This window comes from Oratosquilla oratoria, chromosome 36, assembly GCF_046742065.1.
Source record: "Oratosquilla oratoria isolate Oo_2021 chromosome 36, ASM4674206v1, whole genome shotgun sequence".
NCBI lineage: Eukaryota > Metazoa > Arthropoda > Malacostraca > Stomatopoda > Squillidae > Oratosquilla > Oratosquilla oratoria.
In genome coordinates, this window is record NC_134812.1 from 4,757,837 (window position 1) to 4,893,954 (window position 136,118).

Sequence of the window (136,118 nt, forward strand, 5' to 3'; positions counted from 1 at the left end):
AGGCCTTGACATATGCCCTAAATACACATGACCCTTCACATATGCACAAACACCTTTCCACAGCAACATCTGCCACTCTTGACTCCACTTAGAAATGTGTGCCAGGGTTGTGTAATGTCACCTTGGTTGTTCAACATGCATAGGTATGGGATGATGTGAAAGATAAACATCCATCCATGTCATTCTTGGCCTTTCCCTGAGGTTTACAACTCTGCCTTCTCTCTTTTTTTATATTTTTTTACTCATTCTCTCCAGTATCCCTTCATGGGCCCTATCTGACAGCTCCCTCTCCACCCCAACTCTCCTCTTCACCCCATTTCTCATGCTATCCATCTTTGTAACCCTACTATACTTTCAAACACTTCATTTCAAACCTATTTAAATTTCTCATTTCTGGCTCCCTTAAATTCTACCCTTTATATAGTCTTCTCTTTGAATCCATCCCTAGATACCTAGTTTTCATTACGCTTTTCCCAAAAACATTTACTTGCTTCCCTCACTCAACAGTTTACCTCCCACTATTCCCAGCTATGTGTGACCCTTAATACTTAAGCTAACCTCTCTCCATATAGATTTGCCTCACACTGCCACCCTCACCTCTTGTATATCTCATAACCTTGCTTTTACCCACATTTACTTTCGGTTTCTTCCTATCACATACCTTCCCAAACTCTCTAACTGCCTTAGACCCTCTGACCCAGCCACAAGTGAGGCAGCATCAATAAACAATTGACTCACCTACTTCTCTGAACCCTCACAAACCATTTCCAATCCCCTGCCCATCACCCTTGCATTGACCAACCCTGGTGCAGCCCCTTCTCAGACCGCTCCCACCAATCCCAACCCTAATACAAGCTCTGATATTGATGCAAAAGCTTTTGACAGCACTTAAGAGCTTTTCCTTTGTCCCATGTATCTGTATTTCCTCCCAAAAAGCCTTGCTGTCAAACCTATCATGAGCCTTCTTTAAATCCATAACAGGCCAGAAAGCATCACGTTTCTTAAATCTGCCTTTCTACCAAAATTTTATGCACCCTCCATCTTTCACCCACACTGTTTCTCACCAGTTCTCTCTGATCCTCTCCTAATCATCTCAGTTAACATCCTCCCATGTGCCTTTCCAACTACACTCAATAAAGTGGTCCCTCTAAATGTACCACATTCACATTTTCCCCTTTTCCCTATATGATGCAGAAGCCCTTTAGTGGAAACCACATTGTTGTGGTGAGGGAATGTATCCATATACCACTAATACATATTACAATATATCACATGCCTGACACTTGATCCATATGTATGCAAGGTACCTAACAGACACTGGCCCTTTTGCAATGCCTCTAATCTTGCTGACATCCACATTTATAAATTGTAAACATCAGACTCAGACATATAACATAATCACACCACCGCCCAACAAAATGTGTCACCAGATTAATCATTTCCTTATACATACCAAACTACATAATTAAACTCCAATCCCTACATCATGTCAAGGCACATCTACTAATAATAACCAGACACTTAAACTACAACTAACACAAATAGTATTGTATAAATTCCAAACCTATGATCTAACTGTAAACTTGACACCAGACATGCAAAGATAGGCATATTCACATATATATGCGGCGACTGCGTCACATACACACACACAACTCTCCCCTAGAGAGCAAAGAACTCTCTCCCTTATGGGGAGTACACGGAGACTCTTCCCAAAGGGGATTACATCCCCATGCTGTAAATATCTCTTCACTTCACTAAACCAAGAAAGTCCGAAGAGGCTTTATGTTCCCTGCCATTGGTGTAACCTTTCACAGGTTACAGGAGCTTCAGTGTCTATGACCTGACGAGCAAGGCTAGAGAGGGCGTCAGCCCTTGCTCTGCTATGCTAGCAAAATTACGAGTGACCAGATGAAATAGTTCCTGGAATTGGCCTGCCATTACAGGGCAACAGGCGCGAGCGGTGTCCACGTGGAATCTACATGAGCCCTGGTAGCCGAAAATTCGAAGGTGACCGATTTGGTCCAAACTTGCCCCACAGGGAGAGAGTCGGTCAAAGTGCACAGCAAGGTAAACATCAGCAGCCTGAGTCCAAGGGCGTGGCAGTGGCACCCCTCCAAATTTGGGCCTTTTCACCCAGTAATCACCTTTTGGCCTCTGGCACCCATACCGTTGGCCTGAGTGGTGTCAAATTGGACTCTACGGCAGCCCTAGCCGCCCTCGACCTGTGGGTGAGATGGCGGGTAAATCGGAGCAAGTGACCAAAATGACCCAAAATCAAATTAATCTCAAAGGATTCCCATGAATTTAGCCGAAAATTCGAAGGTGGCCGATTTGGTCCAAACTTGCCCCACAGGGAGAGAGGCGGTCAAAGTGCACAGCATGGTAAACATGAGCAGCCTGAGTCTAAGGGCGTGGCAGTGGCACCCCTCCAAATTTGGGCCTTTTCACCCAGTAATCACCTTTTGGCCTCTGGCACCCATACCGTTGGCCTAAGTAGTGTCAAATTGGACTCCACGGCAGCCCTAGCCGCCCTCGACCTATGGGTGAGATGGCGGATAAATCGGAGCAAGGGACCAATATGACCCAAAATCCAAAAAATCACCCCGTGAATTTAGCCGAAAATTCGAAGGTGACCGATTTGGTCCAAACTTGGTACACAGGGAGAGAGTCGGTCAAAGTGTACAGTAAGGTAAACATCAGCAGCCTGAGTCCAAGGGCGTGGCAGTGGCACCCTTCCAAATTTGGGCCTTTTCACCCAGTAATCACCTTTTGGCCTCTGGCACCCATACCGTTGGCCTGAGTGGTGTCAAATTGGACTCCACGGCAGCCCTAGCCGCCCTCAACCTGTGGGTCAGATGGCGGGAAAATCGGAGCAAGTGACCAAAATGACCCCATCAATTTAGCCGAAAATTCGTAGGTGACTGATTTGGTCCAAACTTGCCCCACAGGGAGAGAATCGCTCAAAGTGCACAGCAAGGTAAACATCAGCAGCCTGAGTCCAAGGGCGTGGCAGTGGCACCCTCCCAGGAGTCAAATTTAATAGCTATAAAACGCTAAGGTTTCAACCAAAAGCGCATCCAAGTCACTGTCAAATGACATATAAGGATTTTATTACCTAGTCTTTTTTAAGCTTTAACTTTTCAATCACACTATTTTCATCTTCACTTTTTCTAGAAGATCGTTTTTCCGGCCTATCTTATTTGTCAGACATTACGTACACAACCACACACAGAAAGAAGTATACACAGAGGCACATTGCTCCTTATTATAGTATATATTAAATACCTCGGCTTACAACTAAGTGTCCACAAGGGCCTACATTATCTAGCTACATGCAATGCATCGTACCAACCTCCCAGCACGTGACTATATCTTTGCAGATACACGCACTTCTATTTGCAAATTCATGCACAGCGCTATCTTATGGCATCATTATCATATTTTCAATTATATACCATACTAGAACTAGAATAAACGTTACCTATAGAGTCTAATTGTTAATTATTAATTTAACACAAAGTGAAATGATTATCCAACAAACACATCCTTTTTTGAAAACAGGACCATTCTATAAATGGCTAGCGACATCTGGCGACTCTTCACTGGCAGTAACACCTACACAGCGAGAAACGCACACGGATTTGCCTCATTTTGGACGTCAGTGCGGGCAGCTCCGCTGCTTACGTCTTCTGTATACTTTGAGTCTTTATCAACCGAGCATTTTGTGTAACATGCGAATGAGTCAGGCTCGTCTTTTTGCATAAACAAAGTATAAGATCCTTCAGGATTTGGCTGTCTTCTTTTTATTCTATCAAGAGTACTTTCAAAATCGCTATATATTACAAAAGGATCTTCTATCTTTTTATAGAATGATCTAAAAACAATAGGTCCCTCTACAAGCTCCATTCGTACAGGTTTATGGACTGAACATTCAGGTTCATGTTTATCAAGTACCTCCTTCTTTCAGAAGGGATGCAGACAGTATGAACAAGGAAAAACTCGTCCATTATGACATTTATTAATAAATGGGCTCAAATCTTCCATCAATACATAGTGGTTATTTTCTTCCTGGGATATATAGAGAAGGTTTACATCTTGATCTTTTTTCACTTTTGTAATTCTTAAAGGATACAGGCTTTTATTTTCATCATTATCAAAGGCAAAGACACTGACGCTGATGGCATTCTTCTTTTCAAATATGGTCATCTTATCTAATTGGACTGGGAATTCTGTTCCACTCCAATCGTAATTTTGAGCAGCAGCCTTATCTGTCTTACTAATTCTCTCTTTGTCCTTTTCATCCAAGCAATCTGACCTGGCAATGCACCATTTGAAACATTCTTGATCCTCATTTTTAATATCCATTAGTTGATATTTTGCCTTTTGATATTTATTAGGAAGTTTCATATAACTAGACCCTTTCAATGCTTCGTATTTTCCTATTTTCATTTCAAAATTGAGAAGCTTCTCAATTATCCAACCTGAGCCCTCTCTTGTAAATTGATCAATCTTTTTTTCTAATTTACCAATCATATCTAGCACTACACTTTTTATTTCTGAAAGATCTGTCATCGGCTTCATCTCGCCAATGTTGTTCCAGGGCTCTTGAATTGATCTGCTCCCATCTCCTAACTTCTTGTAGAACCGAACTTTGAGACAAAGAGAAATTTTCAAACCTTTTTGACTCTGTTCTCTATAACATCCACCATACTCATGATCAAAAGTTTTGGATCAATTGTACTAATGTCGGAATAACAATAAACTCGTAATTGACCCCCACAACCTTCCCGACTATCATCGTATTTACATGTCATTTTAGATATGAGCTTCTGAAAATGTTTTTTTCTTTCACTGTGCCTTTTGAGCTTTGAGACTTCAATCTTACATATCTGACATTTTGGTTTTGATTTCTTGGGAATATCTTGGGGGTTAACCTTGAAGTAATGTTTCTTACATTTTTCATGTCTTAAACGGTCAAAAATGGTCTTGTTACAAATTTCCCAATGAAATTTTCCACCCTTATTTAACCTATTGTAATTAGGATTCAACCGTTTCTTGTGATACACTGATTTGTCATGTCTTAAAGGGTTAAAAATAATTTGCTCACAAATTTCGCAATGAAATTTTCTCTCTTGATTGTAATTAGGATCTAACCGTTTCTTGTGATAGACTGATTTCTCATGTCTTCAAGGGTTAAAAAAGGTCTTGTTACAGATTTGACAATGGAATTTTAGACATACTCGTTTTGATGATTTCATCATGGTATTTCGGTTGATATTTGTATCCATTTTTATATATATCATTTTCTTGAAATTATTTTTTGTTTCTAAATGTCAACTTTTTTCGGTGACCTGCCTAAGATTGTTACCCATTGACTAATGAAAGAAAATGAGGGAGATAATACGTGATGTTCAAGCAAGCATCCTGGGCCAGATAACAAAATCATAGTGGCAGTCATATAGAGCTCGACTCGTAATTGACAGACTTGGGTTCGATTCCCATGCTGGGTACAAATGTTTTGGATTAATCTATGAGTGGAGGGGGAAAAAATAGGAGGAGGAGAAGGAGGAGATGAATAAATTGAAGGAGAAGGTTGCAAAAATTGATATGGAGTGAAATTACAGACAACTTATTGTTAATTTTGTACCATGGTATTGAGTTCCAGATTTAAATTATGTTGGGCACTCATGGCCAAGCGGACAGAAACTCGACCTACTGAGCCCAAAGGTCCGGGTTCGAATCTGCATTGAGGTGCTCCCTCGAGGGGTTATCCAAGTTTGAAAATGGTTTGGAATTGCCGAGTGCGCATTAAGTAATTCTATATAACCAGGTTCAGGCGTGGATGACTAATAATACCAACCACATGCTATCCTTCTCCCCCAATTCAGTACTAGTCCGACAGGCCATGCATATGACTATGGATTACTGTCGGGTGGCTGGGTATAACGAATTGAGGTGCACTGTGACCCCTTCTGAAGATGGAAGCGGCTTGAAGATGTGCAGTTGGAGAGGGTAGTATGGAGGCATGGGGCGCTTTTACTTGAATTGGGGGGCCCCATGGAATTTGGGGGGAAATGCGAAGGTGGGCGATTTGGCCCAAACTTGCGCCACAAGTAGAGGGTGGGATAGGGTGCAGGGCAGCGTAGGCATGAGAATCGTCAGACCAAGGGTGTGGCGCTGAGAGCCCTCGAAAGTTGTGCCTTTTGACGTTTATGCCTGTGGCCGGGATCCCGTGTGCCCGACTGGTGTGGGATTGCAGTGGAGGGCATCCCAGGCCTTGGGGGACCTGTGGGTGTGATAGCGGGTAAATCGGTGGAGGTGACCAAAATGCCCCAAAACCGAAAAAAACTCCAAGGGGGGGCCCCATGGAATTTGGGGGGAAATGCGAAGGTGGGCGATTTGGCCCAAACTTGCGCCACAAGTAGAGGGTGGGATAGGGTGCAGGGCAGCGTAGGCATGAGAATCGTCAGACCAAGGGTGTGGCGCTGAGAGCCCTCGAAAGTTGTGCCTTTTGACGTTTATGGCTGTGGCCGGGATCCCGTGTGCCCGACTGGTGTGGGATTGCAGTGGAGGGCATCCCAGGCCTTGGGGGACCTGTGGGTGTGATAGCGGGTAAATCGGTGGAGGTGACCAAAATGCCCCAAAACCCAAAAAAACTCCAAGGGGGGGCCCCATGGAATTTGGGGGGAAATGCGAAGGTGGGCGATTTGGCCCAAACTTGCGCCACAAGTAGAGGGTGGGATAGGGTGCAGGGCAGCGTAGGCATGAGAATCGTCAGACCAAGGGTGTGGCGCTGAGAGCCCTCGAAAGTTGTGCCTTTTGACGTTTATGGCTGTGGCCGGGATCCCGTGTGCCCGACTGGTGTGGGATTGCAGTGGAGGGCATCCCAGGCCTTGGGGGACCTGTGGGTGTGATAGCGGGTAAATCGGTGGAGGTGACGAAAATGCCCCAAAACCGAAAAAAAACTCCAAGGGGGGGCCCCATGGAATTTGGGGGGAAATGCGAAGGTGGGCGATTTGGCCCAAACTTGCGCCACAAGTAGAGGGTGGGATAGGGTGCAGGGCAGCGTAGGCATGAGAATCGTCAGACCAAGGGTGTGGCGCTGAGAGCCCTCGAAAGTTGTGCCTTTTGACGTTTATGGCTGTGGCCGGGATCCCGTGTGCCCGACTGGTGTGGGATTGCAGTGGAGGGCATCCCAGGCCTTGGGGGACCTGTGGGTGTGATAGCGGGTAAATCGGTGGAGGTGACCAAAAAGCCCCAAAACCCCAAAAAAACTCCAAGGGGGGGCCCCATGGAATTTGGGGGGAAATGCGAAGGTGGGCGATTTGGCCCAAACTTGCGCCACAAGTAGAGGGTGGGATAGGGTGCAGGGCAGCGTAGGCATGAGAATCGTCAGACCAAGGGTGTGGCGCTGAGAGCCCTCGAAAGTTGTGCCTTTTGACGTTTATGGCTGTGGCCGGGATCCCGTGTGCCCGACTGGTGTGGGATTGCAGTGGAGGGCATCCCAGGCCTTGGGGGACCTGTGGGTGTGATAGCGGGTAAATCGGTGGAGGTGACGAAAATGCCCCAAAACCCCAAAAAAACTCCAAGGGGGGGCCCCATGGAATTTGGGGGGAAAGGCGAAGGTGGGCGATTTGGCCCAAACTTGCGCCACAAGTAGAGGGTGGGATAGGGTGCAGGGCAGCGTAGGCATGAGAATCGTCAGACCAAGGGTGTGTGGCGCTGAGAGCCCTCGAAAGTTGTGCCTTTTGACGTTTATGGCTGTGGCCGGGATCCCGTGTGCCCGACTGGTGTGGGATTGCAGTGGAGGGCATCCCAGGCCTTGGGGGACCTGTGGGTGTGATAGCGGGTAAATCGGTGGAGGTGACGAAAATGCCCCAAAACCCCAAAAAAACTCCAAGGGGGGGCCCCATGGAATTTGGGGGGAAATGCGAAGGTGGGCGATTTGGCCCAAACTTGCGCCACAAGTAGAGGGTGGGATAGGGTGCAGGGCAGCGTAGGCATGAGAATCGTCAGACCAAGGGTGTGGCGCTGAGAGCCCTCGAAAGTTGTGCCTTTTGACGTTTATGGCTGTGGCCGGGATCCCGTGTGCCCGACTGGTGTGGGATTGCAGTGGAGGGCATCCCAGGCCTTGGGGGACCTGTGGGTGTGATAGCGGGTAAATCGGTGGAGGTGACCAAAATGACCCAAAACCCAAAAAAACTCCAAGGGGGGGCCCCATGGAATTTGGGGGGAAATGCGAAGGTGGGCGATTTGGCCCAAACTTGCGCCACAAGTAGAGGGTGGGATAGGGTGCAGGGCAGCGTAGGCATGAGAATCGTCAGACCAAGGGTGTGGCGCTGAGAGCCCTCGAAAGTTGTGCCTTTTGACGTTTATGGCTGTGGCCGGGATCCCGTGTGCCCGACTGGTGTGGGATTGCAGTGGAGGGCATCCCAGGCCTTGGGGGACCTGTGGGTGTGATAGCGGGTAAATCGGTGGAGGTGACCAAAATGCCCCAAAACCCAAAAAAACTCCAAGGGGGGGCCCCATGGAATTTGGGGGGAAATGCGAAGGTGGGCGATTTGGCCCAAACTTGCGCCACAAGTAGAGGGTGGGATAGGGTGCAGGGCAGCGTAGGCATGAGAATCGTCAGACCAAGGGTGTGGCGCTGAGAGCCCTCGAAAGTTGTGCCTTTTGACGTTTATGGCTGTGGCCGGGATCCCGTGTGCCCGACTGGTGTGGGATTGCAGTGGAGGGCATCCCAGGCCTTGGGGGACCTGTGGGTGTGATAGCGGGTAAATCGGTGGAGGTGACCAAATTGCCCAATAACCGTTATTCTCTGGTGGGCCCCATGGAATTTGGGGGGAAATGCGAAGGTGGGCGATTTGGCCCAAACTTGCGCCACAAGTAGAGGGTGGGATAGGGTGCAGGGCAGCGTAGGCATGAGAATCGTCAGACCAAGGGTGTGGCGCTGAGAGCCCTCGAAAGTTGTGCCTTTTGACGTTTATGGCTGTGGCCGGGATCCCGTGTGCCCGACTGGTGTGGGATTGCAGTGGAGGGCATCCCAGGCCTTGGGGGACCTGTGGGTGTGATAGCGGCTATATCGGTGGTCGTGACGAAAATTAGCCACCACTCCACATAAACTCAAAGGGGGGGCCCCATGGAATTTGGGGGGAAATGCGAAGGTGGGCGATTTGGCCCAAACTTGCGCCACAAGTAGAGGGTGGGATAGGGTGCAGGGCAGCGTAGGCATGAGAATCGTCAGACCAAGGGTGTGGCGCTGAGAGCCCTCGAAAGTTGTGCCTTTTGACGTTTTTGGCTGTGTCGGGGTTTCTGTGTGCCCGACTGGTGTGGGATTGCAGTGGAGGGCATCCCAGGCCTTGGGGGACCTGTGGGTGTGATAGCGGGTAAATCGGTGGAGGTGACGAAAATGCCCCAAAACCCAACAAAACTCCAAGGGGGGGCCCCATGGAATTTGGGGGTTAAGGCGCAGGTGGGCGATTTGGCGCAACCTTGCGCCACAAGTAGAGGGTGGGATAGGGTGCAGGGCAGCGTAGGCATGAGAATCGTCAGACCAAGGGTGTGGCGCTGAGAGCCCTCGAAAGTTGTGCCTGTTGACGTTTATGGCTGTGGCCGGGATCCCGTGTGCCCGACTGGTGTGGGATTGCAGTGGAGGGCATCCCAGGCCTTGGGGGACCTGTGGGTGTGATAGCGGGTAAATCGGTGGAGGTGACGAAAATGCCCCAAAACCCAAAAAAACTCCAAGGGGGGGCCCCATGGAATTTGGGGGGAAATGCGAAGGTGGGCGATTTGGCCCAAACTTGCGCCACAAGTAGAGGGTGGGATAGGGTGCAGGGCAGCGTAGGCATGAGAATCGTCAGACCAAGGGTGTGGCGCTGAGAGCCCTCGAAAGTTGTGCCTTTTGACGTGTAATCCTGTGGCCTGGATCCCGTGTGCCCGACTGGTGTGGGATTGCAGTGGAGGGCATCCCAGGCCTTGGGGGACCTGTGGGTGTGATAGCGGGTAAATCGGTGGAGGTGACGAAAATGCCCCAAAACCCAAAAAAAACTCCAAGGGGGGGCCCCATGGAATTTGGGGGGAAAGGCGAAGGTGGGCGATTCGGCCCAAACTTGCGCCACAAGTAGAGGGTGGGATAGGGTGCAGGGCAGCGTAGGCATGAGAATCGTCAGACCAAGGGTGTGGCGCTGAGAGCCCTCGAAAGTTGTGCCTTTTGACGTTTATAACTGTGGCCGGGATCCCGTGTGCCCGACTGGTGTGGGATTGCAGTGGAGGGCATCCCAGGCCTTGGGGGACCTGTGGGTGTGATAGCGGGTAAATCGGTGGAGGTGACCAAAATGCCCCAAAACCCAAAAAAACTCCAAGGGGGGGCCCCATGGAATTTGGGGGGAAATGCGAAGGTGGGCGATTTGGCCCAAACTTGCGCCACAAGTAGAGGGTGGGATAGGGTGCAGGGCAGCGTAGGCATGAGAATCGTCAGACCAAGGGTGTGGCGCTGAGAGCCCTCGAAAGTTGTGCCTTTTGACGTTTATGGCTGTGGCCGGGATCCCGTGTGCCCGACTGGTGTGGGATTGCAGTGGAGGGCATCCCAGGCCTTGGGGGACCTGTGGGTGTGATAGCGGGTAAATCGGTGGAGGTGACCAAAATGCCCCAAAACCCCCAAAAAAACTCCAAGGGGGGGCACCATGGAATTGGGGGGGAAAGGCGAAGGTGGGCGATTTGGCCCAAACTTGCGCCACAAGTAGAGGGTGGGATAGGGTGCAGGGCAGCGTAGGCATGAGAATCGTCAGACCAAGGGTGTGGCGCTGAGAGCCCTCGAAAGTTGTGCCTGTTGCCTCTTATGGAGGGGTCCGGGATCCCGTGTGCCCGACTGGTGTGGGATTGCAGTGGAGGGCATCCCAGGCCTTGGGGGACCTGTGGGTGTGATAGCGGGTAAATCGGTGGAGGTGACAAAAATGCCCCAAAACCCCAAAAAAACTCCCCGGGGGGGCCCCATGGAATTGGGGGGGAATGGCGACGGTGGGCGATTTGGCCCAAACTTGCGCCACAAGTAGAGGGTGGGATAGGGTGCAGGGCAGCGTAGGCATGAGAATCGTCAGACCAAGGGTGTGGCGCTGAGAGCCCTCGAAAGTTGTGCCTTTTGACGTTTATGCCTGTGGCCGGGATCCCGTGTGCCCGACTGGTGTGGGATTGCAGTGGAGGGCATCCCAGGCCTTGGGGGACCTGTGGGTGTGATAGCGGGTAAATCGGTGGAGGTGACGAAAATGCCCCAAAACCCCCAAAAAAACTCCCCGGGGGGGCCCCATGGAACTTGGGGGGAAAGGCGACGGTGGGCGATTTGGCCCAAACTTGCGCCACAAGTAGAGGGTGGGATAGGGTGCAGGGCAGCGTAGGCATGAGAATCGTCAGACCAAGGGTGTGGCGCTGAGAGCCCTCGAAAGTTGTGCCTTTTGACGTTTATGACTGTGGCCGGGATCCCGTGTGCCCGACTGGTGTGGGATTGCAGTGGAGGGCATCCCAGGCCTTGGGGGACCTGTGGGTGTGATAGCGGGTAAATCGGTGCATGTGACGATAATGTACCTAACCCCTCACATAAATCCAAGGGGGGGCCCCATGGAATTTGGGGGGAAATGCGAAGGTGGGCGATTTGGCCCAAACTTGCGCCACAAGTAGAGGGTGGGATAGGGTGCAGGGCAGCGTAGGCATGAGAATCGTCAGACCAAGGGTGTGGCGCTGAGAGCCCTCGAAAGTTGTGCCTTTTGACGTTTATGGCTGTGGCCGGGATCCCGTGTGCCCGACTGGTGTGGGATTGCAGTGGAGGGCATCCCAGGCCTTGGGGGACCTGTGGGTGTGATAGCGGGTAAATCGGTGGGGGTGACGAAAAGGCCCCACCACCTCCCAAAACTCCAAGGGGGGGCCCCATGGAATTTGGGGGGAAATGCGAAGGTGGGCGATTTGGCCCAAACTTGCGCCACAAGTAGAGGGTGGGATAGGGTGCAGGGCAGCGTAGGCATGAGAATCGTCAGACCAAGGGTGTGGCGCTGAGAGCCCTCGAAAGTTGTGCCTTTTGACGTTTATGCCTGTGGCCGGGATCCCGTGTGCCCGACTGGTGTGGGATTGCAGTGGAGGGCATCCCAGGCCTTGGGGGACCTGTGGGTGTGATAGCGGGTAAATCGGTGGAGGTGACGAAAATGCCCCAAAACCCAAAAAAAACTCCCAGGGGGGGCCCCAAGGAATTTGGTGCGACAGGCGTTTGTGGGCGATTTGGCCCAAACTTGCGCCACAAGTAGAGGGTGGGATAGGGTGCAGGGCAGCGTAGGCATGAGAATCGTCAGACCAAGGGTGTGGCGCTGAGAGCCCTCGAAAGTTGTGCCTTTTGACGTTAATTACAGTGGCCGGGATCCCGTGTGCCCGACTGGTGTGGGATTGCAGTGGAGGGCATCCCAGGCCTTGGGGGACCTGTGGGTGTGATAGCGGGTAAATCGGTGGATGTTACGAAAATGCCCCAAAACCCCACAAAAACTCCAAGGGGGGGCCCCATGGAATTTGGGGGGAAATGCGAAGGTGGGCGATTTGGCCCAAACTTGCGCCACAAGTAGAGGGTGGGATAGGGTGCAGGGCAGCGTAGGCATGAGAATCGTCAGACCAAGGGTGTGGCGCTGAGAGCCCTCGAAAGTTGTGCCTTTTGACGTTTATGGCTGTGGCCGGGATCCCGTGTGCCCGACTGGTGTGGGATTGCAGTGGAGGGCATCCCAGGCCTTGGGGGACCTGTGGGTGTGATAGCGGGTAAATCGGGGGAGGGGACGACAATGCCCCAACCCCCAAAAAAACTCCAAGGGGGGGCCCCATGGAATTTGGGGGGAAATGCGAAGGTGGGCGATTTGGCCCAAACTTGCGCCACAAGTAGAGGGTGGGATAGGGTGCAGGGCAGCGTAGGCATGAGAATCGTCAGACCAAGGGTGTGGCGCTGAGAGCCCTCGAAAGTTGTGCCTTTTGACGTTTATGGCTGTGGCCGGGATCCCGTGTGCCCGACTGGTGTGGGATTGCAGTGGAGGGCATCCCAGGCCTTGGGGGACCTGTGGGTGTGATAGCGGGTAAATCGGTGGAGGTGACCAAAATGCCCCAAAACCCAAAAAAACTCCAAGGGGGGGCCCCATGGAATTTGGGGGGAAATGCGAAGGTGGGCGATTTGGCCCAAACTTGCGCCACAAGTAGAGGGTGGGATAGGGTGCAGGGCAGCGTAGGCATGAGAATCGTCAGACCAAGGGTGTGGCGCTGAGAGCCCTCGAAAGTTGTGCCTTTTGACGTTTATGGCTGTGGCCGGGATCCCGTGTGCCCGACTGGTGTGGGATTGCAGTGGAGGGCATCCCAGGCCTTGGGGGACCTGTGGGTGTGATAGCGGGTAAATCGGTGGAGGTGACTAAAATGACCCAAAACCCAAAAAAAACTCCAAGGGGGGGCCCCATGGAATTTGGGGGGAAATGCGAAGGTGGGCGATTTGGCCCAAACTTGCGCCACAAGTAGAGGGTGGGATAGGGTGCAGGGCAGCGTAGGCATGAGAATCGTCAGACCAAGGGTGTGGCGCTGAGAGCCCTCGAAAGTTGTGCCTTTTGACGTTTATGGCTGTGGCCGGGATCCCGTGTGCCCGACTGGTGTGGGATTGCAGTGGAGGGCATCCCAGGCCTTGGGGGACCTGTGGGTGTGATAGCGGGTAAATCGGTGGAGGTGACCAAAATGCCCCAAAACCCAAAAAAAAACTCCAAGGGGGGGCCCCATGGAATTTGGGGGGAAATGCGAAGGTGGGCGATTTGGCCCAAACTTGCGCCACAAGTAGAGGGTGGGATAGGGTGCAGGGCAGCGTAGGCATGAGAATCGTCAGACCAAGGGTGTGGCGCTGAGAGCCCTCGAAAGTTGTGCCTTTTGACGTTTATGGCTGTGGCCGGGATCCCGTGTGCCCGACTGGTGTGGGATTGCAGTGGAGGGCATCCCAGGCCTTGGGGGACCTGTGGGTGTGATAGCGGGTAAATCGGTGGAGGTGACGAAAATTCCCCAAAACCCAAAAAAAACTCCACGGGGGGGGCCCCATGGACTTGGGGGGGTATGGCGAAGGTGGGCGATTTGGCCCAAACTTGCGCCACAAGTAGAGGGTGGGATAGGGTGCAGGGCAGCGTAGGCATGAGAATCGTCAGACCAAGGGTGTGGCGCTGAGAGCCCTCGAAAGTTGTGCCTTTTGACGTTTATGACTGTGGCCGGGATCCCGTGTGCCCGACTGGTGTGGGATTGCAGTGGAGGGCATCCCAGGCCTTGGGGGACCTGTGGGTGTGATAGCGGGTAAATCGGTGGAGGTGACGAAAATGCCCCAAACCCCAACAAAACTCCAAGGGGGGGCCCCATGGAATTTGGGGGGAAATGCGAAGGTGGGCGATTTGGCCCAAACTTGCGCCACAAGTAGAGGGTGGGATAGGGTGCAGGGCAGCGTAGGCATGAGAATCGTCAGACCAAGGGTGTGGCGCTGAGAGCCCTCGAAAGTTGTGCCTTTTGACGTTTATGCCTGTGGCCGGGATCCCGTGTGCCCGACTGGTGTGGGATTGCAGTGGAGGGCATCCCAGGCCTTGGGGGACCTGTGGGTGTGATAGCGGGTAAATTGGTGGAGGTGACGAAAATGCCCCAAAACCCAAAAAAAACTCCAAGGGGGGGCCCCATGGAATTTGGGGGGAAATGCGAAGGTGGGCGATTTGGCCCAAACTTGCGCCACAAGTAGAGGGTGGGATAGGGTGCAGGGCAGCGTAGGCATGAGAATCGTCAGACCAAGGGTGTGGCGCTGAGAGCCCTCGAAAGTTGTGCCTTTTGACGTTTATGACTGTGGCCGGGATCCCGTGTGCCCGACTGGTGTGGGATTGCAGTGGAGGGCATCCCAGGCCTTGGGGGACCTGTGGGTGTGATAGCGGGTAAATCGGTGGAGGTGACCAAAATGCCCCAAAACCGAAAAAAACTCCAAGGGGGGGCCCCATGGAATTTGGGGGGAAATGCGAAGGTGGGCGATTTGGCCCAAACTTGCGCCACAAGTAGAGGGTGGGATAGGGTGCAGGGCAGCGTAGGCATGAGAATCGTCAGACCAAGGGTGTGGCGCTGAGAGCCCTCGAAAGTTGTGCCTTTTGTCGATTTTTGCTGTGGCCGGGATCCCGTGTGCCCGACTGGTGTGGGATTGCAGTGGAGGGCATCCCAGGCCTTGGGGGACCTGTGGGTGTGATAGCGGGTAAATCGGGGGTTGTGCACAAAAAGCCCCAAAACCCCAAAAAAACTCCAAGGGGGGGCCCCATGGAATTTGGGGGGAAATGCGAAGGTGGGCGATTTGGCCCAAACTTGCGCCACAAGTAGAGGGTGGGATAGGGTGCAGGGCAGCGTAGGCATGAGAATCGTCAGACCAAGGGTGTGGCGCTGAGAGCCCTCGAAAGTTGTGCCTTTTGACGTTTATGGCTGTGGCCGGGATCCCGTGTGCCCGACTGGTGTGGGATTGCAGTGGAGGGCATCCCAGGCCTTGGGGGACCTGTGGGTGTGATAGCGGGTAAATCGGTGGAGGTGACGAAAATGCCCCAAAACCCAAAAAAAACTCCAAGGGGGGGCCCCATGGAATTTGGGGGGAAATGCGAAGGTGGGCGATTTGGCCCAAACTTGCGCCACAAGTAGAGGGTGGGATAGGGTGCAGGGCAGCGTAGGCATGAGAATCGTCAGACCAAGGGTGTGGCGCTGAGAGCCCTCGAAAGTTGTGCCTTTTGACGTTTATGGCTGTGGCCGGGATCCCGTGTGCCCGACTGGTGTGGGATTGCAGTGGAGGGCATCCCAGGCCTTGGGGGACCTGTGGGTGTGATAGCGGGTAAATCGGTGGAGGTGACCAAAATGCCCCAAAACCCAAAAAAACTCCAAGGGGGGGCCCCATGGAATTTGGGGGGAAATGCGAAGGTGGGCGATTTGGCCCAAACTTGCGCCACAAGTAGAGGGTGGGATAGGGTGCAGGGCAGCGTAGGCATGAGAATCGTCAGACCAAGGGTGTGGCGCTGAGAGCCCTCGAAAGTTGTGCCTTTTGACGTTTATGGCTGTGGCCGGGATCCCGTGTGCCCGACTGGTGTGGGATTGCAGTGGAGGGCATCCCAGGCCTTGGGGGACCTGTGGGTGTGATAGCGGGTAAATCGGTGGAGGTGACGACATAGCCCCCAAACCCAAAAAAAACTCCAAGGGGGGGCCCCATGGAATTTGGGGGGAAATGCGAAGGTGGGCGATTTGGCCCAAACTTGCGCCACAAGTAGAGGGTGGGATAGGGTGCAGGGCAGCGTAGGCATGAGAATCGTCAGACCAAGGGTGTGGCGCTGAGAGCCCTCGAAAGTTGTGCCTTTTGACGTTTATGGCTGTGGCCGGGATCCCGTGTGCCCGACTGGTGTGGGATTGCAGTGGAGGGCATCCCAGGCCTTGGGGGACCTGTGGGTGTGATAGCGGGTAAATCGGTGGAGGTGACCAAAATGCCCCAAAACCCAAAAAAACTCCAAGGGGGGGCCCCATGGAATTTGGGGGGAAATGCGAAGGTGGGCGATTTGGCCCAAACTTGCGCCACAAGTAGAGGGTGGGATAGGGTGCAGGGCAGCGTAGGCATGAGAATCGTCAGACCAAGGGTGTGGCGCTGAGAGCCCTCGAAAGTTGTGCCTTTTGACGTTTATGGCTGTGGCCGGGATCCCGTGTGCCCGACTGGTGTGGGATTGCAGTGGAGGGCATCCCAGGCCTTGGGGGACCTGTGGGTGTGATAGCGGGTAAATCGGTGGAGGTGACCAAAATGTCGCAAAACCCTTATAAAACTCCAAGGGGGGGCCCCATGGAATTTGGGGGGAAATGCGAAGGTGGGCGATTTGGCCCAAACTTGCGCCACAAGTAGAGGGTGGGATAGGGTGCAGGGCAGCGTAGGCATGAGAATCGTCAGACCAAGGGTGTGGCGCTGAGAGCCCTCGAAAGTTGTGCCTTTTGACGTTTATGCCAGTGGCCGGGATCCCATGTGCCCGACTGGTGCGGGATTGCAGTGGAGGGCATGCCAGGCCTTGGGGGACCTGTGGGTGTGATAGCGGGTAAATCGGTGGAGGTGACCAAAAAAAAACCTAAAACCCAAAAAAAACTCCAAGGGGGTACCCCATGGAATTGGGTGGGAAATCCGAAGATGAGCGATTTGCGCCACAAGTAGAGGGTGGGATAGGGTGCAGGGCAGCGTAGGCATGAGAATCGTCAGACCAAGGGTGTGGCGCTGAGAGCCCTCGAAAGTTGTGCCTTTTGACGTTTATGGCTGTGGCCGGGATCCCGTGTGCCCGACTGGTGTGGGATTGCAGTGGAGGGCATCCCAGGCCTTGGGGGACCTGTGGGTGTGATAGCGGGTAAATCGGTGGAGGTGACCAAAATGCCCCAAAACCCAAAAAAACTCCAAGGGGGGGCCCCATGGAATTTGGGGGGAAATGCGAAGGTGGGCGATTTGGCCCAAACTTGCGCCACAAGTAGAGGGTGGGATAGGGTGCAGGGCAGCGTAGGCATGAGAATCGTCAGACCAAGGGTGTGGCGCTGAGAGCCCTCGAAAGTTGTGCCTTTTGACGTTTATGGCTGTGGCCGGGATCCCGTGTGCCCGACTGGTGTGGGATTGCAGTGGAGGGCATCCCAGGCCTTGGGGGACCTGTGGGTGTGATAGCGGGTAAATCGGTGGAGGTGACCAAAATGCCCCAAAACCCAAAAAAACTCCAAGGGGGGGCCCCATGGAATTTGGGGGGAAATGCGAAGGTGGGCGATTTGGCCCAAACTTGCGCCACAAGTAGAGGGTGGGATAGGGTGCAGGGCAGCGTAGGCATGAGAATCGTCAGACCAAGGGTGTGGCGCTGAGAGCCCTCGAAAGTTGTGCCTTTTGACGTTTATGGCTGTGGCCGGGATCCCGTGTGCCCGACTGGTGTGGGATTGCAGTGGAGGGCATCCCAGGCCTTGGGGGACCTGTGGGTGTGATAGCGGGTAAATCGGTGGAGGTGACCAAAATGCCCCAAAACCCAAAAAAACTCCAAGGGGGGGCCCCATGGAATTTGGGGGGAAATGCGAAGGTGGGCGATTTGGCCCAAACTTGCGCCACAAGTAGAGGGTGGGATAGGGTGCAGGGCAGCGTAGGCATGAGAATCGTCAGACCAAGGGTGTGGCGCTGAGAGCCCTCGAAAGTTGTGCCTTTTGACGTTTATGGCTGTGGCCGGGATCCCGTGTGCCCGACTGGTGTGGGATTGCAGTGGAGGGCATCCCAGGCCTTGGGGGACCTGTGGGTGTGATAGCGGGTAAATCGGTGGAGGTGACCAAAATGCCCCAAACCCCCAAAAAACCTCCAAGGGGGGGCCCCATGGAATTTGGGGGGAAATGCGAAGGTGGGCGATTTGGCCCAAACTTGCGCCACAAGTAGAGGGTGGGATAGGGTGCAGGGCAGCGTAGGCATGAGAATCGTCAGACCAAGGGTGTGGCGCTGAGAGCCCTCGAAAGTTGTGCCTTTTGACGTTTATGGCTGTGGCCGGGATCCCGTGTGCCCGACTGGTGTGGGATTGCAGTGGAGGGCATCCCAGGCCTTGGGGGACCTGTGGGTGTGATAGCGGGTAAATCGGTGGAGGTGACCAAAATGCCCCAAAACCGAAAAAAACTCCAAGGGGGGGCCCCATGGAATTTGGGGGGAAATGCGAAGGTGGGCGATTTGGCCCAAACTTGCGCCACAAGTAGAGGGTGGGATAGGGTGCAGGGCAGCGTAGGCATGAGAATCGTCAGACCAAGGGTGTGGCGCTGAGAGCCCTCGAAAGTTGTGCCTTTTGACGTTTATGGCTGTGGCCGGGATCCCGTGTGCCCGACTGGTGTGGGATTGCAGTGGAGGGCATCCCAGGCCTTGGGGGACCTGTGGGTGTGATAGCGGGTAAATCGGTGGAGGTGACCAAAATGCCCCAAAACCCAAAAAAAACTCCAAGGGGGGGCCCCATGGAATTTGGGGGGAAATGCGAAGGTGGGCGATTTGGCCCAAACTTGCGCCACAAGTAGAGGGTGGGATAGGGTGCAGGGCAGCGTAGGCATGAGAATCGTCAGACCAAGGGTGTGGCGCTGAGAGCCCTCGAAAGTTGTGCCTTTTGACGTTTATGGCTGTGGCCGGGATCCCGTGTGCCCGACTGGTGTGGGATTGCAGTGGAGGGCATCCCAGGCCTTGGGGGACCTGTGGGTGTGATAGCGGGTAAATCGGTGGAGGTGACAAAAAGCCCCAAAACCCCAAAAAAACTCCAAGGGGGGGCCCCATGGAATTTGGGGGGAAATGCGAAGGTGGGCGATTTGGCCCAAACTTGCGCCACAAGTAGAGGGTGGGATAGGGTGCAGGGCAGCGTAGGCATGAGAATCGTCAGACCAAGGGTGTGGCGCTGAGAGCCCTCGAAAGTTGTGCCTTTTGACGTTTATGGCTGTGGCCGGGATCCCGGGTGCCCGACTGGTGTGGGATTGCAGTGGAGGGCATCCCAGGCCTTGGGGGACCTGTGGGTGTGATAGCGGGTAATAGCGGGGATGGGCCCAAAATGACACAAAACACGAAAAAAACTCCAAGGGGGGGCCCCATGGAATTTGGGGGGAAATGCGAAGGTGGGCGATTTGGCCCAAACTTGCGCCACAAGTAGAGGGTGGGATAGGGTGCAGGGCAGCGTAGGCATGAGAATCGTCAGACCAAGGGTGTGGCGCTGAGAGCCCTCGAAAGTTGTGCCTTTTGACGTTTATGGCTGTGGCCGGGATCCCGTGTGCCCGACTGGTGTGGGATTGCAGTGGAGGGCATCCCAGGCCTTGGGGGACCTGTGGGTGTGATAGCGGGTAAATCGGTGGAGGTGACCAAAATGCCCCAAAACCGAAAAAAACTCCAAGGGGGGGCCCCATGGAATTTGGGGGGAAATGCGAAGGTGGGCGATTTGGCCCAAACTTGCGCCACAAGTAGAGGGTGGGATAGGGTGCAGGGCAGCGTAGGCATGAGAATCGTCAGACCAAGGGTGTGGCGCTGAGAGCCCTCGAAAGTTGTGCCTTTTGACGTTTATGGCTGTGGCCGGGATCCCGTGTGCCCGACTGGTGTGGGATTGCAGTGGAGGGCATCCCAGGCCTTGGGGGACCTGTGGGTGTGATAGCGGGTAAATCGGTGGAGGTGACAAAATTGCCCCAAAACCCCAAAAAAACTCCAAGGGGGGGCCCCATGGAATTTGGGGGGAAATGCGAAGGTGGGCGATTTGGCCCAAACTTGCGCCACAAGTAGAGGGTGGGATAGGGTGCAGGGCAGCGTAGGCATGAGAATCGTCAGACCAAGGGTGTGGCGCTGAGAGCCCTCGAAAGTTGTGCCTTTTGACGTTTATGGCTGTGGCCGGGATCCCGTGTGCCCGACTGGTGTGGGATTGCAGTGGAGGGCATCCCAGGCCTTGGGGGACCTGTGGGTGTGATAGCGGGTAAATCGGTGGAGGTGACCAAAATGCCCCAAAACCCAAAAAAACTCCAAGGGGGGGCCCCATGGAATTTGGGGGGAAATGCGAAGGTGGGCGATTTGGCCCAAACTTGCGCCACAAGTAGAGGGTGGGATAGGGTGCAGGGCAGCGTAGGCATGAGAATCGTCAGACCAAGGGTGTGGCGCTGAGAGCCCTCGAAAGTTGTGCCTTTTGACGTTTATGGCTGTGGCCGGGATCCCGTGTGCCCGACTGGTGTGGGATTGCAGTGGAGGGCATCCCAGGCCTTGGGGGACCTGTGGGTGTGATAGCGGGTAAATCGGTGGAGGTGACCAAAATGCCCCAAAACCCAAAAAAACTCCAAGGGGGGGCCCCATGGAATTTGGGGGGAAATGCGAAGGTGGGCGATTTGGCCCAAACTTGCGCCACAAGTAGAGGGTGGGATAGGGTGCAGGGCAGCGTAGGCATGAGAATCGTCAGACCAAGGGTGTGGCGCTGAGAGCCCTCGAAAGTTGTGCCTTTTGACGTTTATGGCTGTGGCCGGGATCCCGTGTGCCCGACTGGTGTGGGATTGCAGTGGAGGGCATCCCAGGCCTTGGGGGACCTGTGGGTGTGATAGCGGGTAAATCGGTGGAGGTGACCAAAATGCCCCAAAACCCAAAAAAACTCCAAGGGGGGGCCCCATGGAATTTGGGGGGAAATGCGAAGGTGGGCGATTTGGCCCAAACTTGCGCCACAAGTAGAGGGTGGGATAGGGTGCAGGGCAGCGTAGGCATGAGAATCGTCAGACCAAGGGTGTGGCGCTGAGAGCCCTCGAAAGTTGTGCCTTTTGACGTTTATGGCTGTGGCCGGGATCCCGTGTGCCCGACTGGTGTGGGATTGCAGTGGAGGGCATCCCAGGCCTTGGGGGACCTGTGGGTGTGATAGCGGGTAAATCGGTGGAGGTGACCAAAATGCCCCAAAACCCAAAAAAACTCCAAGGGGGGGCCCCATGGAATTTGGGGGGAAATGCGAAGGTGGGCGATTTGGCCCAAACTTGCGCCACAAGTAGAGGGTGGGATAGGGTGCAGGGCAGCGTAGGCATGAGAATCGTCAGACCAAGGGTGTGGCGCTGAGAGCCCTCGAAAGTTGTGCCTTTTGACGTTTATGGCTGTGGCCGGGATCCCGTGTGCCCGACTGGTGTGGGATTGCAGTGGAGGGCATCCCAGGCCTTGGGGGACCTGTGGGTGTGATAGCGGGTAAATCGGTGGAGGTGACCAAAATGCCCCAAAACCGAAAAAAACTCCAAGGGGGGGCCCCATGGAATTTGGGGGGAAATGCGAAGGTGGGCGATTTGGCCCAAACTTGCGCCACAAGTAGAGGGTGGGATAGGGTGCAGGGCAGCGTAGGCATGAGAATCGTCAGACCAAGGGTGTGGCGCTGAGAGCCCTCGAAAGTTGTGCCTTTTGACGTTTATGCCTGTGGCCGGGATCCCGTGTGCCCGACTGGTGTGGGATTGCAGTGGAGGGCATCCCAGGCCTTGGGGGACCTGTGGGTGTGATAGCGGGTAAATCGGTGGAGGTGACCAAAATGCCCCAAAACCGAAAAAAAACTCCAAGGGGGGGCCCCATGGAATTTGGGGGGAAATGCGAAGGTGGGCGATTTGGCCCAAACTTGCGCCACAAGTAGAGGGTGGGATAGGGTGCAGGGCAGCGTAGGCATGAGAATCGTCAGACCAAGGGTGTGGCGCTGAGAGCCCTCGAAAGTTGTGCCTTTTGACGTTTATGCCTGTGGCCGGGATCCCGTGTGCCCGACTGGTGTGGGATTGCAGTGGAGGGCATCCCAGGCCTTGGGGGACCTGTGGGTGTGATAGCGGGTAAATCGGTGGAGGTGACCAAAATGCCCCAAACCCGAAAAAAACTCCAAGGGGGGGCCCCATGGAATTTGGGGGGAAATGCGAAGGTGGGCGATTTGGCCCAAACTTGCGCCACAAGTAGAGGGTGGGATAGGGTGCAGGGCAGCGTAGGCATGAGAATCGTCAGACCAAGGGTGTGGCGCTGAGAGCCCTCGAAAGTTGTGCCTTTTGACGTTTATGCCTGTGGCCGGGATCCCGTGTGCCCGACTGGTGTGGGATTGCAGTGGAGGGCATCCCAGGCCTTGGGGGACCTGTGGGTGTGATAGCGGGTAAATCGGTGGAGGTGACCAAAATGCCCCAAAACCGAAAAAAACTCCAAGGGGGGCCCCATGGAATTTGGGGGGAAATGCGAAGGTGGGCGATTTGGCCCAAACTTGCGCCACAAGTAGAGGGTGGGATAGGGTGCAGGGCAGCGTAGGCATGAGAATCGTCAGACCAAGGGTGTGGCGCTGAGAGCCCTCGAAAGTTGTGCCTTTTGACGTTTATGCCTGTGGCCGGGATCCCGTGTGCCCGACTGGTGTGGGATTGCAGTGGAGGGCATCCCAGGCCTTGGGGGACCTGTGGGTGTGATAGCGGGTAAATCGGTGGAGGTGACCAAAATGCCCCAAAACCCAAAAAAACTCCAAGGGGGGGCCCCATGGAATTTGGGGGGAAATGCGAAGGTGGGCGATTTGGCCCAAACTTGCGCCACAAGTAGAGGGTGGGATAGGGTGCAGGGCAGCGTAGGCATGAGAATCGTCAGACCAAGGGTGTGGCGCTGAGAGCCCTCGAAAGTTGTGCCTTTTGACGTTTATGTCTGTGGCCGGGATCCCGTGTGCCCGACTGGTGTGGGATTGCAGTGGAGGGCATCCCAGGCCTTGGGGGACCTGTGGGTGTGATAGCGGGTAAATCGGTGGAGGTGACCAAAATGCCCCAAAACCGAAAAAAACTCCAAGGGGGGGCCCCATGGAATTTGGGGGGAAATGCGAAGGTGGGCGATTTGGCCCAAACTTGCGCCACAAGTAGAGGGTGGGATAGGGTGCAGGGCAGCGTAGGCATGAGAATCGTCAGACCAAGGGTGTGGCGCTGAGAGCCCTCGAAAGTTGTGCCTTTTGACGTTTATGGCTGTGGCCGGGATCCCGTGTGCCCGACTGGTGTGGGATTGCAGTGGAGGGCATCCCAGGCCTTGGGGGACCTGTGGGTGTGATAGCGGGTAAATCGGTGGAGGTGACCAAAATGCCCCAAAACCGAAAAAAACTCCAAGGGGGGGCCCCATGGAATTTGGGGGGAAATGCGAAGGTGGGCGATTTGGCCCAAACTTGCGCCACAAGTAGAGGGTGGGATAGGGTGCAGGGCAGCGTAGGCATGAGAATCGTCAGACCAAGGGTGTGGCGCTGAGAGCCCTCGAAAGTTGTGCCTTTTGACGTTTATGCCTGTGGCCGGGATCCCGTGTGCCCGACTGGTGTGGGATTGCAGTGGAGGGCATCCCAGGCCTTGGGGGACCTGTGGGTGTGATAGCGGGTAAATCGGTGGAGGTGACCAAAATGCCCCCAAACCCAAAAAAAACTCCAAGGGGGGGCCCCATGGAATTTGGGGGGAAATGCGAAGGTGGGCGATTTGGCCCAAACTTGCGCCACAAGTAGAGGGTGGGATAGGGTGCAGGGCAGCGTAGGCATGAGAATCGTCAGACCAAGGGTGTGGCGCTGAGAGCCCTCGAAAGTTGTGCCTTTTGACGTTTATGGCTGTGGCCGGGATCCCGTGTGCCCGACTGGTGTGGGATTGCAGTGGAGGGCATCCCAGGCCTTGGGGGACCTGTGGGTGTGATAGCGGGTAAATCGGTGGAGGTGACCAAAATGCCCCAAAACCGAAAAAAACTCCAAGGGGGGGCCCCATGGAATTTGGGGGGAAATGCGAAGGTGGGCGATTTGGCCCAAACTTGCGCCACAAGTAGAGGGTGGGATAGGGTGCAGGGCAGCGTAGGCATGAGAATCGTCAGACCAAGGGTGTGGCGCTGAGAGCCCTCGAAAGTTGTGCCTTTTGACGTTTATGGCTGTGGCCGGGATCCCGTGTGCCCGACTGGTGTGGGATTGCAGTGGAGGGCATCCCAGGCCTTGGGGGACCTGTGGGTGTGATAGCGGGTAAATCGGTGGAGGTGACCAAAATGCCCCAAAACCGAAAAAAACTCCAAGGGGGGGCCCCATGGAATTTGGGGGGAAATGCGAAGGTGGGCGATTTGGCCCAAACTTGCGCCACAAGTAGAGGGTGGGATAGGGTGCAGGGCAGCGTAGGCATGAGAATCGTCAGACCAAGGGTGTGGCGCTGAGAGCCCTCGAAAGTTGTGCCTTTTGACGATTATGGATGTTTCTGGGATCCCGTGTGCCCGACTGGTGTGGGATTGCAGTGGAGGGCATCCCAGGCCTTGGGGGACCTGTGGGTGTGATAGCGGGTAATCCGGTGGAGGTGACCAAATGCCCCCAAAACGGAAAAAAACTCCAAGGGGGGGCCCCATGGAATTTGGGGGGAAATGCGAAGGTGGGCGATTTGGCCCAAACTTGCGCCACAAGTAGAGGGTGGGTTTTGGTGATTGGCAGCGTAGGCATGAGAATCGTCAGACCAAGGGTGTGGCGCTGAGAGCCCTCGAAAGTTGTGCCTTTTGACGTTTATGCCTGTGGCCGGGATCCCGTGTGCCCGACTGGTGTGGGATTGCAGTGGAGGGCATCCCAGGCCTTGGGGGACCTGTGGGTGTGATAGCGGGTAAATCGGTGGAGGTGAACAAAATGCCCAAAAAACTTAAAAAAACTCCAAGGGGGGGCCCCATGGAATTTGGGGGGAAATGCGAAGGTGGGCGATTTGGCCCAAACTTGCGCCACAAGTAGAGGGTGGGATAGGGTGCAGGGCAGCGTAGGCATGAGAATCGTCAGACCAAGGGTGTGGCGCTGAGAGCCCTCGAAAGTTGTGCCTTTTGACGTTTATGCCTGTGGCCGGGATCCCGTGTGCCCGACTGGTGTGGGATTGCAGTGGAGGGCATCCCAGGCCTTGGGGGACCTGTGGGTGTGATAGCGGGTAAATCGGTGGAGGTGACCAAAATGCCCCAAAACCGAAAAAAACTCCAAGGGGGGGCCCCATGGAATTTGGGGGGAAATGCGAAGGTGGGCGATTTGGCCCAAACTTGCGCCACAAGTAGAGGGTGGGATAGGGTGCAGGGCAGCGTAGGCATGAGAATCGTCAGACCAAGGGTGTGGCGCTGAGAGCCCTCGAAAGTTGTGCCTTTTGACGTTTATGCCTGTGGCCGGGATCCCGTGTGCCCGACTGGTGTGGGATTGCAGTGGAGGGCATCCCAGGCCTTGGGGGACCTGTGGGTGTGATAGCGGGTAAATCGGTGGAGGTGACCAAAATGCCCCAAAACCGAAAAAAACTCCAAGGGGGGGCCCCATGGAATTTGGGGGGAAATGCGAAGGTGGGCGATTTGGCCCAAACTTGCGCCACAAGTAGAGGGTGGGATAGGGTGCAGGGCAGCGTAGGCATGAGAATCGTCAGACCAAGGGTGTGGCGCTGAGAGCCCTCGAAAGTTGTGCCTTTTGACGTTTATGCCTGTGGCCGGGATCCCGTGTGCCCGACTGGTGTGGGATTGCAGTGGAGGGCATCCCAGGCCTTGGGGGACCTGTGGGTGTGATAGCGGGTAAATCGGTGGAGGTGACCAAAATGCCCCAAAACCGAAAAAAACTCCAAGGGGGGGCCCCATGGAATTTGGGGGGAAATGCGAAGGTGGGCGATTTGGCCCAAACTTGCGCCACAAGTAGAGGGTGGGATAGGGTGCAGGGCAGCGTAGGCATGAGAATCGTCAGACCAAGGGTGTGGCGCTGAGAGCCCTCGAAAGTTGTGCCTTTTGACGTTTATGCCTGTGGCCGGGATCCCGTGTGCCCGACTGGTGTGGGATTGCAGTGGAGGGCATCCCAGGCCTTGGGGGACCTGTGGGTGTGATAGCGGGTAAATCGGTGGAGGTGACCAAAATGCCCCAAAACCGAAAAAAACTCCAAGGGGGGGCCCCATGGAATTTGGGGGGAAATGCGAAGGTGGGCGATTTGGCCCAAACTTGCGCCACAAGTAGCGGGCGGGTTTGGGGGAAGGGCAGCGTAGGCATGAGAATCGTCAGACCAAGGGTGTGGCGCTGAGAGCCCTCGAAAGTTGTGCCTTTTGACGTTTATGCCTGTGGCCGGGATCCCGTGTGCCCGACTGGTGTGGGATTGCAGTGGAGGGCATCCCAGGCCTTGGGGGACCTGTGGGTGTGATAGCGGGTAAATCGGTGGAGGTGACCAAAATGCCCCAAAACCGAAAAAAACTCCAAGGGGGGGCCCCATGGAATTTGGGGGGAAATGCGAAGGTGGGCGATTTGGCCCAAACTTGCGCCACAAGTAGAGGGTGGGATTGGTTTGTGGGCAGCGTAGGCATGAGAATCGTCAGACCAAGGGTGTGGCGCTGAGAGCCCTCGAAAGTTGTGCCTTTTGACGTTTATGCCTGTGGCCGGGATCCCGTGTGCCCGACTGGTGTGGGATTGCAGTGGAGGGCATCCCAGGCCTTGGGGGACCTGTGGGTGTGATAGCGGGTAAATCGGTGGAGGTGACCAAAATGCCCCAAAACCGAAAAAAACTCCAAGGGGGGGCCCCATGGAATTTGGGGGGAAATGCGAAGGTGGGCGATTTGGCCCAAACTTGCGCCACAAGTAGAGGGTGGGATAGGGTGCAGGGCAGCGTAGGCATGAGAATCGTCAGACCAAGGGTGTGGCGCTGAGAGCCCTCGAAAGTTGTGCCTTTTGACGTTTATGCCTGTGGCCGGGATCCCGTGTGCCCGACTGGTGTGGGATTGCAGTGGAGGGCATCCCAGGCCTTGGGGGACCTGTGGGTGTGATAGCGGGTAAATCGGTGGAGGTGACCAAAATGCCCCAAAACCGAAAAAAACTCCAAGGGGGGGCCCCATGGAATTTGGGGGGAAATGCGAAGGTGGGCGATTTGGCCCAAACTTGCGCCACAAGTAGAGGGTGGGATAGGGTTCAGGGCAGCGTAGGCATGAGAATCGTCAGACCAAGGGTGTGGCGCTGAGAGCCCTCGAAAGTTGTGCCTTTTGACGTTTATGCCTGTGGCCGGGATCCCGTGTGCCCGACTGGTGTGGGATTGCAGTGGAGGGCATCCCAGGCCTTGGGGGACCTGTGGGTGTGATAGCGGGTAAATCGGTGGAGGTGACCAAAATGCCCCAAAACCGAAAAAAACTCCAAGGGGGGGCCCCATGGAATTTGGGGGGAAATGCGAAGGTGGGCGATTTGGCCCAAACTTGCGCCACAAGTAGAGGGTGGGATAGGGTGCAGGGCAGCGTAGGCATGAGAATCGTCAGACCAAGGGTGTGGCGCTGAGAGCCCTCGAAAGTTGTGCCTTTTGACGTTTATGCCTGTGGCCGGGATCCCGTGTGCCCGACTGGTGTGGGATTGCAGTGGAGGGCATCCCAGGCCTTGGGGGACCTGTGGGTGTGATAGCGGGTAAATCGGTGGAGGTGACCAAAATGCCCCAAAACCGAAAAAAACTCCAAGGGGGGGCCCCATGGAATTTGGGGGGAAATGCGAAGGTGGGCGATTTGGCCCAAACTTGCGCCACAAGTAGAGGGTGGGATATGGGTAAGGGCAGCGTAGGCATGAGAATCGTCAGACCAAGGGTGTGGCGCTGAGAGCCCTCGAAAGTTGTGCCTTTTGACGTTTATGCCTGTGGCCGGGATCCCGTGTGCCCGACTGGTGTGGGATTGCAGTGGAGGGCATCCCAGGCCTTGGGGGACCTGTGGGTGTGATAGCGGGTAAATCGGTGGAGGTGACCAAAATGCCCCAAAACCGAAAAAAACTCCAAGGGGGGGCCCCATGGAATTTGGGGGGAAATGCGAAGGTGGGCGATTTGGCCCAAACTTGCGCCACAAGTAGAGGGCGGGATAGAGTCAAGTGCAGCGTAGGCATGAGAATCGTCAGACCAAGGGTGTGGCGCTGAGAGCCCTCGAAAGTTGTGCCTTTTGACGTTTATGCCTGTGGCCGGGATCCCGTGTGCCCGACTGGTGTGGGATTGCAGTGGAGGGCATCCCAGGCCTTGGGGGACCTGTGGGTGTGATAGCGGGTAAATCGGTGGAGGTGACCAAAATGCCCCAAAACCGAAAAAAACTCCAAGGGGGGGCCCCATGGAATTTGGGGGGAAATGCGAAGGTGGGCGATTTGGCCCAAACTTGCGCCACAAGTAGAGGGTGGGATAGGGCGTTTGGGAGCGTAGGCATGAGAATCGTCAGACCAAGGGTGTGGCGCTGAGAGCCCTCGAAAGTTGTGCCTTTTGACGTTTATGCCTGTGGCCGGGATCCCGTGTGCCCGACTGGTGTGGGATTGCAGTGGAGGGCATCCCAGGCCTTGGGGGACCTGTGGGTGTGATAGCGGGTAAATCGGTGGAGGTGACCAAAATGCCCCAAAACCGAAAAAAACTCCAAGGGGGGGCCCCATGGAATTTGGGGGGAAATGCGAAGGTGGGCGATTTGGCCCAAACTTGCGCCACAAGTAGAGGGTGGGATAGGTCTGAGGGCAGCGTAGGCATGAGAATCGTCAGACCAAGGGTGTGGCGCTGAGAGCCCTCGAAAGTTGTGCCTTTTGACGTTTATGCCTGTGGCCGGGATCCCGTGTGCCCGACTGGTGTGGGATTGCAGTGGAGGGCATCCCAGGCCTTGGGGGACCTGTGGGTGTGATAGCGGGTAAATCGGTGGAGGTGACCAAAATGCCCCAAAACCGAAAAAAACTCCAAGGGGGGGCCCCATGGAATTTGGGGGGAAATGCGAAGGTGGGCGATTTGGCCCAAACTTGCGCCACAAGTAGAGGGTGGGATAGGTAGGTTGTAATGTTTAGGCATGAGAATCGTCAGACCAAGGGTGTGGCGCTGAGAGCCCTCGAAAGTTGTGCCTTTTGACGTTTATGCCTGTGGCCGGGATCCCGTGTGCCCGACTGGTGTGGGATTGCAGTGGAGGGCATCCCAGGCCTTGGGGGACCTGTGGGTGTGATAGCGGGTAAATCGGTGGAGGTGACCAAAATGCCCCAAAACCGAAAAAAACTCCAAGGGGGGGCCCCATGGAATTTGGGGGGAAATGCGAAGGTGGGCGATTTGGCCCAAACTTGCGCCACAAGTAGAGGGTGGGATAGGGTTACGGGCAGCGTAGGCATGAGAATCGTCAGACCAAGGGTGTGGCGCTGAGAGCCCTCGAAAGTTGTGCCTTTTGACGTTTATGCCTGTGGCCGGGATCCCGTGTGCCCGACTGGTGTGGGATTGCAGTGGAGGGCATCCCAGGCCTTGGGGGACCTGTGGGTGTGATAGCGGGTAAATCGGTGGAGGTGACCAAAATGCCCCAAAACCGAAAAAAACTCCAAGGGGGGGCCCCATGGAATTTGGGGGGAAATGCGAAGGTGGGCGATTTGGCCCAAACTTGCGCCACAAGTAGAGGGTGGGATAGGGTGAAGGGCAGCGTAGGCATGAGAATCGTCAGACCAAGGGTGTGGCGCTGAGAGCCCTCGAAAGTTGTGCCTTTTGACGTTTATGCCTGTGGCCGGGATCCCGTGTGCCCGACTGGTGTGGGATTGCAGTGGAGGGCATCCCAGGCCTTGGGGGACCTGTGGGTGTGATAGCGGGTAAATCGGTGGAGGTGACCAAAATGCCCCAAAACCGAAAAAAACTCCAAGGGGGGGCCCCATGGAATTTGGGGGGAAATGCGAAGGTGGGCGATTTGGCCCAAACTTGCGCCACAAGTAGAGGGTGGGATAGGGTTGAGGGGAGCGTAGGCATGAGAATCGTCAGACCAAGGGTGTGGCGCTGAGAGCCCTCGAAAGTTGTGCCTTTTGACGTTTATGCCTGTGGCCGGGATCCCGTGTGCCCGACTGGTGTGGGATTGCAGTGGAGGGCATCCCAGGCCTTGGGGGACCTGTGGGTGTGATAGCGGGTAAATCGGTGGAGGTGACCAAAATGCCCCAAAACCGAAAAAAACTCCAAGGGGGGGCCCCATGGAATTTGGGGGGAAATGCGAAGGTGGGCGATTTGGCCCAAACTTGCGCCACAAGTAGAGGGTGGGATAGGGTGAAGGGCAGCGTAGGCATGAGAATCGTCAGACCAAGGGTGTGGCGCTGAGAGCCCTCGAAAGTTGTGCCTTTTGACGTTTATGCCTGTGGCCGGGATCCCGTGTGCCCGACTGGTGTGGGATTGCAGTGGAGGGCATCCCAGGCCTTGGGGGACCTGTGGGTGTGATAGCGGGTAAATCGGTGGAGGTGACCAAAATGCCCCAAAACCGAAAAAAACTCCAAGGGGGGGCCCCATGGAATTTGGGGGGAAATGCGAAGGTGGGCGATTTGGCCCAAACTTGCGCCACAAGTAGAGGGTGGGATAGGGTGCAGGGCAGCGTAGGCATGAGAATCGTCAGACCAAGGGTGTGGCGCTGAGAGCCCTCGAAAGTTGTGCCTTTTGACGTTTATGCCTGTGGCCGGGATCCCGTGTGCCCGACTGGTGTGGGATTGCAGTGGAGGGCATCCCAGGCCTTGGGGGACCTGTGGGTGTGATAGCGGGTAAATCGGTGGAGGTGACCAAAATGCCCCAAAACCGAAAAAAACTCCAAGGGGGGGCCCCATGGAATTTGGGGGGAAATGCGAAGGTGGGCGATTTGGCCCAAACTTGCGCCACAAGTAGAGGGTGGGATCGGTTTGATGGCAGCGTAGGCATGAGAATCGTCAGACCAAGGGTGTGGCGCTGAGAGCCCTCGAAAGTTGTGCCTTTTGACGTTTATGCCTGTGGCCGGGATCCCGTGTGCCCGACTGGTGTGGGATTGCAGTGGAGGGCATCCCAGGCCTTGGGGGACCTGTGGGTGTGATAGCGGGTAAATCGGTGGAGGTGACCAAAATGCCCCAAAACCGAAAAAAACTCCAAGGGGGGGCCCCATGGAATTTGGGGGGAAATGCGAAGGTGGGCGATTTGGCCCAAACTTGCGCCACAAGTAGAGGGTGGGATAGGGTGCAGGGCAGCGTAGGCATGAGAATCGTCAGACCAAGGGTGTGGCGCTGAGAGCCCTCGAAAGTTGTGCCTTTTGACGTTTATGCCTGTGGCCGGGATCCCGTGTGCCCGACTGGTGTGGGATTGCAGTGGAGGGCATCCCAGGCCTTGGGGGACCTGTGGGTGTGATAGCGGGTAAATCGGTGGAGGTGACCAAAATGCCCCAAAACCGAAAAAAAACTCCAAGGGGGGGCCCCATGGAATTTGGGGGGAAATGCGAAGGTGGGCGATTTGGCCCAAACTTGCGCCACAAGTAGAGGGTGGGATAGGGTGAAGGGCAGCGTAGGCATGAGAATCGTCAGACCAAGGGTGTGGCGCTGAGAGCCCTCGAAAGTTGTGCCTTTTGACGTTTATGCCTGTGGCCGGGATCCCGTGTGCCCGACTGGTGTGGGATTGCAGTGGAGGGCATCCCAGGCCTTGGGGGACCTGTGGGTGTGATAGCGGGTAAATCGGTGGAGGTGACCAAAATGCCCCAAAACCCAAAAAAACTCCAAGGGGGGGCCCCATGGAATTTGGGGGGAAATGCGAAGGTGGGCGATTTGGCCCAAACTTGCGCCACAAGTAGAGGGTGGGATAGGGTGCAGGGCAGCGTAGGCATGAGAATCGTCAGACCAAGGGTGTGGCGCTGAGAGCCCTCGAAAGTTGTGCCTTTTGACGTTTATGCCTGTGGCCGGGATCCCGTGTGCCCGACTGGTGTGGGATTGCAGTGGAGGGCATCCCAGGCCTTGGGGGACCTGTGGGTGTGATAGCGGGTAAATCGGTGGAGGTGACGAAAATGCCCCAAAACCCAAAAAAACTCCAAGGGGGGGCCCCATGGAATTTGGGGGGAAATGCGAAGGTGGGCGATTTGGCCCAAACTTGCGCCACAAGTAGAGGGTGGGATAGGGTGCAGGGCAGCGTAGGCATGAGAATCGTCAGACCAAGGGTGTGGCGCTGAGAGCCCTCGAAAGTTGTGCCTTTTGACGTTTATGCCTGTGGCCGGGATCCCGTGTGCCCGACTGGTGTGGGATTGCAGTGGAGGGCATCCCAGGCCTTGGGGGACCTGTGGGTGTGATAGCGGGTAAATCGGTGGAGGTGACGAAAATGCCCCAAAACCCAAAAAAACTCCAAGGGGGGGCCCCATGGAATTTGGGGGGAAATGCGAAGGTGGGCGATTTGGCCCAAACTTGCGCCACAAGTAGAGGGTGGGATAGGGTGCAGGGCAGCGTAGGCATGAGAATCGTCAGACCAAGGGTGTGGCGCTGAGAGCCCTCGAAAGTTGTGCCTTTTGACGTTTATGCCTGTGGCCGGGATCCCGTGTGCCCGACTGGTGTGGGATTGCAGTGGAGGGCATCCCAGGCCTTGGGGGACCTGTGGGTGTGATAGCGGGTAAATCGGTGGAGGTGACGAAAATGCCCCAAAACCCAAAAAAACTCCAAGGGGGGGCCCCATGGAATTTGGGGGGAAATGCGAAGGTGGGCGATTTGGCCCAAACTTGCGCCACAAGTAGAGGGTGGGATAGGGTGCAGGGCAGCGTAGGCATGAGAATCGTCAGACCAAGGGTGTGGCGCTGAGAGCCCTCGAAAGTTGTGCCTTTTGACGTTTATGCCTGTGGCCGGGATCCCGTGTGCCCGACTGGTGTGGGATTGCAGTGGAGGGCATCCCAGGCCTTGGGGGACCTGTGGGTGTGATAGCGGGTAAATCGGTGGAGGTGACCAAAATGCCCCAAAACCGAAAAAAAACTCCAAGGGGGGGCCCCATGGAATTTGGGGGGAAATGCGAAGGTGGGCGATTTGGCCCAAACTTGCGCCACAAGTAGAGGGTGGGATAGGGTGCAGGGCAGCGTAGGCATGAGAATCGTCAGACCAAGGGTGTGGCGCTGAGAGCCCTCGAAAGTTGTGCCTTTTGACGTTTATGCCTGTGGCCGGGATCCCGTGTGCCCGACTGGTGTGGGATTGCAGTGGAGGGCATCCCAGGCCTTGGGGGACCTGTGGGTGTGATAGCGGGTAAATCGGTGGAGGTGACCAAAATGCCCCAAAACCGAAAAAAAACTCCAAGGGGGGGCCCCATGGAATTTGGGGGGAAATGCGAAGGTGGGCGATTTGGCCCAAACTTGCGCCACAAGTAGAGGGTGGGATAGGGTGCAGGGCAGCGTAGGCATGAGAATCGTCAGACCAAGGGTGTGGCGCTGAGAGCCCTCGAAAGTTGTGCCTTTTGACGTTTATGCCTGTGGCCGGGATCCCGTGTGCCCGACTGGTGTGGGATTGCAGTGGAGGGCATCCCAGGCCTTGGGGGACCTGTGGGTGTGATAGCGGGTAAATCGGTGGAGGTGACCAAAATGCCCCAAAACCGAAAAAAACTCCAAGGGGGGGGCCCCATGGAATTTGGGGGGAAATGCGAAGGTGGGCGATTTGGCCCAAACTTGCGCCACAAGTAGAGGGTGGGATAGGGTGCAGGGCAGCGTAGGCATGAGAATCGTCAGACCAAGGGTGTGGCGCTGAGAGCCCTCGAAAGTTGTGCCTTTTGACGTTTATGCCTGTGGCCGGGATCCCGTGTGCCCGACTGGTGTGGGATTGCAGTGGAGGGCATCCCAGGCCTTGGGGGACCTGTGGGTGTGATAGCGGGTAAATCGGTGGAGGTGACCAAAATGCCCCAAAACCGAAAAAAAACTCCAAGGGGGGGCCCCATGGAATTTGGGGGGAAATGCGAAGGTGGGCGATTTGGCCCAAACTTGCGCCACAAGTAGAGGGTGGGATAGGGTGCAGGGCAGCGTAGGCATGAGAATCGTCAGACCAAGGGTGTGGCGCTGAGAGCCCTCGAAAGTTGTGCCTTTTGACGTTTATGCCTGTGGCCGGGATCCCGTGTGCCCGACTGGTGTGGGATTGCAGTGGAGGGCATCCCAGGCCTTGCCGGACCTGTGGGTGTCATAGCGGTGGGTGTGATAGCGGGTAAATCGGTGGAGGTGACCAAAATGGCCCAAAATCCGGAAAATCTTCAAGGGAATTTGGGGGGAAATGCGAAGGTGGGCGATTTGGTCCAAACTTGCGCCACAAGTAGAGGGTGGGATAGGGTGCAGGGCAGCGTAGGCATGAGAATCGTCAGAGCTAGTGTTTGGCGCTTATTGAGCTCTTAAGTTGGGTCTTTTGACGTTTATGCCTGTGGCCGGGATCCCGTGTGCCCGACTGGTGTGGGATTGCAGTGGAGGGCATCCCAGGCCTTGGGGGACCTGTGGGTGTGATAGCGGGTAAATCGGTGGAGGTGACCAAAATGCCCCAAAACCGAAAAAAAAACTCCAAGGGAATTTGGGGGGAAATGCGAAGGTGGGCGATTTGGTCCAAACTTGCGCCACAAGTAGAGGGTGGGATAGGGTGCAGGGCAGCGTAGGCATGAGAATCGTCAGACCAAGGGTGTGGCGCTGAGAGCCCTCGAAAGTTGTGCCTTTTGACGTTTATGCCTGTGGCCGGGATCCCGTGTGCCCGACTGGTGTGGGATTGCAGTGGAGGGCATCCCAGGCCTTGCCGGACCTGTGGGTGTCATAGCGGTGGGTGTGATAGCGGGTAAATCGGTGGAGGTGACCAAAATGGCCCAAAATCCAAAAAATCTGCAAGGGGGTGCCCCATGGATTTTGGGGGGAAATGCGAAGGTGGGCGATTTGGTCCAAACTTGCGCCACGCGTAGAGTGTGGGATAGGGTGCACATGAGCGTAGACAGCAGAATCGTGAGAGCAAGGGTGTGGCGGTGAGAGCCCTCCAAAGTTGGGGCTTTTGACGTTTATGCCTCTGGCAGGGATAGGGTGTGGGTGACTGGTGTGGGATTGCAGTGGAGGGCATCCCAGGCCTTGCCGGACCTGTGGGTGTGATAGCGCGTAAATCGGTGGAGGTGACCAAAATGGCCCAAAATCCAAAAAATCTGCAAGGGGGTGCCCCATGGATTTTGGGGGGAAATCTGAAGGTCAGGGATTTGGTCCAAACTTGCGTCACGCGTAGAGTGTGGGATAGGGTGCACATGAGCGTAGACAGCAGAATCGTGAGAGCAAGGGTGTGGGGGTGAGAGCCCTCCAAAGTTGGGGCTTTTGACGTTTATGCCTCTGGCAGGGATAGGGTGTGGGTGACTGGTGTGGGATGCAGTGGAGGGCATCCCAGGCCTTGCCGGACCTGTGGGTGTGATAGCGGGTAAATCGGTGGAGGTGACCAAAATGGCCCAAAATCCAAAAAATCTGCAAGGGGCACTGCCCCATGGATTTTGGTGGGAAATCCGAAGGTCAGGGATTTGGTCCAAACTTGCGCCACGCGTAGAGTGTGGGATAGGGTGCACATGAGCGTAGACAGCAGAATCGTGAGAGCAAGGGTGTGGGGGTGAGAGCCCTCCAAAGATGGGGCTTTTGACGTTTATGCCTCTGGCAGGGATAGGGTGTGGGTGACTGGTGTGGGATTGCAGTGGAGGGCATCCCAGGCCTTGCCGGACCTGTGGGTGTGATAGCGGGTAAATCGGTGGAGGTGACCAAAATGGCCCAAAATCCAAAAAAACCGCAAGGGTGCCCCATGGATTTTGGGGGGAAATCCGAAGGTCAGGGATTTGGTCCAAACTTGCGCCACGCGTAGAGTGTGGGATAGGGTGCACATGAGCGTAGACAGCAGAATCGTGAGAGCAAGGGTGTGGCGGTGAGAGCCCTCCAAAGTTGGGGATTTTGACGTTTATGCCTCTGGCAGGGATAGGGTGTGGGTGACTGGTGTGGGATTGCAGTGGAGGGCATCCCAGGCCTTGCCGGACCTGTGGGTGTGATAGCGGGTAAATCGGTGGAGGTGATCAAAATGGCCCAAAATCCAAAAAATCTGCAAGGGGGTACCCCATGGATTTTGGGGGGAAATCCGAAGGTCAGCGATTCGGTCCAAACTTGCGCCACAAGTACACAGTGGGATAGGGTGCACATCACCGCAGACAGCGGAATCCTGAGACGAAGGGTGTGGTCGTCAGAGCCATCCAAAGTTCCGCCAAATGACGTTTTTGCCTCTGGCAGGGATACTGCCCGCCTGACTGCTGTGCCATTGTACTGCAGGGCATCCCAGGCCTTGCCGGACCTGTGGATGTCATAGCGGGTAAATCGCTGGAGGTGACCAAAATTACCCAAAACGTAAAAAAAAAACTCAAAGGGGGTACCCAATGGATTTTGGGGGGAAATCCGAAGGTCAGCGATTTGGTCCAAACTTGCGCCACAAGTACACAGTGGGATAGGGTGCACACCAGCGTAGGCAGCACAATCCTGAGACCAAGGGTGTGGCGGTGAGAGCCCTGGAAAGTTGTGCCTTTTGACGTTTATGCCTGTGGCAGGGATACCGTGTGCCTGACTGGTGTGGGATTGTACTGCAGGGCATCCCAGGCCTTGCCGGACCTGTGGGTGTCATAGCGGGTAAATCGGTGGAGGTGAACAAAATGCCCCAAAATGCCCAAAATCTTTGAGATTTTGGGCATTTGGGGCCAAAAGGTGATTACTGGGTGAAAAGGCCCAAATTATGAGGGGTGCCACTGCCACGCCCTTGGACTCAGGCTGCTCCTGTTTACCTTTCCGTGCACTTTGACCGACTCTCTCCCTGTGGGGCAAGTTTGGACCAAATCTTGGGTCATTTTGGTCACTTGCTCCAAAATTTGGAGGGGTGCCACTGCCACGCCCTTGGACTCAGGCTGCTCATGTTTACCTTGCTGTGCAAGAAGGAAGATGAAGATGTGGGTAAAAGTAAGGTGATGAGATGTACAAGGGGTGAAAGTGGCAGCAGACTGGAAGTGAGGATTAAGGGAGAGACTGGAGGTAGTGGAAAGGGATGGGTGGAAGTGGAGGTAGAATGTAGATTGAGACAAGTGAGTAAGTGCCTTGGTAGATCAAAAAGTGTGATGAGAAACAGACATTTGGGAATGGATGATGATAAGAGGAGATTATATGAGGGAGTGATTGTGCTTATAACACTGTATGGGGCAGAAACATGGAACCTAAGAGAGGAAGAGAGAAGGAGTTTGAATGTGTTTGAGATGAGGTGTCTGAGAAGTACGATAGGGGTTACTAGGCTGGATAGAGTGAGAAATGAGGAGATGAGGAGGAGAATGGGGGGTGGAATGGGAGATAGGGTGGATGAAAGAGAATTGGGATGGTTTGGACACATGGAGAGACTGAGTAAAGAAAGACTAGTAAGATGTGAAAGGAGTGAACAGGAGGGGGCAACCTTGGATGAGATGGATGGATGGGGTAAAGGGGGCTTTGGGGAAGAGGAGAATGTCTGTTGAGGAAGGACGGGAGAGACCAGAAGAAAGGTGAATGGATCCATGAGGTGGAATGGGGGGGGGGGGGAGTATGTGTGAGAATGTGATCCATGAGGTGGAATGGGTGGAGGGGTTGGGGGGGGAGGGAGTATGTGTGAGAAAAATTTGACGCAACCCGAAAGGATTTCTCCCCGTATGCATGAGGGAATGGAGAGGGGGGGGTCGCTGATTTAATGAAGCGGCCTTGCTGTGGATGTGCTGTGTCATACGATACTGCTTCTGACCCCGGGCAGTGGACAAGATACAGGGATGACCCGTCATCCAGGAGGTGCCAAGATAAGAGGGAGGAAAGCGGGTGGAGGGGAGTGTGATAGGGATGGAATGGGTGGGAATGGTTTTTATGCCTTTGTTATTTTTGGCTACCTCCCTTGGTATATGTATGTACTGTTGTTGTTATTATTATTGTCATTATTTTGTGGAGGTATGGTCTTTTCTGCATTTTCTGACCTAGACAGTGGATGGGAGACCGGGATAGTCCTTCATCCACAAGGATTTAAAAGAATTTTTAAGATTGGGTACATGCCTTGACTGGCTACCTCCCTTGTAAAAGGGGAAATAGCCCTTGGTATATAGATTGATTATTAATAGCACTTATTACACTGTACATATATTAGTAATCTTACCAAAGGATCATTCTCCCCTTGACTATCACGTTTTAATTTGTCCTGGCTGCTGGAATTGGGGATAGAAGGAGCCAAAGTATCATATCCAACATCTTCTGGCCTGAGTGTGATGAGGGCTTAAGGTCCTGCATGGCTGCCAGGGGGCCAAGGGTAGGTCTCCACAATCCAACTACTTGGGTCCTGGAACACAAATGAAGGAAGTTAAAATTGTTAAAAGTGAGGCGACAGGTCCACGATTTCAAAATAATCACAATACTGATGGCCAAGCAATTTAAAATATTAAATGAAATGCGATGGGTCACTGTGACGGACTTCAAAATGAACCTGACTTACGATAAGCTCCTCCACAGTCCTGATGGCCAAGCACTTTCTAGTATTTTAAAATGCTATGGTAAAATTGTCTCAACAGCTCACTGTGACTCAGGACGAAATGAACATGACTTTTCCTATTCAACTTAAGCTAATCTACAGTCATGGTGGTCGAGAATTTTACCATGTTAGAATTATTTTCGACGCTCACTGTGACTCAGGACGAAATAAACATGACTTTTCCTCTTCAACTTAAGCTAATCTACAGTCATGGTGAATGTGACTCAGGACGAAATGAACATGACTTTTCCTATTCAACTTAAGCTAATCTACAGTCATGGTGGTCGACAATTTTACCATGTTAAAATTATTTTCGACGCTCGCTGTGACTCAGTACGAAATGAACATGACTTTTCCTATTCAACATAAGCTAATCTACAGTCATGGTGGTCGACAATTTTACCATGTTAAAATTGTCTCAACAGCTCACTGTCACTGAGGACGAAATGAACATGACTTTTCCTATTCAACTGAAGCTAATCTACAGTCATGGTGGTCGAGAACTTTACCATGTTAAAATTATTTTCGACGCTCACTGTGACTCAGGACAAAATGAACATGACTTTTTCTATTCAACTTAAGCTAATCTACAGTCATGGTCGTCGAGAATTTTACCATGTTAAAATTATTTTCGACGGTCACTGTGACTCAGGACGAAATGAAAATGACTTTTCCTATTCAACTTAAGCTAATCTACAGTCATGGTGGTCGAGAATTTTACCATGTTAGAATTATTTTCGACGCTCACTGTGACTCAGGACGAAATGAACATGACTTTTCCTATTCAACTTAAGCTAATCTACAGTCATGGTGACTGTGACTCAGGACGAAATGAACATGACTTTTCCTATTCAACTTGAGCTAATCTACAGTCATGGTGACTGTGACTCAGGACGAAATGAACATGACTTTTCCTATTCAACTGAAGCTAATCTACAGTCATGGTGGTCGAGAACTTTACCATATTAAAATTATTTTCGACGCTGACTGTGACTCAGGACGAAATGAACATGACTTTTCCTATTCAACTTAAGCTAATCTACAGTCATGGTGGTCGAGAATTTTACCATGTTAAAATTGTCTCAACAGCTCACTGTGACTCAGGACGAAATGAACATGACTTTTCCTATTCAACTGAAGCTAATCTACAGTCATGGTGGTCGAGAACTTTACCATGTTAAAATTATTTTCGACGCTCATTGTGACTCAGGACAAAATGAACATGACTTTTCCTATTCAACTTAAGCTAATCTAGAGTCATGGTCGTCGAGAATTTTACCATGTTAAAATTGTTTTCGACGGTCACTGTGACTCAGGACGAAATACCAATGACTTTTCCTATTCAACTTAAGCTAATCTACAGTCATGGTGGTCGAGAATTTTACCATGTTAGAATTATTTTCGACGCTCACTGTGACTCAGAACGAAATGAACATGACTTTTCCTATTCAACTTAAGCTAATCTACAGTCATGGTGACTTTGACTCAGGACGAAATGAACATGACTTTTCCTATTCAACTTGAGCTAATCTACAGTCATGGTGACTGTGACTCAGGACGAAATGAACATGACTTTTCCTATTCAACTGAAGCTAATCTACAGTCATGGTGGTCGAGAACTTTACCATATTAAAATTATTTTCGACGCTGACTGTGACTCAGGACGAAATGAACATGACTTTTCCCATTCAACTTAAGCTAATCTACAGTCATGGTGGTCGAAATTTTTACCATGTTAAAATTATTTTCGACGCTCACTGTGACTCACGACTAAATGATCATGAGATTTTTTGGATTTTGGGTCATTTTGGTCACTTGCTCCGATTTACCCGCCATCTCACCCACAGGTCGAGGGCGGCTAGGGCTGCCGTGGAGTCCATTTTGACACCACTCAGGCCAACGATATGGGTGCCACAGTCCCAAAAGTGAATACTGGGTGAAAAGGCCCAAGTTGGGAGGGGTGCCACCGCATCTCCCTTGGGCTAAGGCTGTTCATGTCTACCTTGCTTTGTACTTTGTCCGACTCTCTACCTGTGAGGCAAGTTTGGACCAAATCGGTCACCTTCGGATTTTGGGCAAAATTCATTTTTTGGATTTTGGGTCATATTGGTCACCTGCTCCGATTTACCCGCCATATCACCCACAGGTCGAAGGCGTCCAGGGCTTCCGTTAAGTCCAATTTGACACCACTCGGGGTTACGGTATGGGTACCACAGGCCCAAAAGTGAATACTGGATGAAAAGGCCTAAGTTTGGAGGGGTGCCACCTCCACGCCCTTGAGCTAAGGCTGTTCATGTTTACCTTGCTTTGTACTTTGTCCTACTCTCTACCTGTGAGGCAAGTTTGGACCAAATCGGTCACCTTCGGATTTTGGGCAAAATTCATATGGTTTCTCCTTTGAGATTTTTTGGATTTTGGGTCATTTTGGTCACCTGCTCCGATTTACCCGCCATATGGTCGAGGGCGCCCAGGGCTGCCGTGGAGTCCAATTTGACACCACTCAGGAATACGGTATGGGTGCCACAGGCCCAAAAGTGAATACTGGGTGAAAAGGCGCAAGATTGGAGAGGTGCCACCGCCACGCCCTTGGGCTATGGCTGGTCATGTCTACCTTGCTCTTTACTTTGTCCGATTCTCTACCTGTGAGGCAAGTTTGGATCAAATCGGTCACCTTCGGATTTTGGGCAGAATTCATATGGTTTCTCCTTTGAGATATTTTGGATTTTGGGTTATTTTGGTCACCTGCTCCGATTTACCCACCATCTCACCCACAGGTTGAGTGCGGCCAGGGTTGCCGTGGAGCTCAATCTGACACCACTTACGCCGACGGTATGGGTGCCAGAGGTCGAAAAGTCAATACTGGGTTAAAAGGCACAAATTTAGAGGGTTACTACCGCCACGTCCTTGGGCTCAGGCTGCTCATGTCTGTGCCCGACTCTCTCCATGTGGGGTAAGTTTGGGCCAAATCGGTGGCCTACGGATTTTCGGCAAAATCTGATATTTTTTCGATTTTGTGTTATTTTGGTGACCTGCTCCGATTTAGCCACCATCTCACCCACAGGTCGAGGGCGGCCAGGGTTGCTGTGGAGTTCAATTTGACACCACTTAGGCTGACAGTATGGGTGGCAGAGGCCCAAAAGTCAATAATGGGTTAAAAGGCACAACTTTGGAGGGTTGCTATCACCACGTCCTTGGGCTCAGGCTGCTCATATCTACCTTGCTGTGCACTGTGTCCGACTCTCCCTGTGGGGCAAGTTTGGATCAAATCGGTCACCTTCGGATTTTCGGCAAAATTCATGGGGTTACTCCTTTGAGATTTTTTGGATTTTGGGTTATTTTGGTCATCTGCTCCGATTTACCCGCCATCTCACCCACAGGTTGAGTGCGGCCAGGGTTGCCGTGGAGTTCAATTTGACACCACTTAGGCCGACGGTATGGGTGCCAGAGGCCCAAAAGTCAATACTGGGTTAAAAGGCACAACTTTGGAGGGTTGCTAGGTTAGGTCAGATCACCATCTTGAGAAAATGAAGTTGCATGAGATGCATTTATGAGACTTATAATAACCAATGTGATCTCTTGTATGCATCTTCATATTGTTAGGGAAAACCAATGAAGATCATTTGTGCAAGTTCTCTTCAAAGTTGGGGGCCAAGTAATAACTGGAGACTCAAGAACATAATAAAAACTTACCATCCATGTGAATTCTTGTATGACAATTCAGTTCTTCAGATTGAAAAAGAAGATTCACATAAAGTACACTTATGAGACATATCATCAAAATGGTAGTGAAAGACAAGGAGAAGGCAACACAACCAGCAACCAAACTGGTCCTCAGTCTGGTAGATAAGCCATGAGGAATGACTAAAAGTACTGGGCCTACCAACTTTGAAAGATCGAAGAGAAAGAGATGACATAATTACAGTGTTCAGGTCATTAAAGAAGACAGAAGAGATCTGATTAAAGATGAGAGGGCTTTAAGAGGTCATGGAAGTAAATTAATAAAAGATGTGAAGAGAGATGTATATATACGTGGAATAGCTTAGAAGGTGATATAGCCCAAGCTCAAACAGTACATGAATTCAAAGCTAAATATAGTTGGAAATCAAAGATATAGATTAAGTTGGAACGGTACATGAATTTGAGTCTAGGGATGTTAGAAAATTAGGGAATAGGAGATGGGACCCAATGAGCATTGCTCCTTTCCTGTATACTGCAAAAGTGACAATGAAAAATATATAAACAAAATAAGGAATAATAATATAGATTTGGCAATGTATTTTTGAAATACAATGATGGGGAATGAAATAAAAACTCAGCCATAGGAAACTTGCCTTTTTTATTAGAACTTAAACTTCAACATTCATTAAATAGCAACAATCTGTTCACCATTACATTGTTTTCTAGTATGTTTACAATAATTATAGTCATTATTATCATTTCAATTCAAGTTTATTATCATATTCCTGACAGTAGATATACATTATGCGGTTGCCTTCTATAAAATATATCATCACATCACCTTTGTATGCAGGACGCCCCCAGTTTTGTGGACTTCTGAAGAGGGGATGCGGGTTACCACTTTTCCAACACCGACGCATACTGTACAGATTCTTGTTTTGTTTGCCACCAAAGCGTCTCTTGATGATGATGGGCGTGAATGGCCCCACCCCCCAAACAATACAAAGCAATTCACAAAGCCTCTCCTGAGGCTGAAGGGCGTGTGTGTCCTCTCTCCCCCCCAACGCACAAGAAAACAAAGCTATTTCTGGACCGGGGGCTTATCAACCCCATCAACTGAAGAAAAGCATCTGGTGGCAGACTTCACAGAATCTTCATAGTATGCCGCCATGTTCGAAAGGGGATGGCTCATTGGGCTTTTGGGAAGAGGACCTGGGAAGCAGGAGAGGACCTGGGAAGCAGGAACAGAAGGGGCAAGGGCTGTGGGGGGCGAGGGGCAAGGGCCAAGAGCTGTGGGGGGCGAGGGGCAACTGTTATCATGAAGAATGCCTTGTTGGACAGGTACTGGCCTTCGGCCTGCCACGTCACCTGGGAACCTGAACTTCCGGAATGACCCTAAGGGAACGTTTCTTTATGTTGGGAAGTGAGCGAAAGGCCCTTTCCGGGTACATTCCACGCTGGGGGTGTGTGGGGGGGGTGAGGCACCGTCAAAATCAGGGGTTCTTAACCTTTTCTCTCCAATTCCCCACTTTTTAGTGAGCCAACTCTCCATTTCCCACCACAGCATCGGTCTTTGACAAATTCGATTTTAACCCATGCAGTGTTTAGTACGTAAATCAATTAAAAAAAAAAAAAAAAGACAGTGGCTCTTCTGTCCGACCGGTCATTCCTCACTTGGCAACTCCGCCATTCCCCACCAGTGGGGAATTCCCCACAGGTTAAGAACCACTGTTTTAGAGGATTATGGAGTTGGATCCAGTAGCAAAATGAAAAAGTGACTGAAGGTGGATGGAGAGGAACACATAGTGTTGGGAATGAACTGAGTAATTAGAGGCATGTGGCATATTAAGAAAAGGAGGCGAATGCATGATTGAATACATAGATACAGGTGCACCAGGAAAGTGACAAAAGGAACACAAAGGAAGAACAAACAACAGCAGGCCTACTGGCCCTAACGAGGCTGTTTGTGTTAACTAAGCTACACTACAGTGGAAACAGGGCAACCAGGCAATAGAAAAGGAACTAACACTACTGCTATCACTATGATGGATCAGGAAGAGCAAGAAATTAGAAAAAGTATATGAAAAGCAGGGGAATAAAAAAAAAGTGAAAGAGGCATAGAAGTAGACAGAAAACAAAAGATTGTAATAATCTTGCTCAGTATCCAGAAGTTTTGTCTTTGAATTTGTCCTCAAATATCTTCATTTTGAATGTTCATATCTTTTGCATCAGGCCAGTTCTCGGCATTCTGTCTCCGATTTCTGGCACAACAGTACTCAAAAAGAAGCACAATTCCACTCAACAGTAGTCCTGAAATGTGGTGAGAAATTCAGTATTATATACCTTTATGTATTATTTATATATACCTATTATTCTACATATGCATGGTATATTCATCAAATATGAATAGAAGACAGAAAACTGGTAAAAAAATTCTTAATTTCAGGTTTTCTTTTTTAGTGAAATAGGCTAATTACCAGTATTAAAAGCAAAATCTAACCATTTGAAAATATTTTGATGATATATTAATGTAAGATAATCTACACAGCTCATTCTAGATTATATGCTAAAGTAACTGCTGTCTAATTCTGAAACTTTTTTTAGGATCGAGCTGAGGCCAATGAACTGTGGGTCCAGCATAATCTGTGAACAAGCAGGAAATGTGAAAATTGTAGCCCCATAGATGCAGTACATAATACATATACCAAAGGCTTTTTCCCCTTACAAAGGTACATACATATACCAAAGGCTTTTTCCCCCTACATGGGGGGTAGCCAAAAAGAAAAAGGCATAGAAACCACTCCCACCCATTCCATTTCCTATATATTCCACTCCCCTCCACCCTCCTCCCTCTCTCTTATCTTGGCACCTCCTGGATGACGGGTCATCCCTGCATCCTGTCCACTGCCCTGGGTCAGAAGCAGTGTCGCAAGACGCAGCACATCCACAGCAAGGCCGCTTCATAAATTCGGCGACCCCCCCCTCTCCGTCCCCTCATGCAGAAAAGGAGAAGACGGTGAGAAATCCCTTTGGGCTGCGTAAATTTTTTTCTCATACATACATCCTCACCTCCTATCCCCCACCCACTCCCCCTCATGCAACATAGCATCATCTATACACAACCCCTCTCCATTCACCCCTATCTTCTGTCCTCTCCTGTCCTTCCTCCACAGACATTCCTCTCTTTTGTAATGCCCCTTTCACCCCATCCATCCATCTCATCCTAGGACACCCCCTCATATTCACTCCTTCCACCTCTGCCTTCCATACTTCTTTTACCAATCTTTCTAACCAATTGAAAATATTTTGATTATGTATTAATTTAAGATTTACGCAGCTCATTCTAGATTATATGCTAAAGTAACTGCTGTCTAATTCTGAAACTTTTTTAGGATCGAGCTGAGGCCAATGAACTATGGGTCCAGCATGATTTATGAACAGGCAGGAAATGTGAATATTGTAGCCCCATAGATGTAGTACATCATACATATACCAAAGGCTTTTTCCCCCTTACAAAGGGGGATGAGGTAGTAGGTGTGAGCAAAATTTGACGCAGCCCGAAGGGATTTCTCCCTGTCCTCTCCTTTTATGCATGGGGAGGATGGAGAGGGGTGGGTCGCTGCATATATGAAGCGGCCTTGCTGTGGATGTGCTGTGTCTTGCGACACTGCTTCTGACCCAGGGCGGTGGGCAGGGTGCAGGGATGACCCGTCATCCAGGAGGTGCTCAGATAGGAGGGAGGGTGGGAGGGGTGTGGAGTGTATTCAGGGATGAAATGGGTGGGAGTGATTTTATGCCTTTCCCTTTTTGGCTACCTCCCTTGTAAGGGGGAAAAAGCCTTGGTATATGTATGTATGTATGTATGTATGTACAAAGGTGGTAGCCAAAAATCCACTCCCACCCATTTCATCCCCACATACTCCACTCCCATTCACCACCTCTCCCTCCCTCTTTTCTTGGCTCCTCCTGGATGACTGGACATCCCTGCATCTCACACTCTGCCCTGGGTCAAACACAATGCAGCAAGACATAGTAGATCCACAGCAAGGCCGATTCATTTAATTGGCGACCCCCCCTCTATTATTCTATAAGAAAGGTACACCATTAGAGCATGAAACCCAGTCTACCTCTACATTTTGGTAAAAAAAAAAAAAATGCCGAAGGTTTAACATTGTGTTCGTGAGATAAGTACAAGCCTGGTCCCTGACACCACTGCCTTGTTCACATTGGGACACATATTCTTGTAATTATTTAGATTGATTTTCGGATACTCACCCGAGCCCCAAAGAAGAAATGCACCATTTAGATCCTCCAACACAAGCGTCCTCTCCTCCACTATTGGACGTGGATCTGGAGGCTTGAAACATAGTTGCGCCTTTGGTAGAGCATCTCTCATTAATTTTTCAAGGATTCCGAACTCTCTAAATCTCCGAATGCTGAAACAGGACACAAGTCTGATGAAAATAGAGGAGATTGGTGAAATACACACAAATGCACACACATGTATATTAGGAAGCAAGCCTGGACTCACAATAACCTTTGATATCAATAGTGACAATCCAAATCTACATATAAACAAGATGAATATTGAACTTACACTGTATTGGTTTCTTGGAATAAAGGTGACCCTTTCCTGAAGGCAATGGCGATCAAGAAATGCTTGAGAACGCTCTCTCGCGCAATGGTCATCCTGCACTGCCCCGTCTAGTGAGCAAGAAACGGATCATGAGTGAATTCAAGTTAATTAGATATATAGCAAGGTTTAGATAACAATGGTCAGCCCATTTCACTGAGAGAAAAAAAAATTACAAGCTCAGTGAATTGCTTGAGTCCATATGCATGATGGTTGTTACCATCTTCAAAGTCCTCAATTGACCATTGAGGGAAGTCAAAGCAGTGGTGTGCAGAGGTCTGTTGGTGCCCAGGGCCAATTCCTTGATTGCAAGCCCCAAAGAGTCAAGTATAAGACCTCAAAGTACTTAGAAATATTAAGAGAAAGGAAGATACTTTGAAAACGTAAACAATGATGAAACATTACATAAACACCATTCAATTTAGGTATAAATAAACAAAATTTATTAAATTCTTTCCCTCAAGTGATCTGACTGGATGCCCAGAGCCCCCCCTCCTCCTCCTCCTCTCCACGTCCCTGGGTCTCATCTCCTAGGAACCGCTTGTTTCACACGTATCGACTTTTCGCCGTGCGCCATCCACGACACGACGTCGTACTCACAAAATACAACCATGGGTGTCTATGGACGCTTTGACACGTCCATAGACACCCATGGCTATATTTCGAGAGCACGACGTCGTGTCGTGGACGGCGAAAAGTCGATACGTGTGAAACGATCCGAAGGAATACATCTGGGGCCTATGACCCGTCGTGTGTCTATGGACGCTTTGACACGTCCATAGACACCCATGGCTATATTTCGAGAGCACGACGTCGTGTCGTGGACGGCGAAAAGTCGATACGTGTGAAACGATCCGAAGGAATACATCTGGGGCCTATGACCCGTCGTCTTACCCTGTAGAAATCGCGTTGCATGGTGGACTTGGCAAGGGTCGTGTCGACGATCATGGCGTACCGTCCCACGGCGACGTCCTCAATGAGGCCAAGTCTGTTGGTGACGTCCACGAAGCCCGAGATGCGTCCCCAGCCCTTGTGGAAGAGGGTCCCTGAAGGTGCATCCTGCGGGTGAGGAACAGAGCCTGACGAGGAGGACGAGGGAGGGAAAATAAACACCGTGTGAGATCGAAACCTTTATTAGTACGACGTTTCGCTTGTTACAGCTTTTTCAAGTACAGACATGGCAAACACTCTGAGTATATATAGGCCGACGGGGAAGGAACTGGGAGAGGTTATCAAGGAGGGGTGGGTGGTTCCTTCCCCGTAGGCCTATATATACTCAGAGCGTTTGCCATGTCTGTACTTGAAAAAGCTGTAACAAGCGAAACGTCGTACCAATAAAGGTTTCGATCTCACACGGTGTTTATTCTCAGTCTTGTCGGCTTTTGCCATTGTGTTTCAAGAGGGAGGGAATAGGGCGGAGGTGTCTACTGTACCGATGTGGGAGAGAGAATGAGAGAATTAAAAGCATGTCTGTAGGTTGCAAGGGTGACAAGGTGACGATTGATAAGACACAAAATGAATTAATAAATAGTTTGATTGATTAATTAATTGATAAACAAATAGATAAATGGATAAATGCATAAGTAAATGAATAAACAAATAGATGAATAAACTAATAGAAAATTACGATTCAAATAGACAAAAAGATAATAAAAAATAAATTAATAGATAAATCTTTAAATTAATAGATAGGTGAATAAAAAGATATGAATAAATAATTAGACAAATTAATAAATAAACAAACAAATATATAAATAAATCAGTCAATAAATAGATGAATTAGAATGCTCGGTTACATACCCTGAGGGTTTGGTGAATGACAGTGTTCGGCGCGATCCGCCACGGAAAACTGTTCCTGTCGACCAGCTCCAGGAAGCTGTTGAACGGGATGTCCACCTGCGGCAAGAGAGATCGAAGTGGTCAAAAGAAGAGGGCTGGAAATCTGCCAGCCCGTAATTTTTTTTTTTTTTTTTGTATTTTCATTTCAGGAAGAGACGATATTACGTCGCATAGCATCATGTCACGTAACGACAATACATCTCGTAACGACATTACGTCACGAGGAAGAGCACAAATCAAATACGTTTACTGTCGCGTTTAAAGGCGGTGAAAACGGGCTCTTGGGGTCAGTGAGTTCACGAGCTGCCGACTGGCCTGACCTCTCCCTCCCTGTCTATAAGTCTTGTGCTGCTGCCGGGCCAGACCCCAAAGCTCCCCTTGTCTATAAGTCCAGTGCTAGTGCCGGGGCATACCCCAAAGTTCCCCTGTCTATAAGTCTTGTGCTGCTGCAGGAACAGACCCAAAGCCCCCTGTCTATAAGTCCTGTGTTGCTGCTGGGCCAGACCCAAAGCACCCCCTGTCTATAAGTCCTGTGCTGTTGCTGGACCAGACCCAAAACCCCCTGTCTATAAAGCCTGTGTTGCTGCTGGGCCAGACCCAAAGCCCCCTGTCTATAAGGCCTGTGTTGCTGCTGGGCCAGACCCAAAGCCCCCTGTCTATAAGTCCTGTGCTAGTGCAGGACCAGACACAAAACCCCCTGTCTATAAGTCCTGTGTTGCTGCCGGGCCAGACACGTCTTCTTCAAGGTATCGTCTAGCGCCGACCGTGGATCCCCCGAAGTTCCCGACAAGGATCTGCGCAACGACGTCCCAGGGGTGGGGGACGCCGTGGCGGCTGACGCCCATCAGCCGCACGCCCACCCACCCAGAACTACTGCCGGAAGTCGCCCGCCACACCCGCTGCCCAGAAGACTCGCCGAAGGACCCTCGGCTCATCGTCACTCCGGTACCAGCGAACTCACCGCCTGCGGTAGGGACCCCATGGGACCCTACGTCCGCAATGTCCATTTGGGACTGGCTGCAGGTACCTCCGCCGTCTTGCCTTGGTCTCTGGTAGCATGGTGACTCTAGTTCTAACGGGATGGTCTTCCCCCTAGCCAGTCGCACATAGAAACTTATGTAGACGGGATCCCCATTGTAATAAATACACTTAATATTTGTTGTGTGTTTGGCTATCTTCCCCTCCACCCCATACCTAACAATGATATAACTTTATGGATTGGGATTACAGTTGTAAAGGGACATAGAACTGCCTATTGTAGGCCTTATGGTCTCTTGCAGTCTCCTCCATTCTTATGTTCATAAGTTCTCATGTTCTCATTAGTGTTGGTTTACTTCCTGAAGTGAAGAGACATGTTGTCGCTTAAACCGCGGATCAACGTACCGCGGGTGAGATCAACATTGCTTTCAGGTTGGACTTGTAGACGGTGGTGATGACAAAGCAAGCCATAATCCACATGCCGCCCGCCAGCATCGTCGCTATTCCGCCCACATTTTGCCACTTCACCGCTGTTGACGGAGGAAAAGAGAGAGAAAGAGAGAGTAGTGCTTGAGGTCCTGCAAGGATTACGATGGGATTTGTATTTGCCATGGCCTTGGACCATGAACTGGATTTCTGATTGATACCGAGAAGAACTACAAAGCTCAGAATGCTCTATCTATGGATAATGCTGTGATCTTACACACACACACAAACATGCAAAACATCTCAAAGGAAAATTCCTGGAATGTATATGGGATTTCCTGAAGAACAGATTATTGAGGACGTATTTAAAGGACAGGATGTCTGGAAGGAGGAAAGTTACTAGTGGAGTACCTCAGAGGTTAGTGTAAGCACCAGTAATGGTCTTGGTACATATCAATGACATAATGCATAAATTCACCAGTTATGCTAACATATTCATGTAGTCCAGACGTATACAGTAAACTCCACTAGAAATAAACTAGCAAAGATTAAAATAAACAGATAACGCATGTTCACACATACACGGGGATACACATAAATACACATGTACTAATATATATATATACACACGTCAATTGCTCCACACAGTCTTGTACAAAACCACGTGATTCTAGATGTCTTCAGACATGAACATTTGAAGCTTTTCAAAGTTGAAAGTCTGACTTTGTTTAGAACCAAATGCTAAAATACAAACACATAACTAACAGGTAAACATTTCAGTACAGGTCGAAGTTCCTAAAATCGGCGATCTAAAACCCGGCAACACCTAAAACTCGGCAAACTAAGACCCGGCAACACCTAAAACTCGGCAAACTAAGACCCGGCAACACCTAAAACTCGGCAAACTAAGACCCGGCAACACCTAAAACTCGGCAAACTAAGACCCGGCAACACCTAAAACTCGGCAAACTAAGACCCGGCAACACCTAAAACTCGGCAAACTAAGACCCGGCAACACCTAAAACTCGGCAAACTAAGACCCGGCAACACCTAAAACTCGGCAAACTAAGACCCGGCAACACCTAAAACTCGGCAAACAAAGACCCGGCAACACCTAAAACTCGGCAAACTAAGACCCGGCAACACCTAAAACTCGGCAAACTAAGACCCGGCAACACCTAAAACTCGGCAAACTAAGACCCGGCAACACCTAAAACTCGGCAAACTAAGACCCGGCAACACCTAAAACTCGACAAACTAAGACCCGGCAACACCCAAAACTCGGCAACCACTTACACTGGGTTAGAAGAACAGCGAAGACCCACCACCCCATAAGCTCGCCATCATGACAGGCCATGGGTGCCGAGTACGTCCCCTCAGGAGTGGCACTTGACGACCTACGGTCACCTCCACGCCGATCTTTCCCTGTTGGTCCTGGCGCTGCCTTCACTCTGAGGCCAAGATCCGGACCCACCGTGATGCCGAGGGCGAGGATCGCCAGGAGGGTGACAGCGACAATGCAGAGCCAAACCTGTATCGAAGGTGGACAGACGTGAGTTTGGGGTACAATGGTTCGTCAGCTACAGGGGTGTCCTCAGGAACTTTTGTAAGTGTTTGTGTGTGTGGGGGGGGGGGGCAGGATTTTTTGTAGGGTGCGGGGACAAAACTAAATATACTATACATATATATTTAATGGTATAAGGATTTGTCAAGATACACACTTTAAATTGGCCGCACAGGCATATCTACACGAGTTACATTTTGACTTTCATCAGTCATACACTGATATTTTATAACTTAAAAATTAAACAAAATTATATATGTCGACGGTAACTTCAAATACATTTTGGATTTCTAGAGGGGGGAGGGGTGGCTGTATCCCCCCTTCCCCTCGGAGCGCCCATGGTCAGTAATCAAGAGAGCTGACGATTTTCACGTCGGGAAGATGTAAGCAAAGTGAGTCATCACGAGTTAAACACTATATGAGGACGGGGCCTTTATTTGTACGACGTTTCGCTTATTACAGCTTTTTCAAGTACAAGTTGAGATACATATGCTTGAGATTAAATAAGGGGAAAGGAGGGAACGGGGAGAGAAAAGAAGAAGGGGGGGAAGGAAGAGGAGGAGGAGGAGAAGGGGGGGGAGATGGAACACTGGGAAAGGTTGAGAATAAGCGAAACGTCGTATAAATAAAGGCTCCGTCCTCAAATGGTGTTTAACTCGTCAATCTTGTCGGCGACTGCCACTTTCATGAACAGTGAGTCATAAATAGTACAAGGAGATGGGGAGAGGAGTTCGCGCCAGGAGACGCTTTGCTAAAACCGAGGACGTCACCTTTGACCCATATGACTCCACTGCTACGCCAGGTAGACGTCATAGGTTGCTGTTGGATTCCGGTACGCGTTCACGTCGTAAGAACCACAATCGAAATAAACCGTTGGACACGTCAATGCAGAGATTCCCAACCTTTCCTCTATCATTTACTCATGTGATGGTCTGTATATAATTTCTCATTTATAATATTAGTACCCAGTGGGTATATTGTTAATCTTTAATTTTGCCATTGTGTATTGAATATATACTTGAATTATTATTTTGTATTTGTGCACAAGTATGTTTGGGAAATCCAAGTGTGGCCCCACGCGCTCGAATATAAATTTTGCCGCCAAAATAAGGCATCGTCAATTTTTTGTCGTACCTTCAAGGTGTAAACACGCTTTCTGTATTTCGTGTGAATTTATCCAATTGTGACTTAATACATTATTTTACCATTGTAAGGGGCTTTTTAATAACACCCTACTACACTCACCTGCAAGGTAAACGGTCGCACAAACCCTGTAAGATCAGGACCCAGTTGCGGGAGTCGGTAAATAATGTGTTGTTCGTTCACGAAGATAATCTCAGAGAAGTCCGCTACAGCATGACGCTGGGCGTTGATCCCAAGACCCATGTAAGTCGCCTCGGCTTCCTGGTAGGAAGAAAGAGGTATTCAAATAGGTCAATGGCTTTAATAAGGGTGATGCAGGAAAAGTCATCACAGTAGAGCAGGACTCTTGGTAATGGATTTAAATTGGACAATTTTAAGTTTAGGAAGGAAATGGGCACGAACCGGTTTACCAACAGGGCAGGACTCTTAGTAATGTATTTAAATTGGGTAATTTTAAGTTTAAGAAGGAAATAGGAAAGAACTGGTTTACCAACAGAATGGTTCACGAGTGGAATAGATTAAGTAATTATGTTGTGAACGCTGAAACTATTGGTTGTTTTAAAAGAAAATTATGTAATTTTATGGATAGGGATGACATGTGTTAACGCATATGAACTGCCTAGTGTAGGCCTTGTGGTCTCTTGCAGTCTCCTCCAGTTTTATGTTCACCCGGAGTAGTGATTCCGGGTGCCAACCGTGTAGTTAATGAATGGAATAAACTTCCTGCACAGATAGTGCAATGTAGTTCAGTTCGAAGCTTTAAGAATCATTTAGATAAATACCTAAGTAAGATGCTGTAATTATTATAATTTATCTTCTATTATTTGTTTTTGTTTTGTTATCATTTGTCTGTCTGATTGTCCTTTATTATTAGTTATATGTCAATTTATTATTATTTACTATTTACCTGTTTGTTTATTATTTAACTATACCTATGCATTTATTTATGTATTTTATTTGTTATTTACATTATTATAGTTTTTATTTATTATTTTATTATTAATATGATTTTTTTTCTCGCATCCGACCTAGATATGGATCAAAGGGTCTCCTGTCGGCATGCTCCGCCTTTGTAAATCCTTTGTAGATAAGCTCTTCAGCCCTAACTATACTTGCGGCTCATCCTTCAGGAAAGCTTCTGAAACGAGTAAACATACCATTTGCGATAGCATCTGCATACTGTTGACTACGCCTGGTGAAGCACAAACATACATTCACACACACAAATACACATATATATATGCGTTCATGCATACACACACACATATATGCATACATGCACACACACACACACTTCAACGAATGGACGGCTTAGAAGACGTTCTGAAGAAAAGTGAAGTCTGTGGATCCCAACGCAAAGAGAAGTGCCTAGTGTTTTTGCAGGGTGGGGGGGAAATTGCTCGTGGAGTAGTGGGAACGTAGGGAAAGAGGAAAAGGGGAGGGATTACTGAGGGAAATGGAAGGAAATGAGGAGGGAGTAGACTTTGACCAGCCAGACAAGCGGAAGGTAAACAAAAGACTTAGCGAGGATCAAATGTCTAATAAAAATGTAAAGATTAGAAGTATAGAGAGGAGCAATACAGAAGAAAGTGACGAGAATATGTTCCAGGGATTTAAAGAGGGTGGGGGGGACACAACCCCCCCCCGACTGATAAGACAAGAGGAGAGAGTTGATAAGGTGATCGAGGACTTGGAGCGTAAGTTAGGTAACGTAGACTCCATTTTTCAAAGAATTGAAAGGTTGGAACAACTAGAGAAGGCTAACAGAAACTTAACTGAAGAAATAGAGGACCTAAAAAGACAGTTAGGAAATGTAAAGGAGGAGAATGAGAAATTGAAGAAGAATAGTAATGAAAACAGAGAGAAACTAGCTACAGAAGCTAAAAATTGGAGAATAACTCAAGAAGGGAATAAGGTTTCATTCACTGACATAGTCAAACAGCAATTGAAAGAACATAATGAAGACTCAGTTATTAAAGTGATGAGACAGAAGGAGAATATAGTAAGAGAATTAGCTGACAAAAAGAAATGTATAATTATATTAGGAATGGAAGAGAAACATAACCCAGATAGAACTGCAAGAATCAAGGAGGAAAATGAAAGAGTAAGCAGTTTATTAAAATTAGTCCAGGAAGATGAACCAGAAATTATAAAGGAAATTGAGGAAAAATTCAGACTCGGAAAATATAGTACAGATAAGACCAGACCAATTAAGATTAAATTCAGGTCACAAACAACAGCAGAGAAAATTCTATCCAAGACAGGGAAACTAGCAACAAATGATCAATATAAAAAGGTATGGATAAAAAGAGAAATGAATAAGGAGGAAAGAGAGGCAGAAAAGCAGAAAAGAATTGAAGCTAAGGCAAAAAACGAGGAAAGAACGGAGTCAGAGAAAGAGAGATTCTATTGGAGAGTAGTGAACATGAAAATAAAGCAGTTCGACATACTAAAGAAAAACATAAGGGAAACAGAGAATACAATGGAAGTGGCAGAAAACTAAGAGTGTCTTACACAAATATAGATGGATTGATAACAGGATTGAATGAACTGAATGATTATTTGAAAGAAAAAGAACCGGACATAATGGGAATTGTAGAAACAAAATTAAAAGGCCCACTACCACCCAACAGTGTAGGACATGATACATACAATTATTGGATTAGAAACAGAGAGAAAAAACAAGGGGGTGGAGTTATGTTCCTGACTAAGAAGGATATAAACGTGAAAGGTGTCATATATGGAAAGAATACAGTAGAGATGATTATGATAGAAGTGGAAGACCGAGATAAGAAGAGCAGAAAATTTGTGATCAATTATGTGCCTCCGAAAACAGCCTCATGGGAGGAGAGTGAACATAAAAGTATGTTAGAGGACACAAAGATAGCATTAACTAAAATAATGGAAGACGGAGGAAGAATAGTTATGATGGGCGACTTTAATTGCAAAGAAATCTGCTGGGAAGAAATGACAGTAAAGAGTGGTGATGACTCATGGGGAAATGCTCTACTTGAGATGATTACTGACCATTCAATGACACAATGGATACAAGAGAACACTAGGTATAGAAATGAAGAAGAACCATCGAGGCTAGACTTAATAATTACATCTGAACCTAGAATAGTGGACAAGATTGAATATAAAACACCAATAGGTAAAAGTGACCACATATTGATTGAACTGGAACTTAATGAAGAAAAATATATGAAAAGAAATGAACAATATAGAAAAGGAAGAATGATGTATGAAAAAACAAACTTTGATAAAATAAGAGAATTCTTCCAACAAGAAAACTGGGAAGAAATATACAAAGAAGAAACAACAGTGGAAGAGAAATGGAATATTTTGACAAAAATTTACAAAAAAGGAGTGGAAAAGTATGTCCCAAGACAAAAACAAGAAAAAGAATATGTAAAATGCTGGTACAACAAAAGTTGTAGGGAGTTAAAGGACAAAAGAGACAAAGCCTGGAACAGATGGAAAAAAGACAGAAGACCTGAAAAATGGAAAATATATACTGGTTATAGAAATGAATATGTACAAAAGTGCAGAGAGGAAAAAAGAAAATATGAAAAAGATGTTATAGAAAAGTGTAAAGATCAACCAAAACTATTCTACAGATTTGTAAACAATAAACTGAAAAACAAACAAGACTTAGAGAAATTAAGACAAGGAGGAGTTGAATACACTGAGGAAATGGAAATGGCAGAAATTATGAACAAACATTTTAAATCAGTGTTTACAAGGGAAAATATACAACCTGAAGAGATTGAGTGGAAGGAAAAAGTCCCCCCTATGGAAGAAATAGAAGTAACAAAGAATGAAATATTGACACACTTGGGTAATTTTGATGTCAGAAAATCGCATGGGCCAGATGAAATAGCAAACTGGATTCTGAAAGAATGCAGGAATGAACTGGCAGACAAAATACATAGCATAATAAGCAGTTCCTTAAAAGAAGGAAAAGTTCCAGAAGATTGGAAAAAAAGCAAATATAGTACCTATATATAAAGGAGGAAATAAAGAAGAACCTACCAACTATAGACCAGTCTCTCTAACAAGTACAATAGCAAAAATATGTGAAAGAATTATCAAAAGTAGATGGGTAAAATACTTGGAAAAAAACAACGTACTAAATCCAAGGCAATTTGGATTCAGACAAGGACGATCATGCGTCACCAATTTAATATGTTTCTATTCAAGGCTAATAGATATAATACAAGAAAGAGATGGATGGGCTGATTGTGCATTTCTAGACCTAAAAAAAGCTTTTGACAAAGTACCACATAAGAAGTTGCTTAAGAAATTAGAATATGAAGGAGGAATACAAGGTAAATTGCTAAATTGGATGGAAGACTTTTTGCAAGAAAGAAAAATGAGGTAGTAGTGATAAGAGATCAGCACTCAAAATGGAATGAAGTAATAAGCGGTGTCCCGCAGGGAACAGTTCTGGCCCCAATAATGTTTGCTATATATATTAATGATATGGATGAAGGAATTGAAAGCTATATGAGCTTCTTTGCAGATGATGCAAAATTACTGAAAAGAGTGAAAACTGAAGAAGATTGTGAATCACTACAGAGAGATCTAAATAAAGTACAAGAATGGAGTAGGAAGTGGGAGATGGAGTTCAATACAAAAAAGTGTAGTATAATGGAATTTGGAAAAAGCAAAAACAGAATAACAGGATCATATAATTTGGGAAAAGAAGGAATAAAAAAAGTAGAAAATGAGAAGGACCTGGGAGTCATTGTTATGAATAATATGTCACCTGAGAAACATATAAATAAGATTTTTGGAGAAACTTATAATTTAATAAGAACAATCAAAGTGGCATTTACATACCTGGATGAAGAAATGGTGAGGAAAATCCTAATCACCCTGATAAGACCAAGATTGGAATATGCAGCAACGATATGGTCACCAAGTACAAAAAAATGTATAAAAAAACTTGAAAGAATACAAAGAGCAATTACAAAACTGGCACCAACACTCTCAAAACTATCATATGAAGAGAGACTACAAAAACTTAAACTACAGACACTAGAGCAAAGAAGAGAGAGAGGAGATTTGATAGCTATTTACAGAATCATGAAAGGCATAGAAATTACTGATAGAGAGAATCTGATAAAATGGGATGACAGAAATACAAGAGGACACGGAAAGAAAATAAAAAAAGACAGCTATAGAAGAGATTTTAAAAAGAACAGCTTTCCTCACAGAGCAATAGACAGTTGGAACAAGTTAGATGAGAAAGTGGTGTGTGCAAAAACAATACATGAATTTAAAAATAGTTTAGATATAATGAGATATGAAGACGGGACCCCACGAGCATAGCTCCCCTTCCCGTAAAACACAACTAGGTAAATACATGCACACACACACACCGAGTACGGCAGCAATGGCGAACGGACGTGCCTTCGTGATCTACCTCCGGTATGACAAGACGCTTTGTAGCAGCGTGTGGACACAGCCTGTTGACATCGCCCCACTATTATTAAGACACGTGACTTAGTCTACAGTGCAAATACAGAATGAGCAGTCATCTAATCTACCTATACCGACTCAGTGATTCATACAAATTGATAGGAGGGTGCGGTTATCTACCACACTCGGTAGCCAGCAAGACGGAAGCGACTTAGACAGTGGGTACAACAGGTTCCGACAACGAACGGACAATACCCCAACGGAACGAACAAAAACCCAATCGGTAGGTTAGGTTAGGGTAGGTTATGTCCTCCCCCACCCCAGTTTTCCTATAGATTTTTTGTCTGCTATGCAGATTGGACTTTTGTCTATTGGGGTTTTGGCATGTGTTCGGTTGCGACACGACGGCAATAAGAGGCGTGGCAAATTGTCCCCGAAGTGTGCAACATTGTTCACTTTGTGTTATTTCATCCTGTCTCAGCTCCTAACACCATATCGTTATTTTATTTATTTTTCTCAAGTGAACTGATACCTGTTGCAGTTGTTCAAAAACCTCGGGGAGACTAAGATGCTCGACTTACCTTCCGAAGCAACATTCCAATCATTCCGGTCCAGGAACCGTTGGCGAGTGGAAGTCCCCATGTATTGTCCGGTGGTCTTACTGCCTTCAGGCTGCGGAGAGAACAAAAGCACATACATACATACATATACATATATATATATATATATATATATATATATATATATATATATATATATATATATAACACTGGTGAAAAATGTAGTAACACGTTTGTAAATCACAACTGACTCCACAGTCGGAAGAAAAATTGAATAAGCTAATCTACATATTTCGACTGCTAACTGCAATCCTCTTCAGTAGTACAAAGTGGGAGGAGGATGCTAGATTTCCATAATCTTCCATTCATTTCACCGTTTCGTCTTTAATAACCTATCTTCTGGATTAACTGTAATAACAAAGGACAATGAATAGTTTCATATTACTGTAGGTTACTGAATACGGATATATAGGAAGAAGACAAGGTTGATCAAACATATTACCAGACGCCAAGTCGACGAGCAGCCTCGGCAAGGATGTCGACGGTGATTCCTTTCGGTTGTCCGTTTTCTTCGATTGCCCACGGCCACACCTAGAGGGAAAATAAATAAACAAGTCAGTCACACAGTCTCTATCACTCTCACTCACACACACTTATCAAAATGGGACAGAAGAGAAACAAGAGGACACGAGAACTTAAGGACAGTTAAAGAAAAGATTTGAAAAAGAATAACTTCCCACAGAGTGATTGATGTCTGGAACAAACTAAACGGGGAAACAGTGAGCGCCAAAACTATACAAGATTTTAAGAGCAAACTGGATGCGGAGAGATACGAAAACGGGTCATTCCGAGCATAGCTCTCGTCCCGTAAAATACAGCTAGGTAAACACACACACACACACACACAATAGACAGTTGGAACAAGTTAGATGAGAAAGTGGTGTGCAAAAACAATACATGAATTTAAAAATAGTTTAGATAAAATGAGATATGAAGACTGGACATCACGAGCATAGCTCCCCTTCCCGTAAAATACAACTAGGTAAATACACAGGCTTGCTGGTGTAGTGGTACCGCGCTCTGTTGCTGACTCAGCAGCCTGTCTCTACTCAGGGCTGAAAAGCATCATAGAGGGTTTAATACAGTACCGATATACTTTCCGGGATCCTGCAAGGTTGAGATCCAGACGGTTATGTTAAGTTGGGGTAAGCTGGTTTAAGCTAGGTTGGGTTAGGTTAGGTGAAGTGAGGTTGGGTTAGGTTAGGTTACTTTGAGTGAGGTTAGGTTAGGCTAAACGTGCAGGTAGACCGCACGCTAAAATGTAAATTACCTTGTAGACTGCAAGCTTAAGTAGCTCGCTATTCAGCACGTGGTGGGAAACTGTAATGTTATAACACATTTTTAAATGTTCACTTTAAACCCATTATCGGAGAAATAATATCAGTACAGGAAATGTATATTTCGACTACTATATGTAATCCTCTTCATTCTACTGAAGAGGACTACAGATAGTAGTCGAAATATACAGTTTTCCTGTACTTCTGATATTATTTCTCCGGTCGTGGGTTTAAAGTGGTTTTACATCTTCCTGTAGATGGCACTTGAAAAAGTTTGTACACAATCTTACACAAAATAACTTTTCCACTCGCCTGCAAAGAAGATCTAAAGTATTTTAGCTTTGAGACTACAAATGATTAACAAGAAAGGATTAATTTGAAAAACGCATTATCATACATACGTGTAATGAAGAATGAAAAATAATGTTTGGAAATGAAAGTGAAAATAGCAAGCGTGAAAGAAATCCTAAGTAGATTCTGTATCAAAAACAATAAAAAAAGAATATGAAAGGACAGACCAATGGTGATTGAAACGAAAACGAAATAAAAAAATGCCAGCGAGAATGGGAAAAGTCGTTGCAAAGGAAGAACGTTTGAAATCCGACGAATCAGATATCCGTGGAAGAAGGGCTTACGGGCTGTAGAGCCACAGGGTAGCAATCTTTCCTAGGGCTCTCCATCAGTCTCTTTCTCCTTCAAAGTCGAATATGATATGATCGAGCAATGTCTTGTCTTCTGCCTATATACTCGTATTCAGTCAACTGACTTGTAAACAAATTGCTTTTGCATAACGAATGAACTATATTCACTTCAAAAAATATATTCTTCTTCAGATCTTTCTTGACATATCATATTTTTCTGTCACCTTTCAACATTTGTTTTCGTTCTGTCAAACGAAAATGATTCACGAATTTATGTCCCGATATAGTTTCTCTAACATGCATATAATATATATATATATATATATATATATATATATATATATATATATATATATATATATATATATATATATATATATATGCGTGAATATCTGAAGTCTGTGATTCATACTGTTGGAATAAAGTAAATACTCGATGAGGAAGGTTATTGCTTGATGTTTCGACCTCCTAGGACCGTCTTTAGGCGTGTCATGGAATACAGAAATCAAATTTCTTTAAATTGCCCGTAGCCGAACCTGGGACAGGAACTGCACAGGTGGGGCGTACCACGCTCCTCTCGTGGGAGAGTCCAGTTACCAGGGAAAGACCGTTTACCTAGGATAGTCCACTCACCTTTGACCTTGAAGAACCCACTAAGCTCATTTGATCTGTATTTACTGGGTCTATCGTCTTGCCTTTGCAGATAACTGAAGTTGATCTATGTTAGTCTGAAGTTTGTATAATAATAATAATTGACGAGATATACACCATATGAGAACGGAGCCTTTATTTGTACGGCGTTTCCCTCCTTTACCCTTATTTAATCTCAAGCATTTGTATCTCAATATCTCAACTTGTACTTGAAAAAGCTGTAATAAGCGAAACGTCGTACAAATAAAGGCTCCGTCCTCATATGGTGTTTATCTCGTCAATCTTGTCGGCAAACTGCCACTTTTAAGCAATAATAATAATGTATAATAATAATAATAATAATGTATAATAATAATAATAATAATAATGTATAATAATAATAATAATAATAATAATAATAATAATAATAATAATTGTATAATAATAATCATCTCGTGTCATTTGGATAACTGGCCAATGTACTATCGCCGGGAAAGTCGATCATAACAACCGAGTTGTGAATACAAAGTCAGAGGTGGATATGAACTACATATTGTATCCGAGTAGCATCTTCCTTAGGCTCATCCTGTTTATGTGATCAACTCATTGCTGACTAATGATCCCGGTTCTTGCTCATAATGCTTGCGTGCATTTGTCACGATGGCGGCACACTAAGAATTTCTCGCTAGCATGCTACTTGCTTTTGCTACTTCGTTTGAGTAGAAACGATCACGGTTGCTATTTTTTGTTAATTCTAAATGTAAGATTACTTTGCTTTTTTGTGTAGAACCAGTGGTGGGATTAAAGATAAATAAACAAATGAAATAACATTCACTAGGCTAGTAGCATGCATATATCATTTAGGGTGTATTATAGCCTGTATAAGACAATTTTTGATAACCGGTTCGCGGAGCTCATGAAATTCCAAGAGCAGGTTTGCATGAACCGGTAAGAACCGGTTTAATCCAACAGTGCTTCTTTTTAGTACGCAAGTTAATGACAATTCATAAGTACTATTTTACTTCAGTGGGGATGCCAGTAAATGTTAAATCCTGGACGATTTTTAGCTTGTACTCTTGTCGTCACAACTAGTTTACTTGAAATAGTCACGTTATTTTTCGATGTTGCAACAAAATTTCAAAACCAGCTGGCGTCCCAGGCAGGCCCCGAGTATTGTACACTCATCTCGAGTTTGATTCTCCTTGGATAAACACTTTTAAGTGCGAATTTATTATTTGAATTATATTTGTGAATTATGTATGATTTTACATACAATTACGAGCAAAACAGACTTAGGTTTCTGGACTAATCTCTAAGCCAACAGTATTATTCTTGGGGTTAAAATATCGGTGTGTTTCAAGTTTCGGTTCCCCCCCCCCCCACCCCAATAACATTCCTGGATCCGCGCCTGGTCCCAGGGTCAATACTACTATATTACGCGCCGTATTATTTACTGAATCCTCTTGCTATATCCTAGTGCACTGTCGTAAGGACATCGTACGAGTACCTGCATACTAATTTCATTATCATCGTTAATAGAACCACAAATTTAGCAAGCGTGCATCCTCTCAGTAGTTGAGGAATTATCCCTGATGAAAAGTCTAGAAACTTCTGTTTCTGAAGCACATCCTGCGACTGTCGTTTGAATATTAAATCCATCATCTGTTTTCTTTTCTATCGAAACACATTGTTCGGTTGTAATTATGTTGAATTTAGTTTTAGCTCTGTGTTTTGTATAAAGAATTACCGAAATGTAAATCGCAACTGTAATGACTTGTGGTGGTTGAGGAAAGATGTAAACATCTTACGAAAAAACGGAATAGATATCCAGGTCAGCTGATGGCAGTTATGAATAACTAACACACTTAAAAATAGTTAAATGCGTTAATATATATATGATATATTCTAGAAATTCTCATCACTTCGTCGTGCCTTTGAAAATTCTCAAATCACGAAGAAGGCGATTTTTTCTTTCAATCTTTAGATTCCTCTAACCTAGTGGTTTCGAGATTGCATGCAAAAGTAATGCAATTCAACAGCGTCAGTCAAGAATGTCGAGATCATTCAAGATGGTGCCTGAGGTGCCGTAGCCTCTCTAGTTTATTGATGTTTTGAGCAACATTTACACGAGTGAGAAGCAGTGAGATAGCCACTGAGAGATTGACACTTTGTAAGAGATGAGAAAGAGAGAAAAAACAGCAGCTTACAAGTCTCCCATTATTCTTTTTAATAAACTTTTCGGCGACAGACATTTTCTGATTAAAATTCCTTAAACGTTTTCCTGATCTGTCTTCGCGGTTAATTCATCTTCCACTCGATATATTTTTCTCTATTTTCCAACATTTCATTTTTTCTTTTCTTTTTTCATTCGTGGCTCCATTAATAAAACTTACTCTGGTTTTCCTATAGGAATTTATAAAGGATTATAAAGGCAGAGCATGCCAACAGGAGACCTTTTGGTCCATATCTAGGTAGGATGCAAAAAAAAAAAAATCATAATAATAATAAATAAATAAATAAAAACTATAATAATGTAAATATCAAATAAAATACATCTATAAATGCATAGGTATAGTTAAATAATATACTAACAGGTAAATAGTAAATAATGATAAATTGACATATAACTAATAATAAATGAGAATCAAACAGACAAATGGTAACAAAACAAAAACAAATAGTTTAAAACAAATTATAATCATTACAGCACGGGTTCTTACTTTTTTAAGAAAACTGAATCAACTGGCAGAAGAAATTCCCAAACACCTCTGCCACGGCATTTGGAAACTCCACACAAGATGTCTTTCACATCACTTGCAGGCAAGCCCACAACTTCTGCTATTTCACTCCTCATTAAAGTAGGTGACTGACTAAACTGGTACAGCTGTAGATAGGAAAATACATTACCATGAGCAACTGCTTGAATTAGATGGACTGTGTGGAAGAAATTATATAAACAAGAGCATTTATTTATAAATTGAGTTTTCATAAGTTTGCTTACCACATAATCTCTTCCCCTTTGTATAAGTTCATTTGGAACACCTGACTCTGATTTTCCATCTTTAGGATGAAGTATGCCAGACTTGACAACCCAGTTTCCCAGAACTAGAACAGCAACTTGTTGCAGAACCTTTTCCTTTAGCACTGCTGATTCATCTGCACAGTCTACCACACCAAGCAACTCTCTGAAGGATGCTACACCGGCATTATTCATTATGGTGCGCACTCTATCGTGCAGTGGTAAATGGGCTAAAGCAGACCTCGACAGAAGTTGAGCTGGGAGACCAGGAGGAACAGCCTCAACCTGTGTAGGTGGAGGGATGAGCATCCGCAAGTATTCCTCTGAAGTCACAGTGAACTGGTCAATGTGCTCATCCTCAAAGCGACAGTATAGTTTACGACTTTCAAACTCACAACGCTCACTATCATTCTTATGATAATTGACTTGAATCCATGGTTCCTCTTGGATTTGTTTCTGAAGAAAACCGTAACTTTTTTCTTTGGCTGAGCGACTCTTTTCTGTCTCAGGTTTTTCAAAGCAAACTGTCACTTTCTTTGTTTTGTCCTCTTCATCTGAATCTGGGCCCTGATCACCATGCTCTTGTTTGCCGCGTTTATCCACGAGATCAAGGTAATTGAATGATGGATGAAGAGCAAGCACAGAAGTCACAGGAGTAATGTGCAATGCCTTATCCCTTACAACACCAATGGCATAACGGCTACAATCGTCTACACCAGGGGTTCCCAAACTTTTCAGCTCATCGACCCCCTAGTAAAATTTAAGATTTTCTATAGACCCCCAGACTATTAATGGATAGAGTATTGACCTCATGAGCAGGTGGTCATGCGTTTGAGTCCCAGAACCCAATGCAGATTTGATGTGTTGGTTCCCGACAGCCCTGCCCAGGCAGAGAGGCGACCCAACGTCGGGAGAAAAAAAAAAAAAAAAAAAGGCTTAGCAGCAACTGACAGGGTTTTGTTCCAAGAGGGGTTTCTCACTTACCACTGTGTGCATATAGAATGGTGAGTTATTACTCTTAAGACTGTTTCATGTATGTTTTCTTAGCTTTTCTTTCTCGTTGAGTACCAAACTGTGGATGTTCAGTTCAATATAATTCTTAAATTCTAAAATTAAAATGTATTTTTTTAATAAAGGACAATATTTTCATTTATATATATCGGATCGTTGGCTGACTCACAAGCAAGAGTTACTGTCAGCATGAGTGACTTTGTTATTCATGTCTACAGTACCACAGACCATCACTGATTCGTCGAATTGTGAGTGTGAGGAAGTTGCCTTCCATCCCACGACCTTGTCGATCAGCAAAAGGCCCCTTGGGAACGCACCTGTACCCACCTGGCTGCGTCGGGCCGAACAAAGCTTCCTTGAAGTCCGCGGGTGGGACAAAGCTACCTTAAGGAATCCACAAGTAGTACCCAACTCCGTTTATATTCTATTCTCGCTAGGTAACCATCTTAAGAACGGTCCCTGTCGACTACCACGATGAACACTTGCACCTCGGCCGGCTGCGTTGGGACGTATAACGGTTCTTTGAGGAACTCACGTACAGTAACACCAATACATTCCATCCTGATTAGATCAGCGTCTTAAGATTGTATTGCGTCTGGCTCCCCAGGCATCGACACTTTGCCCTCGCGCCAATTAAGAACACGGTTCATGACCTGACCCTGGTATATAAGCTGGACAGAATTGCCGAGGGAGTGAACATGAGGGGGTGACCAAGGATGAGATGGATGGATGGGGTAAAAGGAGCACTGGGAAAGAGGGGAATGTCTGTTGAGGAAGGATGGGAGAAGACAGAGGATAGGGGCGAATGGAGAATGGTTGTGTATGGATGATGCTGTGATGCATGAGAGTGGGTAGGAGATTGGGGGGTGAGGGAGTATGTATGACAAATAAATTGATGCAGCCCATCTACAGCAAGGACATACCTATGTAATATATACATAAAATCATATTATGGACATGAATAAATCTATGGGGCATCTGCATGCTATGAAGCACACAGGAAAAGATAGAAACTGGATATAGATGGGATATATACAAGCATACATGGCATAACATTGTATCACATGGCACTGGCACACTTGCATAAATGCATACATGGTTTAGAGATGTTCAGAACTATATCATAGCTACACAGTTCAATTGTATCACTATACCGACACTTACTTTCAACCTTTCAGGAGGTGCTAAGATAAGAGGGAGGGTGGAGGGGTGTGGAGTGTATTCAGGGATGGAATGGGTGGGAATGATTTTATGCCTTTTTCTTTTTGGCTACCCCCCTTGTAAGGGGGAAAAAGCCTTGGTATATGTATGTATGTACTTTCAACCTAAATTAAACATGTTTAATGAGGAGAATGGGCGGGTGGATGGGGGGTGAGGTAGTATGTGTGAGCAAAATTTGACGCAGCCCGAAAGGATTTCTCCCCGTCCTCTCATTTTATGCAATGGGGGGACGGAGAGGGGGGGGTCGCCGATTTGATGGAGCGGCCTTGCTGTGGATGTGCTGTGTCTTGCGACACTGGTTCTGACCCAGGGCAGTGGACAAGGTGCAGGGATGACCCGTCATTCAGGAGGTGCTAAGATAAGAGGGAGGGTGGAGGGGTGTGGAGTGTTGCAGGGATGGAATGGGTGGGAATGATTTTATGCCTTTTTCTTTTTGGCTACCCCCCTTGTAAGGGGGAAAAAGCCTTGGTATATGTGTGTATGTATGTAATGAGGAATTGAAAAATAAAAAGTTGTATAATATAAAAATATACTTAGGTGTTCATTTTTCAAATATTTTTATAATGTAATGAAGGTTATTTTTCAAATACACTATGTTACATACATGATACATGCATTCATACAATATAAATAAAGAAATGAAATGAATATTCAATTTAACTCCTGATGGAACAAGACTGTATGCTAACCAAATTAACTCTCCTCATCAACTAAAGGAAGTAGTCTAATGAACATAAACATCCATAATAGCAGTCTATCTTTTGCATTTCACCTAATTACTTATCATCCTCTAGAGTTTCCCCGTTTGTCAGAAATCTTTTATATATGGTTTGACACTTCTGAGTCTGATTCTGAGTCTCTGATGTCGGAGTCTCAGACTTCAATGTGTATGTGTACTTAGTGTTCCTAACGGTAACTACATAAAATCATAATAAAAATACATCAAAGGTTATTGTGGCCTTGAGTTTTCACTATTTTTGTATGCATTTGGTAGTTCATATAATTCTTAAGCTCCAAAAAGGACAAATTAATGTCCTGCTTGAAGTGACGTAGGACAGAGTACAGTGTGTTCAAAAACAGGACTGTCCTGTTTAAAGCAGGACATCTGACCGTCCTTCAGTAAAACCACAATCAATATTTATAATTGGCAGTATGCATGCATCATGACTCATTAATTATACATGTTTATAACAGTCTTATACACCAATGCGCCTTACACTGAAGGAAATATGGTAGTTCATCTAAGTCTATATACCAATAGGCTTCTTCCCTCTTATAAGGGCAGTAGCCAGCCAAGGCATGCACCCAACCTCATCCATCTCACTCGTCACACATTTCCCTTTTATCTTAGCTCCTCTTGGATGAGGGGTCATCCCTGTCTCCTGCACACTGTCCAGGTCAGAAGCAATGGAGCAAGACACAGTACATCCACAGTAGGGCCAGTCACTTTATTTACACGCCGACCTTTTCTCCTCATTCCCTCATGAAAAAAATAGAGATGAAGAGAAATCCCTTTGGGCTGCATTATATTACATTCACAACCATTTTCCATTCACATCTATCTCTTACCTACTCAACACATTCCCCTCTTACTCAAAAAGCCCCTTCACCCCATTCATCCATCTCATTCTTGACCTTGTTTCTTACTCTCTCCTTCATAACACCCACTATACTTCTCAAACACATTTAAACTTTTCTTTTCTGCCTCCCTTAAATTCCAAGATTCTGTCTACAAACAGCCTTCTCTATGCATCCATCCCCAAATACCCCATTATCATTACACTTTTCATTCCATGCATGTCATAAAATGCAGAGTTGGGTGCATTCCTAGGTGCATTCCACTTTAGTTTGACTCCAGTTAGCACTCCCACATTATTAAAGCTTAAGAGACAGGTTCATGCTGAAATTAAAGTCTGGTAGGCCACATACTATACCCAAGAAAAAAATTGTAGGCCACATCCAAAAGGTAAGCCACATACTATACTGGCACCTATATTGCTTTAATAATTTGGGAGCACTAAACGCGGCTAAACTAAAGCAGAATGCACCGAGGTGACTAAATGGGGACAAAGTGAGGAAACTGAGGGTTCCCCCTTCCTGTATATTTTCCTGTGAAGAACCAAGGCATGCTTTGACTCACCTTCATACAAGGGTATTGGTATATAAATACAATAACATCACTACCAGTTATTTTTTATTCAAATATTCAACAATAAACATCATTATCCAAATGGCATGGGAAAAAATAGATATACTCTACAGTACATTTTTTGTCAAGCTAGTACAAGGCTACTTAAATACTGTTTCACACATTATCTTATAACAACTGTAACACTTATACTTGAATAACAAACAAGCAATTCAAATTCATAAACATTTGCTCTGTGGGAGGGAGGTTAATTTCATGAAACTCAAACATATCACTTAATAGTCATTACATCTAAGCATACCACCAACTGTAAATTATGTATGGTCCCATTTTTAGAAATTAAATTGGAGTGTTCAAAACTTACAAAGTAACACCAGGCAAAGTTCTGAAATCATATATTAGTCTATACCTTGGTAATAAAAAATATCATGGTAACTTTCTTCAACATAAATCAGTTTGGTCATTGACCATTCTCTCAATTATTACAGCATGCAAACCAGATTGGATATAACCATACATATGTTATTTTTCTGTCTTAATATTTATTTTAGCAGTCATCATCTGATGACGGGTTTCTTTTGCTGAAAACCCATGACCACATTCTCGTTCTAAGGAGGAAATGCAGTTATAAACTTATTTCTAACTCAGATCCTTTATAATAAAGCATATACTGAAAGATCTTTTCCCCTTCATAAGGGGGTGGCCATTTACAATTACAATAATAATTATAATAATAATAATGATGATAAAAATAACTCCTTCTGTGGTGGTGTGAGGGGGAAAGAAGAATGGGGACATCATGTTCCCACATGTATCATAAAAGGCAATGATATGCAATGGCGTGTGGGGACTAGGGATTCCGCACTCTGTACTTTTTTTTTTTTTTTTTTTATAAAATATCAAGACAGAGAGGGTATGAGAGGATAACTAACCAGAATCCTAGTGATCTCTTGTGCGGTTCCCCTTTTCTTCTTTGGAACTATTCTTCACATACTCACAACTTTTCTACCACCACTACCCTCACTTGTTCATCCCAACATATGCTGTCTCTTCTTCTGTTCCTTCCTATCTTCCTCATCCCATACATTGACTTTGTACACTTTAGCACTTCCTCCTTGACACAGAAGAGACTTGAAAAAAAAGGCAGCTTCCCACACAGAGTGATAGATATATGGAACAAATTGGATGAAAAAATAGTGTGTGCAAACACAATACAAGAATTTAAGAACAAACTTGATCTTGCGAGATACAAAGATGAGTCACCACAAGCATAGCTCCCCTTACCGTAAAATACAACTAGGTAAATCCATACCCATTCTTCCTCTATAACTGTTTCTCCACTTCAGCATGCTCTTACCTATCTTGCCATTCCTCACATCCTACTCACCACATTTTCAAATTTCAACTCGACTTTCCATTTTGGTTTAGTTTTGCACAATGCTAAGACATCTAACTTTCTTCTTACAAATGTAATACCACGACACACCCATGCACAATTACTAGTCCAACTAAGACAGTTTTGGTTAGTCCTCCTAAACCTTCTTATGATTCGACTTTTCATAGGAAAAAATATAGAATGGAGATGGCTATTCCCTTACTCTATCCCATATAGTTGTCTTCTACAATACACATGGAACATGATACATTATCCTTCTCCCGCTTCCTCGACATAACAGTGGGAGAAAATTATCATTATCATGATCATATGACCTACATGAGGGGACAGAGGTGGGGGGGGGGGGGGTTCACCAATTAAATGAAGCAGCCTTGCTGTGTCTTGTTACATTGCTTCTGACCCAGAGCAGTGGGCAAGATGCAGGGGTGATGCATCATCCAGGAGGTGCTAAGAAAAGAGGGAGGGGGGGTTGGTGAATTGGAGTGGAGTATGTGGGGATGAAATGGGTAGGAGTGGATTTATGCCTTTTGATGTTGGCTACCTCCCCTGTATGGGGGAAAAGGCCCTTAGTATATTTATGTATGTATAATACAAATATCATGATATAATCTCCATGATGAAATTGTTAATGATATGATGATGGCACTAATAAAAATAAATAATAATAATGATAATGATAATAAAAATAATAATAATAACAAAAATAATGATAATAATAAAAATAATAATAATAATGAGAACATTAACAATACTAATAATGATGATGATAATAATAATAATCACTTTTGTTGCCTTGAATTTCATCGACTGGAAACCTGAAGACCCATAATGGCTGGTAACAGTTCTCAAGCCTTCCAGATCTTTCTGAGAAGGAACACTGGACTGCTGTCCGTTGTATCAGTGTAGGCCTGTTTCTATGTCATCAACTTAAGAACATAAGAATGAAAGAGACTGCAAGAGACCATAAGGCCTACACTAGGGAGTTCCATGTCCATTACCACCTGTCATCCCCATCCATAAAGTTGTCTAACGGTTTCTTAAAACAACTGATAGTTTCAGCGCTCACTACATAGTTACTAAGTCTGTTCCATTCATTGACCACCCTATTAGTAAACCAATTCTTGCCTATTTCCTTCTTAAATCTAAATTTGTCCAGTTTAAATCCATTACTGTGAGTCCTGCCTGTTGTCTTAATATGATGACCTTGTTTGTGTCACCCTTGTTAAAGCCTTTGATCCACTTGAACACCTCTATTAGATCACCCCGCACTCTGCGTCTTTCCAGAGAGTGTAAGCCTCTCTTCATAAGGTAAATTTCTGAGCCCATGTATCATTTTGGTCATTCTTCTCTGTACTGATTCCAGTAAATTGATGTCCATTCTATAAGACGGAGACCAAAACTGTACCACATAGGCAAGGATGGGTCTAACTAAAGCTAGAGTTTGATAATTACCTCTGCACTTCTATTTGTAACCGTCCTAGCAATGAAACCTAATGCTCTGTTGGCTTTATTCTAATAGTATGAGGCGAGTATACACAAGATGACAGGTGAAAAGGATAAGGAAATATAATCAACTTGACAGACAGACAGAAAGATATCTTCTTGGGTCCAGTGTTCAAAGACCAAGTACCGGCCACCTGAGACTGCATCACTAGATCTGCGGTTCCCAAACTATCTTGATGTGCCCTTTTTTGCTTTCAGCAAATCCACATGTCCCCCCCACACCTTTTTGCATTTATATGAAATTACAACTTATATATAATTATATATTATATGGAAAATGTGTTGGGGCAACTGCTAGAATTATATTTTGCATGTACGTAACAGCAGATAGTTGTTCTTGGAATGATTTCATTATTCTTATTAAACAACGATTTTTGAGCAGATGACTTCATGACCCCTTTGTATCCTCCTCACGCCTCCTGGAGGGGGTGGGGGGAGGTGGGGCTTGTCTGGTATTCACTGCTCTCGATGAAGGTGGGAGATGTTGAGCAGTTTTGAAGATGGGTAACAGGGAGATGATTTTGACATCTGTCTTGCGGGACTACCACAAGCAGATACCTGTCATTAGCCCCATCTTTAAGAAACAAAAGGAACCAGGTGGATTTTATCCTACAATTGCACTTCAATGTAACAAATACATAAACACACTCCTGACAGACTTGTGACCATCTATCCATGTATACAAAATATAAATAGTAGGTATTACGCAAGAAAAGATATTCTTTTTCGTGACTGCTAATAGAATGAAATAGTAATTCTTCAAGTCTGCATAACTGGGAAAAAGCAGCAATTAGTTAAACTTGACTGTTGGTAAATCTATAATGTATCTACAATTTCTATGGCTATATGATACACACGAGTTATGTGCGAACTTGGAAACGTCCTGCCTTTGTGATGTACTTGACTCCCTTGAATGGTTTGTATTTTTCGCCGTACAGGTCTAAGCGGTTGACTTTGAGCCCAGACACGGCCAGTTGGGTAATAGTGAAATGTACCTGCAAAACATAAAAAATGTCTAGCGTTCCTTACCAGTAAACTCCTCATCAAATACATGTCAAAATTCACATTATGCAACTGACCTCCAACATCTATTATACAATATAACTGAATGGGACTTATTAATACTTACATTAATTGCTGGATTACTTTCAGGTCCTGGTGATCCACTCTGGATACTGACCTAAAAAGAAGAAAAAAAAATCGAAGTCTAAAACATTTTCTAGAACTAAAAAGTTAAAAAAAAAAAATTTTTCAATGTTTAAAACATTTTCTAGAATATCTAATAACCTACAAATGGTGTGGATCACATTGCACTTATTTTGCTTGCTGTTCTCAAGTGATTTTACTCAGATCAAGATACTTTGAGTTGGACCAGGGTCAAGGTTCATTGAATTTCATGCTACAAAGTCCTCTGTAAGGGGCACTATCCTAGCCTTCTGATAGGGTGAGTTTTGTGACTTTAAAATTGAATCAAGATCCTTGATCCTCTCCTTGTATAGCACACATAGAACCATAATGAATTTGTAAATAAATTCTTATTCAACATCTATTAACCCGTTAATATCCAATAGCCCCTTCTTAGATTTTACAACACTTGAAGCCAGATAATTTGAATCAACTGGGGGGAAGTCCCTGAATTGAGTGGTTTGATTATACAGGGATTTTCCAATTTATGCAAGGAATATATTCCTGAAGGGACATAATGTAAAAATCGCATAAAGTTAACAGTTAAGTTTTTCTATTGCTTACTTGATTTTTTACACCATATTATTCTAAATAATCTGTGTAATATGAAAAAACAATTAGGTTCTTACCTCATGTTACTCCAAAATCACATATTCTAAACACACATAAATCAAGAAATCCCTATATTTGGGTGAATAAAATTTACTGTGGCCACTTGGTATTCCTAGGTAATACAATAACTGATATAAACCATTAAATCCACTCACATGGCCTCTGATGTTTGGAAGACGAGTTGGGTCAATGCGACCGATATCCCACATAAGGACTTTAGCTACCGGGTCAAAGGAGTATTTTCCCTGAGTCACAGTCAGGTTGCAGTTGAGCACGCATTTGGGCATGGGTACTTCCAGGGTAACTCCTTCCACCTGTTATGAACCAAAAGTACTGAATATAGAAATGTGCTGAGGAAGAAGTAAAACATTAACAACTTCAGTCCAAGTCAAATTCTTACAGCATCAGTTGCCATATGTAGATTCATCACACAACTTGCATTATATAGTCACTGCTGTATTACTTGTTCTCTTTTACTGAGTAATAATACATACATACATATACCAAAGGCTTTTTTCCCCCTTACATGGGAGGCAGCCAAAAGAAAAAGGCATAGAAACCACTCTCATCCATTACATCCTATACATACTCTACTTCCCTCCACCCATTTCCCTCCCTCTTATCTTGGCACCTCCTGGATGACGGGTCATCCCTGCATCTTGTCCACTGCCCTGGGTCAGAAGCAGTGTCGCAAGACACAGCACATCCACAGCAAGGCCACTTCATTAATTTGGCAACCCCCCTCTCTGTTCCCTCATGCAGAAAAGGAGAAGACGGGGAGAAATCCCTTCAGGCATAATCACACCTTCATGTAGTCTTCTCTTCCCATCCATCCTCATACACCTATTTCTTGCATCATTTTCATTCCCTCACTCTACAGTTTACCTCCCCTCTCACTCCTCCACTGACTGCTACATGTGACTCTAAATATCTAAAAGTATCCACTCCCTCTAGCCTTTCTCCTTAAACCCCTAGAATACAATAACATCTACATAGGTGTCATGTGGGGTGAGTATGTAAGCAAGGATGCCAGTATTGGCATCCTAATTATATTTTGTAATTGTAGCTAGCCCGAAGGGATTTCTCCCCGTCTTCTCCTTTTATGCATGGGGGGACGGAGAGGGGGGTCGCCGATTTAATGAAGCGGCCTTGCTGTGGATGTGCTGTGACTTGTGACACTGCCTCTGACCCAGGGCAGTGGACAAGGTGCAGGGATGACCCATCATCCAGGAGGTGCTAAGATAGGAGGGAGGGTAGAGGGTGGAGGGGAGTGTATTTAGGGATGGAATGGGTGGGAATGATTTTATGCCTTTTTCTTTTTGGCTGCCTCCCTTGAAAGGGGGAAGAGGCCTTGGTATATGTATGTATGTAATTGTAGCTGTAGCTGAGTGATCTCCATATTTTGTGAACAGGCTTGATCACTTTTTCTGTGGTTATAAACATTCTGGATGAAAGAGAATGGGTATAACAGCTGTAACTTTATATTCTATAATGCGCATAATGTGATGCACCACTGTACATCAGGCAGCCTAAAGTGTGTGCAAGTATTTGACTCGTATTGAAGAGGTCAAGAATTATGCCCAATTCACCGAAGAACTCTCATTCTCCCCCAAACCTGCATTGTTCCCCTCAAACACTTCCCCTGCTCACTACCAAACTCCTCAATCAACACATGCCCTTACACTTGACCAGTGATGCCCAGTGATCCCTATTAATCACCACAATCATGACTGTTAAACTCCTCCTCCCCCATCCTGCATAATGGAACCCCACACACACACACCTTCCCAAATCAGTGGGAGTCTCCTCTCACCTCCTCCCAATATCCACACAGAATTATCTCACCAGCCACTCTGACATCACAGATCCAACACCCCATCATGTATCACCATCCAATCCAGGTGGTTTTCTAGCTTCTACCTCCCTCAATGTCATCTGCATCTACCCCTCATGCAATAGCCCCCTCCCCACCACATCAACTTTCTCTCTTACCACAGCTACCTTTCCATCACCTCCCACTGTCACAACCAAAGCTTTCCTATCAATAAGGAAGGAAGGAAGGAAGGAAGGAAGGAAGGAAGGAAGGAAGGAAGAAAAAAACTTACTGTTCTCCCCATGGTCTGTTTTGGCCCAACTGTGATGTCCAAACGTCCACCACCTACATCTCTGAAGGAAATGTTGTGCCGCACATATACGGGAATGGCCACCACAGATTGTGAGCCGATGTGATAAGAGAGTAGACGGAAGTTGCCATCGGGTGGAACGAAGGACAGAACCTTCTCGGACTGAAAGTAAAATTTTACCAATATTAGTTATACAATTATGAAATTTCAAGGAGGATAAATGAATAAATAAATGAATAATAATAAGACACAAAAAGTCATATCATCACGAATCAAAATCTATCAGTCAATCAATCCATTGCCCTATATCTCTCTTACAGAAGACCCACATCTTCCAGGTAATCTGCAACCAAATTGATTCATAAATCAATCAGGGAAGAAATAATGTTATTGTAAATGTAGGACTAAGTGGGGCCATGTAAGATAAAGTATTTGGTGTCTTCTGTGTGATAACTACATCTGGGTCAGTTTGTTTCTGTGGGCAAGCTGGTGTTGGTATTGTTTTAGTGCTGGATAGTGTTCTAAACGCATTCTTGCTAGTTTCGATTTTGCTTCTCTTGAGAAGGATTTTTCTGTTGGGCTCGCATCTAGAGGGGTGTGATTGTATAGGATGTATGATGGCAGGTCTTGGAGCGTTTGTTTTGTGATTAAGCGTGTAAAGTTGTTGTAGATGTCCGAGTTGTATGCTGCTGATGTATTTTGTTGTTATGTTCTGTTGATTGTGCTTATGTGATGTAATAGGTGAGTGGGTTAAAGGATCATTATTGTGTGATGTTCTATGGGAAAGATTTTGGTTCCAGTGTGCCGGTTTTCTACTGGGGTAGTTTGGTGCGCCCTATCATCATTCTCAATGCTTTATTTTGTACTGATTGTTAGGTATCTTTGTTCTTAAGAACCATAGTAACTATACTTCCACACCATGGTTCCCAACAATTGAAAGGCATAGAAATTCTACAAAATACACAAAAGAAAACATTGAGAATAATAACAGGATGTGACAAACCACCCTAATGGAGGAATATGCATATAGAAACCAAAATTCTCCTCTGTGGAATAGTACATAAGAATTATAGGTACACAATTATATGCAACACCACTAAACCCTACTCACCGATCTTATTATGTCACACAAGCACAAACAAATGAAAGAGGGAAAGAAAGAAAAGAAAAAAAAGTAAAAAAGAAAACGAAGAAAAAAGAAAGACAAAAAGGAAGAAAACAAAGAAAAAAGAAGATGGTTCTCTCTGATACTCATCCTGCAGGACCACCATTTCTAGGTACCTGACATGCATCCTTCTCATAAAATCTACCACATTCCTACACTAAATCAAAGTCCACTTAAGTTTTCAAGTAATAATGTAATTCTTATATAGACTGAACCATTTCAATCTATGAAATAAAAACAAATTAAAAATATTCTGCAGAATCAGTGAAAAAACTTATCCTCACCTCCCATCTCTTTAGTCGAACGCATGGATGGAATGATATATCATCAAAGAGTCTTGGATTGATGAAGGTTAGGGTCAAGTCCGGCATTCCAGTCAATTTGACACAACAATCAATCTGAAATATAATAGTATTAAATATCAGGGTTTTTTTTTTAAAGAAATGGAGTACAGTAATAATAATAATAATACATATATCAAGGGTTTTTCCCCCTTACAAGGAAGGTAGCCACTTCACTTAATTGGCAACCCCCCCTCCCTCTCCCCTCATGTGGTGTTTGGTGTATTTAGTGTCTTCTGTATGATGGTTGCATCTGGGGCAGTTTATTTCAGTGGCCAGACTTGTGTCAATTTTATTTTTGTGCTGGATAGTGATCTAAATATATTCATGCTAGTGCATTTTTTGCTTCTTTTGAGTGTGATTTCTTTGTTGGACACATGTCTCGTGTGGTCTGATGGAATAGGATATTTGGTGGCTGATCTTGGAGTATTTGTTTTGTATTTACCTAGTTATATCTTACGGGAAGGGGAGCTATGCTTGTGGTGTCCTGCCTTTCTTTCTCGCTGTGTCTGGTTTGCTCTTAAATTTGTGTATGGTTTTTGCACACACTATTGTTTTGTCCAGTCTGTTCCAGATATCCACCACTCTGTGTGGAAAACTTTTTTTTTCAGATCTTTTCTATAGCTATCCTTTTTAATTTTTTTCATGTCCTCTTGTGTTTCTCTTGTCCCAATTTAGTAAGTCCTCTCTATCAAGGACTTCCATGCCTTTCATGATTCTGTACTGTGAATGTGTTTTTGTAACATATCAAACATAACATACTAACATTACCAAAGTTTGGGAAAACCACACCCCATATGAACCGCCTACCCTGCTAATGGACCCACACCTACCACCACCATAAACCTAAATTGGTTTTTGGCAATGGTGCAACACTGCCCATAAAGACAACAGAACAAATAAGTCAATGACACTCGACTCAACTTATCACATGAACTGTACTTACGTAGCCTTGAATTTCCGCAGCTACTGTTGCTCCTGCCTTGTCAATAATGGCGTCCACTTCCTCCGTGACATCGAAATAAGCCTCATTGTTTGTGTATTTGACACCTGATCTTCTCCAAGGAACATTGCTGAGCTGACCCGTAGGCAGAGTTGCGCTCATGCTAAAGTTAAAATAAAATTACATTCATTTTGATTATTACACAAAACCCAAATGGGGAATTTTATTTTAATAAATGTCTCAGACATAATGCAATGACATGCTCTCCTCTCTTGCTTCCTTGCCTCAAGAATTAAGTACCTGATCTGAAATTATAACAATTGAGTCTCTCATTTTTGTGTGATATATATATGAATAAGCAGAACTCATCAAACCAAGCAGAATAGATTAATTACCTGGATAAACTGACCATCATTAATATGCATCTCATTTAAGATATAAGGATAATTTATTCATCTAAACATATCTGAAAACATGTATCATGCATAACTAATATAACTTTACTACAATGATGCCCCTAAACTGAGCAAGACTGTCTGGCATAAGCTAAAATCAAATTTGTATAGTAAGCTAAATATCAGAGAAGGGGATAACAAAAGATAATTCTAATCCCTCCAGTATGGTAGCATACCTTAAGATGAAATGAATTGTGTGGTGTTAATTAGAATAAAATATGTAGAGAACATCACTGTAGCAAATGTATTAACATTCAAACAATGAGTCTACCATGTACATACATAAAAAGAAAATGCTTATCATATGGCAATCATCTGGCAATTCAAGTTAAGAGTTTACATTTATACAACTCATGTCTGTCCCCTATTTCCATGATGATGATGATGATGCAGCTCATCAAAACAACTATGTGCTTACCATAGAAACAAAGAAGACTAAGCATAGAATAAATAGGCTATCATATGGATGTACAGGTAAGTAGTTAATCATTCAATCAATCAATTGTTAACTAAAATTTCACTAAGTGGAAAACTGCAGCCCCACAGTGGCTGGCAATGGTCCCTCTCATAGATTTCTCGAAGAAGAAATATTGAACTGTTGTTTATGTTGCATCAGTGTGGGGGTGTTTCTATGTCACTAACTCAAAGTGACAGGGAGAGAAGAACAGTTGTTGGTTGTCAGCTCTCTATGTGAGAAAAAGTGTAAGAAATACAATTGAAGTTGATATTGAGAAATCTTGGGCCAAGTATGGAGACTGAATGCCAGTCCTTCCAAGCTGCACCTCCTGACTGAGGTAATGAGTTTGACAAGTTTTGAAAATGGCAGGGGTAGACTGGAATGTTAAAGCAGCACGGTCATTTTTCACTCAGAGCAGCCCCAGTGTGAGTGGCGAGCAAAGCGAGTTAGGCAACTTTAGGGGTATTTTGAGGCCTATGACTATTTTAGATATTTATAATAATAAAACTGTTGAAAAATAGATAAATTAACCTTTTTCCCAAGCAGAGCTGGCCCTTGTAACGGCCCACTTGGGCATAAAAGGAACCAGTCCACCAGACATTGCCCAAATGCCCTAATGGCCAGTCTGGCTCTGGAAAATGGGCAGCTTTGCTGTCCATTTTGCAGGACCACCTCATGCAAGTACCTGTTACTGGTCCCATGGGTAAGTAGTCATTAAGTTCATCAACCATGTAAAGCAAAAGCATGTAAATATATTCTAATAGAGAGTATAGCCCATTTCACATTTTCTAAAGGATTACATAACAATTTCAAATAACTGAATAGAATCACTAGTGATAGTGTAGCCAATCAAATAATTCAGACAGTTGAATAGACATCGGATAGCTAAGTTGGTAGAGCAACGGCTTCATGATCTCACGAGCCTCGGTTCAAATCTGGGGATGACTGTCAGAATTATTTGAATTTCAAATGAATCATCACAAATACGAGAAAACTTTTCTTTGCCAATTTGTCTTGAATTCCTTTGTTTTGCAAAAAAAAAAAAAAAATAAATAAATAAATAAATATATAATAATATATTATGAAAAGTTTATTGGTTACAATATATATATATATATATATATATATATATATATATATTGTAACCAATAAACTTTTCATAATGCTTCAGTGTTTTCATGGACTATCTCATACATGCAAAGAGGTTCATCCACTTTATAAGATGGAATGCCGAGTCACAGCCTACTTTTTGTCCTTACTTTATGTGGGAGATAGATATGAAAAGTTCCCTAGACCACTCATTGTTTCATTTACTTCCCTTAACATGCATAGGCATAGAAACACAGGGGCAGTATCCTTGTCCCCCACCATAGGGTGCTGAGGATAATATGGAGAAGTGAAGTTTTAGGGGCAGTATAGGAAAGACTGCAAGGTAGCCCAGCAGAAAACATGACAAACTCATGAACAGGTGGTTCAGAGTTCAATTCCTGGGACTCGCTGCGAGCTGTTGTATGTAATTCCCAATAGCCTTGACTAGATGGAGAGGTGACCCAACATCGGTAAAAAAAAAAAAATTGTGTTGATTTGCCACACTAATTTTAGTGTAACCTTTTATTACACCAGGCAAATTGGCATTATTTCAACTGACTCAATTCGCTTGATGTGAATGGTTACATTGAATCAACACGATTCATGAATCATGTTGATTCTTCGTGAATTGAATCAATTCACTTCGCTTGGTGTAAACGCAACCTAACGTCCTCACCTGCATCTTGAGGAAAAGACATTCTCACAACAAGACCTAAGATATCTATCAACTCTACATTTCCTCTACCTTTTCACATAGGGACTGCTGGCAACTGGCGACTCCCACTACTACAAGCCTGAAACAATCTGTCCTACGCTAATGCAACAGATATCAGTCTAAATATTTTTCCCAAAGATATGCATGAGAGGCCCTAAGGATTGTTGCCAGCTGTTGTTGGGTTATATATTTTTCAGTCACTGAAATTTGGGCCAATAATTACTACAAGTATTATTATCCATGATTAGACATGAGACACCAAGTTATAACCAATTTTTAGATTTGTATTTGCATGTTTAGTTTTCACAATACCTCATCATGTATGGACTCTTTCAACAATCAATTCCATTTAACCATTATAAATCTTGCAATTATCTCCCTCATTCTGTTAATAGCCATATTTCTTCTTTCTGTATTTCTGTACAATAATTTCTACTACATTTTTTCTTTTATATGTATATGCAATTATCTCCCTCATTCTGTTATTAGCCATATTTCTTCTTTCTGTATTTCTGTACAATAATTTCTACTACATTTTTTCTTTTACATGTATATGCACATGGAAAAAATGAGTGAAGAAAGATTAGCAGAAGGAGTGTAGAAGGTAGAGGTGGATGGAGTGAACTTGGGGGGATAATTTAGTACAAGATGAATGGATGAGGTGAAAGGGGATCTGAGCAAGAGGGGAATGTCTGTTGAGCAGGGTAGGGAGAAGGCAGTGGATAGGGCTGAATGGAGATTGGTTGTATATAGATGATATTTTGATGCAGCCCAAAGGGATTTCTCCCCCATCTTCTCTATTTTTCCACATGAAGGGACGAGGAGGGAGGGTGGCTTTGTAAGTACTGTGTCTTCCTGCATTGCTTCTGACCCAGGCGGTGGCAGGAGATAGGTTGATCCTTCATCCACAAGGAGCTAAGATAAAAAGAATAACAAGGGAGGTGGATGGGAGTGGAAATGGTGCGAGTGGGTATGTCCCTTTGACTGAGCTAACTCCTTTATAAGGAGAACGAAGTCCTTGCTATAGAGATGGATATCTTTCAACTTACATATTCTTCTGTGACCTTATTGAAAACCTTTTCCAGGTCCTGGTATATATGGCCTATTCACCTTTCTCTTTCATGGAGCACATTAAATGCTCTTAACCAAACTGTTAAGTTTTTATTTTTTCATGAAAGTGGCAGTTGCCGACAAGATTGACGAGTTAAACACCATATGAGGACAGAGCCTTTATTTATACGACATTTCGCTTATTATAGCTTTTTCAAGTACTTGAAAAAGCTGTAATAAGCGAAACATCGTACAAATAAAGGCTCCGTCCTCATATGGTGTTTAACTCGTCAATGTGAAGTTTTTATTTACATGTATGTAAATAAAAACTTAACAGTTTGGTTACACACGACTTTCCTTTTCTGAATTTGAATTGAATTTCAATAAAGATTCCTTAGTGACTAGAAATCCACTGCCTCACAATTGCTGGCAATAATCCTTGGGCCTTTATATCCATCTCCATTGGTGTAGGACTGTTTCTATGTTACTTGCTTATAGTACTAGGAGGGTAGTATTTGCCACTTGTCGGCTTTCTATGCATGGAAAGGTGGACAAAATGCAGTCAATATTGATATAGAGAAATCTTGGGCCTAATGCAGAGAGTGAGTGTCAGCCCCTCAAGGTTGCACCTCTAGACGGAAGTAAAGGTGTTGATGGGTTTTAAAGATGGGCTTGGGGTTTACGATTCTCTCTGATGTTACTGTCTCTCTTGATCACTACCTGAAGGCACCGACCTTCCGTCCTCCAAATCTGTCATACTGTTACATAATATCTATGCAATGTTTCCTTCTGTGCAAGCTAACTACCAAACACATAAACATATATCTGTGAAGTAAACTATCCCTTCCCCTTTCTGTGTGGGGTTTAATCTACATGGCTCAATTGAAATTCACTGCATGCTACTTTTCAAACTACAGCCGAATAGAGGTTGAACTGCTAGAAAAGTACAAGCAGATATAAACCCAAAAGGCCCAACACTTACCTATACTCTCTGCGGGGACATGCAAAAATTCAAGCATTAAACTTATGTATAACTCATGAACGATGTGTCTGATTTTGTATGCACACTATTCTAAATATGAATAACTCATGAACGATGTGTCTGATTTTGTATGCACACTATTCTAAATATGTATAACTCATAAATGATGTGTCTGATTTTGTATGCACGCTATTCTAAATAAAAAAAAATAGATAAAAAAAACACTACCACATACATTACCTAACCATAAATGCTCTTGCAAAAATTACTTAACACATAAACAAACATTCACTATTGTTCATAAAATACAATGCATGTTTTTTAAAGGTCATTCTTATCTTGTACCTACAGTATTTAAAACATATTTCAACCTAAACATATATATACACACATTCATTGACATTAAAAGGTCTAGAATAGTTTCCAGATAATGCTAAAATAGTTATCTTTTAGAATGACCTGGGGAAAATATGTAAAAAAATAAACTGTTAATATTCTAATATCAATACAAGTGAAAATACATTTAATAAAATTCAATAAAGTCATTAAGAGCTCCCTTCATATATATATACTAGGATAGCTTGAAAATTATCAGGTAACACTGAGAGGTAGTCTATGGATAAACAAGAAAGGAAGGAAAGAATATACTCAAATAAGAAAAAGGTAATATTCCGTGAGCTCTAATGAATGAAATGTTGTACAATCAATAAAGGTTTCATTTTCAAATGGTGTTTTCAGTGGGAAGACAATATTTCTTCCTTGAGTGACCATTGGGTCCATCTGACGGACAATGCCAGTTATCTTGAAGCTGCGGGTCTCCTGCAAGAAAAACTTGGGGCAATGGACTGATTGACTGATACCGGTCAAGGACATTGGTCTATACTTTAGTGGTATCCTCCATGTGTTCTCCTTTGAATACTGGTACCACATTTGCAGATTTCCAGTCCAATGTCACCTTTCCTTCTTCCAGCAAGCATGCTGTCAGCTTATGTACTATATCGCTAATTGTTCTCCACAATTTTTCAAACTCCAATTTGAGATCCCATTTGGGCTTCAGGCTTTTCTTATTTCCAATTTTAACGCTTCACTCATTCCTAGTGGAATGGGTGGGAGTAGGTACATGCCTCTGACTTGGCTACCTCCCATACAAGGGGGAAAATGCTCTTTCTATATAGATACTTATTTCCACTGTTACGCTGTTTATGGCTACCTGCCCTATAAGGGGGAAAAAGCTCTTTGATATATAGATAGAATATTGTTTATAACAGTTTTGTTTTCTTCACTCTTTTCTCCCTCCATCTCCTCTTCTCTACTGAATACAGACTGAAAGCTTTAATTCATTATTTAAGCTTCATTCTTGCTTCTTCACATAATAGCTTTTCTTCACTCTTTTCTCCCTCCATCTCCTCTTCTCTACTGAATACAGACTGAAAGCTTTAATTCATTATTTAAGCTTCATTCTTGCTTCTTCACATAATAACCCTTTAACTTTCAACTTGAACACTCCTTTTCTGTGTTTCAGCTTGCCATTCATAAATTATGGAGATGAGAGCAAGCTTATGAAGATGGGTTGCAAAGTAGAACTAGGAAAGTGTATAAAAGGCACAGAAAGAGGAGAGAAGCAAAATGCCAGGTGAAGGAGGTAAATTGGAGAGTAGATATAAAGTGGGGTAAGAGCAGGGACGGACTGGCCATTAGGGCATTTGGACAATGCCCGGTGGGTCGGTTGGGATAAGCTTTATCTGGTTGGGTTCGAGTGAAAAATGCCCAGGCCGTTTCTAATATCCAAGTCTGCCCCTAGGTAGGAGTTTGGTGGGGAATCCAGCAATCAATTGCTGCTTGAGGTTTTACTTGGTGAAAAACTTGCAGAACCACAGTAGCTAGCAATGGTCCTTGGAACCTCCTCCAGATCTCTCTAAGAAGAAACTTTTTATTACTGCCTGTGTTGTATAAGTGTGAAGCTCTTTCTATACCACCAGCTGAAAGCGGTGAGGGGAGTGGAGCAGTTGACAGAACTTTGTCAGTTCCCCATATATGAAAACGTGTAAGAAATACAGTTGACACTCATACAGAGAGATCTTGAGCCCAATCTGAAAACTGATTGTCAGCCCATCAGATCTGCAGATGGAGATGAGAAGATTGATGAGTTTTGAAAACAGGTAGCTTAGATGTCCATCCTACAGTACCACCACATTCAGGTAACCCATCACTGGTCCCTTAATGATTTTGAAAATAAGCAATGGAGAGGTAATTCTCTAACATCCATCTTGCAGGATCACGACTTGAAGGTATCATTATTCTGCGCTGATTATCAATGACAAAATACAAATATACTATTGATACCATGAGTTCATCTTCTAAATCTTCCAGAAGGATTTTACCTGGTGTGTGGTATCATGTATGTAAAGATCTGTAGTGAAGAACTACTTACCACAAATACAAAACATTTTAAAGGTAACTGAGCCTACATAATAAATGTAATTCTTAAAAAAAAATTATACATACATATACCAAGGCTTTTTCCCCCTTTACGAGGGAGGTAGCCAAAAAGGAAAAGGCATAAAATCATTCCCACCCATTCCAGCCCCGAAAACACTCCACACCCCTCCACCCTCCCTCCCATCTTAGCACCTAAAAAAATTATATCAATAAATAAAAATAGATAAATAAATAAAATAAAATCACAAGATATGTGAGGTATTGGGGAAGACAGAAGTTAGAACTTCATCATGAAAATGGGTGGGTTTGTAAATAAACTAGATAATGAAGAACAGATAATACAAGTTATCCAATTCCACGACTACTTACTTAGATTTGCCGGTAACAGTGTTGGCAATTGTGCGAAGAATGTTTGGAGGTTTAATGAGCTCCTTCAAGACATTACTCTCCGTAGCAAGTGGGAAGCCATTGTCCAACATTTCATCCAGTAGCTGAGCAAAAGAATTAATAATAAAGAAGTAATTACTGATTGAATGTTCTCTTGTGCACATACATCTTGAATTTACTTTTACTATAGCCAGAAATGTTTAATCTAGCAACCATGATTCAACCAGCTTATGTGTAGATGATTAAAGAAAAATGCTGGATTGGAAAAAGAATAATAATATATATATGTACCAAGGGATTTTTCCCCCTTACAAGGAAGGTAGCCAAACTCAAAGGCATAAATCCACTCCCACCCATTTCATCCCCACATACTCCACTCCCCCCCCCCCCAAAAAAAGGATAATTCAACCTATCTAATATATATATATATATATATATACATATATATATATATATATATATATATATATACACCAAAGCATCTTCCTCCTTATAAAATAGGAAGGTAGCCAAATAAATAAACAAATTTATGAATAATTAGATAATACCGTGCAACAATACTGCACACAGTCTTTCATCTTAAAGTGATCAAGATTTTTTAATCCAATTATCTATATACATATTTTTTGTCCAGAAGACTAGGTTCCTAGCCCACTTTTTCTTATAAGTTCTTCACTTTGCTTAACAAGAATCTAGTTAACAAGTAGAACTCTTGCTTTCAATTAGCTCAAAAGTCAAGGACCATCCTGTTCATCTTTAATAACAAATGAAAACTACAGATAAAAATATTCATTCCATTTATGAACAAAAAATAAACACTCCTTTCACAAAAAAGAAAAATGAACTCACAATACATAATATATATCAAATCATTTATATCTTTAGTTCCAAGTAACACAAAGAAAGGTAAACTCACCTCATAAACAACAACATAATGTTCTTTGATGATGGATTCACTGCAATCACTGAAGTAGTCCTCAAAGGTATCCACAACTCGGTGCAAGAACTCGATAACAAATAGCGGTGGAACTGTTGGACATGAAGAATGAATTAGAGAACTTCTTGTATCCCATTACAAACATAACCAGAAGTTTTATCAAACGTATGTGATTAAGTCTCCAACTATCTAACTTCTTTTTCATATCTCCACTACTAACTGCTTATGTAGCTATATGTACGAGTAAATTTATCTAATGATTCCATTTATGTAAAGCCAACTACAAAGGCAACATAAAACATCTTCGTTTCAAACCTACCTCCATTGTGGCACAACTTATCTCTTCTGTACGTAGTTCTATGCAGACCTTACCCACTTTATATGTGCTTTCACTGCTCTTTGGAACTTTCCCTTCACCCCACTTAATTTAGAGATTTTCCAAGGTGTTCCCTTATTTATCACAGATAGTCCAAACAATTTCTTCCATCTATTATTTCCATGCAATTTACTTCAATGTGAATACCTAGTCCACACATACTCTTCCTTTTCAATTTCTTCCTGCTTGTCCCCAGTGTTTCTCCTTGTTCCTTTCTTTATTTCTAATGTTTAATCTAAATTTCCTCCTGATGCATAAGCGGTCCATACAATTTCTTCCCTCCCACTACAAATTTCCCACCAATTCAATTCAATATGAAAACCTAGTCAACACATACACTTCCCTTTAAAATCTTCCCTGTTGTTTCCCTTATCATTTTTACCATCACTTTTTGTGTAGCTTTCAAATGATGTTCAATAGACTAATTCCTTTGTGTTTTTTGCATCCCATCCTATCATTTTTCCTTTCTAAATAGGCACTACAAAAGTCTATTCTGAAATTATAAGTTGTCATCCCCTGATTTTGTATCATACTTGTATGCATGTGGGGGTAACAACACAACCTCTGATCTGGTAATTTCTAAACTCCAATTTAGTGATTTCCTCCCCAATCTGGTCTGATCTGGTGTTCTCATAGACAAATATTTATGGGTCTCTGAACAGATTAATAAATTTACATTAATTCTTATTGGTGAAATTTACCAATATTCAAACAATTCCACATTTAAAACACTTTGTAAAATTAATTAAGTTTGAATATGGAGAATCTACTGTAACTCTATCAATTCTAAGTACACTTCCACCTTCTTTATTTCAATTTACTTCCTTAGTTTCTCCCCCTCCACCAATTCTTTCCATTTCTAGTGTCATCAATCCCATTATTTCATTGTCTCTTTTTTCTGATTTTTATAAATCCTCCTCAGGTTTCCATCAATCCATATAAGTATTTTAAATTATCCATGCCTCACTTTGATTATGTATTCTGTGTACACCATATATACAGGGTGTTACATACACAGTACCTTTGAAGGTAGCTACACATATCTATTTCCAATCAATATGAATGCATGGACTATTCTAATCAAAGCCATCTTCTATCATAATATGCAGTCATAAACTTTCATGGAAATACACCTAAAAAGGAGATCATCCAAAACTATCTGAGTTTTGTAAAATAAAATGGCAGCTGTACAAAGTCCTATGTGAGGGGCACCATCATAGCCCTCCGACAGGGGGGGAGTTTGTGACATTATTAAACCACATCTTAAATATTACCTTCTGTCATACAAACAGCAATGAAGAACATGTTGCTTCTCAGGACACTGATGAGATAGTGGTGGGGTGTTGTGATAACAGGTGGAATGTCTTCGTTGGATGAAACTTTGCGCTGAGCATCGAAGAAGTAGTCACAAATGGAACGAGGTATGACACTCTTCCAATGTTTTTCCATAAATACATCTCTGCAAGTTGAAAATACAAAAGAAAACTTTGGAATACATATATATATATACATATATCTAAGACTAAAAATTCAATTCTCTGATCAGAGAACAAAAATTGATACCTGAATGTGGTTGTCCTGTAAGAAGTGACGAATACTCATTTACATCCCTTCACTCTAATTTAATATATATACTGACAGAAGTCAATACTGCAACTTGTCTAAAAGTGTCATAGTATTTACCGACTGATAACTGTAGTATGAACTGAACTTGAAGAAATTGAGGCCTCCCCTCCCCTTAGAAATCATCAGTAATATTACTCCCTCCAGATAACCGTGAATCAAACAAATATCTGACAAGAAAATTAAATGGCCACACCCTATCTTTGAAAAGAACCAAAAGATTCTGGGTCAGATGTTGTATATTCATACAACCTTCAGTCCATACATGAACAACCTGATTATCTCATCTTATAGTAAACTAATGTAATATAATCTGGTGTAATCTAATGTAACACAACCTAATGTATTCTAATATATTCTAACCTTACATAATCTGGTAAAGTTTTTGCAGAGGTCCACCACACCCTTCCCAACAAAGAAAATCAGAAAAATCAATTATGTTATAATGTGATTTATCCACATCTGATACTTATTTCTACCACAAATCACTCATTTTCACACAAGTGAAAAATGAGAAATATTCATGAAAATTAGTCATAATTCGGTATATTACATATGTATTACTAAAGTAGGTGATCAGTCACACTGTCCCCATATCATACCACCTGTATCAATACAGTAAGTCCTCATTATACGGTACATATGCGTTCCTGAAAACCTTACCGCATACCGAACCCATTACAACATGTAATAATAGGATATAGCCGACGTACCTTCTCCCTGCTCTTTCCTCTTCAAAATATCTAGCAGATACCGTATCTGTGAATTTTTCTTACTGTAAATAGAATCGAGGGTAGTAATTACCAAATCCTGTTACTGTGCTTTTGCCAGATAAAGAATTACCGTATAAGGAGGACTCACTGTACCGTCATAATGTCCCGAGGTTGGAAGAGAGCAGTGCCAGGATTTTAATCAAATTTTTAGTTTACATTTTTATGTCTAATCAACAATGTTGTTGAGTAAAAATAAAATATAAAATTTCATATTCATAAGATTTTTATTATTTTTTCAATTCAGTACAAATAATTCTTATAACAAACCCATGTTAACCGCTTCGGTACAATGATGTCTATATAGGCATCATGAGGAGCGAGTGGGTACAGGAGGATGCTGGCGTTGGTGTTTTGATTATATACCGGTATAGTTTTTATTTTATTTATTTATTTATTTTTTTTTTGGTAGTACATGAGTTACCTCTGGATTCTGTGAATTGGTTTGATCACATTTTCTCTCTTTATTACTACTCAGAGTAAAAGAGAGCAAGTAATACAGCAGTGACTTTATATTTTATAATGCAAGTGGTGTGATGAATCATACATATGACAGCTGATGCTATGCACAAGCATTTGTCTCATACTGAGGAGGTTAAACGTATAAAAAAAAAAAAAATCCCCAAGTTGGAACAATAAGGTATTTCAACTGTTTGATTTTTGCTTATCAAGGGTTATCATACTTTAGTATCAATATGTAAAACATGATTAAAATACCCTGTTCCAACCTGGAAATGCTATAGAAGATTCATTTTGGAAAAAAAAGAAAAGAAAAAAAAGCTATATAACGGTGCATATAAAACTTCATGTTTTATTTTCAATTACTCAGTAATGTTAAACATGAAAACACAGATAAACTAAAAGCTTGATTGAAATATTACTCTGTTCCAGCCCTAGGACCTTTTGACATGGGGACGTTACGGGATATATTTCGAAGTAGAAAAAAATAAAATAAATGTTACATAAGTACAAAACCTCACATTTCACTTTTATTGGACAACATTTTCAATTATATAACAAGATATAATCTAAAATTTAATTAAAAAACCACTATCTTCTGATGATATGGCATGGGGTTGATGTGACCGCCCCAGTTTTTTGCTCTGCATTTTACTTCCCTTTCCATCCTTGCACTTATTCAATACTATTCATAAATTTGTTTTCTTCTTGTCTATACAATGGCAGTAAAATAGATTTATAATGTGTTACGTATACACAGTGACAATCCGACCGAGGCCAAGTAATCAATCATTTATTGAAATTAAGAACGAAAATACCGAAAGCGGAATATATGGAACTAAAGGACGAAATCCCTGGAATGGAAATACTATAGGACGAATCTACCATGATCCATTCGATTTTTATTACCGGTACCTAATAGTAATACTCCCCAGAAATCTACCATATTTCTAGCGTTCCTTTGCAGGACATTCCGTTTTTTCAATACCAAAACACATCAACTTACCCGGAGGAGTTAACTATGAAGAGACTATGAATCATTTTGTCTTCTATACAATGACCCGAGATTCTGTATCAATATTATGCCAATTGCCAAATGTCAAATTCTCAAATCTGCCACATTAATACCACTTCCGAAGAGGTGTTTGTTTACAAGGGAGTATAGTCATAGATGGCACCATAAATCACGAACGACCAACGTGTTCCTGCCGCTGAAACTTTTAACTAGTAAAATATGAAATAGTATATATAATCATATGTAAATATAATTGTATGTGATTTCACTATAACAATTTACACATAGCTAGTACGCTATATTTCCCAATATATATTATATCTAATGCTTTCTATATAATCATACCAGCTCTGTTTTTTTTATATGGATTCAACTTCGCTTATCTTGCACATCTCAGCTGGTTCACTTTGTAAACTGAATATTAAAACTAGTCACTAGGCACTTAATCAGCCATGAAAATCAATATTTTCAAATGTTAGTTATTCTTATGATCTGAACTGGCATGCATATTGTTACATGCTACTCTTCCACTCATGGTGGGCAGGTGAGAATACATTCATCTGTGTTGCTTGTCTTACATCTCATCCATCGCTTTAACAATTTGCATTCTCGAAATTTTTTGTTATGGACTTTTTATATTTATTCATCCCATAGGATCATATATATTTTATGAATTTTATTCTCTCATTTCAAAGTTCCAACTTACTATGAGATTCAACGACCTTTCATTCCATAATTAGGTCGAATGAAAAGTTAAATGAGTACACGAATGAACCAATGAATAAATGCTAAAACTGTTCGGTGGTCATCCAAATGATACACTGTATTGCAATTTGTATTATATTCAGTTACCTAGATGACTGGAAGCTAATTTCATACATTGACGAAGCGATATTGTTTCTACCTACTACCAAGTCATATCCCCGCTATGACAGCCTGAGGACCTAATTTCTTCTTCGGTTTGTGTTTGGTGAAAAAAATACTTAAAGTTGTTATCCCCTCTAGGATCTTAAAGGTTTGATTCTTTACAGAGAGAAAAAAATAGAAAGTGAGGAGCCTACACCAGTAGGCGTTTAGCTGCGGCCTAAGCCGTCACATTTGCCCTGTTATTTGAACGAACCATGTGGCAAGGACGCGCTGCGACCTGAATACACACCTGCCTGTGACAACGTGACCCGACGTGACCCAATCCGATGTAATTATGAGTAACTACGCACCACGGGTGATTGCCCACGTGGTGTGTATATATCTTAGGCCACATGTAAAATTCATTCAATTATAACCTTACAAATAATGGATCTCACTAACTTTCTCACCATAGCCCCCCGCGTCAAACCATCTTTGTGTATTTTGGTACTTCCTTCTTGAAACATATTAATTATTCTTTACTTCCGTTCTCCACTTTCTCAATCATTATGCTTCGTATATCCCTAAGTTCTCTCTGGTATTCTACTTCTTTCACACTTTCTCTCAACTCACTTATTTTCAACACTTCTCTGTGTCCCTTTTTTATCATCTTCTTCCTCTTCTTCTTTTCTCCTTCTTCTTCTATTTACATCCACTTACAATCTTTCATCGCGTTCAAAACCAAAATAGGCGTATATTCTCGTTCAGTTTTACATTTTCCCTAACCTGACCATAACTATAAAGTTCTTTATTTCTCTCAAATCATAGCAGGTTCACTGCGTTAGATATCTCCTAGTAGGTTTTATCCACAAGGCTGGCAAGCAATTTGCAGAGCTGGGCGCGTTCCTCGGTGCGTTCCGCTTTAGTTTGGCCGCGGTTAGCGCTCCCAAACTATTAAAGCAATATAGGTGCCGGTATAGTATGTGTCCTACCTTTTGGATGTGGCCTACGAAATTTTTCTTTTGGTATAGTATGTGGCCTACCGGACTTTTATTTCGGTTTGAACCTGTCTCTTAAGCTTTAATAGTTTGGGAGCGCTCACCGTGGACAAATTAAAGCGGTACGAATCTAGAAACGCACCAAAGAACGCGCCCAGCTCTGGGAATTTGGTCTCTGTTCTCCACAGTCTCTCGATCTTCCTTCAAACATTTTCAAGTTAGGCGTCCAATTTCTAAGCGTCAGATTTGGTCTGCGCCTGAATTTTTTATAACACAACCCGTGGCGCTGTTGGTAGAGTTCCCGGCTGCCACTACGGAGGTCCGGGTTCAAATCCCACCCAGGGCTGAAATAATTTCAGTATCGCTGAGCTGCGGGTTGTTACTCCAATTCTCGTGGGGGGGGTGTATGCGTGTAAGGTCACAGCATTTCCCATAGATCGGTCATATACGAGCTCTGAGCTCTCATCCGGAAGGTAAATAGCTGTAGATCACGAGTCCAACACGTGATCCAAAGACCATGGTGAATCACACATTGAGATGAAAGAGAAAGGCATCTGGGGACGAGCAGGTCAGGAAACTCACTATAGGTCATGCGCTGCAAGAAGTCCGTTCAAGGTGGTGGCAGAAGAGGGAATTTCCCTGAATGCGACGTTGCCAATATGACCATCAATTATCGGATCGTCAATGTCATTGAGTGACACCTCGGCGTGGCAGGAAACACAGAAAAAGCGCTGTTGCCACGTGTCATGGAATCGATGCTCATTGTACTATACAGCTTCATTTACTGTATATAGAATGTATAACATTTAAATAGCACATAGATGGTGAATAAGAGAGAGAGAGAGAGAGAGAGAGAGAGAGAGAGAGAGAGAGAGAGAGAGAGAGAGAGAGAGAGAGAGAGAGAGAGAGAGAGAGAGAGAGAGAGAGAGAGAGAGAGAGAGAGAGAGTATGGCGTACCCTGAACGGACTTCTTGTACCGCACAGACTACAGCTGAGGACGAATTCTTTATTGGTACAATGTTTGCTTCTTTCAAGCTTTATCAAGTATATGGTGTGCATCATAAAGCTCGATCGAGCGAAGCGTTGTTCTAACAAAAGACTTCGTCTTCACATAATGATTTTCCTGACACATTGAGATTAAGCAGAGCTGGGCGCGTTACCGCCGCACAGGTAGTGCGTTACCGAAAAATCTGCGTTACCGAAGAATCTAGGGTGCATTTCCGTCAATACGTATTATATACATACATACACCCAACACCCGCCCACGAGAGTTGGAGTAACGACTCGCAACGCAGCGATACTGGAATTATTTCAGCCCTGTGTGTGTGTGTGTGTGTGATTCACCATGGTCTTGGATCACGTGCTGGACTCGTGATCATCAGCTATTTTCCCTCCCGTAAGAGAGCTCAGAGCTCATACATGACCGATCTATGGGTAATGCTGTGACCTTACGCGCACACACACCTCAACACCCGCCCACGAGAGTTGGAGTAACAACTCGCAGCGCAGCGATACTGAAATTATTTCCGCTCTGGGTGGGATTCGAACCCTGACCGCCTACCACTGCGCCATCGAGTCGTGCGTGTGTGTACATGATTTACCATGACTCCCCGCCCACGAAAATTGGAGTAACGACTCGCATGGCAGCGATACTGAAATTATTTCAGCCCTGGGCGGGATTCGAACCCGGACCGCTGTAGTGCGTCATCGAGTCGTGCATATTAGATCAGTAATAGACAGACATTAATCTTCCTGGATGGGAGCTCAGAGTGCATATATAGCCCGATCTATGAATAATACTGCTGTTTTAAACAAACGTCCCCTCTTGCTCAAGGGGGACAGTAACGTCCCTCATCCTTATCCAACCACAGATGTGATAAATTTAGTGTCGGACGCCGTAACATAAAGGATTGCAAAGGAGCATGCCGACAGGGGACCTTTTGGTCTATAACTAGGTCGGATGCGAAAAAATTATGATAATAGTAAATAAATAAATAAGTAAATAAAGAGATTTATGATTATATAAATGATAACTAATAAAATAAATAAATAGAAAAATAAATATGCAAAGTTAAATAATAAAAAACAGGGAAATAGTAAATAATGATAAATTGACATATAACTAATAATAAATGATAATCAAGGAAATAATAATAAAGAGACAAATAATAACAAATATATAACATAAATGGCAGGCATTACATCATCTTGCTTAGTTGTTTATGTAAACGAATCTTAAGCTTCGAACTGAATTACATTGCACTGCCTCTGTAGGAAGTTTATTCCATTCATTAACTACACGGTTGGCAAAATTGTTTCTACCCACTTTCAAATAAAATCTATTTCCTGGCAGTTTGGGACCTTTATTTCTTATCGGATTTTCATTAACTTAGAAAATTTTGTCTTGCTCTACTTGATCTAAAGTGCATTTTTCATTTAACAATATCTTTATACATGAATAGGGAATACATGTGGTAATTATCTCAAACATTTCCGCTGTGGAATGGTTTCCCTCAGCTGAACAAAATTTAGATGAAAAATAGCGAAGGGTTTGTATACTACAAACACCCTATTAGATATCGACATTATCTTTCTGTTATGCAACTCAGCAATAGGTATAACTTGCTAATTGTTCTTCGCTGAAAAAAAAAATCTTTGATGGCGCATGTGTCGACTCAACTCTTGAGGGACCGACTGTCAAGGCGGGCTTTTAATAGCAAACGTCGGGGGTCGGTCGTACCTACCAGGCTACCGCTATCCTCGTTGGGGTATCTGGCATCAGTGAAGCCCTGCTTGGCACGTTCTCATGTCTCGGCGCTCTGCAGAGGCTATTTGGGAGTCATAATCTAATTCACTGAGAGGATTATTACTATTATTACCTGAACACAAAAGAATTAATGAGCAAAAAATATATAACCTTGAAGTAAGTGGAAGGTACGCATGTGGAAAATATAACATTTAGGCGTGCTGCCTCTACTAGGCCAGAATGGTTTTCGACACGAAATATTATGACCGCTTGGGTGTACAGCCAGATTGTACCCAGAGTGATCTTAAAAAGGCATATCGCACATTAGCTCTTAAACATCATCCAGATAAGAATCCTGCAGGAGCAGAAGAGTTTAAGAAAATATCGCAAGCTTACGAAGTGCTCTCTGACGACAAGAAACGAAAACTCTATGATGAAGGTGGTGAAGAAGCGCTACAGGTTTGTACTCTTCTGTAATTAGTTCGAAGCTTTGTTTCTCTATTTTTGTATATATTTTTATCATTATCATGGATTAGTGATCCCATTTGAAACCCCAATTTTAATTAGATTTTGATTTGGGAGGAATGAATGAAAGTAGTTGTTAGGATAGAGTGAAAATAATGTCGAATGTTTATTTCCAAAACAAATATTTCTAGTGCACACGTGGTTGCGCGGAAATGTTGTATGGTAAAAACACGTGACTGCTCACTAACATACATTAACAAAAGTTTATTAAAACGGAAATATATAGTAATGCAGATATGAGTAAAAATCGTTTCGTGTAAATTCTTTTGAGCACAGCTCACAAACGCGAACGATAAATTCGACTGTTTGTGTGTACTCACGCTGCAATCAGTTGTGCAGTGCATGAACACCCAATAAAAAAGGCGTTATAACATCAACTTTGATAGGTTTGTCAAACATTACGCCCACTTGAATTAGTTATAACTGTATCATAACCCTACATGCCCTTTTATAAAATTTTCACTACTTCGCATTTGCGAAATGCATAATAAAATAAAATGTGGAAGCAAAGGAAACGAGTGCAATAAGGTGAGGGATAGAGGTGGGACGCCCGGCCTTGTGTTTGAAATCTGACCCGAAAAAGAAGAAATAGAAAACGAAACTCTTCCGTGTCTGATGACACTTTGCCAACCGAGTACTGGATTGAACTTTACGTCATTCCTTCAATGTATTTATTCCATCGAGTAACGATTTTCTCGTTATTCAAGCTGTCGTCAAACTATTTTATAAATTTCCACGACACACTCACCTCCTATACAGCGAAAGACTTGGTGTAACAAAGCAATCATACATAATTATTCGAAATTTATAGTTTGGTCGTATTTCCAACACACACACACACCGTCGTGGACTGGAAACTTGTGAAATTGGGGCACCTTACACATCTGGAGCAAGAAATCCTGATATTGAGTAAACATACTAGTTATATTAAATATTGGATACCAGGAATTCTAACATTCTGATTTATATTCGATCGGCGTTTCCGTTGCGAATGTTGAGTTTGGATTTTAAATACGCCCGCGAGATTCCTTTCATTCTTGTACTCGATTATGTCGGAGAGGGTTGGGGACCTTGTTCTGCCCAGGTTGTTGTTGTTGTTGTTGTTGTTGTTGTTGTTGTTGTTAAAACGTGTTATTGTCGGAAATATAGAGATGTGTATGAGAAATGTGACATAGGTATATATTAATGTACAGAGACTGAGTACACGATTCTAATCCTTTTATTGGGGGTGTTTCTTCAACTGAGAAAAATCGTTGGACGTTAGCCAAAATTATACCCGTGAAAAAATGTCGTCATGCTGTACCTCAGTCGCTAATGAACCGCAAAAGCTCCACCCCCCCAAAAAAAAGTAAATAAAGAAAATAAACAAATATAACAATATCAATAATAATAATAATAATAATAATAATGATAATAATAGTGATGATGATGATGATGATGATGATGATGATGATGATGATGATGATGATGATGATGATGATGATGATGATGATAATTATAATAATAATGATAATAATAATGATAATAATAATAATAATAATAATAATAATAATAATAATAATGATAATAATCATGATAATAATAATAATAATAATAATAATAATAATAATAATAATAATAATAATAACAATAATAATAATAACAATAATAATAATAACAATAACAAAAATAACAATAATAATAATAATAATAATAATAATAATAATAAAAATAAAAATAATAATAATAATAATAATAATAATAATAATAATAATAATAATAATAATAATGATAATGGGGGAGCACATATCCCGGGGTGGATGTTTTGAAAATGACCCCACAAACAAGGATATTTTTGAAATGCAATAGAAGCCCAAACGTGAAGAATAACATAAAAACGGAGGAGGCTGCAAGAGACCCTAAGGCCTACACTAGACAGTTCCATGTCTCTTACCACTTGTCATCCCTATCCATAAATTTAACTAATCTCTTAAAACAACAACAAATTAGTTCAGTGCTTATTACGTGGTTACTAAGTCTATTCCATTCGTTAACCTCAGTTGGTAAACAAGTTCTTGTCTATTTCCTTCTTAAACCTAAATTTGTAGCATTTGGACAATAGAAAGTCACAGAAAATAATAATAATAATAATGATAATAATAATAATAATAATGATAATAATAATAATAATAATAATAATAATAATAATAATGATAATAATAATAATAATAATAATGATAATAACAATAATGATAGTGATAATAATAATAATAATATAATAATAATAATAATAATAGTAATAATAATAATAATAATAATAATAATAATAATAATAATAATAATAATAATAATAATAATAATAATAATAATAGTAAAAATAATCACATATGCCACAAAAGGAATCACGTGAACTAACAGTATGCAAACGTTCGTCATAAGACGTTATCACATTGGGCAATTTTTCCTCAGTCTGTTGGAGCAGATTTGCAGTCCGCAGCTTGCGGAAAGGAATCTGATATGCTGGAGGAAATAATTTTCCTCCAGCATGTCAAATAACATTCTATGTATTTTTTGTTGAGAAAACAAAATAGTATGCCATAGTGATTTTACGGCGGAAAAAGTGCTGGCGGTGGGCGGTGTCGCCTATGAATCGGATGTTGAAGGAAAAATAGCCCAGTGTGATAGCCCCTTGAAGGAAAAATAGCTCAATGTGATAACCCCTTTCGTGGTTGACCTCTCTTGGGATATTTACCAAGGTCGGTTTTCATCTGTTTCTGAGTGTAGGTCAGCGTATGCAGTGTTGATGACAAATCCAGATCAATGTTACTAACTTCCAGATTTATATTGTAATAGGATCTTTTCCATTTTACGGCATGAAGTCGATTTCAACAACTTAAAGGGAGGACTGAACACCTCGAATCATGAAATTTTCATCCAAAAATCGAATTTTAGATATGGGCATATTTGAATAATATAAACAATTTAAAAGCAAAATATGAACGACTTTTTCCTCCCCAGCGTAATGGGGGGAGTATAAAGGGCCAGGGAGGCGTGTCAGTTTATATGGTTCACGCAAGAATAGTCCCTAAATATCTATAAATATGTCTTGTTTTCGCTTGTCTAATTTCATGAAATGGCTATATTTTTGTATGTCTGGCATCAGCGTGACTTCCTCTTCCGTGTGGTGTGCATAGCACGCTTCAAGCCTAAGTTACCCATCAAACATCAGAGTAGATTGATACATAAACACCTAACCGACTGTGGCGATATTGTGTTCCTGTACCGCTGTTTGCCTTATTTCCTGGACATTACTACACTTACTAGATGTCCAATCATCAACTGCATCACGATGAAGAGGAAAATAAAGGAAAATATGAAAAAATGGAGTCAAAAGTGGAATGAAAGTTGTACTAGAAGGAGGGCAAGGCGTGAGAGGCTTGGAGGAGGGAACCCACCGCATCGCGCGTCACCACCATCACTACCACCACCACTGCCAACACCATCTCCACCACCAAATACCACCACACCTAACGACACAGCTGACAAAGTGCTTTCTTCCAAATGAAGAGATGAGGGAAATTCAGGAGGAAGAGAAAATAACTGGCGAAGGAGAAAGACTATAAACTTTTATCTAAATGTTTTTTTTTTCTTTTTTAAGGTGTTCAGTCCCCCCTTGAGGTAAAAAATGAATATTGATCTGAAACCTAACCTAACCTGACCTAACCTAACCTGACTTAACCTAACCTAACCTAAAAATTCTGCATCCCGTAAAATGGAGAGACCAATGATAATGATATAGCCCAGGTCTGGTGCTAAGAATTGCGTGGCAGGCGTTATAGCAAGATGCTGTAATGCCTGCCATTTGTTTTATTTATTGATTTGTTTGTTATTATTTGTCTGTTTATTATCATTTCCATGATTATCATTTGTTATTATTCATCTGCCAATTAATTATTATTTATGTTTGTTTATCATTTAACTTTACCAATTTATTTATTTTATTATTATATCATTATAGTTTTTATTTCTTTATCATTATATATATTATATATCTATATATATAATATATATGTATATAAATATATATATATATATATATATATATATATATATGTATATATATATGTATATTACATTTTTTCGCATCCGACCTAGTTATGGACCAAAAGGTCTCCTGTAGACATGCTCCTCCTTTGTAATGATAATCCTTTGTAATCAGAACATTGATAGCGATACCTCTTTTCCATGAAATTTCGAAAATTTCTGCTTTGGAATATATCTATCTTACTGGGTCATATGAAAACGAAACAATATATATATATATATTTTGATAAAGAGACGAAGGAGGCCGATAGACAGTAGTCTAATCAAAAATATATTTCAGATATTTCACCGAGATGATGCAATCTTTAGATTGCATAGGGCGACAACTTCACGAGTTCACTTATCTCGGTTTAACCTACAGTAATTCGCATGTACCGTTTTAATCAAGGCCATCTTCTATCATTATATGCAACTGTGTTTTCCTGTCCATTAATTTAAACCCAAACATTAGTCGTTGTGAATTATCAAAATGTCCCCGTCACGCATACAAGATTCTCGTCAAATGTTTTGAATTCAAAAAGCTGTAAGACGACTTCACTTACAGTATTCTAGACTTCCCTAAGTCTACAATTCAACAGTGTGCCTAATATTCGTATTTTAGGTTTACCTTCTCTTAGTTTGTTATTCATCTTCTCAATATATCATGCAAAGGTGATTTGACATTTGAAGACTCGAAAAATTAAAGACCTAAGTCGTTTTCACTCACACGAACTCGCTTTAGTCGCTTGTGTGTGATAGAAGCAGGTGGATACATCCCGGTCAAATAGTTTCAGAGTTCAAAGGGTACACTCCATGAAACAACAATATTACTTCATTTCTGAGCTAGTGGGTTTGCATCACCACATCTAGAAAAATAGCAAAAATGTTGAGCGTCTTCGGCTATATTTGTATGGAGTTGATTATATACCCACACTTGTTCACGTGTGCTTGCTTGTACGCTGCCATGCGCACCAGTCTAACTTGCATGTATGCGCATGCGCCAAGTCTGCATTCCCGATGCATTCCTCCCCTCTTCAACCGTCTCTCTCTTTTCTGTGTCTGTTCCCCGATTTCTCTCTTACATTTGTCATCGCTGTCGTCATCATCGTTTTTCTCAACTTGCTCAGGCCTTTCGCAGTAGCCTATTATAGAAGTATATGCTGGCCAAAGCAGCAGATATCACACTGGTACATTTTCCTCCTACATCCTACCTCCAACCTTCAATTGAATATCTAGAATATCACTTCGGTTACAGAAATCTAGACTTTTCTAAGGACATTTCAACATTATGTCAAACATTCGTATAGGTCTACAATACCTTAGTTCATCATTTAGCTTTGTCATATATGACAGAGAGGCAATTTTATATTTAGAGATTTGAAAAAGAGAAGATAGACACCTAGACTTTATATATATTTTTTACCAATCTAAGAAGTCTTGCAGCCTTGTGTATATTAAAGAATAACTCCCTTTCTTCCTTTAAGCCACTTCAGAGGAGAAACGTCATTTACATTCACACTTTACAAAGGATTACAAAGGCGGAGCATGCCGACAGGAGATCTTTTGGTCCATAACAAGATCGGATGCGGAAAAGAATTATAATAATAATAAACAAAAGAAAAATAAATAAAAAATATATTATAAATAATGAATAAAATAAATAAATGCATAGGTATAGTTGAATAATAAATAAACAGGTAGATATTGAATAATAATAAATTGACAGATAATTAATAATAGATAAAAATCAAGCAAATAATAATAAACAAACAAATAATATAAAATAAATGGCAGTCATTACAGCATCTTGCTTAGGTGTTTATCTAAATGAATCTTAAAGCTTCGAACTGAACTACATTGCACTGCCTCTGCAGGAAGTTTGTTCCATTTAATACAAGGACTGGAAGTCGATCCTTTTATGTAGGAATGACAACTACTCTTCTCTCAAGACGCATTATTAGCGACCTTCAAGCGGGGAGGAACAAATTAATGCCTTTCCGGTTGGTAGCGACGAGAATTCTTACGACAAAAACGGTTTGTAAACGCTGCCGACTGGGAACGCGATAGTTCCTCACCAAATATGCTTTCTCTTGAAAATACGCTTGCCAGTTATATAGAATACTTCATGAAGTTGAATCTTCATAACTATCCGTACGAATATTTCTGTTTCAGAATTTTATTATGACGTCAGTAATATTCGCTGTATACATGCGTGTATGTGCCTAATTGTACCTTACGGGAAGGGGAGTTACGCTCGTGTGTGTGTGTGCACGCGCACTATTGCATTCATAAACACAATATATACGTGAGGATGTGAACCCAAGAGATCCTTCCACAGGGGTGCCAAAGAACTCCCACGAGCAGTCTCCTAGCTGCTGCCTGTCTCCAGGCTATTTCATTCAAGAAGAAAACCCCCACTAATCATCTCCAAAAACTTTTTCAATGCAGTGGACCGACTTATGAGTATTATACTGGCTGTCACCGGGCAATTTTATTCAGCAGGTTTTATTTAGCTCACAAGATCTTCTGGATCTGCAAGGGTTAACCTTTGTCGAAGGAGGCACTCTCAAGGTTCATCTCGAATGTCCTGTAATTGGATAGGATAGTGGTAGCAGTAGTGTTAGTTCATCTTCTATCGCCTAGTTACCCTGTTTTCTTAACTGAAGCTTAGTATGGTAAACACAAACAGCCTCGTTAGGGCCAGTAGGCCTGCTGTTGTTTGTTCTTCCTTTGTGTTCCTTTGTGTTCCTTTATGTGGTGGAAAGTGTCCCAAGGACTCCTGGCCACCTGAAGCTCGAGGGATCTTTAACAGCCGCACACATGAGGACGAACTGAAGATGGTCGGCCTGCAAGAGTAACACAAAGCAAAGGAACTGAAGGAAGAGCCGGCCAGCTGGGAAAGATGGAGGGACCAAAGAACAACGAACGATGCGGAAGGCCAGCCGGCAGATAGAGCAAGAAACAAAGGACCTGAAAGAACAGCCGGCTGACAGGGAAAGAGGGAGGGACTAACGAACAACTAACGATATGGAAGGCCGGCTGGTAAACAGCAGGAAACAAAGGAACTAAAATAATATCCGGCTGGCCGGGAAAAAGGGAGGAGCTATAGAACAACGATATGGAAGTCCGGCCGTCGGGCCGGGAAAGAGGGCGGCATAAAAGAACAACTATGTGGATAGGCCGGCCGGCAAGAACAGACGGCAAGAGGAAATGTAGAGCTGGCCGGCCGGGAAAATGGAAGGGACAAAGTAACGACGATAAGGATAAGCCGGCCGGCAAGAACAGACGGCAAGAGACAAAGAAAACTCGGCCGGTCGGGAAAAGTGGGTGGGCCAAAATAAAAGATATGAATTGGCTGGTTGGGATAACAGAACCGCGAAACGGAGAGGCTGGCTGGGAAAGAGGGTACGACAACAGAATGAGTTTTGCTCTAGGCTGAATAAAATTGCGATTCAATAAGAGGGAAAAAATGTTGATATGGAAGTCTTGGAGTACGACATCACGTTGGATAACTCCACCATTTCCAAGCTATACCATATAGTTTTCCAGGTCAGAAATACAAATGAATAAATAAATAGTAGAAAAATAAATCGTCGTTACCTAGACTGACCAAGCATTTCCGCCTCTCAGGAATGCAATGTTGTGTTGCTGTGGTGCGTAATTGTGTAGAGTGTACTTACTCCGCTGGTCTTTAGGCCACTTGGTGATCCATAATGGCTTTTGAAACGTCTCGCTATGTCTGTCGGTCCTGCACTACCTCCTTCCATTCTCCTGGTTACATTCTGCATATCTGCATATCTTCTTCAACGCAACTCCCCCAGACTTCTCTAGGTCGTCCAAGTGGTCATCTTCCACGCACTCCACTATTAAGCACTTTCTTTGGCCGTCTGTCTTCTTGCATCCTTGAATTGTGTACAGTTTAGTCTTCCATAATGTGTTGTATAGCCATGGGGTGAAGTGTTACATCCTGCGATGCGGTCGTCCATGTTGTTGGTGAATGTGGTAAGAACCGTTGTATCTGTTTGTGCAAGGATATCTTTGGATTTGCACGGAAGCAAGTTTGGAGGGATGGCTTGAGGAAATGACATTCTACCTACCAGGAGAGTCGGATCGTTTTTTTGTTTTTGTTTTGTTTTTTTGAGTTTGCAGAGGCAGTTGTTTGAGGGAAGTTGTCTTTCCCAGGTTTGGAGACAAAGGAGAATGATAGTTTCTCTCTGAGGATGGAATGGTTCTTTCCACACGCATTCGCTCTCGTCGGGGCGTCTTTCAATGTAGTTCTTGAATCCAGTTCTATTACTGTTATTATTATTATTATTATTATTATTATTATTATTATATATATATATATATATATATATATATATATATATATATATATATATATATATATATATATATATATATATTACTGCGAAAGACAGTACAGTGTTGATATTTAAGACCAAAAACATTGGGTAATCCAAGTCAACTTCGTCTCGATAAGAGTAGATGTGGCAGAGCTGGGCGCGTTCCGCTCTAGTTTGGCCGCGGTTGGCGCTCCCAAACTATTAAAGCAACATAGGTGCCGGTATAGTGTGGCCTACGAAATTATCCTTTGGTATAGTATGTGGCCTACCGGACTTTTATTTCGGTATGAACCTGTCTCTTAAGCTTTAATAGTTTGGGAGCGCTATAAAAAGGAACGCACCTAGGAACGCGCCCAGCTCTGAGAAATGGTAACTGGTAGGGCGTGGATGAGTTTGGGAATGAGATTTCGTTAATGAACCCCATTCACGTTACAATTTGATCTTAAGGCTGCCGGACAGATCTGATTCGATCGTGTGTGGACTGACTTCTGTTTATCCGACCGACACACACGATCCAATCAAGACCAGATTGTAACGTGGATAGGGTCCCTGAAGGTGCCGGGACATTAGGCATTTCTCGTTAGCATGCTTCATAGTTTTGCTAGTTCGTTTAGGTAGAAACGGTTTCGGTCACAATATTCTTAGACTTCTGTAAGAACATCTCAAGAATGTGTCTAACATTTGTATAGGTTTAACTTATTAGTTCGTTATTAAGCTTCTCTCTAAATGACGCAAAAGTAATTTGACATTTTGGAATTTTGAAAAACAAAAAGTCTCAAAAGCAAGTAGCATGCTAGCGAGAAATGCCTAGTGTGCTGACACCTTAAGCAATGTAATCATGTTAAGTGGCTCAGAACGTTCAGTCATGACATGATATCAACGCCATGCAACGGTAATGAAACAAAATGTCGAATTCCTAAGAGCAGATCTCAAATTATACATACAATTATTGTATTTCCTTTAAAAATGTAAACATTTTGACATCTAATTCCTCTTATTTTTTCTACTTATTACTATTATTATTATTACTATTACTTTTTCATAGTCGAATTCCTAAGAGCAGATCTCAATTAATGCTTACAAGTGTTGTATTTTTTTAACAATGTAAAAATGTTTACATCTAATTCTTCTTATTTTTCATTTGTTACTATTATCATTATTATTATTACTATTATTTTTTCTCAACAGAGTGGCCCAGGCTTCTCCAATCCAAGGGACATTTTCAACGCATTTTTCAGCCACTTAGACGCAGAGGATGACAGTGATGACGACTTGAGCGGAATCGGAGGTGGCTTCTCAGGCTTCTTCGGAGGATCGAGGAGGAAGACGAGACCCACCACAGAACACAAGTTGGTCGTCACGTTGGAGCAACTATTCAACGGATGCAGGAAAAAGCTCAAAGTGGACAGACAGAGGAAGTGTACGGCCTGCGATGGTCGAGGAGGGCGGAAGGGTAGCGAAATCGACAAATGTAGCGTCTGCAAAGGGAAAGGGATTAAGGTATGGCATGATAAATCCGACATCCTACATCCGTTTGAATAACTAATATATAATTTCGTTTACAGAAATCTAAAGGTGCTATAAAAAGGATTTAGCAAAAGAAAGAGAATTATTGAAGCAGCATACGACAGTTCTCATACCTGCAGTAACCGTTGGCGTGGTTGCTGCATTCATTGTCATCTAAGTTCTCGTGGATAAAAGGTCATCCCTGTTTCCTGTCCATTACAGGGCCCGACAACCAAAGATGATTCACCCCCTCAGTTTCATTACATGACGATCTCCCCCCCATGACTCTAATCCACAGATAAAATAAAGAATAGACAAACACAAGCCTCTTCAAACCATGTCATTTCCTCGTCCATTCACAACTGCTTCCAACTCGCACCGATCTCCCGCCCTACACATTCCTCTAGCATCCAATGTTTTCTCCTGTTTCTCTTTTGTTCCTCGCCACAACCCACAGCTCTCTCAGACCCTCCTGGCTTTCTTTCTTCTCTCTCTCTCTCTTTCTCTTTCAATTTAATTATCCTAGTACCCCTCGCGCCTCTCTCCCCTTGTACTTTATTTCCATTTTCAATTTCGCTTCTACTAGATAATGATCTGATAACCCAATGCCCGCTTCTCTCTACCTCTAGCACCCCTTTCTACTAAATAATGATCTAATAACCCACTACCGCTCCTCTGAACACATTTACACTAGATGACGATATGAAAATCCGCTGCCCTCTACCCAAAACACGTTCACATTCAGAACTTCCACCTACTCCGGCTAATGCATACTCATGCTCGTCGCTTTCTCACTGAACTTGTCATCATCATTTCGCTTTCAATTCACATATCTAATACACCTAATACATTATATATATATATATATATATAATATATATATATAATATATATAATATATATATATATATATATATATATCACATGGACAATGTAGTAGCACATTTGTAAAATTGTAATCACGAAGAACCTACAGTCGGAATAAAAGGAGACTTAGAAGAAAGTATATCTTCTATATTTCAGCTAATAGCTATAACCCTCTTCATATGGTCGTGGTACTTTCCTGAAGAGGGCTATAGCTATTAACCGAAATATAGAAGTTATACTTTCTTCTAAGTTTCCTTTTATTCCGATTGTGGGTTCTTCGTGATTACAATACACACACATATATATCATATGTATAAGAGGATTTCAGAGAAAAACAGCTGGCAGAGGAAGATGTGGATGACCCAATTAAGTGGAGGAAAACTGTCAGAAATAATGACCGCTCTAGGTCTCTTATCCTAGGGCGTGAATCACGAGTCTAGGACGCTGCCAACCACACAACAATCGAAGTACAAAATAAGCAGCTTAGAACATATATTGCAGCTTTACATAAATTCCCGTGGATATGTTAGCGATGAGTGAAACTAAGTTGAACGGGAGGGGTGAGTTAGAGTTTAGTGGGAAGTTGGGAGCAGGGCCCCGGGGCGAGTCGAAAAGTGACGCCCCCTCCCCCCCACACCACCACTACCACCACCTTCCACATCTGATGGTCACTAGCACGATTCACATGTAACATTCATCCACAAAACAACGTTTATACACACATCATTCATACACACAACTCATGATGCATTAAAAGTACATTAGGGGGAATCTGCTTTACCTTCTTTTTACCAAAAGTGCCGCCCCCCAAAAACGTGCCGCTTCGGGGCATTGCCCCCCCCCCTGCCCCTCTCCTTGTCGGGGCCCTGGTTGGGTGTTACGAATGGGCAATGGAAGAAAGGAGTGGCACAGTTAGTCATGAGATAGGAAAGTGCATGGTGGAGTGGAAGGAACGGTCCTCGAGGATAATGCAGGTGAAGGTGAAATTGGGATGGGATGTTTGGGCTTTTGTGAGTGCATATGGTCCTGGTATAAATGTGAATAGGAGAGGAAATGTTTTTGGATTAATTTAAATTAGTGTCAAGAGAGTTATGGGAGGAATGTAAATGTAATAACATTGAGAAACCTCATGCTAGATTGTGAGAGGAATCAATAGATGGGGTAGTAGGGACGCATGGTAAGAACTATGGTGGAGAAAATATGAAGATGTGTTAAAAAAGGAGTTGACATTGAACAAAGTGATCAATAAGACACACATAGATATACATGGGAAAGGGTGGAGGGGAAGGTTGTGGATAGGGCTTTGATGGACTATGTAGTGGTACATAAAGGGAGGACTGGAAGAGTTCTGGATGTTAATGTTTTCAGGGGAGACAGAAGGGGTTTGTCAAATTCTATCATATTTATCTATGTATGTATGAGGAGCTAAGGTGAAAGGGGGGAAAGGTTGGTGATGGGAGTGGAATGGATAGGAGTAGGTATGTACCTTTGACCTAGTTACTTCCCTTATATGGGGCTGAAGGCAGCTATGTGTGGACTTTGGGAGAGTGGAGAAAATTGAAAGTAAATGTGGATTAAAATAAGGTGATGAGATGTACCATGGGAGAGGGTGGCAGTGAGTTGGAGTCAAATCCTCAAGGGGAGAGGTAAGAGGAAATGAAAATATTTTGAGTCACATGTAGCAGGGAATGGAGTGGGACTGGAGGTAACCTGTAGAGGGAAGGAAATAAATATCTTGGGCACTGAAAAATTTAATGAGATATAGGTATTTGGTGATGAACACCAAGAGAAGACTGTACAAAGGGGTAATTGTGCCCATGGGAAGTCTATCTCTGTGACTTTGTGAACACTTCTATGCATTGCATCCCATATAGTAAGTAGTTGTAGCATTCTCCATGCAGGCTTTGGTGTACTAGGAATTGTGTATTTTTTCTCCAATATACATTCACTCTGTTCTGAAGAGTCTTATTACTAAGCCATCACTTACAAATATAATACAATAAAAATGCCCCATGCCTTGGCAATACAAGTAGCACTTATTACAAGTTGTATATGATTTGCAGATAATACACCAAGCTATGGGTCCAGGTATAGTGGAAATGCATGCTAACTGTGATCGATGTGATGGCCTGGGCTCCATCATTCCCGTTTCTGATCGTTGTAGCATCTGTGAGGGAAAACGAACAGCAAAACAATCGAAAATTCTCCAGGTAAGTTGATTCAGATGGATAAACATTGTTTACACATGCTGTGCCTGTCAAAAATTATTTACTACTTGTAGAAATAAAAGAAAAATAAAACAAGAAAGTAGTAATACATCTCATGCTATTCCTAATGAAGATTTCCTAAGATTTATAAAGAATAACTCATTATTTACTCAGTAGAGACCTTTTGTTACTATCGCTATATTTAGTTTTCTTACTTTTACACAACATATTCAATTAGGAATAACAATGTAGGCAATGGGTAATATTATTATTTTTTTTAATTTGCTATAATCCGAAAAGATTCAAAGCTTAATACATGAAAGTGAACAAAATCTATTCTACAATATAATATTCTGAGGGATTTACCTGTTTTTACTTAACTGTAATATATAGGATTAGAGCTATACTTGTGGAGTCAAGGCTCTATATCTTCATCCATTAGACTTTGCTTTACATACAAACATATACCAAGGCTTTTTCCCCCTTCCAAGGGAGGTAGCCAAAAAGGGAAAGGCATAAAAACGCTCCCACCCATTTCATCCCTAGATACACTCCACACCCCTCCCACCCTCCATCTCATCTGAGCACCTCCTGGATGACGGGTCATCCCTGCACCCTGCCCACCTCCCTGGGTCAGAAGAAGTGTCGAAAGACACAGTACATCCACAGCAAGGCCGCTTCATTTAATAGGCGACCCCCCCTCTCCGTCCCCCTCTGCATATAAGGCGAGGACGGGGAGAAATCCCTTCGGGCTGCGTCAAAATTTACTCACACATACTACCCCGGCCCCCACCCCCCCGCCTATTCCTCCTCATGCAGTCACAACATCATCCATATACAACCATTCTCCACTCACCTCTGTCTTCCGTCCTCTCCCTTCCTTCCTCAACAGACATTCCCCTCTTCCCCAAAGCCCCCTTCACCCCATCCATCCACCTCATCCTAGGACGTCCCCTCATGTTCACTCCCTCCACATCTGCCTTCCATACCTCTTTTACTAGTCTTTCTTCACTCATTCTTTCCATGTGTCCAAACCATCCTAATATTCTTTCATCAACCCTATCTCCCAAATCCTTTTTCACCCCTGTTCTCCTCCTCACCTCCTCATTTCTCACTCTATCCAGCCTAGTAACCCCCACCATACTTCTCAGACACCTCATCTCAAACACAATTAATTAATTAAGTCTGTGTTGATCATTTCTTCAAGTTTATTCCATAAAGTAAAACTTGTGCTGAAAACTATTTCGTAATGTCTTCCTAATGCTTTCTCTAAGTTTCTTGCTGTCCCATTGATATTCTTTCCTATCATGTCAATAGATACTATCTGTAAATTTTTTTTCAATGCTTTTCATGGCTCTAAAGACAGCAATTATACCACCTCTTTTTTCCTATCTCTTCCAATGTGGACAATCCCAGTTTATATAGTCTTTCCGCCTATCTTTTGCCAGCCAAACTAGAGATTATTTTAGTTGGTGTCCTGCTCTTTGCATTCTCTACTGTTCTTATACTTTCTTTTTGTATAAAGACCACAACACTGCTATGTATTCTGTTCTGGGCCAAGTAAGATTTTTTACCATTATATTGAAATGCCACTCTTATGTTCATCAACAGTATATATTGTATGTCTCTCCCGTTATTATATTGCTGTGTTTTGCAGATGACAAACCATTTAGGACAAGGACTCAATTCTTTGCCTCCTTTGGTTTATTGTTTCATTTCCCATTGTTTGTCTCCATAATTACCTTTTTAATAGGCCAAAGTTTCCTCCCAGAGATATCTGGGAAGACCCAAAGACAGCTGCTGTGAAGCTGGGATTTCCATTTAGTTAAACTCAAGGAAACAATTATCATTATTTATTCATGCATGGCATAGACTTATCAACAGATTTTTATTATTTTTGTTATTATGGTTCCTTTCTCCTCACAAGGTACTGATTCCCCGTGGGATGTCAAATGGACAAAAAATCTTGTTGGAGGGTGAAGGTGACCAAATGCCTGACCAGGAGCCTGGAGATATAAGCATTATCCTCATTGAAAAGCCTCATGACATCTTCAAGAGGAAAGGATTACACCTCTATATTGACGTTGAAGTAAGGCAAAGTTATCAGTGTTGATTCAGTTTGTCATATTAATGGATGCAGCAGTGAAGTAATTTTAGCATGATCTGTTATTGCTTCTACCCCATCTGGGGTATTGGCTGCATGTTGTTGTGGAGTTCAGAGCTACTCAGAAGCATGCAGCTGATATTTTAGGGTCTATATGGGTTGCCCCAATGGACCAGAGCCACACATCATTTTGTCTGTGATAGAGGAAATCTCTATTCATAGAGAAATAATGCTACTTTATTATACTGTGACTGTCCCTCCATTATACTGTCTCCCAACTCTTAATACTGTCCTATACCACTTCTCTGAATATTCATTTATTTTTTTTACTGAACTCTGAGGTAAGGGAAGAAGAACACAGCCACTAAGTGTTCCCACTGAGTCGTAAAAGGCAACAAAAAAGGGACAGGGCTAGAAATAGGCATCCTACTCTCTGTAGTCCCAAAGGGGACTGTCCTAAAAAAATAAAGGTATAAGAGGGTCTAGGAGGAGTTTTCCAACCATAACCCTAAGGAGGCAAAGAGGAGAGCAGATGTGTGATAGAAAATTTTTAAAGTAATGAAAAGATGTTTTGGAAAGAAATTCAGAGAGGAAGAGGAGAAGTAGAGAAGAAAAGGTAAAAGGTGCAGATGGAAAGTTGATAATGGAAAAGACAGCAGTAAAAGGAAGATGGGCACAACATTTTAGAGAGTTGCTAAATGTGAAGGAGGACAGGGAGGAAAAGATAGTTGCAGTGGGAAGCACAAAGAGAAAGAGTTTTGGTATGGTTTGGACACATGGAAAGAATAAATGAAGAAAGATTAGTAAAGAGGTGTGGGAGGCAGAGTTGGAAGGAGTGAACATGAGGGGACAACCAAGGATGAGATGGATGGATGGAGCCAAGAAAAGAGGGACAAAGGTGTGATGAATGGGAGTGGAGTATGTGGGGATGAAATGGGTGGGAGTGGATTTATGCTTTTGACTTTGGCTACCTTCCTTGTGAGGGGGAAAAGGCAGTTGGTATATGTATAATGCACTTTGCCTTGTTGTTTGGTTATACCTGCCTCAGTTTTATTTTGATTCACCAGTTTTTGTAAGGCCGTTTTCAATTTACTATTTTAAATCTAAATATTTTTATTACTTTTGTTTATAAAATTATTTGGCCTTCTGCTCTTTACAGATAACATTAGTGGAAGCACTTTGTGGCTTCAAGAAGGCAATCCAAACTTTAGATTCAAGAACCCTTTCAGTGGGTATTGAGGCAGGTACCATTCTCCAGCCTGAAGATAAGAAAATGGTGGAAGGAGAGGGATTCTCATTATATGGCAACCCATATATTCGAGGAGACCTACATGTTACTTTTAAGGTGAGTTAGTGTTGTATCAAGTGAAATGTAATTGATGTAGCAGTTAAGCAATATGGTCTCTCATCACTGATGATACGATATATGATGGACTGATATTTCAATTGAGCCCTGACCAAAAGTTTTGTTTATGACACAAGTAGAATGCAGTCTATCATACACTTAACAGAAAGTGTGGCAATATTTATCTCTGTCATTTATAATCACACATTTTTTACACATTTCCTATGAAAGTCAGCACTTTATGGAACAATAATGGGTACCAGAACAATGGAGGTTAGATAAAATCTTCTCTCTGTCACCTGTTTCCAGAGTCTATTAACATTCATCACCTAGAGGTCCACCAGACCTTTGGGGCTTGCATTCAGGTTGGACTTAGACCTCTCTATCAACTTCCACCATTTCTCCATTTCTTTGCATACGGAGAGACAATTAATGACTACTACCCTCCTCTTCCTACCAGCTAGTGACACAGAAATAGTTGTACACTCACAACACAGATAAGAGTTAAAGAAATTCACTTTAGGCAAGAACTGAGGACCACTTTCTGGCTGATACTGAGCCACTTGTTTAAGATCAAAGAAACTTGGGCCAAAGATTGAATGACTAGTATATTTCATCTTGCTTATTTTCTCTGATTCAGCTAATGCACAGTAATTTTCATTTACAGCAAAGTAGAAAAGACAGAAAAACTTTTCTTTGGTAAGGGTTTCTTGACTTGAAATCTCAAAGGAGAAGATATGAGATGGGATTTTTCCCAAGATATACACATGCTGAGGGTTACTATAGTGTAAATATTTCAGTGGTAATCTTCAATTGACTGAATTACTATCATATTTTCTCTTGCTTATTTTCTGATTCAGTTGAAGCACAATAATCTTTACTTGTTGCTAAATAGAGTTGGGGAGGGAGAAGGCAAAATATATATGTGAGTGGAGAATGGTTGTGAATGGATGATAAATTGATGTAGCCAAAATTGATTTCTCCTTGATTTCTCTTATTTTTGCATGAGGAGACAAGGAGAGAGGATCACCATGTAAATGAAGCAGTGGTAGTAAACCAGCTTAGGCTGTGGGCCCTGCTGTAGATGTGTTGTGTCTTACTGCATTGGTTCTAACTCAGGCAGTATGCAATGGACAGAGATGGCCCTTCATTGACAAAGAACCAAGATTGAAGAAGAATAAATAAAGGATTGTGTGAGTGGTCATTAGAAGCAACTGTGGTGTAATCAGTAAACATGCCAGCTTGGACAATGGGAGTTTTCAGGTTTAATTCCTAGGCGGTGCTAGTTTTTCAGTGACGCTCCCTATCCAACATGGCATAGTGAGTAGGATCCCAAACTGATACACATTCCCAGACTGGTGGAGGTTCAGGGGAGGGAAATGTGCAAGTTGTTACTAGAGGCAACCATGGTGTAATCAGTAAGCATGTTTACTTGGACAACGGAAGGTCCTGGGCCTGATTCCCAGATGATGCCAGCTTTTCAGTGATGCTCCCTATAAAACAGTGATGGATGGAAGTGAGATGGGTGGGTGATAAGTATATCCCTTGGCTGGTTACCTCCCTTATAAGACAGAAGAGGCCTTTTGATATACAGACATAAAAAAGAAAAGGCTGTAAGGAGAAAAAATTATGCAAAAGTTTTCTTGAGAAATGCACATGGTGAGGGTTACCATAGTGTAAATATTCCAGTGGTATTCTTTGTTTGAAGTGGGCAGTGGGCAAGATGCAGGGATGACCTGTTATCCAGGAGCCACGAAAAGAGGGAGGGAGGGGTGGTGAATGGGAGTGGAATATGTGGGGATCAAATGGGTGGAAATGGATTTATGCCTTTGACTTTGGCTACCTCCCTTGTAAGGGGGAAATAGCCCTTGGTATATGTATGTGTTCTTCATTTGAAAATGTTTCTATGTTTAGCTTTGAGAACTCAAATTCACCTTTTATAGCATGTGTTATGACTACCAGAACCAGTGATGGGTTCTTCTATAAGGTAGGCCAAGAGAACTGATTAAGAGAAAATCATTGCCTCATGACCCGTTTCCAAAGGTCACCACTAGGCCTTATATTTGATACTCATATGAGATTCATCCTGTCAAAGATCTTACAATAGAGTTCAACAAGTATGGGGTTTGGATGACAGAAACTCTAATTACAGTTTACAAACAATTCATTAGAACCATACTTGACTTTGTGTCCGCAACTTGGTTTCCAATAGTCATCAAAACAAAAAGGCCTCTTCTGTAGATGTCCTTTTTGAGTTTCATGTCCTCTTGTTTTTCCTTTGTCCCACTTTAAAAAGTCCTCTCTATGTATGTCAATTGCACTTGACTAATTACTAAATATTCTTAACCAACAGGTTGTGTTTCCTACATCCCTTGCCCCTGAAGCTGCTGCTAAGATTGAGGAACTTTTACCCAAGAGATCATCTGAATATACAATGACAGGAGAGGAGGAAGAAGTTAACATGTTTGAATTTGAGGAGAAGTTGAAATCCAACCGAAATGGTCACAGGCATGAGGTGTATGAAGAAGAAATGGATGATGATGATGGTCCCCCAGGATGTCGGCAGTCATAGGTGTTGTGGTAATAGTAGGAAAAGAAATGAAACAGGAGGGAGCTGAAAGGAATGGTTGCAGTCTATTCAGTGGATTTCACATCAAAGATCAAACTTTAAACAGCCGTATGTTTCAACCCCACTAAATCTGGTAGTTGTCTAACACCATAATCTTAAGAAGTTTATAGAAGCTTAATGACTGCATGTGCAGATAACCTGTCAACATGTAATATTATTCTGAATGTGATTGTAAAATGTAGCATAGGTGGTCATCAACTCATATAATAAATTTTCCTATGCAAACACAAGAAAATGAATGAATCACATATGTCAAAAGCCATTTTGTTGTGGATCACAGAGTAATTGTGGTGAGAAAGTACAGTTACTGCAGGGGAGCAAGATATTTAGATGCCATGGGGAGTCATTGACAACCCAGTAATGATTGCATGGATGATGGGAAAATAACACCAATAAAGAAAACAAAACAAAAAACAAGAATATCTTGATTTAAATTATGAGTCTAATCCACAGCTGAACACATGATCTGGTATGACAAGGATATATGAAGGACCACACTTTTTACATTACTTCCAATGCTCTTGTGTCCATTATACTAACCTAAAACAAACTGGACTTAAACTTTTACAAATGTTAGAGGAAGCAAAGGAATTTTCCAGACTTTCTAATTATCTAGTGCTCCATCCTGATAAAAAAACATAATGGTAGAAATGAAAATATGCAACGAAGAAATTAGTAAAGTTGGTATAAGAAACCTGGATGTAGTCATCTGGATTGGAGGCTGTAGCTTGTGCCACATATTTATGACTAGCAAAGTCAAACCAAATATTAACAATTTAATACTAGAACAACTTGCACTGTTGATAAAATAATTAGAAAAAATAAATGTAAAATGAAAAGGAGATTCATAAAGACATGAAAATGATAGAAATAGTTAAACATTGTAAAACTGAATCCAGTATATAGAATAATTCCACAATTAACAACTTTTAAATGACAGTTTTTCATTGTATAGTAACTTCCAACAGCAATGATTCTGTAACTGTAACAAGTTAAGTATGGATTGAATTGAGGTGGAATAAATCCAGTACAGTGTTCTGGTTGTAAATATGTCTCATCAGTTATGTGGCAAAGATGTCCAAAGGAATATGTTCCAAATATTATTGCCTAAAGTGTCACTTTCCTAGTTCTCCAAACCACTGGTATTTGTTGGTCAACATCAGAACTTCCTCCCTTTGTTTTTAAACTATACTAGCCAGATGTCACACAAGGATCATGCTTACAATTATTTATCATTATATGATAATGAATAAAAAAAATTGGCATTATGGGAAACAATATTCTCACATTTAAATATATGTGAAGTGATTCATGGTTTATCTTTGAGCATTCCACTGGTTAGCTTTTTACCTCTCTAGCCTTAGAGTCATGTGAAAAGATTATTAAGGCAGATGAAGTGCTGCATCTATTTGTAAGGTATACCTTTGAAGACATTTTACAAAAGTCACAAAATTGCCAAGAGTTGGGTATCACTGAATACCTTGAAAAAGGATATAAACACAGTCTAAAGTGCCTTAGGAAAGATGTAGCTTCAATCTAGACCCTAGATTGATGCTTTTAAAAATATATGAACATATAACCCTAGTCTCCAGGGGAGTCTGTTGATTTATTTTAAGAGCTTGTTAACTAGGCACACTAACAATTTATCTTAATTCTAGAGATATTAAGATAGAATGTTGGTACTTGAAATTATGGGTTGATTGTGCCTTATAGTTTAGGAAGGTTCTAACATATGGCCTTGAGGAACAGAAGGGTCACAAGTAGTGAAAATTCAGAAAATAAGCTTAAATGAAACATCTTAAGTATTTGTGGCATCAAATATTTACCACAAGCTGGGAGTAGATCACAAAGAAGATTATATTCAGAATGAATACAAAATGGATATGAATGTGTGTATCAAAATAAACATATAAATAAGTATGACTTTTCGCTCGTTACAGCTTTTTACAGTACATAGTCATAAAACACATGACTGAGATCAAATAAGAAGAAATGGGGGAATAGGGGGAGGGAAGGAGGGAGGGAGAAAGGGAGATATGGGGGAGGGAGGTCACTGAATACTAGGAAAGGTTAAGGAAAAGGTGGACCAAATGTCTTGGAACAGGAAAGGTAAAAGATAAGGTGAAACAATTGGCTGGGTGAAGGACATTAGCTCACAACTGATGAACAAAAGGAAGAAGAGAAAATGAAGGGTGAGTAATTGTCCACTGAGGGTGGACAACGATCTAAACTTCCTCCCCACTACCTCCCTTCCTCCCTCCCCATGTTCCCCCATTTCTTCTTATTTAATTTCAGTCATGTATATTATGACTATGTACTTAAAAAAACTGTAACAAGTGAAACATTGTACTAATAAAGGCTCCGTCCTCTCGTGGTGTCTGTTTCTATAGACTTGTCGGCAACTGCCACTTTCATGCATAAATGTGTACACATGCAATATGAACTGCACTTCTACATATATATTTCATTTCTTTGTATTTACTTAACTGTATTTATTCAGTTACAATATACAGGAAAGGAGCTATACTTTTGAGATCCTGTTTCTTTTTCTCCAGTTACCATTCAGTCAATTAATGCCTTGAATTTCATTGAATAAAAGACCTGCAGCTCCACAGTGGCTGGCAGCTGTCCTCAGAAGGTCTTAATGATCTCTCTGAGAAGAAACTTTGGACTGCTGTCTATGTTATATCAGTGTGGGACTGTTTCTGTGTCACTTGTTGTCAACAACTCCCTTGTTTGAAAAAGTGTTAGAAATATGGATGAAGTTAAGAGAGATCCTGGGCCTAGTCCAGAGATTGAGTGTCAGCCCCTCAGGGCTGCACTTCCTGATGGTAATGAGGGGCTTTGAAAATGGAAAGCTTTACTGTTCATCTTGCAGGAACCTATGATCCCAACCATCATACCTAGCACTGAAGTTGTCTATGGATTTAGCTTGGGCTATATTAATTTCAAAGTTATTCCACAAGGTAATGCATTTGTAGATACAGCTCTATTTCTGGACATCTTTTTGGCATGTGTAGGTTATTTCTTATTGTTTTAATTCTTTTCCTCCTTTTCTTTCTTCTTTGGATAATTTTTAGGAATCACTTCCTCAATTACTCTCATTGGTCTTTCACCCCTTGTACATATATGTACATACTAAATGTATTTACCTAGTTGTATTATATGAGAAGAGAGCTATGCTCATAGTAACCCGTCTTTGTATCTTTCAGCATCTAGTTTGTTCTTAAATTCTTGTACATTTTTTGCACATGCTGTTGTCTCATCCAATTTGTTCCAGATATCTACCACTCTGTGTGGGAAACTATTCTTTTTCAGGATCTCATCTATAACTATCCTTTTTTGAGTTTCTTTTCATGTCCTCTGTATTTACCTAGTTGTATCTTACGGGAAGGGGAGCTATGCTTGTGGTGTCCCACCTTTGTATCTCACAGTGTCTAGTTTGCTCTTAAATTCATGTATGGTTTTTGCACACACTATTGTTTCGTCCAGTTTATTCCAAGTGTCCACCACTCTGTGTGGAAAACTGTTCTTCTTCAGATCTCTTCTATAACTATCTTTTTGAGTTTCTTTTCATGTCCTCTTGTGTTTCTTTTTTCCCAATTTAACAAGTCCTCTCTATTGAGTATTTCCATGTATGTATGTTTGTGTATACTTATGATTTACCACAGATTATATGTTGGACTCATGATTGACAGCCATTGCCTTCCTGAATGAGGGCAATAGTGCCTGAACTATGGGTAATGCATTACACACACCCCAACTCCTTGCCCAATGGAGATCACGATGGCTTGCAGTACAGTGAGTTCTCCTTATACGGTAATTCTTTATCCGGTAAATTCACAGTTACAGTATTTGGTAATTACTACCCTCGATTCTATTTATGGTTAGAAAAATTCACAGATATGGTATCTGCTCGTGTTTTGTTTACACCGTACTGTAGTGCCACCACGTCGTGCGGCCACCACAACAATCAGTCTCTTCCCGCGTTTGGTATAGGGTAATTTCAGTTTGTGGTACGGTTTTAATTCAGGAATGCATGTGTACCATATAACATGGACTTACTTTACTTAATATTTTTCAATCCTTGGGCAGGCACAGATCTTGGGACCACTGAGTTAGCAGTTCAAGACGCTGCTATTACTGTGTATGAATGTGTATTTACCTAACTGTAATAGACAGTATACAGGAATGGAACACAACTCATGAGGTAATTTCTCTTACTCTCTACTTATTATACCAAACTTTAACCACTTCAGTAAGATTTAAAATCTCGTGGACAGCACCGGCTGCCATATGTACTTTGCATCACACTACTCACATTATAAAGTCACTGCTGTATTACTCATTCTCTTTTACTCTGAGTAATAATAAACACAGAAAATGTGATCAAACCAGTTCACAGAATCCAGGGGTAACTCATGTACAGCTAAAAGAATATATATAATCAAGATGCTGACGCTGGCATCCTTGTCACTTGTGCATCATCACGCCTATGTAGGCATTATTGTACCGAAGTGGTTAAATAAATGTATAGTTCCAATCTGGGCTATATCTTCTTATTCTCCAATTATCATGCTTATCCTTAGAATCATGTATTGTTCTGGCTTAGGCTATATCACCTTCTAAACTATTCCAAATATTTATGCGTCAGTATGGAAAAGTGTATTTCTTCACATATAGTAATGATACTGATTGCATAGTAACATGAAGCCAATGCATCCCGACATACCAGATTTACCATGGTCTTGGCTCACGTGTTGGACTCGTGATTGACAGCTACTTCCCTCCCGGAAGAGAGCTCAGAGCTCATATATGACTGATCTATGGGTAATGCTGGGACCTTACATAGACACACACCCCATCTCCGTAAATGTGGAATGCTACAAAATGAATAATGAAATAACAAGAAAAAAAATGAACCCAACTCATAAAGCTGTCGGAGCCACACAAAATAGAATCCCATCCCTGAAACAAAAGAGCAACATCATAAGCAAGCTCTCCTACAAAATAATCTTCAAACCCACAACTCCAGAAAGCAGGAAGATACACCAAAGGAATATGCAATAATAAAAACATATTTGGAAGTACTCCACCCTTCCCAATAAGACTGAAAAAACAATAAAGAAATTAAAAAACTCATGCACAAGGTCCTGATAAAATACCATACTACCACCTAAAGCCTCAGTTGATAGCTTCAACATCTTGATATGGAACGAAATACCAGTGATCTGGAATAGAGCACACATAATGACCATCCTAAAACCAAACAAATCACTAGTGGACCCAATATTCTATATACCCATCTCTCTCCTTTCCACCATATCCAAACTGATGGAGGGACTGATCTCTGAATTAATCAAAACTAAGTTACTCACCTCCCAAATCAATATGGATTCAAAAGAGGCTTCTACCAGTACACAGTTCATAAGTATCACACAAGTGCTTGTGGGTTTCAACAGGAAAATGTCCCCAATAGAACAGTAATGTTGAAAAGAGATATAAACAAAGCCTTTGACACAGTCTCTCTTCAGTAGAGTATAGAGGAGAATGACCAAAATTATACACGGGCTCAGAAATTTACTATACAAAGAAAGGCTTAGGCACCTTAACTTATTCTCTCTGAAACGACACAGAGCGGTGTGATCTAATAATGGTGTTCAAGTGGATCAAAAGCTTTAACAAGAGTCACACAAACAGGGTCATCATATTAAGAAACCATGGCAAGACTCACAGTAATGGATTCATATTGAACAGATTTAGATTTAAGAAGGAAATAAGCAAGAATTGGTTCACCAATAGAGTGGTCAACGAATGGAATAGACTTAGTAACCATGTAGCGAGTGCTGAAACTATCGGCTACTTTAAGAGCAGGTTAGATAACTTTATAGATGAGGATAGATGGTAAAGGACATGGAACTGCCTAGTTTAGGTCTTATGGTTTCTTGCAGTCCACTTCATTCTTATATTCATATATCCTTTAAAAAATCATCATTGTGATGGATATCCATAACAATGAGCAATGGCTGACAAACTTCCTAGCTGCCAGAGAATACAATTTTTTTTTTTTTTTTTTGCCTGTCCAGTGGCCATTGCCAGGGAGCTAGGGCATCTTTCAAGAGAAATCTGGGTCAATATATTGAATAATTGATTAATAATAACTTAGCATAGCAACCTCAAAATAACAGTTAAGAACATTAGAGCTTAATTAGGCAAACTGAAACAGTGGCTCAGAAATATCAAATGGAAACCTCAACCTAGAAATCATTAGCTACTTTCTTCACTCTTGACAACCATGAAATCAAATAGGGCAAACCCTTGCATTGGGAATGAGCCATGAAATTATGTACCTTGTTTTTGACACTCGTATGACTTTCAGACTGCACATAAAAGATCTGACAAAAAAAGGAAAATTACAATAAACATTCTAAAATCATTTGTACTTTGAACAACGGAAGAAAATTATATTACAGTTTATAAACAATAAGAACCACACCCTGATTCCCAGCAGTCAACAAAACAGACATTTTACAAATTACAAAAATAAAACATCAAGAAGAAGAACAGGATGTACCAAAACTACTCCACTAGAACATATGCACTCAGAAACCAATCTTCACCTAAAGAATATCATACAACAATAATAGGAACACAATTCTATGCTAGAGGCACCTCAGTCTGCACTACCTCTTCTCTTTTCCTAAACAACAACTCAATGTTTTTTTTTTTTAATAACCAATAGGCCTGTCCAGTAGCTGTTACCATTTACCTGAGAGCCATGGGTCTTCTCTGACAGATACCTGAAGGAACAGATTGATATATTTGATGTTATATATGTGTATGTGTATGTGTATATATATATATATATATTCAACGAGAACCCACTGTGTTGGATAAGAAGAAATGAAATAGATGATATCCATATATTTCGATCACGGACTGAGATCCTCTTCAGTTGAAATTTATTAATGTGTTACGACATTACTTTGTAATTATATATACGAGTATATATATATATTTATATATACGAGTATATATATATATATTTATATCTATATATATATATATATTTATATTTATATATATATATATATACATATTATATATATATATATATATATATATATATATATATATATATATATATATATATTTTTATATATATATATATATATATATATATATATGTTCTCTATGACTGCTCCAAGGCTCTTAGGAACTATTTAAAAAAGGCCACTAATGGTATCGTATCTTATCTAATTACCAGTCTGATTCCTCTAATGATGTGGAGCTCGAGCTGAAGGCAGCAGCAGCGGACCCTTGAACTTTGGCCTCTCGTTTGTCGTGTCTCCGCTTGAGAGCAGACTCTTGCTCCTTTCGTTTCCTTCGCCTGACCTCCACTTCAGGTTTCTTCGCGTCGATCCCTACAATGATTCACGAGAAGACGTTCTCACGCTGCACCTTGAGGAACTACTTGTCTTCTTCGTTGATCATGGCCTGGAGGACATCACTTGTGGGGAACATCGAAGAGATCCTGAAAGTCATCCAGGAACATTCTCTCCTTGACATGGTAAGACTTCCGCCCATGAGTCCGATGTTTCTTAAGCGCTTGGTATTCATTGAGGATTCCCTGAAACTTCCTGACACAAGCATCCACTCACTATATTGGAATTGTGGCCCTCTTCCATATGGTGTGGACCTTGCCACATGCCAAGTTGAGGGTTTCTGAGATGGTCTTCTTTTCCACGACATGATGGAACAGGTACAAAGATAGCACATCCCTCTTACATGGAAGGCGGGCCTATGATTGGGAATTAATAGGCTTCCTGAGAAGCCAATACTTGGGGCTTGAATGAGTACTGGTTTCCATAACCTTAAAAAAAAAAAAAGAAGAAGAAGAAGAAGAAGAAGAAGAAGAAGAAGAAGAAGAAGAAGAAGAAGAAGAAGAAGAAGAAGAAGAAGAAGAAGAAGAAGAAGAAGAAGAAGAAGAAGAAGAAGAAGAAGAAGAAGGAGAAGGAGAAGGAGAAGGAGAAGAAGAAGAAGAAGAAGAAGAAGAAGAAGAAGGAGAAGGAGAAGAAGGAGAAGGAGAAGGAGAAGGAGAAGGAGAAGGAGAAGGAGAAGGAGAAGGAGAAGGAGAAGGAGAAGAAGAAGAAGAAGAAGAAGAAGAAGAAGAAGAAGAAGAAGAAGAAGAAGAAGAAGAAGAAGAAGAAGAAGAAGAAGAAGAAGAATTATTATTATTATTATTATTATTATTAATTATTATCATTATTATTATTATTCAGCTGAGGGTAGAGCCCCTCGGAGAAAGGATGATGAACGGATTGTAGTTTCGGGGCCGTTTCGCGCCTCCTGGTCGTGGTTTCGTGCTCGTCAATTTCCGGTAATGGTAATGGTAACGCTCTGTTTCGCGCATGGTAATACTTTCGTGCCTTTTCGCGCATGGTAATGGTTTCGCTCATTCGTTTCCGGCAATGGTAATGTATGGCAATGGTAATGTATGGCAATGGTAATGTATGGCAATGGTAATGTATGGCAATGGTAATGTATGGCAATGGTAATGTATGGCAATGGTAATGTATGGCAATGGTAATGTATGGCAATGGCAATGTATGGCAATGGTAATGTATGGCAATGGTAATGTATGGCAATGGTAATGTATGGCAATGGTAATATTTCTGGTAATGGTAATGGTTTTACTCCTAATAAGAATTCCTTGCCATTTTGATCCTGGTTATGGCATTGCGCGTTTGTGTGGTAACGGTTTCCGCGCGTTTTTGCGCCCGTTGATAATGTCGAAGTGTTTCACTCCTGGTAATGGTATGGCTCGTTCTTCTGGTAAGGGATTTTGCTCCGTGTGGCAATGGTCTTGCGCAGTTTCTCTTCTCGAAGATGATTTTGCGCTGTTTTATTTCTGGTGTCGCTTAGCACCGTTTTGCCAATGAGCTTTGCACTGTTTCCCTTTTCTCTGGTTCTTGCTGTCGCTGTGAGATGTTTTCTCCTTAAGAATCCTTCCATGGCTCTAATTTTCGATCAAACTTTCAATGAAAGAATGTCAAACTTTCATTTATATGTTCTGTCCAAAAAAACAACCGGAGATGTTTGATGTTTGACGGGGTTCCTCATCGAAAAACTTCGATGTTTTGCAGAAAGATCAGCATGAGCTTTCCAGGGACTTAAAAACATTGATGTTGCTCTTTGTTCTCAATAGAGCAAATAGGAGACACTAATGGTGGTGATGGACCAGTAACCCTTTCTTCCAGGTGCTTTATTTGCGCCCTTGAAGCGATTCTATTCCATCTCACTTTAATACTTATTTCCGAGCCTTGGAACTGTTCTTGTCCACGCTGGAACGCCATCAGCGCTCCAAGTTCGACCCTAGTGAGAGTGAGAGAGAGAGAGATAGAAGAAAGAATAGTCTTGGACGCAGTTTACTTCAAGTCAACCCACGGCAAAGTCGCTTCCATGGAGGCCCCTGCCCACACGACAAACCCCGATGTGAGTCGCCATTGTGTGAACAGCCACTTCCGTAACCTTGCCACAAGTCGACAGAAGATGCGACCGCAACTGGAAAGAAGAAGAAGAATGAGAGAAAGAGAGAGAGAGAAGAGAGTAGTAGAACAGAGCTGCGGCCAAGCTTAAGTCAGCTTGGAGCATGATCACGTTGACGGGGGCCCATGTTTGCACCTGGAAGCGAATCCTCATCGCCCAAGAGCAAACACCGTCGCCATGACCAATTCCTTCACTGTCGAAAGACTCGGCCACTACTGGAAATACGAAGAACGAGAGAGAAAGAGAGAGAGAATGGGTCTTACTTGGTTAACTGATGGTTCCCATGTGAACAGATACAGGAAAATTGACAACAAATGAGCAGCGAAACCAAAAGAAGGATGATTTTCATCCTTGTCCTCAGACTCTTGATGAGGGAGGCGATATCAACTCGGCAGCCTTTCACGAAGAACAAACTCGACAGCAAACATAATACGAGCACTTATATAGGAACGACTGAACTCTTGTCAGTGCTCTGTTCCTCTTCTGCTTAACCCGCTCAGCTTCTTGATCTTCTGCATTCCTTTCGTTTCCCCTTTGATCTTCGGCGTTTACTCCTTTGTCCGGACATGAACAACAACGCTCCAGCCAATATTTGTCGCTCGTTTGGTCCTGGGAGCGAGGTCTCCTACTGGCTTCTTCAATGTCGCGGAGGGTGTTTTGGTGGAAATCCTCATAAAGGCGACCGGCGTCCAAAGCAACCATGGAGGGATATACTGCCATCATACCCACAACTGGCTCAGAGGAAGGAGCCATCGAAGCTCTTCCTGTCTAGTCCTGGAACAGGGCCCAGATGGTGGAATGGAGTCTCGTGGGACTTTGTGTAGATACCTATGTATATGTATGTCTATGAATATGTATGTATGTAGGTGTGTATGAATATGTATATATGTATTAATGTGTATGTACCGTATATATGTGTATGTATGTACATGTATGCAAGTACTGGTATATATATGCATACGTATATATGTGTATATGTATGTATGTGTGCATGTATGTATGTATGTATATGTATGTCTATGAATATGAATATATGTAGGTGTGTATATGTATATATGTATGAATGTACGTATGTATATGTATGTCTATGAATATGTATGTATGTATGTAGGTGTGTATGAATACGTATATATGTATGAATGTGTATATGTATGTGTATGTATGTACATGTATGCAAGTATATGTATGCATACGCATATATGTATGTACGTATGTATATGTATGTCTATGAATATGTATGTATGTATGTAGGTGTGTGTGAATATGTATATATGTATGAATGTGTATGTATATGTGTATGTATGTACATGTATGCAAGTATATGTATGCATATGTATATATGTACATATGTATGTATGTATGTATGTATGTATGTATGTATGTATGTATGTATGTATGTATATATGTATGTATGTGTGTATGTATGTATGTATGAACAAATACATTTTATTGAATGCTTTTCTAATGAGGTGGGTAGGATTGACAGGTATCTGGTAGTAGTTCTGCAAGATGGCAGAAAACGTAATCTATGTGTTATTCATCAACTCATTTTCAAAATCCAAAATCCATCAACCTTCTCACCTCCATCTCAATCTGCAGCTTGGAGGAGTCAGCAAATTATTTGCAGACTGGATCCTAGATCCCTATGAGCGTTGACCCTTTCACGTATAATACAATTACGTAAATACAAGGTTAGATTAGGTTGGGTCAGGTCAACCTAAGTTAGGTTAGATTAGATTAAGTTTGATGGTGTTTGGTGAGTTAAACTTAAGGTTTCATTTATGTAGGAGAAGTCAAAAACAGAGTATGGGATCCAGCATATTTTATGTTTCGCTCATACTTTGCTTTTGGGCTCTACATTGCTGTTGCAGTCATTGCTGCTTTTAATTCAGGTTTGCTTAGTTTGAATTAAGCTCGTTCAGGGGCTCCGAAATCATAAACCCTTGTCGTCAGTTAGATTAAAAGGCAACGTCTAAAGACACAACGAAAATACTAATCAAACACAATTAAAGTACTAATCTCGTTTAAAACACCACACTCAAGTAAGAAAAACAACCGTCTATCGGGAACAAGAATAAAGTACGGCTATTGTTCCCCTGAGACTTACCAGTTGACTTTACTTTGTCTGAAACTTTTCGTACTTTAGACTGATTGATTTCTGCATCATTGCAAAATGCAAAACAAATCGTTTAATATGTTCTACACGTTATACATTCCTTGACGCAATATTCTATTTTTTTTGTTATAGTGATTTGTTTATTTTGCTTTGTATTTACTAATGATGCGTTTTTACATAACTGCGATTTATTTCTTTGCTGGGATCTTCAATATTTTGGGTTTATATCTTTACTCTCTAGTACTTATCTGAATTTTCAATGATTACAGATTATGTATATTTTCACAAAAGGGAATTTTCAACTGCTCTATATGGAAGAGGGGTGTAGTATTTAAAGAAATATGTATATATTACAAATAATAATGATTACATGAGAATTATAGTCAGACGCTATCTTAATAATGTTACCCCCTAAAATAGTAATTTTCTTTGAAAGCATCTCACGATAGTAAATTATCTTTATTAAGCCCTGACCATTTTAGTTTACCTTTTGCTTTAATCTGTTCTATTTTTTTTCAATTTTAAGATATATATGTGTGAATATTTCCCCGTTTCCTAATTACATTGTGTGAACAAAAAACAATTGGAGTCTTAAGTTCGCCAGCTTGATCTTGCTCTTTTCCTCCTCCCCTCTCCGCTCCTCTCTCTCTCTCTCTCTCTCTCTCTCTCTCTCTCTCTCTCTCTCTCTCTCTCTCTCTCTCTCTCTCTCTCTCTCTCTCTCTCTCTCTCTCTCTCTCTCTCTCTCTCTCTCTCTCTCTCTCTCTCTCTCTCTCTCTCTCTCTCTCTCTCTCTCTCTCTCTCTGTCTCTCTCGCTCTCTTGTTCTCGGTCTCTCTTGTTCTCTCACTCTCTCGCTCTCTCTCACTCTCCCTCTCTCTCTCGCTCTCTCTTGCTCTCTCTCGCTCTATTTCGCTCCTTTTTTTTCTCTCTCTCTCTCTCTCTCTCTCTCTCTCTCTCTCTCTCTCTCTCTCTCTATATATATATATATATATATATATATATATATATATATATGCATATATATGTATATATATATATACAAATATCTATCTATCTATCTATATATATAGATATATATATATATATATATATATATATATATATATGTGTGTATGTATACACACACACACATGCGTCGGATACACGGCGAAGATTGGAACTCCGGAAAAGAAGTGCAACTTTCGTGGATCTCAACGACGAGGGAGTACCTTGTTGTATTAGTAGGGAAGGGGGAAAGCTCGTGGTGTAGTGGGAAGGTGAAGAAATAGGAGAAAGAGAGGGATTACTGAGGAAAATGGAAGGAAATGAGGAAGGGGACGAACGGGCCCCGGATCTTAGGAGAGGTGTAAACAAACGGGGGAAGCAGAGGTGTCAAGAGCAGAAATATAGATAATAACAGCTCAATGGAAAGAGAAGATAACTGCTTTTATGGATTTAATGAGGGAGGAGGTGACAACCTCCCCCGACTAGTAAATCTAGAGGAGAAAGAAAGAAAAAAATTAATGAAGAATGGGAGGTTAGGTTTAACCGATTAACTCTAGTTACCGAAAGAGTTGATAAACTGGAAGAACTAAAGAAAGAGAATCAAAATCTAAAGAAATAGAAGAATTAAAAAGACAGTTAAGAGAAGTAAAAGGAAGAGAGTGAGGAATTAAAGAGGAATAATAAAGAAAATAGAGTCCATAGCAAACGAGCTAAATGGTTTGAAAAAAATACAAGAAAAAATAAAATTGAATTTAGAGGTATAATGGATGAAAGAACAAACTAGGGACACAGTTATTAAAGTGATGAGGGAGAAGGAAAATATAGTAAGAGACTTAGAGGATAAAAAGAAATGTATAATTATATTAGGGAAGGAAGGGAAATATAATCCAAATAGGACTACAAGAATAAAGGAGGAAAAGGAAAAAGTAAATAAGATATTAGAAGTAGTTCAAGAAGATGAACCAGAAATAGGGAAACAAATAGAAGAAATGTATAGACTAGGGAAATACAATACAGATAAGACCAGACCAATTAAGGTTAAATTCAGGTCACAAACGACAGCAGAGAATATCTTAGCAAAAACAGGGAAACTAGCAGACAGTGAGTAATATAAACAGGTATGGATAAAAAGAGAAATGAATAAAGAGGAAAGAGAGGATGAGAAATCAAAAAAGACTAGAAGCTAAGAAAAAAAACGAGAAAAGAACAGAGTCAGAAAAAGAGAAATTCTATTGGAGAGTAGTGTATATAAAAATGAGGGAATAGTTTACAGCAGAGGAAAACAGAAGGGAAACGGAAAACACAATGGAAGTAGCAGAAAATTAAAAGTGTCTTACACAGATATAGATGGATTGAACAGGCATGAACGAACTGAATAATTACCTGAAGGAAAAAAAAAAAAAAAACCGGACATAATGGGAATTGCAGAGACAAAATTGAAAAGTCCATTACCACCCAACAGTGTAGGACATGGTGCATATAATTATTGGATTAGATACAGGGAGGTAAAACAAGGGGGTGGATTTATGTTCCTGACTAAGAAGGGTATAAATATGAGGGATGTCACATATGGAAAGAATAGAGTAGAGATGATTATGATGGAAATGGAGGACAAGGATAGGAAGAGCAGGAAGTTTGTAGTAAATGATGTGCCTCCTAAAACGGCTTCGTGGGAAGAGAAAGAACACAAAAATATGTTAGAGGGCACAAGGATAACACTAAATAAGATAATGAAAGATGGAGGAAGAATAGTTATAATGGGTGACTTTAATTGTAAAGAAATCTGCTGGGAAGAGATGACAGTGAAGGGTTGAGACGACCTATGGGGAAATGTACTTCTTGATATTATAGAACATACAATGACGCAATGGATTCAAGAGAATATTAGGTATAGAAATGAAGAAGAACCATCGAAACTGGACCTAATAATCCCACCAGAACATGAAATAGTGGACAAGATTGAATATAAGACACCAATAAGTAAAAATAACCACATATTGGTTGAAATGGAACTAAATGAGGAAAAATACATGAAAAAATAAACAATATAGAAAGGGAAGATTGATGTATGAAAATCTTCTTTTTTGATAAAATAAGATAATTCTTTCAAAAAGCAGACTGGGAAAGAATACACAAGGAGGAAACAACAGTAGAAGAGAAATGAAATATTTTGACAAAAACTTATAAAGAAGGAGTGGAAAAGTATGTCCCAAAACAAAAGCGAGAAAAAAGAATATGTAAAGTGCTGATACAACAAAAGCTGTAGGGAGTTAATAGACAAAAGAGGTAAAGCTTGGATAAAATGGAAAAAAGACAAAAGACCTGAAAAATGGAAAACATATACTAGTTATAGAAATGAATATGTACACGTGTGCAGAGAAGAAAAGAGAAAATACGAAAAAGATGTCATAGAAAAATGTAAAATCAACCAAAACTATTTTACAGATCTGTAAAAAAAACAACCTAAAAAACAAACAAGAATTAGAGAAACTACGAAAAGGAGGAGTTGAATACACAGAGGAAATAGAAATGGCAAAAATTATGAACAAGCATTTTAAATCGGTGTTTACAAGGGAGAACATACAACCTAGAGATATCAAATGGGAGGAGAAAGTCCCCCCTATGAAAGAGATAGAAGTATCAAGGAATGAAATAATGAAACACTTGAGTAATCTCGATGTCAGAAAATCGCATGGACCAGATGAAATAGCAAACTGGATTTTGAGAGAATGCAGGAATGAACTAACAGACAAAATACATAGTCTAATAAACAGTTCATTGAAAGAAGGAAAAGTTCCAAAAGATTGGAAAAGAGCAAATATAGTACCAATATATAAAGGGGGAAACAAGGAAGACCCTACTAACTATAGACCGGTCTCTCTAACAAGTACGATAGCAAAAATTTGTGAAAGAATGATCAAAAGTAGATGGGTAAGGCATTTGAAAAAAAAAACGTACTAAATCCAAGGCAATTTGGATTTAGACAAGGACGATCATGCGTCACAAACTTAATGTGTTTCTATTCAAGGCTAATAGATGTAATACAAGAAAGAGATGGATGGGCTGATTGTGCATTTCTAGACCTGAAAAAAAGCTTTTGATAAGGTGCCACATAAGAAGTTGCTTAAGAAATTAGAAACTGCAGGAGGAATACAGGACAAACTGCTGAAGTGGATGGAAGACTTCTTGCATGAAAGAAAAATGAGAGTAGTGATAAGAGACAAACACTAATTGGGATGAAGTGATAAGTGGTGTTCCACAAGGAACAGTTCTGGCCCCAATAATGTTTGCTATATATATTAATGATATGGATAAAGGAATTGAAAGTTATATGAGCTTCTTTGCGGATGATGCAAAATTGTTGAAAAAAGTGAACACTGAAGAAGATTGTGAGTCGCTACAGAGTGATCTCAATAAAGTATGGGAATGGAGTAGGAAGTGGGAGATGGAGTTCAATATTAAGAAGTGTAGTATAATGGAATTTGGAAGAAGCAAAAAAAGAATAGTGGGATCATATAAATTGGGAGAAGAAGAAATAAAAAAAGTAGAAAATGAGAAGGACCTGGGAGTCATTAATATGAATAATATGTCCCCTGAGAAACATATAAACACAATTTTTGGAGAAACTTATAATTTGATAAGAACAATCAAAGTGGCATTTACATACCTGGACGAAGAAATGGTGAAGAAAATACTAGTCACTTTGATAAGACCAAGATTGGAATATGCAGCGACGACGTGGTCACCAAGTACAAAAAAATGTATAACAAAACTTGAAAGAATACAAAGAGTAATTACGAAATTGGCACCAACACTCTCAGAACTATCATATGAAGAGAGACTAGCAAAACTTGAGCTACAGACATTAGAGCAAAGAAGAGAGAGAGGAGATTTGATAACTATTTATAGAATCATGAAAGGCATAGAAACTATTGATAGAGAGGATAGCAGAAATGGGATAGTAGAAATACAAGAGGACACGGAAGGAAAATCAAGAAAGACAGTTATAGAATAGATCTGAAAAACAGCTTTCCTCACAGAGTAATAGACAGTTGGAACAAGTTGGATGAGAAAGTGGTGTCTGCAACAACAATACATGAATTTATAAATAGTTTAGATAAAATGAGATATGACGACGGGGCCTCACGCGCCTAGCTCCCCGTCCCGTAAAATACAACTAGGTAAATACAACTAGGTAGATACACAAGTGCTAGTGGGTTTCAACAAGAAAATGTCCCCAGTAGAACAGTAATGTTGACAACAGATATAAACAAAGCCTTTGACACAGTCTTTCCTCAGTACAGTATAGAGGAGAATGACCAAAATGATACATGAGCTCAGAAATTTACCTTATGAGGAAAGGCTTAGGCACCTTAACTTACTCTCTCTGAAAAGACAGAGTGGGTGGTGATCTAATAGAGGTGTTCAAGTGGACCAAAGGCTTTAATAAGGGTGACACAAACAAGGTCATCTTATTAAGACAACAGGGCAAGACTCACAGTAATGGATTCAAATTGGACAGATTTAGATTTAAGAAGGAAACAGGCAAGAATTGGTTTACTAATAGGATGGTCAATGAACAGAATAGACTAAGTAACCATGTAGCGAGTGCTGAAACTATTGGCTGTTTTAAGAAATGGTTAGACAACTTTATGGATGGGGATGACACGTGGTAATGGACATGGAACTGCCTAGTGTAGGCCTTATGGTCTCTTGTAGTCCACTTCATTCTTACATTCATATATCCTTTAAAAAATCATCATTGTGATGGATATCCATAACAATGAGCAATGGCTGACAAACTTCCTAGCTGCCAGAGAATACAATCTCTCTCTCTCTCTCTCTCTCTTTTTTTTTTTTTTTTTTTTTTTTTTTTTTTTTTTTTTTTTTTTTTTTTTTTCTTTTTTTTTTTTTTTTTTTTTTTTTTTTTTTTTTTTTTAGCCTGTCCAGTGGCCATTGCCAGGGAGCTAGGGCATCTTTCAAGAGAAATCTGGGGCAATATATTGAATAACTGATTAACAATAACTTGGCATAGCAACCCCAAAATAACAGTTAAGAACATCAGAGCTTAATTAGGCAAACTGAAACAGCGGCTCAGAAATATTAAATGGAAATCTCAACCTAGAAATCATCAGCAACTTTCCTTATTTTTGACCACCATGAAATTAAATGGGGCAAACCCTTGCATTGGAAATGAGCTATGAAACTACGGACCTTGTTTTTGACACTCGTATGACTTTCAGACTGCACATAAAAGATCTGACAGAAAAATAGAAAATACAATAAACATACCAAAATAATTTGTACTTTGGACAACAGAAGAAAATTCTAATTACAGTTTATAAACAAGAAGAATTACACCCTGATTCACAAAAGTCAACAAAACAGACATTTCACGTACATACATACATATACCAAAGGCTTTTTTCCCCCTTACATGGAGGGTAGCCAAAAAGACATTTTACAAATTACAAAAATAAAACATCAAGAACAAGAACTGGATGTACCAAAACCACCCCACTAGAACATATGCACTCAGAAACCAATCTTAACCTAAAGAATATCATACGACAATAATAGGAACACAATTCTATGTTAGAGGCACCTCATTCTACACTACCTCTTATCTTTTCCTAAACAACAACTCAATGTTTTTTTTTTAATAACCAATAGGCCTGTCCAGTAGCTGTTATCAATTACCTGAGAGACATGGGTCTTCTCTGACAGATATCTGAAGGAACAGATTGATATATTTGATGTTATATATGTGTGTGTATATACATATATTCAACAAGAACCCACTGTTGGATAAGAAGAAATAAAATAGATGATATCCATATATTTCGATCACGGACTGAGATCCTCTTCAGTTGAATTTTACGAATGTGTTACATTTCTTTGTAGTTATATATATATAATATATATATATATATATATATATGTATATATATATATATATATATGTATATATATATATATATAATAATATATATACATATATATATAGTATATATATTTGTTCTCTATGACTGCTACAAGGCTCTTAGAAACCATTTAAATAGGTCACTGATGGTATCATATCTTACCTAATTACCAGTCTGAATCCTCTAATGATATGGAGCTGGATCTGAAGGCAGCAGTGGCCCCTTGAACTTTGGCCTCTCATTCATCGTATCTCCGCTTGAGAGCAGCTGATTGCCCCTTTCCCTTCCTATGCCTGGCTTTCACTCCAGATTTCTTCTAGTATATCCCTGTAATGCTGCATGAGAAGATGTCCTCACGCTGCAACTCGAGGAACTCCTTGTCTTCTTCATTGGTCATGGCCTGGAGGGAATCACTGAACACATCCTGAAAGTCATCCAGGAACATCCTCTTCTTGACACAGTCAGACTCTCACCCACGAGTTCGCTGTTTCTTAAGCGCTTGGTATTCATTGAGGATTCCCTGAAACTTCCTGACACAAGCATCCACTCACTATATTGGAATTGTGGCCCTCTTCCATATGGTGTGGACCTTGCCACATGCCAAGTTGAGGGTTTCTGAGATGGTCTTCTTTTCCACGACATGATGGAACAGGTACAAAGATAGCACATCCCTCTTACATGGAAGGCGGGCATATGATTGGGAATTAATAGACTTCCTGAGAGGCCAACACTTGGGGCTTGAATGAGTACTGGTTTCCATAACCTTAAAAAGAAGAAGAAGAAGAAGAAGAAGAAGAAGAAGAAGAAGGAGAAGTAGAAGAAGGAGAAGGAGAAGAAGAAGGAGAAGAAGAAGAAGAAGAAGAAGAAGAAGAAGAAGAAGGAGAAGAAGGAGAAGAAGGAGAAGAAGGAGAAGAAGAAGGAGAAGAAGAAGAAGAAGAAGGAGAAGAAGAAGAAGGAGAAGAAGAAGAAGGAGAAGAAGAAGAAGGAGAAGAAGAAGAAGGAGAAGAAGAAGAAGAAGAAGAAGAAGAAGAAGAAGAAGGAGAAGAAGAAGAAGGAGAAGAAGAAGAAGGAGAAGAAGAAGAAGGAGAAGAAGAAGAAGAAGAAGAAGGAGAAGAAGAAGAAGAAGAAGAAGAAGAAGAAGAAGAAGAAGAAGAAGAAGAAGAAGAAGAAGAAGAAGAAGAAGAAGAAGAAGTATTATTATTATTATTATTATTATTATTATTATTATTATCATTATTATTATTATTATTATTATTATTATTATTATTATTATTATTATTATTATTATTATTATTATTATTATTATTATTATTATTATTAATTATTATTATCATTATTATTATTATTATTATTCAGCTGAGGGTAGAGCCTCTCGGTGAAAGGAGGATGAACGGATTGTAGTTTCGGGGCCGTTTCGCGCCTCCCGGTCGTGGTTTCGTGCTCGTCAATTTCCGGTAATGGTAATGGTAACGCTCTGTTTCGCGCATGGTAATACTTTCGTGCCTTTTCGCGCATGGTAATGGTTTCGCTCATTCGTTTCCGGCAATGGTAATGTATGGCAATGGTAATGTATGGCAATGGTAATGTATGGCAATGGTAATGTATGGCAATGGTAATGTATGGCAATGGCAATGTATGGCAATGGTAATGTATGGCAATGGTAATGTATGGCAATGGTAATGTATGGCAATGGTAATGTATGGCAATGGTAATGTATGGCAATGGTAATGTATGGCAATGGTAATATTTCTGGTAATGGTAATGGTTTTACTCCTAATAAGAATTCCTTGCCATTTTGATCCTGGTTATGGCATTGCGCGTTTGTGTGGTAACGGTTTCCGCGCGTTTTTGCGCCCGTTGATAATGTCGAAGTGTTTCACTCCTGGTAATGGTATGGCTCGTTCTTCTGGTAAGGGATTTTGCTCCGTATGGCAATGGTCTTGCGCAGTTTCTCTTCTCGAAGATGATTTTGCGCTGTTTTATTTCTGGTGTCGCTTAGCACCGTTTTGCCAATGAGCTTTGCACTGTTTCCCTTTTCTCTGGTTCTTGCTGTCGCTGTGAGACGTTTTCTCCTTAAGAATCCTTCCATGACTCTAATTTTCGATCAAACTTTTAATGAAAGAATGTCGAACTTTCATTTATATGTTCTGTCCAAAAAAACAACAACCGGAGATGTTTGATGTTTGACGGGGTTCCTCGTCGAAAAACTTCGATGTTTTGCAGAAAGATCAGCATGAGCGTTCAGGGACTTAAAGACATTGATGTTGCTCTTTGTTTTTAATAGAGCAAATAAGAGACACTAGTGGTGGTGATGGACCAGTAACCCTTTCTTCCAGGTGCTTTATTTGCGCCCTTGAAGC

The 136,118-nt window shown here is 43.2% G+C and overlaps 3 protein-coding genes across 4 annotated transcripts; 1 reads left to right on the forward strand and 2 right to left on the reverse strand.

The window, feature by feature from the left end:
* Positions 1-43,060: 43,060 nt before the first annotated feature.
* Polr3E (RNA polymerase III subunit E) lies at positions 43,061-66,174 on the reverse strand. The gene is made up of 16 exons (XM_076174723.1): positions 66,085-66,174; positions 65,784-65,998; positions 64,586-65,303; positions 64,305-64,468; positions 61,588-61,649; positions 60,307-60,356; positions 59,479-59,567; positions 58,998-59,088; positions 53,092-53,250; positions 51,579-51,813; positions 50,262-50,386; positions 48,840-48,935; positions 47,934-48,098; positions 47,004-47,110; positions 46,682-46,842; positions 43,061-44,716 (listed from the first exon to the last, which is right to left on the reverse strand). Exons 1-16 carry the CDS (start codon positions 66,172-66,174, stop codon positions 44,598-44,600), a joined length of 2,646 nt encoding a protein of 881 aa, XP_076030838.1. The 3' UTR covers positions 43,061-44,597.
* A 1,578-nt stretch (positions 66,175-67,752) lies between these two features.
* On the reverse strand, positions 67,753-91,188 carry cm (AP-3 complex subunit carmine). Its single transcript, XM_076174443.1, has 10 exons — positions 90,998-91,188; positions 88,414-88,598; positions 86,743-86,855; positions 85,809-85,930; positions 78,256-78,415; positions 77,253-77,366; positions 75,786-75,965; positions 73,836-73,994; positions 73,013-73,063; positions 67,753-72,878 (listed from the first exon to the last, which is right to left on the reverse strand). Exons 1-10 carry the CDS (start codon positions 91,030-91,032, stop codon positions 72,744-72,746), a joined length of 1,254 nt encoding a protein of 417 aa, XP_076030558.1. The 5' UTR covers positions 91,033-91,188; the 3' UTR covers positions 67,753-72,743.
* A 4,375-nt stretch (positions 91,189-95,563) lies between these two features.
* On the forward strand, positions 95,564-119,751 carry LOC143018883 (dnaJ homolog subfamily A member 1-like). 2 transcript variants are annotated; one of them, XR_012965781.1, is made up of 7 exons: positions 95,564-96,055; positions 105,718-106,029; positions 108,966-109,112; positions 111,037-111,198; positions 112,373-112,558; positions 113,571-113,751; positions 114,912-115,050. XR_012965781.1 is itself a non-coding variant. In XM_076174444.1 (6 exons), the coding sequence occupies exons 1-6, from the start codon at positions 95,837-95,839 to the stop codon at positions 115,128-115,130; spliced, it is 1,245 nt and encodes a 414-aa protein (XP_076030559.1). In that variant the 5' UTR covers positions 95,565-95,836; the 3' UTR covers positions 115,131-119,751. The 2 variants fall into 2 exon arrangements, 1 of the variants encoding a protein (XP_076030559.1); XM_076174444.1 differs by lacking the exon at positions 113,571-113,751 and having other exon boundaries at positions 95,565-96,055; positions 114,912-119,751.
* The last annotated feature ends 16,367 nt before the right edge of the window (positions 119,752-136,118 follow it).

Coding starts and splice junctions, on each gene's coding strand:
- Polr3E (XM_076174723.1), bottom strand. CDS start 66,174: ATGGAATGTATTGGTGTTACTGTACGTGAGTTCCTCAAAGAACCGTTA. Junction 64,469..64,585: donor AAAGGGGAAGAGATTATGTG/GTAAGCAAACTT, acceptor TCCTATCTACAG/CTGTACCAGTTTAGTCAGTC. Junction 47,111..47,933: donor TGCAACGCGATTTCTACAGG/GTAAGACGACGG, acceptor CTTGCTCACTAG/ACGGGGCAGTGCAGGATGAC.
- cm (XM_076174443.1), bottom strand. CDS start 91,032: ATGATTCATAGTCTCTTCATAGTTAACTCCTCCGG. Junction 78,416..85,808: donor ACTGTTACCGGCAAATCTAA/GTAAGTAGTCGT, acceptor TTTTAACTTTAG/CATGAGCGCAACTCTGCCTA. Junction 77,367..78,255: donor CTGCGGAAATTCAAGGCTAC/GTAAGTACAGTT, acceptor ATTATATTTCAG/ATTGATTGTTGTGTCAAATT.
- LOC143018883 (XM_076174444.1), top strand. CDS start 95,837: ATGGTTTTCGACACGAAATATTATGACCGCTTGGGTGTACAGCCAGAT. Junction 96,056..105,717: donor GTGGTGAAGAAGCGCTACAG/GTTTGTACTCTT, acceptor TTTTCTCAACAG/AGTGGCCCAGGCTTCTCCAA. Junction 106,030..108,965: donor GCAAAGGGAAAGGGATTAAG/GTATGGCATGAT, acceptor TATGATTTGCAG/ATAATACACCAAGCTATGGG.